This window comes from Quercus lobata, chromosome 6, assembly GCF_001633185.2.
Source record: "Quercus lobata isolate SW786 chromosome 6, ValleyOak3.0 Primary Assembly, whole genome shotgun sequence".
NCBI classification, from domain to species: domain Eukaryota; kingdom Viridiplantae; phylum Streptophyta; class Magnoliopsida; order Fagales; family Fagaceae; genus Quercus; species Quercus lobata.
In genome coordinates, this window is record NC_044909.1 from 26588782 (window position 1) to 26732960 (window position 144179).

Sequence of the window (144179 nt, forward strand, 5' to 3'; positions counted from 1 at the left end):
TCAAAAACATGTGACTTTAAGATTAAGACAGAATAATCAAGAACCATAAACATCTTTCCCACACAACATGCACTACAAAACTTCAACTAGTAAAGTGCAATAAATAAGCTCATCAAAGTTAAACAAGGTACAAAAGACATGTTATGTGAAAATAAATTGACCAACCTTGTTCTCAAAAACCAAGAAGAATGGTACAAAACAAAATTTGCTTCCTTTTTCTTCTTTTATTTATTTTTTTATTTTATAAAAAAAAACACCTAGAATGAAATGCATAAATGTTATGCGATGCAAATCCTAGAAAAACAAAGAAGAACAAAAACAAAACCAAAAAACAATGGTCACAAAGGGTAGAGCAATGAAGCACAAGGACCAAGAAGACAAAGATAGATCAGGGACACAGAATCACACCAATCACTTGACGAAGAGTCTCAAACTTACTTCTATCAAGAGGTTTGGTGAAAATGTCGGCATTCTGACGTTCAGTAGGAACATACTTAAGACACACAATCTTTCTTTCAACAAGATCCCTAATGAAGTGATACCTAATCTCTATGTGCTTAGTTTTAGAATGTTGAATAGGGTTCTTAGATATGTCAATAGCACTAGAGTTATCACAGCAAACCACCATGGTATCTTGGGATATCCCATAATCAGTTAAGACCTTTTTCATCCAAAGAAGTTGTGAGCAACAACTTCCACCATGATACCACTTGATAATTTTTAGACTCCTTAAACAATTGATTTAACCTAGGTAATTAACTAAGTTGTTACTTAGTCCAATTAAACAAGTCTAGGTTATCACAATATCAAAGATCAAATCATGCATAGCAGTGGAAAATAAATAACACAAGATATGATCACCCAGGAAACCAAACCGGTAAAAACCTGGGGAGGATTTGACCTAGCTATCCTCAAGGTAAACTTGAATCCACTATCTTGAAAGAATCGAAGTTCATACAATAAGACTTACAAGCCCCCACGCTCGACTTCTTATTGCTACTAACCAGTAGAACTTACTGACATGATCACGTGCAAGCTCCGAATCCATGGACTCTTTCTTTCTTAGATTCACCACTAGATACAAGCACACTCGCTTGTGTTTTCTTTAAGTTTTAATGGTAACAACTGAATTAATCATCAAGGTGTAGATAAATCTTCTCCCTGAAAACCCTAAGTTTGTGTAAAGGAAAGCTCCTCTAGATCTCACAAGAGATTTACACAAACCGCAATTATGAGCAACACTAAAACGTGGCTAGGGTTTGCCTTTTATACTTAGGACAAATAAGAAATCCTAAAAACGTTTTAAAACACTTAGGGCTGAGTTAGAAAAATTTGCAGAAAATCATTCTGCCCGAGTTTCGATTGATCGAGCCTGTCTTTCGATCGATCAAGCCAGGCCGAAAGGCACAATGCTTTCCTGCTTTAACTCGATTCCAACTTTACATAAAAGCACAACTTTGAGCTAGACTAAAACACTTTTAAACACATTGTTTTGATCATAGTTTGCCAACAATACAAATTAGAGTTCTAAATACATAAAATCTTAAGACTTTAGAACCTAACAAAACTGATTTCACAGTGTAAATACCTAAAGGAGAGAAAGGCCAGATTAATTTATCCTGAGCAAAGGATTGGCATAAAGGGATACTCATGATCATATCAGCTTCCTATGGAATAAAAAGACCATGTAACAAATTAGAATCCCATGTCCCTGAAACTGGATCAATGAGGTCTGAAACCTTCAAGTCTTCAAAACCAGCAACAATGGCAGATTAAACCCATGGATGGTCATTAGATGGGAGCCATGATTCAGACCAAACATTTATGGATTCCCCACAACCAACTCTCCACCTAGCACGCTTCAAAAGAACATCACTTCCTTTCAAGATGCTATTCCAAGCATATGAACTCAAGCTATTTTCTGAGGCCTCCATGACAGAGCAATCCAGGAAGAATTTGGACTTAAAAACCCTATAAAACAATGAGTCCTTGTGGTGTAATAATCTCCAAGCTTGTTTGGCTAAAAGGGCATCAATAAAAAGAGCTAAATCCTTGAAATCCATGCTACCTCAGACTTTGGTTTACAAAGAGTTTCCCACTTAACCCAATGGACTTTTCTTTGCTCACCTTTCTGACCCTACCAAAACTTCCTAATGAGACTTTCAATTTTTGTGCAAAGTCCTAAAGGTAGTTTGAAGCAACTCATTGTATACGTAGGTATAGCTTGCACCATTGCCTTAATTAGGACTTCCCTCCCAGCCTGAGGTAGAAGCTTTTCTTTACACCCTTGAATCTTTTACCACACCCGTTCTTTGATGTAATTACAAGAGATGGCAAACCGAAATATTTCTCATACTAAATGATTACTAGAACCCCAAGGCCAACTTGATCTGATTTCTAGTATCCTTAGCAGTGGATTTGCTGAAAAAAATAGTTGTTTTGCTTATGTTAATTTGTTGACCTGAGCATCTACCATAGGTATCTAGAATGTCCAAAACCTTTTGACATTGCTGATTTGTTGCCTTGCAAAACAAAAGATTATCATCTACAAAAAGGAGGTAAGTGAGTTTAGGGCTATTCTTACCTAAAGAATAACCCCTAATATCGCGTTGACTTGTAGATTTGTTTATAAGTCCATGTAACCCTTCAGTGCAAAAGAGGAAAAGGAAGGGGGTGAGAGGGTCGCCCTGTTGAATTCCTCTAGTAGGCTGAATCATGTAGTGTCATATTTTTCCATCCAAGTTAGCGGAAAACTTAACATCGGGGTGCAAAGTGTAACAAGGGTCATAGTTTAGGGTGCAAAAAAGTGCATTCGAAAAGGGTGCAAAGTGTAACATGAGGTATAGCTTAGGGTGGTAAAGTGTGATTTTTCCTCGTAATTAGGTTTTTTTTTTTATGTTTAGCTTGTTATCCTTTTCTTTTGGCTCTCATATATCATACTTATATTGGTCACAATACAATTGGTGGAGGAACATGATCCTCTCCCATTCATGTATAATCTCTATATATTAACAGGATTTGGAGGGTTAGTTACCTGTTTTTGAATTCTTTAAACCAACTTTAATTTTTACCTAACATTATTTGAAAATAATAAATAAAAGAGGGTAGAATTGAAGCACTTGTTTTCTTATTAATTCTTTGTAAAAATTAAGATACATTTTCACCTCATTTTCTATAATTTAACTTACCTTTTCAAAATTTAAAATTTAAAATGCTCACAACTTCTACACAAATACAAACTTCCCACCACCATACGTGCATGTTCTCCCATTTGAATTCAAATATATTTTTCCTAATTTCAATTCAAGCTTTACTCTTAGCTTCTATTCCTTATCTTTTATTTTTTATTTTTATAAAAAAAATTTAAAATTTTCAGAATTCTCTCTTATCCCTTAACTAAACTTTAAAAATTTTGATGAATTTAAAAACATAATTTTTGGCATATAGTGGATGATAGTGTAATAGCTGCAGCTTTGGATTATTTAAATTCTGGAATCATGGTTCCTGAAATTAATCATACCAATATTGTTCTTATCCCTAAAGTGAAAAATCCTGAGAAAATGACTGATTTCAGACCTATCAGCTTGTGTAATGTTGTGTATAAAATTATTTCTAAGGTGCTAGCTAATAGACCGAAATAGGTTCTTCCCTGTATCATCTCTTCTACTCAGAGTGCATTTGTACCTGGTTGTCTCATTATAGACAATGTTCTGGTGGCTTATGAAACTCTACATGCTATGCATAGTAGGAAAAAGGGCAGAAAGGGTTCGATAGCACTGAAACTTGACATCAGTAAAGCCTATGATAGAGTTGAGTGGCCTTTTCTATAAGGCATTATGCAAAGGATGGGTTTTCCGGAAGGGTGGATTAAAAGGGTGATGGGATGTATTACTACAGCCACTTTTTCTGTGCTTATTAATGGAAAGTCATTTGGTAATATTCATCCATCTAGAGGAATCTGACAAGGAGACCCTCTTTCACCATATCTGTTTCTTTTGTGTGCAGAAGGTTTTACTTCCTTGTTGGAACAGGCAGAGTTGGAAGCACTAACAATTTCTAACCTGTTATTTGTAGATGATTCTCTATTATTTTGTCGGGCAACCCGTAATGAAGCTGAGGTAATTGTTGATATTCTTCAAGTTTATGCAAAGGCTTCAAGTCAGAGTATAAATTTGGATAAATCATCAGTGTATTTTAGTAGTAATACTCAGAATGATAAAATGGTAGAGATCATGGAGACTTTGGGTGTTAAAGAGGTGGAGAGGTTCGAGTCATACTTGGGACTGCCTACACTTATTGGGCGTGCCAAGTACCAAACCTTCTCTTTCTTAAGGGATCGAGTGTGGAAAAAACTACAAGGGTGGAAAGGAATGTTGCTATCAAGAGTAGGCAAGGAAGTTCTGATCAAGGCCGTAGCCCAATCTATTCCCACTTATACTATGGGAGTATTCCAACTACCAATAAAATTATGTGATGAGTTAAATTCTATGTGCACTAGATTTTGGTGGGGACAAGTGGGGAATGAAAGGAAGATTCATTGGAGAAGCTGGGATAAGCTGACTATTGCAAAAAAGGAAGGTGGAATGGGGTTCCGTGACCTGGGAACTTTCAATTTGGCTATGCTAGCCAAGCAGGGATGGAGGTTGCTGCAACAAAAGGAATCACTTTTATACAAATGTTTCGTAGCCCGATATTTTCCTCGGTCTCATTTTCTGGATGTTGTTGAGTCGCCTAACTGCTCTTATGTTTGGAGAAGTATTGTGGCTGCTTTACCTATTCTAAAGGCAGGCTATTATTGGAGGGTTGGAGACGGGGCCTTAATTAGAATTCAGGTCAACAAATGGATTCCTAATCACCCTACTAATAGGGTCCTCTATCCGGCAAATGTGGATGTGGGAGAGTGGTTTGTGGCAGACCTGATTGAACCAGACATGAAATGTTGGAAGCAAGAGCTTATCATGGCAACTTTTTGTAGTGAGGATGCAGAGGCCATCTGTTGAATCCCATTAAGTCGAAGGCGTGTGGCTGATTCAATAAGTTGTATGCATAATAGGAATGGGAGGTATTCTGTGAAATTTGGATATTATGTGGCTTGGCAAGTTCTGAGGAATGTGAATATGGCAGAATGTTCAAGGGGGAATGATGAGCAGAAGGTGTGGAAGGCTTTATGGAAGATGAAAATTCCTAACAAGATCAAAATCTTCGGATGGAGAGCCTGTCATGAAATTTTGCCAACCCGATACAATTTAGCAAAACAAAATATAATTGCTGACACTGGTTGCCCGATATGCTTGCAAAGCCCAGAGACTGAAGTGCACGTGGGATGGGACTACCTTGTTGCCCAGGATGTGTGGGCTGGAAGTTGGACCAAGCTGTAGAAATGTTCACTCGGCTAGCAAGATATGTCACAGCTTTTTGATGTTTTAATGCACAGATTGGAACCTAAGGAAATGGAGCTCTTCTTGGTGCAAGCCTGGATGTTATGGAACCAAAGGAATAGTGTGATGCATGGTGGGAAGATTAAGGATCCTGAATGGTTGAATACAAGGGCTGAGGAATGGTTGGAGGAGAACGCACAAGTGCAAGAGCAACTTGCTATAATACCAAGGGAAATGGGAGGAACTGTGTGGTGTCCACCACCTCATCCTTTCTTCAAACTGAATTTTGATGCTGCCATATTCAAGGAGAGAGATCGATCTGGTTTTAGGGCTGTGATATGAAATGAACGAGGAGAGGTAATGGCTGCGTTCTCTGCAATAGGGCCATCAGTTTTAGGTAGTGAAGAAGCAGAAACATTGGCATGCAGAAAAGCCGTGGAGTTTGCTGTTGATGCGGGTTTCTCTGAGCTAATAATTGAAGGTGATAGTATTAATGTCATGAGAGCACTTTCTTCTCCAAGTCCGGACCTGTCAGTTTGTGGGAATGTGGTTGTAGATATTCAATGGCTCATCCGTGGGATTAGAAGGGTTTCTTTCAATTGGGTTAGAAGGGATTGTAATAGGGCAGCTCAGGTCTTAGCCAAATATGCTAGTAACTTAAATAAGGATAAGTATTGGATGGAAGATGCAGGCCAAAATGGCCAAATGGCCATTAAACTCTAACTATATAATTAGTAATTCTAGTTCCCAAACTATATTTTTTACTAGCATTTCGAGTCTAAGAGTCTCGATTTAAGGCTTATAAATTGAGTCTTTGGGACTTGATTTTCATGGGTTGATATGTCTGATGTGGCATTTTTTTCCACGTGTGGACCACATGGAAATCGAGTCCCTTAGACTCAATTTATGAGGAAAAAAAAAAAAAAACAAACCAGATCAGAGAAGAGGCCCTCTACATCAGAGAAGGGGAAGAACCCAGAGAAAAAAAAATCAGAAACAGAAAGAGAGAGAAGATCGAGACCGGAGTGGGTGGCTTTGAAGTGTCGGCGTGGGACCATGGGTGGGTGGGTTGGCTTCAGATCAAAGTGGGTCACGCTGCGGCTCACGCGCGGCTGCGGCCTGGGTCGCGTGCGGACTTGGGTCTCGCGCGGACCTGGGTCGCTTTGCAGCCTGGGTCTCGCGCGGTGGTGCGGTGGTCTGGCTGGATCGGGTTGTGGGTTCTCTTGTGCTTCAAAGAATTCTCAGGAGCTTTGAAGTGTTGGTGTTTTCAGGAGGTTTGAATTGTTGGTGTTTTATTTCATTAAAAACTGCTCTTATAAATCGAGTCTCTCAGACTCGATTTCCATGTCGTCGCCACATGGAAAAAAATGCCACATCAGACATATCAACCCATGAAAATCGAGTCCCAAAGACTCGATTTATAGACCTTAAATCGAGTCTCTTAAACTCGAGATGCTAGTAAAAAATATAGTTTGGTAACTAGAACTACTAACTATATAGTTAGGATTTTATGGCCATTTGGCCATTTTGGCCGAAGATGCACCTCCAGTTGCTTTGGAAGCTATGTATCGGGACTCAATTTTAATGAATATATAATGGCTTATTTCGTTCTCCAAAAAAAAAAAAAAAAAATACTAACTGTCGTACACCCATGTTTTAGTCTTCACTTAAAGTTAAAAGTTTTAACAATTGGATAGGATAAACTATAATCAATTATCCTTTTTTTTACTAAAAAATAATAAATAAATAAAATCCCCCACTAATTGAAATGTTCTAGAAATTCTAACACACACAACTTCGGAAAATGTTTGGAAAGAATCCCTTCAAACCCCTTCTACATATTTATTGGATATGAATTTTGAAAATTTAACCGTTGGATTAAATGTTCTTATTATATAATCAATACTTGCAAAATTTTAAAAAGATTAAAGATCAATTGCTATGTCATCGATTAAATATTTCAATTTCAAGTTTTTTTTATCTAAAATTATGCATAAAAATAAGTTTATTGATTAAATAGTAAATAACATCCGATCTAAATAGAATTTTAAGTGTGTAGAATATAAAGAACATGAAATTTAATAGTTAAGAGTTTCAAAATTCACATCCAATAAAAATATATTGGAGGAGTTTGAAGAATTTCTCTTCAAACTAGTTTGGAGAGAAATCTTGTTTCACAACTTCGAACTTCCACCCTCATTATCATCAAACAGTTATAATGTTACCCAATCTCTCCTCATCCCCATCCTCAAGTCCTCTCTTTTTATACCAAAAACCAAAAGCAATAACCATTTTTGCATTTTGATAACAGGTGACTACATGCTAGATAATTAATAACAACAAAGTTGTTACAAAATTATATGTAGCCTACGTAATGAACTTAAGTAACGTTGTTTTATGTTTTTTAGGATAAAATTGTGCAATCGATGGGTAGAGGAAGTGAAGTCACTATTACAAATGAGGGTGCCACCATTTTGAAGTCCCTTCATATCGACAACCCAAACTGCTAAAGTTCATTACAGAGGTTACATTCCTAACAGAGCACCATCGTCTCAAGTCTGAAAAGTTTTTACCATTCTCTTTGCCATTGCTCCAATTAAAATCGAATTGCAAGAACATCACCACTGCTGAGTTTCAATTCATTGGCCAGTGATAATGGGTCTAAAGTTCCAAAAGGTTAATAATAAAATAATACAAACCATGCTGCCTCTCCTGCTGAAGACTCAAGATGGTATTGTAAAAAATTGGAAGAGGGTACAAGTTTTTATGAAGGAAACCACCGTGTAAAGCCCAAAAGAGAAGAAGTTTGTGCAATGGCCAATGAGAAGAATTTTGTGCAGTTTTAATGGCCAATTGAGAGAGTATTTTTGTTTTTGTTTTTTGTAGGAACAAGATATTGGTTTATTGCTACTACATATTAAAGACATCATGTAATTTTGTTGTTATTTGGTTTTTGTTGTTATTTGTACTAGGATATAAAATGAAAGTAGTTAAAATTATATGCTAAACAAATTTAACTTTTATTTTTGATTTTTTTTTATAATACAAAATTGGGTCATGCTAACGAGTGCCCTTAGGACACTCATTAATAATCTATTTTAAGAAAGTTTTGACACTACTTTTATGGGAAATGAAAAAAGCTGTCAAAATATTAATTACTTTTTTTTTTTTTCATTTCCCATAAAAACTTTCTTTAAATGGATTATTAGCCAGTGCCTTAAGGGCACTCGTTAGCATTTCCCTACAAAATTTAACAATTGAGATAGTTTAATATGTTAATTTTTAAATTTTTTTTTTATCATGTAGTGTGGAGGAGTAGGTGGGGTTTGAACCCGTTGCTTAATAATTTGTCTATTATCTTATCCCTATCTATGTACATGTTAAAATCCAAAGTGGGTGTGTACACAATTTTGCCATATTTTTTTCAACTATTATTTGGTAAAACATCTGTAAGGTTGAATTTAATCAACCATCTTATTGGCTTTATTCCGTGCCAAATTTGCTTGTATTTCAGCAATTAATAACCCTATATTTAGGTGGGATTCTTGTAAGGGTAATGAGTGAGATAGTGTAAAGAAATGCTCAAGAGTGTGTAAGAAAAATAGGGACTCGCGACTGGATTTCGCGGGTGACTCGCGGCTGCAAGCCGCCAGAAGTTGCACACGTGCCAGACATGCCAGAAGTTGAAGTGTCATGCTAGCTGGAGCACTACAAGACAAAATAGGACAATTGGCCGTTCAGTTATCTCGCGGCTAGATCTCGCGACTCAGTTAAGCCACGAGGCCAAGTCGCAAGCCAGCCCTGTTTTGTAAAATCTGACTCTTCACATTCCATTCTCACCCAAATATAAATACCTTTTATACCCACGAAAGAAAGAGAGATTCCAGAGAGAATTTTGAGAGAGAAACCCTAGAGAAAAACAAAATTAATTCATCCACAATCTTCATATAAGAGACTCTTCGAATTTCTCTACTCTCTTCCTCTCCATTGTTAAATCCTTGAGAGGCCTTTTACCAAAACCTTTTCTCACCATATCCATTACTGTGAGAGGGCTGTTTGGTGTTCTGGGAAGCAGTTAGGAAGGAACCAATTTACATTGGTCGATACTATGGTCAAGTAGCGGAATCCGGGAAGTTAGAAAAGAAATAGGTTCGGCGCAACCTCGTTGGAGCAAGAAGCTTGGAGGGCTTAGGTACATTAGGTAGATTAGGCTTGGAGGGTCTATTGCTGTTCATGTATCCCAACTACGTTTTCTAGTAGATTACTTACCACTTGGAGGGCGGCGGAGAGGTTTTATGCTGAGGGCTTCGGTTTCCTCTTCGATAACACATCGTTGTGTTGTCCTTGTGTTTGCATTTCTCTTCCCTTAATCTTTGCCTTTTATTTTCTGCTGTGGATGTGATTTTAATTGGTTTAGATTGTTTATCAATTCTGTTTATAGCTTGTGTTCATTTTCCGCACACTTGTTGTTTGTCATAAAGTTTGAATTGATTATTTTGTAATTGGGGGTCTAAACGTTCAAGGGTGTTTTATACACTAATTGAACTTTCAATTGGTATCAGAGCGGCTGCACTTGCTGTGATTTAATTACCTAAGTGTGATCCTAGACCCCTTTGTTATGAATGCTGTTATGGAAAAGGCCATACTGAATTGTGGTTTAAGTGTTTGTGATAATGACTCTATGAGTACGTTTGAAGGGTGTCCTAACAATGAACTCTTAGAGTTATTAAAAACAAAGAAACATGCTAGGATATTTGCTCACATGTTGAAATATTTTGAAAATAAGAATCACATCTTACACAATAGCATATTTGAGTCTAAATCTTTGATTAAGAAGTACAAAAGAAAAAATAGAATGTTGTGTGAGAAGATTGATAATCTGAAAAAGAAATGTCAATCTAACAGAAGCATGAAAATTGAAGATAAAATTCTGTTTGAAGGTCAAGAATGTTTGTCTCATGCGAGCTTATTTGTGCATACCTCATTGAAGGTATTTAATTCATGCTTATGGTATCTTGACAGCGGGTGTTCTCGTCATATGACAGGAGATAAATCACTGTTTAAGACATTCAAAGAGAAGGTTGGTGACTATGTGACTTTTGGTGATGGAAGTCATACTCAAGTTCTCGGCAAATGGACTATTGAGATACCTAGATTACCTCTATTGAAAGATGTATTATACATCAAAGGGCTGAAGGCGAATCTTTTGAGTATTACTTAAATATGTGATGAGGATTTCCTTGTCCAATTCTCAAAGAAGGGATGCATAATCATCAATGAAGAAGGGATTCAAGTCTTGGAGGGAAATAAGACTACAGATAATTGCTATGGAGTAGTTCCTACGTCACCCATTTCGTGTAGAAGTGCTCGTGTTGACATGTTGGAACTTTGGCATTACAGATTTGGGCATGCGAATTTCAAACAAGTAGCTAAAGTGTCTAAACTTGAAGCAGTTGAGGGACTTCCAAAGTTTGGAAAGGTGAAGAAGACTATTTGTGGTGCATGCCAAATGGGAAAGCAAACAAAGGCAAGCCATCACAAGGTGAATGTGATTGCTACTTCACGGTGTTTAGAGCTACTTCATGTTGATCTAATGGGGCCTACAAGAATTGAAAGTCTAGGAGGAAAGAGGTACATTATGGTTATTGTTGATGATGTCTTAAGATACACTTAGGTTGAATTTCTTAGAGAAAAATCAGAAGCATGTGAAAAGTTGGAAATCCTTTGTAAGAAACTACAAAACAAGAAAGGGGTTCCTATTGTTAAGATAAGAAGTGATCATGGGAAGGAATTTGAGAATGCAAGATTTGAGTCATTTTGTAAAAAGAATGGAATCAAAAGGGAATTTTTAGCCCCCAAAACTTCTCAACAAAATGGAGTGGTAGAGAGAAAGAATCGGGTGATTCAGGAAATGGTAAGAGTTATGCTACTAAACAAGTAAATACCTCAAAAGTTTTGGGGAGAAGCCGTGAACACCTTGTGTCACATTGGCAATAGAATATTCTTCCGAGTGGGAACAAAGAAGACCCCCTATGAGATTTGGAATGGAAAGAAGCCCAAAGTAAAGTACTTATGAGTGTTTGGAAGCAAGTGTTATATTCTAAATGATTGGGAGAACCTTGGGAAATTTGATGCAAAAAGTGATGAAGGTATTTTCCTTGGGTACTCTACTACTAGCCGGGCGTATAGGGTTTTCAACAAGAGAACTAAGACAGTGATAGAGTCCATCAATGTCAAGATTGATGATGCCTTAACAAAGGTAGAGATGATTGATGATGGAGAAAGGCCGAGCATCAAAGAACCCGATGTTGAGGTCGAAGCTCTTGATATAGAAGTTGAAGGATCTACACCGGAAGAAGAATCAACTCCCATGAACCCAAGAATGGAAATAAGATCAATGTCTAGAACATCAAGCCCTCTCACTCCTCCGGAAGTTCATCCTCCCATCTCACGGAATGATGAAGTCTCCACATCAAGAAGCCATCATCAAGAGTGATTAAGAACCATTCGGATAGCAATATTATAGGGTGTTTAGATAAAGGTCTTCGCTTCAGAAAAGGAAACATCCTTTTGGCCAATCATGTAACATACCATTGCTACCTTGCTCAATTTGAGCCAAAAAGGGTAGAAGAAGCTCTCCAAGATGAGAATTGAGTTGAGTCAATGCATGAAGAGCTGAATCAATTTGTGAGAAATGATGTGTGGGAACTTGTTCCAAGACCTGAAAATGTTCAAGTCATAGGCACTAAATGGATATTCAAAAACAAAACCGATGAAGATGGAGAGATAATATGGAATAAATCTCGGTTAGTAGCTCAAGGATATACTCAAGTAGAAGGAGTAGACTTTGATAAATCCTTTGCTCCTGTGGCAAGACTTGAGTTTATTCGAATTCTTATGTCCATTGCATGCACTGTGAACTTTAAACTCTATCAAATGGATGTAAAATGTGCATTTCTAAATGGATACCTGAATGAAGAAGTGTTTGTTGAACAACCCAAAGGCTTTGAGGATCCTCACTTTCCTGATCATGTGTTGAGATTGAAGAAAGCCCTTTATGGCTTAAAACAAGCTTCTAGAGCTTGGTATGATCGGCTTACACATTACCTCCTGGATAGAGGATTCAAAAGGGGATATGTCGATAGGACTTTGTTTGTCAAAAATGATGAAGATTACCTCCTTGTGGCTCAAGTATATGTTGATGACATAGTGTTTGGGGCTACCATTGAAGATCGGGCTATAGAATTCTCTGAGGAGATGAAGAAAGAATTTGAGATGAGTATGGTGGGGGAACTCACATTTTTCTTGGGCCTTCAAGTCAAACAAAAGAATGAAGGAATATTTGTTTCACAAGAAAAGTATGCTAGAAACATTGTCAAGAAGTTTGGCCTAGACTCCAAAAAACATGCCTCCACTCCCATGAGCTCGTCTACTAAACTGAATGTTGATTCTTCCGAAATGGAAGTGAGTCCTACCTTGTATAGGAGTATCATTGGGAGTCTACTCTATTTTACAACTAGTAGACCGGACATTGCGTTCAACGTTGGTGTTTGTGCTAGATATCAAGTTACTCCAAAGGAATCACACCTGACTGCGATTAAGCGAATTATTTGATATATCAATGGAACTCCAGATTATGGTTTGTGGTATTCAAAAGACTCAAATGCCTGCCTTGCCAGGTATTCAGATGTTGATTGGGTTGGTAGTATGGACAATCGGAAGAGTACTTTAGGAGGTTGCTTCTACCTGGGTAACAATCTTGTCTCGTGGATGAGCAAGAAACAAAATTCCGTGTCTCTCTCTACTGCTGAAGCAGAGTACATAGCCACTGGAAGTTGCTGTACACAACTTCTTTGGATGAAGAAGTTACTCCATGACTATGGAATTCCTCAAGAGACAATGTGTGTCTTCTGTGATAACACTAGTGCCATCAATCTTTCTAATAACCCGGTCCAGCATTCAAAATCTAAACACATAGAGATACGTTACCATTTCATTCGTGATTTGGTAGAAGAAAGAGTTGTGTGTCTTGAATTCATACACATAGACAATCAAAAGGCGGACATCTTCACAAAGCCTCTCGATGGTCCACAATTTGAATCCCTCCGTAAGACCATTGGTATTGGTACAATTCCTTGAATCTCATGTGTGATGTGTGTTTCACCTATTTATATTGTGTTTTTTTGTTTGTTGGGGTACACACTACTTTGTTGGCTATCTGTATAGCATGATTTTGTTGATTGTTAATTGCTTTGTCTGCTTTTGTTGTTTTTACATTGTTGCTTTTGATCAATCTTTTCTTCTTTTATGTCAAAAATCCAAAAACCACATAAAAAGCAGAAAATCAAAAAGTTTGATTGACATTGTTGAGTCTTGTCTCAAAACTTGTTTTGCCTTGTACCTTTGTGCTAATGGCTTTGTGCATTTACGAGCGTAGCTTGTTCCTTTGCACTCCTATCACTGTGGAAGAAATCTTGAAATCTATATGACTGTTGTAAATAGATCTTCAAACTTGTCATGAATGATTAGTGAATGGTTATGTTGATCTTGAGACATGCATAGACTTGTGCCTATATATCTTCCCACTCTTTATTTTTTTGCTAAAAATAGCTCACCAAATGTAAATCTCCAAAAGTAAAGAGATATTGAACTGCAAAAACCTGTCGCACATAATAGTATTCGACTAGGAAAAAGGGAAAGCGACCAAAAATAAGATGTATAATTTTTCCAAAAAGCCAAAGGCTATCTCATCGAGGTGAAATATCAAATATCATTCTCACAATGAGAAGTGATTGTTTCAAAAGGATTAAAAAGATCAAATGTTATGATTGAAAGTGGAGTCAAATGTAAAGCTCCAAATTATGTAATCAAGTCTTGTGGGAGGTCATATATGTATACTTCTATAATTGAGATGGGTCACATGATCTAGTGCTAATTGTGTATGCCTTGATTGAATTGATCATTGAAGTTTCACATTAGACTAAAGATTATCTCATTGTTGATATCCACACACAACATACAAGTTTATGTTTAATGAATGTCATATTCATTTGTGTGATTGTACTTGATAAAATGTGTTTTCACATGCTCAATCTTTGTTGATTCAAACACAAAAAGATTTTTGAGTGTTTTAGTTGTTTTTGGAAAGTATTTTGTTCTTCAAAAACTGAAAATTTCAAAAATAGTGTTGCCCCGTTCTGGCGACTTAGTTGCGGGTTAGTCAAGTCGCATGCCTCAATCGCGAGCTTGCGGGTCGGTTTTGGCGACTTGTTCGCGAGTGGAAGGTCCAGTCGCGAGGGATACACAGAGATTTTCGCCGCTCAGCTCGCGACCCCTTCGCAAGTGAGACTTCCAGTTGCGAAAAACACTTAGCAAATTTTTCAAAACTTTTGGCTTGAAGTGTTTTGGCGGGTGAAATTGGCGATTGTCTGGCGACTTACCTCAATCGCGAAAATCGCGTGGTTTGCAAAAAGAAGCTCTTTTTCAACACTGTTCTCAAAAAGGGTCTTAATTTGTTTTTCTTGCATCCTGTGACTGTTCTTTTTCTAGTCTCACTTTCAATATTTCTACACCACCATGGTCAACTCCAAAATCTTCCACTATCTTTGTCACAATTTTTTCAATCTTTAAGGAAAGGTATGGGTTTTGTCCTCTACTCTTTATCTTTCATAGTTATTGCTTTTTCCTTATGGATTTTGTGCTCTTTATGATATTTGTATATCTCTTGACTGTGTTTGGGTATCTGATTGTCTGGTGTCTTCATTGTGTGTTTTTCGGTGGTTATATTCTGATCTACTCTATATTGTGACAACATTGGGTCATTATCGTCTCTCATTGTCATTTTCTGGACATTCCCATCTAGTTTTTAGGGTTTTCTTCATTATCCATATTTTGAAACTAACCCATTGCTAATAATGTCTCTTGGATTGTATTCTTTCCTTTCCTTTATTACATGATGCAGACTAGAAATGCCTCCATTCAAGAAAGCAGCTGTGAAAGGAGGTAGTTCCAAAGGAAAGGAACCTGTCATTGATGTCGATGACTACTCTCTTAAAACAAAAAGGACTCGTTCCCCATCAGGGGTGTTCGATCCTAACAAATTCAGATCCTATGCTGCCTTTCAGACTCATGAGAATTATTTTCGAAATGCTACACCATTACTGGGAAGACCTGTTGATCAATCCTTACTTCATGACACTGACATTCCAAAATGGTTTGCCTCTAAGGATTGGAATTACCTTCTCTCCGATCTGAATGAAGCTTATGAGAATTTGGTAAAAGAATTTTATGCTAATGCAATTGTGGAAGGCGAAGAACTCAAGTGCTGGGTTAGGAGAAAAAGTTTTTCAGTCTCTCCTGCATATTTGGCAGAGATCCTTCACATCAACCGGCCAATGCTTAAAAACTCACCGGTTTATGATGATCTATGTCCAGATGAGGAACTACTTAAGGATGGTCTTGGACAAGACTTGGAATTCTCATCCAATGGAAACTCAGTCAGCGTTTTCTCTCTTCCTTCGAAACTGAGAGTGCTTACAATAGTGATGTTTCACAACTTGTACCCCTTATCCAACACTGGGTAAATGAACCTCGGACGTGCCTTGTTTCTTCATGACCTAATCTCTGATGTAGAGATTGACATCTGTGCTCATATCTTTCACGTTCTCCGCAAAACGGTTCTACGAACTGAGTCACGAATATGTGTTCCTTTTTGCTGTCTCATTTCTAGGATCTTGAGACTCAAAGGAATTCACCCAAGAAGAGGATATGTAGCTATTCCATGACAAAAAGGGGGAGATGATGTCATAAGGGGAATACAATGAAAGGAGGAGTGATAGCTTGATCAAAGGGGGAGAAAACTATCTAAGGGGGAGATTTCAGCAAGCAGTTTAAATGTTTTTCTTTAAGTTGTCAGCCTTTTTTTTTTGTTTGTACCCATGTTGCTTTTGTATGTTTTTAGGGTTTGTTTTCTTTATCTGTATGCTTTATGGTCTATACTGTGCTTTATGCAGCCTTTATGCTTTGTTAAATTAGTACTTCTAACTAAATGTCATACATTTTCTTATTAAGTACTGTTACTCTTGTGTCCTTGTAGGATTGTTCCTAGATGCATATATTTAGTGTATTATGCATTGGTTAAGTGTTGGGCATACAAGTGACTTGCATTGTTCTTATTAGCTTGTATGTCCAAGTGTTCATTCCAAGTGTGAATGAGCATTGTGGTCGCTACCTTGTAGTGATTAATTGTTTGATCAAGCCATGGTTTGTTTCTTAACTCCATCTTTACTTAATCACATCATGTCTTCTTCATATGCATTTCATACTTTTTTGCATACAATGATCATGGTATATTGTTGTGTTTCAGGAGATTCATGTTCATAATATTCAAGAGCTTCACAGTTTCTAGAGTTAGGTTTGAGTGAGTTTTGTTCAACTGTTCCCAACTCACATATTAAGTCTAGAGTCTGTTTTAGGGTTTTGTCACGGAATAGTCAAAGGGGGAGATTGTAAGGTTGAATTTAATCAACTATCTTGTTGGCTTTATTTCGTACCAAATTTACTTGTATTTCAGCAATTAGTAACCCTGTATTTAGGTGAGATTCTTGTAAGGGTAGTGAGTGAGATAGTGTGAAGAAATGCTCAAGAGTGTGCAAGAAAAACAGGGACTCGCGACTGGATCTCGCGGGTGACTCGTGGTTGTAAGCCGCTAGAAGTTGCATATGTGCCAGACATGCTAGAAGTTGAAGCGTCATGCTAGCTAGAGCACTACAGGACAAAATAGGACAACTAGCCGTTCAGTTATCTCGCGGTTGGATCTCGCGACTCATATAAGCCGTGAGCCAGTCCTGTTTTGTAAAATCTGACTCTTCACATTCCATTCTCACCCAAGTATAAATACCCTTTATACCCACGAAAGAAAGAGAGCTTCTAGAGAGAATTTTGAGAAAGAAACCCTAGAGAAAAACAAGATTAATTCATCCACAATCTTCATATAAGAGATTCTTCAAATTCCTCTACTCTCTTCCTCTTCATTGTTAAATTCTTGAGAGGCCTTTTACCAAAACCTTTTCTCACCATATCCATTACTGTAAAAGGGCTGTTTGGTGTTCTAGGAAGCAGTTAGGAAAGAACCAATTTACATTGGTTGATGCTATAGTCAAGTAGCGGAATCCGGGAAGCTAGAAAAGAAATAAGTTCTGCGCAACTTCGTTGGAGCAAGAAGTTTGGAGGGTTTAGGTACACTGGGTAGATTAGGCTTGGAGGGTCTATTGCTGTTCATGTATCCCAACTACATTTTCTAGTGGATTACCTACTACTTGGAGGGCGGCGGAGAGGTTTTACGCCGAGAGTTTCGGTTTCCTCTTCGATAACACATCGTTATGTTGTCCTTGTGTTTGCATCTCTCTTCCCTTAATTTTTGCCTTTTATTTTCTGTTGTGGATGTGATTTTAATTGGCTTAGATTGTTTACCAATTCTGTTTATAGTTTGTGTTCATTTTCCGCACACTTGTTGTTTGTCATAAAGTTTGAATTGGTTATTTTGTAATTGGGGGTCTAAACGTTCAAGGGTGTTTTATACACTAATTGAACTTTCAACATCATTTTAAAAAAAATTAAAACATAGAAAGTAAAAAGTAATTGGAGTTTCAAATGTGTGTTACTTCCTAATATTTTTAAAGACATTAACTATAGACTAGCGTCTTCGCACGTGCTATGCGCATGCTCAAAAGCTCAACTATTTTTTTTTTAAAAATGTCAATAGTTTCCATTCATCATAATTCGTGGTTGACATAGCACAAAAAAAAGTAATACACCCACAAATTCATAAATCACATCACACTTCTAAATATTTTTGTAAGTATAAAATACATCAACCTTGAATTTCTAATAATATAGATAATATAGACAATAATTTTCTAACCTAACCGAAATAGCATTGAAATCATATGTTTGTGTGTGGATTTGTTCATTTTTTGAAGCTAGCTAGCCTCATGAACTTTTGGCTGTATCAGTAAGTTTGCACCTTAAATTGGAATGAATGAAAAATTATGATACATAAAAAAGCCTCAGAGTTCTCGTGTGCGACAAGGTTAGTATTTTATTATTTGAATATGATAATGTACATATGTTATATTATTTAAAATTTTAAATGATATGGTATTGTATACACTAGTTGCTCCACATTGAGTCTAGGGTGTTCATAGGACCATCCTAACTTGGGAAAAAAATAATTATTATATATAAATTAAAAAAAAAAATTTATGATTTTTTTATCCTTAAAAAATATTTGTGACCACCCTAAAATTTGTTTGGCCCAACATAATTAAATATGACAACAAACTTGGTTGTAAACAAAAGCTACAACTCTACTCAATATAATATTTTTTTTATTGGATATGAATTGAGACAAATTCACTATTGAATTACATTTTCTTCTTATATCTTCTATATTTGAAAATTTTCAAGAACATAAAAAATCAATAGCTATGCCATCAATTAAATTTTTAAATTTTGACATTTTGTAATCTAAAATTATACATAAAAAATACGTTTATGGATTAAATTGTAAATAACATTCGATTGACATGAAATTTACATGTATTTTAATAACATAATGAACATGTAATTCAATAGTTAGATTTTCAAAATTTATAACCATGTTAATTTGTTTAGTGAAAATTGTAGCCTTAACTCTTAAGATACAACTAAATTTGTAGCAAAATTTTGTTTTTAAACTTTGGTCCATTTAACAATATATTAGGTCCTTATAAACATAAAGAAAAAGTCCAAGAAAATTTTTATCTAACTAAAATTTTGAAAGAGATATAACATGCAGCATTGATAATGAGATTATTAAATTTTATATAATTTAAATTTCTTAATGACGAACTTGGAAAATATTCTTGAAACCGCAATTGACTATATACACCTTCAAATTTGTAATATTTATTCTGAAATATAAAATGCATCATTCAAATAGAGAGGATTCTAATACATTAGAAGACACATACAACATCACATAAATCATACATACATGCACGATGCAAGTACACCATATATATTCAATATCCCGTTAGGGAGAACAATAGTGGATTATATACAGTTGTTATTGTTGTCTTTGTAATTTCACAGGCATTATGTATTTTGATATTATTATTTTATTTCTATCATCACTAATGGTGATTGTATATAAGTAATTATCACCAATTTTATGCACAATATTTGAAAATTTTATTTTTTGGATTTTATGTAATGAATGTGAATTTAAATGTTTACAATTTATGATAATTATTATTTTTTGTTACCATGGTCATCCAATTAATTTTTGGTTTAATGTGGAAAAATGCACTATGCAATTCATAAAAACCAAACACAATTTCATTTAACAAAATTACTTTCTAGTAAAAGTTTCAACATAATGCAAAATGCAATTTTTCATAAAAATACATTACGCAAGTAGAGTTTCCATCTTCTCAAAATAAAATTAATAAGTATAGTTACTAAACGCAGCTTTAATTGTGTAATAGAGAGAAATCATAGCTGGTAACTTGCAAAGACTGGGACTGGCCGTCTCAAGGACTTGATATATGGTTCATACATAAGGTCCATGGCATATTGGTAAATTTACTAGAGGAAATTTTACTTGTAGAGCTTGTCTATTTGCTCCCTGTACTGAGCTACAACTTTGTCCCTTCGAATTTTCATGGTTGGAGTCATTAAACCATTATCAATCTGCAATTAAATAGTTATCAGAGTATGACATTTATAGATTAAATAGACATGTTAATGACATTTTATGATTTAATGCTAGTTAAATTATCTTACTGTGAAGGGAATGTCCACTACGAGCATTGGTCCTATTTGAAATGAACACTCCGAAGTCCTGCATGGAAAAGGAAAAAACATAATCATAAAACTGATAAAAACTTTAGCACAATGAAATCTATTACCTTTTTCCCCCTAATAATATAATTTTAACGCCTCGATGAAACAGAAAAAAGCACAATTTCAACATGTGTAGTCATACAAAAAAAATAAAGAAAAAAAAGCAATCTTTATAATAAGAGAATCAAAGAAAGCCATAAAGAAATTCCAGTAATAGCTACTCAACTCAATTGAGTCAGTCTTTTCTTCACCAGATTTATCCTTCCAGCCATTCCATCTTATGTAAAATCATATTCCTTATCTCCTCTCTACTCATCACATCCTTTTCTAACTAAGTTCACCCTATTTGTTCAACGCCTTCTCCAACTTGAATTAAATTTCCTCTTTCTTATGCACATTAATTGGTTTTTGTTGCATATGTCTTATCTATTTTCAGCCACTTTACCTCATCTTTTGCTCAAGGGGCCACCTCCACCTTTAAACTTCATTCCTTATCATTCCTAGGATTTTAACTTTCTTGTCTTAACATTCTAATTTCAACTATGCTTATTTAATGAATATGTTGCTTCTGAAAGCCCAACAATGTATAACATGAAGTATAGTTTGTCTAATAGAAATATGTATTCTTTGATCGCATAATACCATTAATGTGTTTCTTCATTTCATTTACTCTACTCTTATTTTATGGGCCACACCCTCCTCAATTTCCATATGAATGAATTATTGATTCAAGATACATAAAAATGATCAATCTTTAATATCTCTATGTGGTCAAGTTTTCATTCCCCCTTATCAAGGTTTCTACTTCTATTAAACAAGTACTCCCTATAATTAAATTGGGGGAAGGATGAACAGAGGAGTGGAAGTTCTTTAACATCTCATTTAACAAAGGAATTGCCATTTTTGTTTTATTTTTATTTTTTTAAGATGCTCAATCCACTGAATTCAAAATGGTAAATACTTTATCTTAGCTATATCATTTTAGAAATCTAGAAGGAATTATTAGATACACTAGCAGTTTAACAGTTCCATTTAACATTTATTTTGAATTACTAAACTCCATTCGCCTCTCAAAAAAGTGTGACGCATAGGAAATAAATTTGGTTCAAGTGCATGATAAAGTAAGCAAATTTCAATCATTTTCCTCACCTAACCAATGGTCTTTGAGCCTAATGGCATATTTGCACCTCACCATAAGTGTGGAGAGATCGTAGGTTCTAAACTTGCCAGGTGCACAAGTTAATTGCCAAGCAAATGAAAAAAAAAATTTCCACCCCCTACCTCATACTTTGCATAATTCAAACACAGCTCAGAAAATTATAAATTATAAAGGGTGTGGCAAATTAAGACTTAGTTATTCCTTGCTTGCCAATACGAGGTCATTGATACCCAAAATCATTTCTCAAATGCACAATAAACAATCCAAATCTTTTAAGATCATGATATTTTTTGGTAAGTCTCACACACACACACACACACAAAAACCGCTACTAATTATGACTTAAAAAAAAAAAAAAATTCACTCATGCATCCAGTGGATCTTGAACCCACGATCTCACCTTCCATCTCATTATTATGGGAGGAGGAAGTGCTCTCTAACAACTTGAGGGGCACTTTAATGTAATTGATAAACAGCACCCCCCCCCCCCCCCCCCGGGGCGGCGCGTTAAAAAAAAAAAAAATTTGAAGATAAAAGAAGCCTTACCACTTTTTCAATTCTTCATATAACAGGCGGGTCATCTTTTCCTTACTTAGATCAGAGGCATTGACATCTACAATAGACAGTTTCTTTGCTGCCAATAGAACCTCTTCTTTGTTTGGAACAATAATAGCTCCAAGACGACGTTGATCCTGTATGATATGAAAGCCACCGTATAACAAATAATTAGTGGAAGAATTTAGTCTACTAAAACTCAAGAAAGTGAGCACAAAGGCAGTAACAAAGTTCGTTAAACTCCACCTGGCCGAAAACAACTATTTGTTGAATTAGACCACTTCTAAGGGCAGCTTCTTCAAGTTCTACTGGTTCAATGTTTTCACCTATTTTCTCCAACATAAATAAATTTAATTAATATGAGAAAATGGTGAGAAGCAGGGTTAAGAGAGAGAGAGTCTAAATTGTTAGCAAGAAAGATCTATGACCAGTGTTAATGATTTTAAGCTTGTGGTATACCAGTCAAGAGTACTATGGTATCCTTGGCACGTCCTTCAAGAACAACCACACCGCTACAATGACTACTTCGACCTGTTGAATGGTGAGGAGCAATCCAACCTATATCACCAGTGCTTAGCCAACCATCCTCATCTAAGACTTGCTTTGTAGCCCACGGATTCTTTAACACAAGTATCACTTAACATGATTATCAATATGATGACAGGCTATCGTGACTTGATACAAAACCAGTTCATTAATAACGGGAAAGATAGGAGTTCAGAAATTTAATATTAGCTTCCTCAAGGAAAAAAAAAAAAAAGAAAAAAAATCTGGAAGATTACCTGCAATGCAAATGTGGATTCTTAAACTAGCAACAAAATTCCAATCAATTCAAAAACTCAATTCAATGTCTTGTAGAAAGAAAGTTTGATATCAAATAAAACACAAGATTCCTGATCTAAAGAATTACTGAATAGCGGCTAAATCATGGACATTCAAACTTCCTTAGAGATAATCTACTCCCACAAAACAAAGTTTTGGATTAGCAACAGACAAAATAACTTTATGATTATGTATTTATTAATTTAGATGTGCACAACATAAGAGTTATTTATTTTTATTTTATATTGGCTCAGGATGATGTTATGCCTAAAAAATGACCTCGAGAAAGTTGAATGATAGTTGAAAGTGTCTAGCTTGAGCACACAATGTGAAAATATTTCTTTGGAAAATGAAAATTAAAATATTTGACTAATAACCCTTTTAATACACGGTACCAATTTATGAAGATGGGGATGGTTATGATTCCATTTTTATGTACAATAAAATTTTGCAACTCTTCTAAGAAAAATTGGTAGACTCCATTGCAAAATCTTTTACGCATCAAAGTAATGTTTATTAGGTTCATGAGAAATATGGTAATATTTCTCTGAGTGTGAAGAAGCGAGATTAGGAAAGAATCACTGTAGTTTCTTTTCGAGTATTAGTCATAGTTGTCAATCTGAATCGTTTGATATAATCACAGACATATAGGGTCTTTCCCCATTTTTACTTTGAATAAATTTGTTTATTTTGATGTATTTTTGTTGATGATTATTCTCAAATGACGTAGTTTTATTTTTTGAATATTTTTTGAATGGGAGGTTTGAATTCTACAATGAATATGTCCAATTTAATAAGTGCATTGATGTTCTTCAGTTCAATTTAGTATTACTCATTCGATTAGTCATGCCACAACCTCACACCTGTCAACAAAATGGTGTTGCTAAACAAAAGCATCACTATTTTTTGGATGTTATTCGCACCTTATAGTTCAATATGCAGGCACTAAACACTTGGGGTGATGTTGTTTGAACTGCATACCATCTCATTAAGTCATAAAGGAGATAGTATGCAATAGCCTTTCTGGGTACTAGAGTACCTTGGGAAAATTGTTAGATTTGTGCCTTCTAGTTTTAGATATATAGAGTAATTACATACAATTAATAAAAAATACACATCTATAAATATTTTTTTTGATAGTTACTAAGCCAGAGTTTGTCTACTAATCTCAATTATAATCTTATCTTTAGTAATGAGGGAGAGTTTTCCATACCCTCTCCTACTCTTCATTTACCCAAACCTTACCCTCTCCTACTCTTTATATACCTATTGATGAAAGAAGAAGACCAGATTCAAATGTAGATGCAACGGCTAGCTAACGGTCACTTACCAAACGGTGACGTTTTTCATTAAGAATAAACGATATTGTTTGGTTAAGTCAAGCCATGTTTATCTTACTCCCAAGACGACATTGTTGTCCCATAAGTAGCACGACGCCGTTTGGAGTGTGTCAAGTTCACTGTCTTAGATGAACAACATGACGTTGTCTTGAGTGCCTTAATCAATCTTCTTCACCTTTGCTCTTTGTCTTCACACTTGAGCTTCTGAGATATTTTCTGTACATATATTTTTTTGTAACAAACTAAGATATTTATAGAGTTTGTTAGAATATTTGGTTAGAAGTTTGTTAGGGTGAGAAACCCATGTGCTCAATTATAGAGCTCTATAAATAGAGACTCTGTGTGTAATTTTAGTTTAAGCTCAGAAATACAATTTCTAGAGAATTCTACTCAGCGTTTCTCTCAAATTTTCATTCTTTCTTTCAAGCTTTTTTGTTTTTCTTCATGGTATCAGAGCCATCATCCATGGCTTCCACAGCTTCCTCAACCAGCACTAGCTCACCTTCCATTACTCACACTCCACCATTACAATCTCCACTGTTACTTCTCTCTAACATGTTGAACTTGATGTCAATCAAGCTAGACTACACGAATTACATACCATGGAGGCATCAGCTTGTCACCATTCTTGAAGCCTATTCATTGTTTGATCACATCGATGGCACTATGCCACAGCCATGCTAGTTTCTTCTTGATACTCAAGGTCTTTCCACTGTGAATGTGATTCCTGAGTACTTCGCTTGGAAAATCAAAGACAAAGCCTTACTTTCTTTGATCAATATCACACTGACTCCACAAGTATTTTCTCTTGCGGTTGGTATTACAAGTTCTTGAGAGGTTTGGAATCATTTAGAACAAAGATTCACCTCTACTTCAAGAGCCAATATTCTGAATTTGAAGCTTGAGTTACAAAGCCTCAAGAAAGGAAGTGATACTGTGAATGAGTTCTTGCAGAAGATCAAGATTGCAAGGGACAAGCTTCTCGCAGTAGGTGTTGTGGTTGATAATGAAGAACTGCTCTGTATTGTTCTTCGAGGCTTGCCTAAAGAATTTGCTCACTTCTGTTCAACTATACGCACTAGAAGTGATCCTATCACTTATGAGCAACTTTCTATTATGTTGCAAAGTGAAGAACTGGCAATAGCAGAGAATTTTGAGACTATACCTCAATCTCTAGCTATGTTTGCTTCTAATTCTAGGCCTAATGGAAGAAATTCTCAGAATCAAGGTTCTGGTAGAGGAAGAGGTCAAAATAACTCTAATAGAGGCAAGGGAGGTGGTAGATACAACAACAACAATGTTGGTTCACACTAGAATTATTCTCCACATCAGAACTAGACTAATTCACAGTTTGGAAATCAATCCTATAGAACTGATTCTAATTGGCCTGTGTGTCAGAATTGTGGAAAATCTAGACATCTTGCACTGCATTGCTATCACAGGATGGATTTTTCTTACCAAGGCAAAAATCTTCCAACTAAACTAGCAGCTATGGCTACTGCTTCTAATGCTGCTATCACCAGTAATCAAGATCCATGGTTGGCTGATTCTAGTACTTCAGATCATCTCACAGCCAACTTGAACAATCTCTCAACTCAGTCTCTATACAAGGGTACTGAACAAGTCACAGTAGGGAATGGTCAAGCTCTTCCAATCAACAATATAGGTAACTCTTCTATCCATACCAAATACCACAAATTCATTCTCAAAGATGTGCTGCATGTCCCTAGAATTGCTATGAACCTTTTATCTGTGCACAAATTTTGTTTACACAACAATTGTTCATGTCATTTTGATGCTAATGAGCTCAAAATCCAGGATATTCCTACAGGGAGACTCCTCTACAGGGGCTGAGTGAGAATGGTGTCTAACCTATCTACTCAAAGCTTCAATCCAAGCTTCCTTCTTTCATACATGGTTAATCCACTACAGCTTCTAAAGCTTCTCCTTCTGCTTTCAACTTCAGTAGCTCAAGAGCAACATTCTGCCATTGTTGCTCTTGAGCATTCTGATGTATTCAAATTCACTTCTGCTGTTGTAACACACTGTAAGCATTACCTTCGTGGAAAAATGCATCAACTTCCCTTTGTTAAATCAATTTTTCAATCTAATGAACCTCTTGAACTCATTCATAGTGATGTATGTGGTCCTGTACCTATTGTTTCTATCAATGATTTTAGATATTATCTTGTCTTTGTTGATGATTTTACCAAATTCACATGGGTTTACTTGCTTAAACTCAAATCAGGTGTCTTTAATATCTTTAAATATTTCAAAGCCACAATTGAGAATCAATTTTGTTAAATTACCAATTATCCCAAAAGTTTAAGCTATTGGCAAATGGTGAGTTTAATTACTTAACCATAATTCTAAAAACTTAATCTCAAAATTAAAAGACCTTTAGGTCTGATGGTGGTGGAGAATTCTCATCTAAACATTTTGCTGAATTTTGTTCATCCCAAGGCATTATTCATTAGTTCTCTTGTCCACACACTCCCCAACAAAATTTTGTAGCCGAAAGGAAACACAAACATCTCATTGAGTGTTCCCTCACCATGTTGTCCCTTTCCAAACTTCCTCTCTCATATTGGTCATGCAGTTGCAGCTGCAACTCACATCATCAATAGACTTCCTACTCCAGGTCTGCACAATAGGTCTCCTTGGGAACTATTATTTCATTCTGTTCCTGATTTAACACATTTAAGGGTTTTTGGTTGCACCTACTTTCCATTACTCAGACCATATAATACTCACAAACTTCAACCTCACACTAAGCCTTGTATTTTCCTTGGCTATCCTGCTTATTCTAAAGGATACATCTGCCTTGAACCTTCTTCTCATCGAATATATATTTCCAAACATGTTCTTTTTAATGAAAATGAGTTCTTGTGTCCTGAGTCTCCACCTTTGTCCACTGGTTCCTCACTTTCTGCAGTTACATCACAGTTTTCCACTTTTCCAGCTTGGTTGTCTTATCTTTTGCACACTTCTCCTTCTACTGCACAGCCCTCACCTCTTATTGTACCTGTCCCTACTTAGTCTACTGACACTTCTTCACAATCCACTATTCAGGTCTCTTCTCAGTCACATGACACTGTCATACCCTCTCCTTCTCCTGTCACTTCAATACCTGTGTCTTCCCTTTCTGCTTCTACACAGTTTCCACCTCCTGACACTACTATTTCTTCATCTTTACATCCTGCTATACCTCCACAAACCATTGCCAAACCAACCACAAATACTCACCCCATGGTCACAAGGTCCAAAGCTGGTATCTCAAAACCCAAAGCCTACGCTGCTAAGCCTTCCTCTATTGACTATACCCTTACTGAACCTCCTACATATAAAGTTGCAGCTCAATTTCCTCAATGGTGTTCAGCCATGGATGAGGAATCTGATGCCTTGCAAAGACCTTGGTGATCTTCATTATATTCTTGGTCTTCAAATCATAAGAACTGCCAAGGGATTGTTTTTGAATCAAGCTAAGTATGCTCATGATCTGCTTGTCAAAAACAATATGCTTTACATCCAAGCCTGCAAAGACTCCTTGTGTTCCTCACATGAGACTTGTTCCCAATGAGGGCAATGTTCTCTCTAATCCACATCCCTTTCGAAGTCTTGTTGGTTCTTTACATTATTTGACATTCACAAGGCCTGATCTCAATTTTTCTGTTCATCATGTTTGTCAATTTATGTCTAAGCCCACTGATGTTCATTTAGTTGCAGCTAAACACATTCTTAGATATCTCAATTGCACTACAAATTTTGGGAATTTTCTTTAGCCCGGTCCTTTTTCTCTTTCTGCCTTCTCCAATTTTGACTGGGCTGGAGACCCTTATGATTGTCGCTCTACCATTGGATATTTGGTGTATTTGGGCTACAATCCTATCACTTGGAGTGCAAAGAAACAACTAACTATTTCTTATTCTTCTACTGAGTCTGAATATTGTGCTCTAGCCTCACTACAGCTGAGCTCTGTTGGCTTCGTCAATTGTTGAAAGATTTGGGCATTTTCCTTTCTACTCCTCCTAAACTCTAGTGCGACAACGTTTCTGTGCTTGCAATTGCTTCCAATCCTGTCTTTCACGCCAGGACCAAGCACATTGAAGTAGATTACCACTTCATTTGAGATCGTGTGCTTTGAAAGGATCTTCTGATTAAATACATTGCTACAAATGATCAGCTTGCTGACATGTTTACCAAGAGTCTTCCTTCTGCCCGTTTTTCCTTCCTGTGTTCCAAAATCACGTTTCCCTTAGCCCCCATGACTTTGAGGGGGGATGATGAAAGAAGAAGAAGACCAAATTCAAATGTAGATGCAACGGCTAGCTAACGGTCACTTACCAAACGGTGATGTTTTTCATTAAGAATAAACGAAATTGTTTGGTTAAGTCCAGCCGTGTTTATCTTATTCCCAAGACAACATCGTTGTCCCATACGTAGCACGACACCGTTTGGAGTGTGTCAAGTTATTTGTGTTAGATGAACAACACAACGTCCTCTTGAGTGCCTTCATCAATCTTCTTCAGCTCTGCTCTTTGTCTCAACACTTGAGCTTCTGAGATATTTTCTGTCCAGATATTTTTTTGTAACAAACTAAGATATTTATAGAGTTTGTTAGAATAGTTGGTTAGAAGTTTGTTAGGGTGAGAAACCAACGTGCTCAATTATAGAGCCCTAAAAATAGAGACTCTGTGTGTAATTTTAGTTTAAGCTCAGAAATACAATTTCTAGAGAATTCTACTTTGCTTCTCCCTCAACTTTTCATTCTTTCTTTCAAACTTTTTTATTTTTCTTCACCTTCCTTGCATAATCCTCCAATTTATCACCAATCTCAAGATAGATCTTAGGATAGTTACGTTCTTTCTTATCTCTGATTCCCTATTTTATTTGTTAGAGGTTCCTATTCCTTCCTACTTTTCTTTGGACACTAATGACTTACCACACCCTATTGTTTATTTTGTATCGTATTACTATGTTTCACCATGCCCATTTTATGGATTAATCAATTCACATGAGAGAACACCCTTAGCGACGATTAACCTACCTAAGTTTTCTTGCATTCCTTTGCTTGTACTGTACTCTCTATTTCTATTCCTTAATCTCATAAGCAGGCACTATCTTTTCTGGATGGAAAATGGATGAAGAAATAAGTGCTTGTCATAAGAAATAAACCTCGAAACTTAGTGCTCTTAAGGCATGGTTGGTGCCAAAGGATACAAAGACATATGATGTTGATTATCTAGAGATTTTCTCCCACATGGCTCTTCACAATTCTATTCAAATTCTATTTTTTATTGTTGTTAATCATTCTTGGCCTTTATCATAGCTTGATATAAATAATGCTTTCCTTTGTGGAGATCTCCAGGAGAAAGTATACATGAATCAACTACTTGGGTATATTGTGGTTGGGGTCAACATTAAACACCTTGTATGTCAGTTGTGAAAGGCATTGTATGATGTGAAGCGGTCTCCTCATGCTTGGTTTAATAGATTCAATCTTGTGCTCGAGTATGGTTTTGGGCATTCTCTTCTGATCATTGTCCTTTGTCACTCTTCAATTGTCACCATTTGTTGATTGTCTTGAAAAGATATTTGGTCAGCAATTCTAAATAAAAACATGAGTGTTCTTCACTATTTTTTTTTGGATTGAAGTTGCACCTTCTCAAATAATTTCTCTATCTCAAAAGAAATACATACTTGATCTGCTATTGGATTTCTTGGACGCTTGACATATTAATGCTCATATGGACTACTATTAAATTTCACGGTGAGCGAGGAAAATTGTGTACTAATGTGGATTATGACTTGTTGGGAAATCAATATATATCTAAAAGCTGAAACGTAGAATTTAATGTTGCTACTCTCTTATTGTGCCGCATCATCCACCTATTTTCAGCTTACTCTCTCATTTTTACCTCTTCTTCCCTTTATTAATTTCCCACTTTCTCCAACATTTCCTTCTAACTTTTACTTTTTCATCTTCCCACTCCTCTCTATCCTACCGTTACTCTTTCTCTATCCATTCATCTTCCTCTTATTTTGACTCTTCTTATCCCATCTTCTTTACTATAAATTAACTATTATCTCTCATTCAATCCATATTTCCCACACCAGAATATGATAACTCTCTCTCTCTCTTACTCATAGTTGTTTTTTTTTTTTTTTTTCGTGGGTCTCTTTCTTGCGTCTCCACTGTAGGGTAGTGAATTTTACTCTCTCTCTCTCTCTCTCTCTCTCTCTGTGTTATGTATGTATGTGCGTGTGTGTATTCTTTTGGTGTATTTCAAATTCAATCTTACATCTCTACTTTAAGTTGATCTAATTTGGTTGTGTTTTTAAGCTGTTATCTTTTTTTTTTTTTTTTTTGTCTGACTGTTAGATGTGGTCCTATTTTATTATAATATATATTATATAATAATATTATGTTATTCTATTACATAGCATGGTTCTGATAATTTGGTGTTTACAACTATATCTTTTATTTTGAATATTCTTCTCATTATCTTTTATTTTATATTTGTTATTCTCTCCCCAAAAAAATGTGATTCTCTCTCTCTTTCTTTCTCTCTCTTTCTCTCTCTCTCTCTCTCTCTCTCTCTCTCTATATATATATATATATATAATTCTTTCTTGCAACTCTTGATATGTTTTGGTGTTGTGTTTTTTGAGTTCGCATCACAAGTCTTTTTACTCCCTCTTATAGTTTTGGGTTGATATTTATTTGAGTTAATCCTTAGTTAGCTTGGAAGTGAGAATTTGAGTTTATATCAAAACACAATCTACATGACTATCATGAATTTAAATGTGCCTATCAAGTATTTGAATAATGTCAATTGTAATTATGTGATAATTTTTTATTATCATGATAATATCTTTGAGAGAATGAAAATCTTAAATAATAAATTTTAAATTTAAAAATTTTAGTTGTACTAAAAGAAATTAAGAAAAATATAATTCATAATAAAATTATTTAGAGGAAAATGGACTACTTCAATCAAAAGGATAATATCAAACAAAAACACCAAAAATGATAAATTTATATATTTGTAAAAATAGAGAGAGCTAGAAATTATTTTTAGAAATTGTTTAATATTTCGGAAGAACAAATTATATACAATTAAGTTAAAGAGTAAATAATATATTAGACCACATCTTAAAATAATCATCTATTCCCACGCATTGTGTGGGTCCGCGACTAGTTGATTTAATTTTCCGCTACACTTCCCTAACATTACTATGTTGTTGATGAGGTTAGTCAGCAAATGCATGCCCCTTTTCAATCTCACTTTAAAGCTGTTTGCTATATCTTGCTGGTCTGATTGTTGTACATGCGCATTGCTTCTATATCAATGATAGGTTTTAGAGATCACTAGGCTGGTAGTTGCTCTGATAAGGGGTGCACCCCAGGCTATTGTACCTTTGGGGGGTAATCTTGTCATTTTGCTTAATAAAATGAAAAATGTTGTAACTCTTTCTAGTATTGAAGCTGAGTCTAGGCTGGTAGTTGCTCCAATAGGTTGTGTACCTTTGGCTATTGTACCTTTGGGAGGTAATCCTGTCACTTGGCTTAATAAAATGCAAAGAGTCGATACACGTTCTAGTATTGAAGCTGAGTATAGAAGTATGGCTCATACAACTTTAGGGATGTTATGAGTTTGTTCTCTCCTTCAAGACACTGTTATTGATATTCCTACTCTGATGTAGATGTATTGTACCAATTAGACCACTATCTTTATTGCTAAGACTCCCATTTTACATGAGCACACAAAACATACCAAGTTGATTGTCACTTTATTTGGAATTTATCGATGAGGGAACAAATTTTTACTCCCTGTTGTTTACAGTGAAGATGTTTAGGGTTTGATAAGTCAACCCTAACACAAATATTATTTATATATAAAAACGTACATGATATTACTGTTTTACACCTATTACTCATAACACTCCCCCTCAAGCTGGAGAGTATATATCATACAATCCTAGCTTATTACATAATAAACCGAAATGAGTCTTACATAAAACTTTGGTAAACGTATTAGCAATCTGGACTCTTGTAGAAACATATGAAGTAGCAATTACACCATCTCCTACTTTCTCTCAAGTAATATGACAATCTACTTCAATATGCTTGGTTCGCTCATGAAACATAGGATTGAAGGCAAAGTAAATTGTTGCTTGATTATCACAATGCATAGTAAAGCTTTGGTAAACGTATCAGCAATCTGGACTCTTGTAGAAACATGTGGAGTAGTAATTACACCATCTTCTACTTTCTCCCGTGTAATATGACAATCTACTTCAATATGCTTTGTTTGCTCACGAAACACAGGATTGAAGGCAATATAAATTGCTGCTTGATTATCACAATGCATAGTCATAGGCAGTTTCACAACAAATCTTAATTCCTCAAGTAAATGCTTAATCCACATAAGCTCACATGATGTGTGTGCCATGGCTCTGTACTTAGCCTCTGCACTAGACCTGGTAACAACAGTTTGTTTCTTACTTCTCCAAGTAATCATATTTCATCCCAGAAAATTGCAATACCCAGTAGTGGATTTTCTATCTGACAGTGATCCAGCCCAATCAGCATCAATGTAGGCTTCTACTTGTAGGTGGCCATTAGCTTTATAATAAAGACCACAGCCTGGATGTGCTTTAAGATACCTCACAATCCAAATAACTGGCTCAAAACACTAACTGCAAATGATATATCTAGGCGAGTAATTGTGAGATAATTCAATTTACCAACCAGATGAGGATATCTCTTAGGATTATGTATCAGCTCCCCCTGATCTTCATACAATTTGACATTAGGATCCATAGGAGTCTCCACTAGTTTAGATCTTGACAAGCCAGTTTCTTCCAAAATATCCAACACATACTTCCTTTGTGATAAACTGATGCCTTCTTTAGATCGTGCTACCTCAATACCTAAGAAATAACGAAATTTATCCAAATCCATAGTTTGAAAGGAGTTTTGAAGGTATCTTTTCAAATCATCAGTACCCTGTTTGTCATCACCAGTGATTATAATATCATCAACATATACTATCAACAAAATCTTTCCTCTAAATTTACCAAACCAAACTCTGGGAGATTGTTTAAAACCATAGATGACCTTATGCAACCTACACACTTTTCTAGACTCCCCTTGAGCAACAAACCCAGGTAGTTGCTCCATATACACCTCTTCCTTCAAATCGCCATTCAAGAAGGCAATTTTTAACATCTAATTGAAATAATAGCCAACCCAAATTAGCAGTCAAGGAGATCAAAATCCAAACGGAAGAAATTTTAGCAACACGTGAGAATGTCTCAGCATAGTCAACATTGTATGTCTGGGTATACCCTTTGGTAACCAAGTGAGCCTTCAAACGCTCAATAGAACCATCAAGCAAATACTTCACAGTATACACCCAACGATAACTAACAATAGTTTTCCCTGGAGGACGAGTAACCAAAGACCAAGTAGCATTTTTAGATAGGGCAGGCATTTCTGCCTCCATAGTAGACTTCCAACCAGAGATGGACATAGCCTCTTGGACTGACTTAGGTGGTAAAGGCATGAAGAGATGAAGACAAGTGACCATAAGAGACAAACTGAGAGATAGGGTGAGAGTCACAAGAAGGCTTACCTTTGCGCAAAGCAATTGGAAGAGAGGCAGGATCAGGAGGTATCACTAGGCAGGGAAGAAGTCTCTGTTGGAGGTTTTTGCCGACGACGATATACCTGAAGTGGTTTCTAAGGAGATTCAATAGGAGACACAGGTGGTAGGAGAGGAAGACAAGGAGGAGAACTGTCACTAGCAATCGAAGGAGAGAAATAGGACTGAGAGTCATCAAATGTGACATCAGCACTAATGAAACGACGACGAAGAGTAGGTGAGTAACATCGGTATCCCTTTTGAGTACGAGAATACCCAAGAAAAACACATTTAATGGACCTAGGATCAAGTTTGTCACTCCCTAGACCTAAGATATGAACACAGCACACACAACCAAAAATCTTAGGAGCTAGATGAAACAAAGGTGCATTAGGAGAGAGCACAATATAAGGGATCTGACCACCTAGAACAGTCGAAGGAATACGATTAATTAGGTGATAGGCAGTGAGAACAGCATCACTCCAATATGATATGGCAACACGCATATGAAACTTTAAGGCACGAGTGACCTCTAACAAATGATGCATTTTGCGTTAAGCAACACCATTTTGTTGTGGAGTATGGAGGCATGAAGATTGGTGAATTATACCACGATCATCAAAAAATTGAGACAAGGATGTATGAAAATATTCACGAGCATTATCAGACCGAAAAATATGAAGTGAAGCATTAAGCTGATGAGTCTTTATTTCCATATAAAATGATTTGAAAATTGAGTACAATTCAAACCATTCTTTCATAAGATAAAGATAGGTAACTCTAGAATAATCATCAACAAAAATGACAAAATATCTAAATCCCAACAATGAGGGAGTGTTTAATGGACCCCAAATATCAGAATGAACTAAATGAAAAAGACTACTAACACGACTCTCACGCCTAGAGGCAAAAGGCACCCTATGATGTTTACCCAATTGATGTGCTTCACATTGTAAAGACTTAATTTGACAACACGACAGAACTATTGACTTCAAATTCTGGAGAGATAGATGACCAAGGCAACAATGATGCTGAATAGGTGAGATAGACAAATGAGAAGCCACCAAACAGGAAGAACCACATCGATCCAGGTAATAAAGTCCATTGGCTTCATGCCCTCCACCAATAATCTTCACCGTCTTGAGATCTTGAAAGATATAATGAGTGGATAAAAAAATGGTAGCACAATTCAAAATTTTAGTAAGCTTACTAATTGGCAAAAGGTTAAAAGGAAAATCGGGAATATATAAGACAGAAGAGAGAGAAAGATTAGGACTAAGATTGGCAGTGTCCAAACTAGAAACTGTAGTGGCTGAGCCATTTGCCAATGTAACATTGGGAAGACTACTAGATTGCTCAAGGCTAGAGAGTAAACCTGTGGAACTTGTCATATAATCAATAGCACCTGAGTCAATGACCCAAGGGTCCTGAGTGGCAAGACAAGCAGCGGAAGTACCTTTTGAGCCAAAGTAGTAGTAGAATCAGATCCAACAGAGTTGAAATGCAGAGACAAGAGGCGATTGTACTCTTCCTCAGGAATAGAGACTACTTTGGATGTTGGTGGAAGTAACTGTGAAGGTAGTTCTTCAACTTTAAAACTAGCGTGGTGAGCTAAGGGTTTACCATACAACTCCCAACAAAAATCTACTGTATGATTCTCACCATGACAATAAGTGCACTTACGAAGACCACGTCCTCTACCACGACCCCCTTGTTCACTATCACGACCCCCTGGGTCACAACCTCCACGGCCTCGGCCCCCACGACCTCGACCTCCACGACCACCTCTATTACTCCCCATATAAGTGGTAAAGGCAAATTTATCACTAGAATGCATAAGCACTATAGGAAGAGAAAGGGGCAGTACTCGAGTCAGATAATGTGGCCTATTGAAGTCTACCAAAAACTTCACTCAATGAAAGGAGGTCTTGACTAGCTAAAATTTGTAATTTATACTGGATTCAAACTTTTAGGCAATCTAGAGAGGAAGCGAGCAACATGCATAAAATCTCGTTGTTTCTTCATAATTTTAACATCAGAGGAGATGGGCTGATAAATATTGAGTTCTTCACATATACCCTTAAACTTGTTATAATAGTCCTTCAAAGACAAATCACTCAAACTCAAGGAGAAATAATTTTGATGAAGATCATAAATCCGCTTCAAATTGTTAACACCAAAGTAAAGTTTTTTGGCTTGTTCCCAAACAAGTTTAGCAGTTGGTAAGAAAACCAAACTACAATTGATCTTAGACTCCATGCTATTCCACAAACAACTCCTAATTTGTGCATCTTCAGCTCTCCAATCAGCAAATTTAGGGTCTGTAGGTACAAGGGGTTCACTAATCACATAATCAAACTACTTTCTACTAAAAAGAAAGACTTCAACTACCTGTACCCATTGAGCATAATTACTTCCATTAAGACGAATGGAAGTAATTGATAACATATCAGGAGATAAGAAATAATTAGGGGGTTTAACACTATCTTTGGACTCCATAATAGCAATCTGAAAAACAAACTTACACAAAATAAATATGCTGGACTGAAGTTAAACAAACTCCAACTAGCAACCAATGTACTTCAACTAATCAGCAACTCCAACAACAACTCATCTATCAAAGAATCAACACCAAACTATTCCAAAAACAAGGCAGCAACAAATCCATACCAACACCAACAAAAAAAAAAAAATGCCCAATCCACCACTACACATCAACAAAGTCTAGTCCAACAAATCAACCCAAGGCCGTCTAAACAGATAATCAGACAACATTTTGAAGAAAAGAAGAAAATCAGACCATGGTTGAAACCCTCAGTTGAAAAACTCCAGCAACGGCGCTAGGGTGTAGGAGCGGCGGTGCAAGGACCAGTGAGTTGGCTAGGATGGGTTGCTGGAGAAGGGCAAGTAAAACACTGCCTCTCTCGCGGTCAGGCGACGTTGATCTGGTGTTGTGAGCTCGAGAGAGGGTCACTGGCATTGGACAATTCCTTTAGCCACTAAATCGAGATAGTCGGAGATCTTTGTTAGGGTCGTCGGAGCTAGCGAGGTGTTGTTATGGTTGCCAGCGACAATAGTATCGGTGGGTGGTGGTAGGAGGATTAACAATAGTGGTGGGTTGGTGGCTCTGATACCATGTTGTTTACGGTGAAGGTGTTTAGGGTTTGATAAGTCAACCCTAACACGTAAATTATTATTTATATATAAAGAAATACATGATATTACTGTTTTGCCCCTATTACTCATAAAACTCCCTATTTTCGCAGAATGATTAGTTGGGTGATATTCTCACGAAGTCATTAGCTTGTGCTTCTTTCCAATGTTTGTCTTTCAAGGTGGGCATGTTTGATCCTCCAACTTGAAGGGGAGTTTTAGTTATTTCATTTTTTATTTTATTTTTAATAGTAAATTACTCATGCACCCAGTGGATCTTAAACCTATGACCTCATCCTCCATCCCATTATTATAGGAGAAGGAAATGCTAGTTATTTTTATATTGGCCTAGCATTCTTGTAATCGTATCATATCACTCTAATATAAATACATGCTAAGGTTAAGAAACGAATTAATGAAGCCCTAAACCTAATATCTACTCATTATAATTGTTCATTATTCGCTCCTTTCTTCTCACTTAACCCTAATCTTCCATACTTTACAACTCAACTCACAAAACTAAAATACCAGGATACATGTTTTAATTTGCCACTGACCATTAAATGAAATGTAAAAAAAATAGCCATTTGTTTTTCAAGTTATGTAAGTTATTACCCATTAAATTGTTATGTAAGGGAACCTTGATCAATATTTGTATGTTAATTCTATTATTTTTGCATAAATAGAGAATTGGTCCAAATTTTTACTCATAAAAAAACTATTAGTTTATTAGTATTTCTCTGAAAAACCTTAAAGAAATATAATTATCATATTAATTAAGAGGAAAGAATAACTACCTTATAGTAACCTTTCATCACCTGCGGCCCCCTAACTTTTACAATTCCCTTTGAACCAGGTGGGACAACTTCATTTGTTTCAGAATCTACAATTTTGAACTCTGTATGTTGAATTGGATGCCCTACTGAGCCAAGAACCTTCAAAAGATCATTCTATGTTAGCATCATTGCACGCACCAATCTATGAAGGAATAGATGTGATTACACCAAAAAGCAAAGTGAATGATGAAAATAGGCTACTGGAAGAGAACTGAACATTGTGATGTGAAAAGGGCTATCTTACATAAGGTTGGAATTTTGATATTACTTAACAATTAGTGCACAATTTGAGAAAAGGCTATTTTAACCAGCTAGAATTGATTTAAATATGAGGGAGATGAATCTTATGATAACTGATAAGGTTAGTGAATCAACACCTGTTTATAGCATGACTAGTGATTAAAACAGGATCAAACATTAAGGATATGTTTAGTATACTGTAATAATTATTATATTGGAACATCTTCTAAATATTAAAGATAACATCTTCTAAGAACATTAAGTCTATATTCACCTATTTGAATATCATGATGTCATATAAAAACATTTCAGAAATGATAAAAAATAAAACTTATTCTTATAAAATGAATTCAACCATCTTTTGAAAGAAAAAAAAATCGTTGAAATCAACACCAATCATTGAAACCATATTTAAAGAACAAAAAATTCATAAGGTTACAGAAGATTGTTATACTTTTGGTAAACTTGGTAGAACTCAACCAGGGAAAAAAAAGGGCCATAAGCAATATTTTTAGATATCAATATCATAAACATAGTATGAGAGAGAGCTTGTGGATTCAGAGGAGAGCAGCAGCTTATGTATATTTTAGGGTGTTTTTTAAGGCTATTATATAGGTTAAAGAATAGTTATTACAGTCCTTTTGGTAATGAATAGTTATTCCACATTTTAGGAATAGCTATTCCTTGCTAGGAAAACACAACCCAACAACATAAGAGCTATTCGTAAGTATTATGGTTATAAGTTAGGGGTAAAATAGTAATATCCCTATGTACTCCTTTATATATAAATAATATTTTATGTGTTTGGGTTAAGTTAACAAACACTTTGAATCTAGTCAACATGGTAATCGAATCTTGAATCTCTTCCCAATAGTGTTGCCCAGCTCTGGCGACTATTTCTTGAGTCTCGTGACACTAAATCGACGTCACCTGACCATGATTCAGTAACTGCTCTACTCTTCGGCCTCTTGCAGCACATTGTAGCCATTGCCATAGGTCCAAGCCTTGCACTGCTGCCAGATTCTTAGTCTAGGGTTCCAATCTGACTGTAAGATTGGAATCAGTGTGATTTTATGTTTCCACTTTAGTCGAATATTATGTTCTGTTTTTGGAAGCTTTGGATTGATTTATTGTGCCAATACCCTTATGATTGTTGGGCAATCTCTGCCGAAATTTTTTTGTTTTTGTGGTATGGTCAATACCAGTGCTGGTTTGATGTTGTTTATGTTGCTTACGAGACATTTGTTGGATTTGTTGGCGTGGTTGTGCTGAATGGCCCTTGGACTTTTGATTATTGGACTCATTTGGTGTTGAATTTGTCTGGTTGTAGTTAATTGGTTTTGGGTCCACTAGTTTATTTATTTATTGGGACTGCTAAGGAGACCAAAGATAGTGTTCAACCCACAAATTATTTATTGTCTCCAAACAGGTTATCTATTACTTCCATTCGTCTCAATGGAAGTAATTATGCTTAGTGGACCCCGGCAGTTGTGATGAAATCACAAATTTTGGCTAGTAAAGACCTCCCTTCATTGAGTGAAGTTTTTAGTTGACTTAGACAAGCCACATTATATGACTCTAGAACTGCTACATTCCTTTCCTCTAGTACTAATACATTATCTTCTGGTGATAAATTTGCTTTCGCCACTTTTATGGGAAGTAGTAGAGGTGGTCATGACCAAGGGGGTCGTGGTAGAGGACGTGGCTTTCATAAGTGCACTTATTGTCATGGTGAGAATCATACGGTAGACTTCTATTGGAAGTTGTCTGGTAAACCCTCGGCTCATCAAGCTAGTTTTCAGGTTGAAGAACCAACATCACAATCATTTCCACCAACATCCAGAGTAGTGTCCATCCCTGAGGAAGAGTACAATCACCTTCTATCTATACATTCTAATCCTGTTGGGTTTGGCTCTATAGCTATTTTGGCTCAACAAGGCACTTCCACGGCTTGTCTTGCCACTCAAGATCTTTGGGTCATTGACTTAGTTGCTATTGATCATATGACAGGTACCTCAAGTTTACTTTCTGACCTTGAGCACTCTAGCATTCTTCCCAATGTTACTTTGGCTGATGGCTTAGCCACTCTAGTTTTCGGTTTGGGCGTTGCCAATCTCTCTCCTAATCTTTCTCTCTCTTCTATCTTATATATTCCTAATTTTCCTTTTAATGTTGTCAATTAGTGAGCTTACTAAACTTTTGAATTGGGCTACCATTTTTTTATCCACTCATTATAACTTTCAGGATCAAAAGACAGGGAAGATTCTTAATGGAGGGCATGAAGCCGATGGACTTTACTACCTAGATTGGCATGGCTCTTCCAATCTAATGGCTTCTCACTTGTCTATCTCACCTCTTCAGCATCATTGTCGTCTTGGTCATCCATTTCTCTCAAATTTGAAGTTGTTACACCCGTAGTGTCATCAAATTGAATCCTTACAATGTGAAGCATGTCAATTGGGTAAACACCATAGGTGCACCTTTTGTCTCTAAGCGTGAGAGTTGTGTCAGTAGTCCTTTTCATTTAGTTCATTCTGATATTTAGGGTCCAATAAACACTCCCTCATTGTCGGGATTTCGATATTTTGTCACTTTTGTTGATGATTATTGTAGGGTCACCTATCTTTATCTTATGAAAGAAAGGTTTGAATTGTACTCCATTTTAAAATCTTTTTTTATGAAAATAAAGACTTAATTTAATGCTTCACTTCGTATTTTTTGATTTGATAATGCTCGTGAATATTTTCATACATCTTTGTCTCAATTTTTTGATGATCATAATATAATTCATCAATCTTCATGCTCCCATACTCCACAATAAAATGGAGTTGTTGAATGCAAAATGCGCATTTGTCAGAGGTCTCTCATGCCCTACTATTTCATATGTGTGTTCCCAATCATATTGGACTGATGTTGTTCTAACTGCTTGTCACTTGATTAATCGCATGTCATCCACTGTTCTAGGTGGTCAAGTCCCTTATACTTAGCTCTCCCCTAATGCACCTTTGTTTCATTTACCACCTAATATCATTGGTTGTGTGTTCTATGTTCATATCTTATCTCCCAATATCTTTGGTTGTGTGTCCTATCTTGGGTCCAAGGAGTGATAAACTTGATCCTAGATCAATTAAATGTGTTTTTTTTGGGTATTCTTGTACTCAAAAGGGATATTGATGCTACTCACCTACTCTTCGCCGTCTTTTCATTAGTGATGATGTTATCTTTGATGAGTCTCAATCCTATTTCTCTCCTTCGGTTAGTAGTGACAGTTCTCTCCCTTGTCTCCCTCGATTACTGCTTGTGTCTCTTACTGCATTTCCTCCTCAAAAACCACTCCAGGTGTATCATCGAAACCTCCAACAAAGACTTCTTTCCTACCTAGTGATCCGCCTCCTAACCCTGACTTTCTTCTAATTTGCACAAAGGTAAATGTAATTGTACCTCTCATCCTATCTCTTAGTTTGTCTCTTATGACCATTTGTCTTCATCTGGGGTTTTACCACATCCTTGAATTCTGTTGTTGTACCTAAGTCTGTCCACGAGGCTATGTCCATCCTTGATTGGAAGTCTGCTATGGACGCAGAAATGTCAGCCTTTCTCTCAAAATGCTACTTGGTCTTTAGTTACTCGTCCTTCATGGAAAACTATTGTTAGGTGTATATTGTGAAGTACTTTCCTAATGGTTTTGTTGAGCACTCAAAGGCTCACTTGGTTGCCAAAGGGCATACCCAGACATACAGCATTGACTATGCAAAGACATTTTCACATGTTGCTAAAATTTCTTCTGTCAAGATTTTGATCTCCTTAGCTGCTAATTTGGGCTCGCCAAAGTTTTAGTTAGATGTTAGAAATGCCTTCTTGAATGGAAATTCGAAGGAAGAAGTGAATATGGAGCAACCACCTGAGTTTGTTGCGCAGGATGAGTCTAGTAAGGTGTAGGTTGCATAAGGCCATCTATGGTTTTAAACAATCTCTTAGAGCTTGGTTTGGTAATTTCAGTGAAGTAGCGTTAAAGTTTTCATTGCGATGTTGCCATTCTGACCACTTTGTGTTTTCTCGCACCTCTGCAAGAGGAAAGATTTTGTTGATAGTATATGTTGATGATATTATAATCACTGGTGATGACAAGAAGGGTATTGATGATTTGAAGAGATACCTTTCAAAACTCCTTTCAAACTAAGGATCTGGGTAAACTTCATTATTTCTTGGGTATTGAGGTAGCACCATCTAAAGAATGCATCAGTTTATCACAAAGAAAGTATGTGTTGGATATTTTGGAAGAAACTAGCCAAATCTAAACCAGCAGACTCCTATGGATCCTAATGTCAAATTGTATGAAGATCAGGAGGAGCTGTTATCTAATCCTGAGAGATATCATTGTTGGGTTGGTAAACTAAATTATCTCACAATTACTCGCCTTGATATGTCATTTGCAGGTAGTTATTCAGATTGTGAGGTATCTTAAAGAACATCCAAGCCGTAGTCTTTTGTATAAAGCTAACGGTCACTTACGGGTAGAAGCCTATATTGATGCTGATTGGGCAGGATTACCATCAAATAGAAAATCCACTACTAGGTATTGCACTTTTTTGGGAGGAAACTTGTTCAGTTGGAAAAGTAAGAAACAAATTGTTGTTGCTAGATCTAGTGTAGAGGTTGAGTATAGAGTCATGGCACACATATCATGCGAGCTTATGTGGTTTAAGCATTTACTTGAATAATTAAAATATGTTGTGAAGGTGCCTATGACTATGCACTATGATAATCAAGCAACAATTCACATTACCTCCAATCTTGTGTTCCATGAGTGAACCAAGCATATAGAAGTAAATTGTCATATTACTTGGGAGAAATTAGAAGATGGTGTAATTTCTACTCCATATATTTTTACACGAGTCCAAATTGCTCATATGTGTACAAAAGCTTTATGTAAGACTCGTTTGGATTTAGTATGTAACAAGCTAGGATTGTATGATTTATACTCTTCAGCTTGAGAGAAGTGTGAGGTTATAAGTTAGGGGTAAAATAGTAATATCACTATATAATCCTTTATTTAAAAATAATATTTTGTGTTAGGGTTAACAAACCCTAAACACTTTTGTTAAATTATTAATTGTCCTAAAAGCTTAAACTGTTGAGATATGGTAAATTTAATCATTTAACCACATATTTCTAATACTCCCCCTCACATGTGGGCCAAAACTATCTTTTAATAGGTGAGGCCCAACATGTGGGAATTTAAATGGGAGGTAGAGTGGAGGAGATAAGGATCAAACTCAGGATCTCATGCTTTGATACCATGTTAAATTATCAATTGTCCCAAAAGCTTAAACGATTGGGATATGGTAAATTTAATCATTTAACCACATATTTAACAACTTTGAATCCAGATAACAATAAGGAATGATTATTCCATTAAGTGTCTATTCCTATGTAGTAAACGTGCCCCAAAGGGTTTTATTAATCATTAAGAGCTTCCATTCAAGAATTGATGGAATTCAAGAAACCATAGCTTGTAATTTATGCTTGTCATAATGTTCTAGGTGGGTCCATGTGTTTTTTAATCCTCACTCATTTTGTCCAGTCTAGGAGGTAGCAAAGTAAAGAAATTCACATATATTCCAAGTATAACAGTGCAGCCCAAATGTTCCCAAGCATATTGAGACAATTTTGGAGGAATCAAGTCTCGCAGCTATACTTGGAATATTTGGTCTGGGAAGGGATAAATGAATAATGAATCTGTGAATGTCCAGTTAAAGTCTGCAAACTTTTCCCTCCAAACATAATATTGGATCTAGCATTGTAGAAGAAACTAAAAATTTCTCCAAAAGCTCTCCAGTATTTTGTTAGTTAATGTAATCACAAACTATTGCAGGTTTAACCGTTTAAGTAACACACTAAGTAGATGTGTTTCTTACATTACAAGAAGGTTTCCGTGCAGCAACAACAGGAGAAGACTCTGTTAAACCATACCCATTCTGCACTTTCAAACCAATTGCCTGCATGCAATTTTACACTAATATTAGGGAGGATGAATACAAACATCCTGTATAGTAAGCCAAATACGCATAATCATCTAACCTCAAAAAATTTATCAACATGCAAAGGCAAACTACCACCTCCACTTACGCCAGCCTGCAGCATTGCCAGAGATAGCTTTTCTTAGTCATTCCCTTCTCAGGAATCTATGGTGTAATTTTGAAATTTATAAGATAAATTGAAGCTATAGCTAAGAAGGGAAGTGAAAAAAGTCACTTCTGATTAGGGGAAAAATATAGGAATTTGTTGCAGCCAAAGAGATTTTACACAAAATGGAGAAATAATAAAATTATATATTTGCAGTGAAGAGAACTTGCTAAGAAGTTCACCAACTTAAATAGAAGAGATGTTCAAAGCATTTGCTGACTTAAACCATAGACCAAAATAATAGGAAGGCATGAAATTGTTTGAAAGAACACACCAATTGATCATAACATTTTCTCAGAGTACTGAGTTGTCTGGAAACTTTGAATGTCCCTTTCTTCAGACACAATAGCATGAAGAAAAACCAGTGCTTGTTTTCCACAAAATTTAGTACTATTAAGAAAGAGGAAAATTAATAAATAGAAAATAATACCTTTGATATTCCAATAGAAGAGTGGATTTTACTATAAACAATTTTCTTTGCCAACAAATGCACAGGCCACAATATTGCTGCAATAAATCTTGCCCATAACCAGTCCAACATTGAAATAAGAAATGAAGGTTGCTTCTGATTCCTTGTTAGACACTTTCCCTAGAACAAAATTAAAATTATATAAGCAATAAGCAGAAATGGAATGGGTAGTAGTTACTGTTGGGAGTATTGGTTAAATGATTAAATTTCCCGTATTCCAATATTTTAAACTTTTGGAACAATCGGTAATTTAACATTGTATCAGAGTAGGAGGTCCTAAGTTTGATCCTTGACTCCTCCACTCTTCCTCCCATTTAAAATCTCACGTGTTGGGCCTCACCTATTAAAAAGGAGTTTGAGCCCACATGTGAGGGGGACTGTTAGAAGTATTGGTTAAATGATTAAATTTACTATATCCTCATAGCTTATTGAACTAGAATTAACATAATGGAACAACATAGGTACAAGAAAATTCGAAGGCATCCAGTGAAACTATTGCTATACATTGTTGGTCCTCTACCTAAAAATTGTACTTTGGTATGATGACCACCAAGATGTGTTAATTAATTGTTGAACTTTTGTATTAGTCAAAATGGACAAGTAAAACAACAGGATCAGAACAACCAATCACGTTTAGGCTACCAATGGAGTTCATAGAAGTCAACACAGACAACTTTATAAAGTGCCACTGGCATAGCGTAGGAAAGCAAGGACTAGTGAGCGTATAGTAAGTTAGGATAGTATGCCACAGAAGGATATATTAACCAAGTCATTATAAACCGAACAGCCTGCTTCTTAGCACTCCAGGAAATGAGTTTCTGACCAAGAACAAAAGCCCGAGGTAGGGCATTGGTTGACTGGGCACCCTGCCTTAAGTTTCTAAACTGGGAAAATGTGAGGGGATTGAAACCATGAATCTGTGACAAATTCATCAATTATTTAACTATCTAGTTTTTGCAGTCCTGGTTCCACAATAAGAAGCTGTGAACACGTAGATAGTGGCAGCCATTGCTCAGCAGACCAACACCTATTGTCCATAGATTTTGTATTAAAACCATATGTGGCTCCCAATTCCCAAATGATAATATCAGAGAGAGATGATCACCTTCAAATAATGCATGAAGCCCCGCAAACAATTGAAATAAGATATTTTGATGGCTCATTAGCACAGTAAAAATTGATCAAACCTCATAAATCCTCTTCAACTCCATGTATGCTAAACTGATCCTTATGAATGTAAGTGCAATCAGCTTACGCAAAAGCGAGCTAGTAGAAATTTGCTTTTGGATCCCACTGCAAAAAGAATAAATTAATCAATAAAAAATTCTACAAGAATAAGATAGCTTAGCCCTTTTTTTTTTTTAAATATTAATAATGAATTTTATTGAATAGACGAAAACTTCATATTCACGATGATGAACACAAAAGATCTTAAAAATAAATAAAAAAATTCAAACAAAAGATGTAAGAGAGTTTTGGAACTAAAAAATGGAAGTACAATGCATGAAACCCCAAGCCCAAGACCAATCAGACAAGTACGAATCAACAAGGATTGCAACTGATCAAGAGATCTCTCCGCATCCTCAAAAACTAAACTATTCCTTTCCTTCCATAGTGACCACATCAAACAGGCCAGCACTAGATTCCATATATCCACAGGCATGTTTCCCAAAAGCAGTTTTGCCAACCAAATAATAGAGCTACTATTGTCAATGGCCTGAACCTCAGAACATTTTAAAACCTCACTCCACAAAACATAAGCAACATGGAGTAATAGATGATTAACTTTTTCCCCGCTACACTGACACAAACAACACCATCGACTGCCTTTGGGACCTTAACACACCAAATACTCTTTGTTATGAGTTTAAACTAGGGGTAAAATAGTAATGTCATTGTACCCCTTTATATAAATAATATTTTATGTGTCAGGGTCAACTTATCAAACCCTAAACACTTTCATCTTAACAACATGGTATCAGAGCACGCTGCCCACTGCCATTAACACTCCGACCACCACCCGCGGCTATCACCGCCGCTAGCCACCATAATAGTCGACCCATAGCTCCAACAACCCTAACCTAGCTTCGACAACTTCGATTTAGTTACCCAACGCCGGTGATCTCTCTCGGGTCTCATGAGACCAAATCAACATCGCCTGATTGTGAGAAGGCACAGTTTTACTCGCCCTCCTTCGACGACCCACCCTAGCCCACTTGCCAACCCTCACGCCACCGCTTCTGTGCCCTAGTGCCGCCACCGGAGTTTTCAAAACAGGGTTTCGTCCATGGATTGATTTGGTTTGATTTTATTATTTTTTTCTTCCCTACATTTTGATTCTCTGTTTAGGCAGTCCCTCAAATTTTGTTGGTTGATGTTTAGTGGTGGAGTGGGCATGTTACTGTTGTTATGGATTGATTGCTGCCTTGATTGGAATTGTGTGTGTTGCTATTGGATTTGTTGACTGGTTGTAGAATATTGGTGTTGAATTTGTTGATGTGGTTTTTTTTTTTTTTTTTTTTTTTTGGGGGGGGGGTGGTTCACTAGCATATTTATTTAGTGTTAGTTTGTTCTTCAGATTGCTATTATGGAGACCAAAGATAGTGTTCAGCCCCCTAATTATTTCTTATCTCCTGATGTGTTGCTATTGGATTTGTTGACTGGTTGTAGCATATTCGTGTTGAATTTGTCAATGTGGTTCTTTTTTTTCTTTTTCTTTTTTAGGTTCACTAGCATATTTATTTAGTGTTAGTTTGTTCTTAAGATTGCTATTATGGAGACCAAAGATAGTGTTTAGCCCCCTAATTATTTTTTATCTCCTGAAATGTTATCTATTACTTCAATTCATATTAATAGAAGTAATTATGCTCAGTGGGCCCAGGTAGTTGAAGTATTTCTTCTTGATAGAAAGAAGTTTGATTATGTGATTAGCGAACCACCTGTATCTACGAACTCTAAATTTGCTGATTGAAGAACTAAAGATGCACAAATTAGGATTTGCTTGTGGAATAGCATGGAGTCTAAGATCAGTAGTAGTTTGGTTTTCTTACCAATTGCTAAACTTGTTTGGGAACAGACTAAGAAACTTTACTCTAGAGTTAACAATTTGAAGCGGATTTATGATCTTCATCAAAATTATTTCTACTTGAGTCTGAGTGATTTGTCTTTGGAAGACTATTATAACAAGTTTAAGGGTGTATGTGAAGAACTCAATATTTATCAGCTCATCTCCTTCGATGTTAAAACAATGAAGAAACAACAAAATTCTATTCATGTTGCTCGCTTCCTCTCTGGATTACCTAAAAGTTTGAATCCGGTGAAGTCTCAAATTTTACCTAGTCCAGACCTCCCTTCATTGAGTGAAGTATTTGGTAGACTTAGACAGGCCACATTATTTGACTCAAGTATTGCCCCTTCCCCAGCACTAATGCACTACCTTCTGGTGATAAACCTGCCTTTGCCACTTATATGGGGAGTAATAGAGGTGGTCGTGGAGGTTGACATCGTGGGGGCCGAGGCGTGGAGGTTATGACCAAGGGGGCCATGGTAGTGAACAAGGGGGTCGTGGTAGAGGATGTGGGCTTCGTAAGTGCACTTATTGTTGTGGTGAGAATCATACAGTTGAATTCTGTTGGGAATTGTATGGAAAACCCTTGGCTCACCAAGCAAGTTTTCAAGTTGAAGAACTGCCTTCACAGTCACTTCTACCAACATCCAAAGTAGTCTTTATACCAGAGGAAGAGTATAATCACCTCCTGTCTATGCAATCTAACTCCATTGGGTCTAGTTCTATTGCTACTTTGGCTCACCAAGGTAATTCCACTGCTTGTCTTGCCACTCAGGACCCTTGGGTCATTGACTTAGGTGCTACTGATCATATGACAAGTACCTAAGGCTTACTCTCTAACCTTGAGCACTCTAGTAGTCTTCCTAATGTTACATTGGCAGATGGCTTAGCCACTACAGTTTCTAGTTTAGGTACTACCAATCTCATTCTTAATCTCTCTTTCTTTTGTCTTATATATTCTTGATTTTCCTTTTTATCTTTTGTCCATTAGTAAGCTTACAAAACTTTTGAATTGCGTTGCCATTTTTTTATCCACTCATTGTATCTTTCAGGATCTCAAGACAGGGAAGATTATTGGTGGAGGGCATGAAGCTAGTGGACTTTATTACTTGGATTGGTGTGGTTCTTCTAGTTTAGTGGCTTCTCATTTGTCAATCTTGCTTCTTTAGCATCATTGTCGCCTTGGTCATCCATCTCTCCAAAATTTGAAGTCGTTAGTCTTGTCGTGTTGTCAAATTGAGTCCTTACAATGTGAAGCATGTCAATTGGGTAAACACCATAGGGTGCCTTTTGCCTCTAAGCGTGAGAGTCGTGTTAGTAGTCCTTTTCATTTAGTTCATTATGATATTTGGGGTCCAATAAACACTCCCTAATTGTTGGGATTTAGATATTTTGTCACTTTTGTTGATGATTATTTTAGAGTTACCTATCTTTATCTTATGAAATAAAGGTCTGAATTGTACTCAATTTTCAAAATATTTTATATGGAAATAATGACTCAATTTAATGCTTCGCTTTGTATTTTTCAGTTTGATAATGCTCATGAATATTTTCATACATCTTTGTCTCAATTTTTTGATGATCATGGTAATTCACCAATCTTCATGCCCCTATACTCCACAACAAAATAGTGTTACTAAATGCAAAATGCGTCATTTGTTAGAGGTAACTCGCGCCTTAATGTTTCATATGCATGTACCCAAATCATATTGGAGTGATGCTGTTCTCACTGCTTGTCACCTGATTAAACGTATGCCTTCCACTATTCTATGTGGTTGGATCCCTTATATTGTGCTCTCTCCTAATGCACCTTTGTTTCATCTACCTCCTAAGATCTTTGGTTGTGTGTGCTATGCTTACATTAGGTCCAGGGAGTGACAAACTTGATCCTAGATCCATTAACTGTGTTTTTCTTAGGTATTCTCATACTCAAAAGGGATACCGATGTTACTCACCTACTCTTCGTTGTCGTTTCATTATTGTTGATGTAACATTTGATGAATCTCAATCCTATTTCTCTCCATTGGTTGCTAGTTACAGTTCTCTTCGTTGTCTTCCTCTCCTACCACCTGTGTCTCATACTGAATCTCCTTAGAAACCACTCTAGGTGTATCGTCATTGATAGAAACCTCCAACAAAGACTTTTTCCCTGCCTAGTGATCCGCCTCCTGATCCTACCTCTCTTCCAATTGCTTTGCGCAAATGTAAGCGTTCTTGTACCTCTCATCCTATCTCTCAATTTGTCTCTTATGGTCATTTGTCCTCATTTCTCTATTCTTTTACCACATCCTTGAATTCTACTGTTGTTCCTTTATCCTAGAGGCTATGCCAAGACATTCTCACCTGTTGCTAAAATTTCTTCTGTTCGGATTTTGATCTCCTTGGCTGCTAATTTGGGCTGGCCATTATTTCAATTAGATGCTAAAAGTGCCTTCTTGAATGGCGATTTGAAGGAAGAGGTGTATATGGAGCAACCACTTGGGTTTGTTGCTCAAGGGGAGTCTGGAAAAGTGTGTAGGTTGCACAAGGCCATCTATGGTCTTAGTCTTAAACAATATCCTAGAGCTTGGTTTGGTAAATTCAATGAAATAGTGTTAAAGTTCGGATTACGACGTTGCCACTTTGATCACTCTATGTTTTCTCATACCTCTGCAAGAGGAAAGATTTTGTTGATAGTATATGTTGTTGATATTATAATCACTGGTGATGACAAGAAGGGTATTGATGATTTGAAGAGATACCTTCAAAACTCCTTTCAAACTAAGGATCTGGGTAAACTTCGTTATTTCTTGGGTATTGAGGTAGAACGATTTAAAGAAGGCATCAGTTTATCACAAAGGAAGTATGTGTTGGATATTTTGGAAGAAACTGGCTTGTTAGGATCTAAATCAGTGGAGACTCCTATGGATCCTAATGTCAAATTATATGAAGATCGGGGGGAGCAGTTATCCAATCCTAAGAGATATCGTCATCTGGTTGGTCAACTGAATTATCTCACAATTACTCACCCAGATATATCATTTGCAGTTAGTGTTTTGAGCCGGTATATGAAAGATCCTCGCCTTCCACATTGGGAGGCAGTTATTTGGATTGTGAGGTATCTTAAAGCACATTCAGGCCGTGGTCTTTTGTATAAAGCTAATGGTCACCTACGAGTAGAAGCCTACACTGATGCTAATTAGGCTGAATCACCGTTAGATAGAAAATCCACTACTGGGTATTGCACTTTTTTTGGAGGAAACCTGATTACTTAGAGAAGTAAGATACAAACTGCTGTTGCCAGATCTAGTGTAGAGGCTAAATATAAAGCCATGGCACACACATCATGTGAGCTTATGTGGATTAAGCATTTACTCGAGGAATTAAGATTTATTGTGAAGCTGCCTATAACTATGCATTGTGATAATCAAACAGCAATTTACATTGCCTCCAATCCTGTGTTTCATGAGCGAACCAAGCATATTGAAGTAGATTGTCATATTACTCAGGATAAAGTAGAAGATGGTGTGATTGCTACCCCATATGTTTCTACAAGAGTCTAAATTGCTAATATGTTTACCAAAACTTTATGTAAGACTCATTTGGGTTTATTATGTAACAAGCTAGAATTGTATAATATATACTATCCAACTTGAGGGGGAGTGTTATGAGTTTAAACTAGGGGTAAAATAGTAATGACATTGTACTCCTTTATATATAAATAATATTTTATGTGTTAGGGTCGACTTATCAAACCCTAAACACTTTCATCTTAACAACACTCGTCAAAGGAAAGGAATGGTCATTGATGCCACAAATTGCCTTATGATAAGACTGAACATCAAAGTTACCACTCCCATTCAAACTCCATCTCATCTTGACACTTCCTCCCATATAGGCTCCTGAGAATAAATATGATTAAAAAAAAAAAAAAGAAGAATACAATACATGGACTCCAACATCCAATCACGAAAGTATGTGGAAAAACATATTCCACCTGATAATCCAATGCAGCAGAGACTAATGCCTCCCTATCTACTGAACACTCAAACAGATTAGGGTACAGATCCTTTGGAGGAATGTGTCCACACCATTTATCATACCAAAGCCTTTCTAGCAAATACTAGAAAGCCAAGCAGGGCATTCATGATTCCACTATTAAGATAAAAAAGAAAAAAAAAAGGGGAACTGCAAAATTGAAAGGATAAGAAAATAGAAATTATGTTCAGAACGAAAATTCCTCCATAGTATGTATATAAGAAGATTGAGTAACTGAATTTCTGAAAATATTACATATGGACTAAGCAGCTAGAATTTGTAGAAGAAGAATACAATATTAAGAAAATGGTCCTATATCTTGATAAAGTACAAGAACACTTTATACCAAGAGAAGTACTTAGAAATGCCCTTATGCGAAGTCAAGTAAACTCTACAAAGGTTTAGCACTATCATGTCTCCCATCATCGACTGTTTGAAGCAAGCTGAGTTTAAATGAACAAAGGTTGTTGCCAAAGCCTTTAGAGAGACCAAGAAAAAGATGACAGAAGCACTATCATGTGCCTCCCAGATTTCACAAATGTTTTTGAAGTGGAGTGCAACACATTGATGTTGGCATAGGTAGAGTATTTGGTTAGGAGCGTCACTTGACAACCTATTTTTGAGAGAAACTTTAAAAGGCTAAGCAAAGTTACTTAACATGTGACAAGGAATTCTATGCATCGTACAAGCTTTATGGAATTGATGCCGTTATACCACAAAAGTTTTTCCTCCGTCCTAAACATGAAACCCTAAGCTTCCTCAACTCCCAAAAGAAGCTGAAATTTAGACATGGTAGTTGGTTCAAGTTCCTACAGTGCTACTCTTTTGTGTTGAAGCATAGGTTAGGAGTTGAGAACAAAGTGGTTAATGCTCTTAATCGCAGAATAGCCTTAGTCTTAGTGATGAGCATAAAAATCACAGGGTTAGAAAGGCATAAGGAGAACTATGAGTTGTGCCTAGTCTTTAGAATGATATATACAACCTTGAGCAACTGGCAGCGCCCTATCATTGACCACTACACAGTCAAAGAGACTCCCTAGTGTGGGGAATTCATATTTGTGGCCTTTCCAGATATTTTGGGCATGATAAGACCATTGAAGAAGTGCCAATTTCACTAGCCAATCCTGGAGAGAGACATTGCTAAGCTTATTAGCCAATGTTGTATATCAATCGGCCAAACACCAAAAGTAGAACACTAGCCTTTATACCTCACTACCTGTGCCACACTCCCATTGACAAGACATGGATTTCGTGCTAGGACTCCCATGTACTCTTAGGAAGCATGATTCAATTTTAGTGGTAGTAGACAGATTCTCTAAGATGGCCCTTCATTCCACAATGTAAAACCTCTGATAACATTGAACTTATTCCTAGCACCAAGTGAACCTTCATAGTTTGAGCTAACAATAATCTATTACTCCATTGAATCTTTTTTGATTAGTACAATACTTGTTGAAAATGAAAAGTACTCTATGGTCACGATGGAAAGTCGCTTAAAAATTACAAAAAATATCAAATAGAAAATCTAAGGGAGTTTTGGAACTCAAAAATGGAAGAACAATGTGTAAAACACCATGTCAAAGACCAATCAAATGAGGTACGCATCATCAAGGATTAATTAAGAGATATCTCAACGCCATCAAACATACGACTATTCCGTTCCCTCCATAGTATCCACATCAAGCATGCCGACACTAGATTCCATACATCAGAGGAGTGTTTCCCAAACCAATTTCTCCAACAAAATAATAGAGTAGGGACAGTCCATGCCATCACCCATTGGAACTCAAACATCATAAACACTCTAGTCCACAAAATATATGCAACATCACAATGAAGTAACAAATGATTCACTGTTTCCCCACTACACTGGCACATAAAACACCAACTTACTAATGACAAACCCCTCTAGATTAGATTATCAAGAGTGGGAATCTTAACTGACGCCGCTATCCACAAGTAGAACAACATCCTCTTTGGGGCCTTAACTCTCAAAATGCTATTCCATGGAAAACAATGATCATTGGTACTGCAAATGGCCTTGTAGTAAGATTGAATATCAAAATTGCCATTCCCATTTAATCACTATATCATCCTTACCCACCCCCTCTCCTCTAGGCATCTGATAGTAATTATGATCAAAAACAAAATAAGCTGCCTTCAACTCCCAATCATGAAAATCTTTGTGGATCTGCAAATTCCAACACCTAACCTCGATCTGAAATTGCAACATATTAGAGACTAGTGCTTCTTTGTCCTCCTCTGAACACTCGAATAGATCAGGGTGTAGATCCTCAAGAGGAAGGTCGCCACTCCAAAGATCATACCAAAACCTTATTTGATTTCCCTCACCTACCTCGAAAGCCACATGTTGGAAGAAACTATCCGAACCCAATCTAGTACTCCACAAATTACATGATGCAATTAATTTTTAAAGCTAGTTGTTTACTAGTGCTTGTGTTGTATGATAAGAAGATCCTTTTACTTGTAACAGAAATTTAGTTAGTTGATAGATTGTTAGTGATAAGTGCAAATAGCCTATCAGTTAGTTAGAGATGTTTGTTATGCTTAGGCCAATCACATGGCAGTCACATGGTAGGTTTTTGTAACTAACCTTCTAGCCAATTAGCAACTTGCTTATGTATCTATAAATAAGCAAGGCTGCCCTCATTGTAACTAGTTGAATTTGAATCCAAGAAATCTCTACCTATAAGGTATTATTCCAAGAGTGTGTCTCTTGAAGAGCTAGTTCATTCATTCTTTTCTCTAAGCAACTTAGCTTTCTAAAACAACCTTTTTTTTTCACCATTTTTCCTCCATCACTACACCCATGTGTGTCCTCTACTAAATTTTGCGCACCATCCACCCTTACCCTCACTAAATTTCGAGACAATCACCCAATGCCACAAGTGAATAGCTTCATGCCCGAATCTCTGCAACCATTTCCCTAGTAATACTTGATTAAAGCTCCCGATCATCCTAATCCCTAAACCACCTACCTCAATGGGTGAACAAACCTTAACCCACGCTACCAACGGGTACTTAAACTCCTCCTCCAAAGCCCCCCACAAGAAATTCCTATGAATCCTTTCTAACCTATCCACCATAGACTTAGGGATAGTGAATAAAAAAAGGTAATAGGTTGGGTAAATTGATAAAGTGCTTTTCAATAGAGTAAGTCTACCACCATAGAAAAGTATAGTCTCTTCCAACCTGAAAGTTTCCTCTACATCTCTAAAATAGGATTCCACGTTGAAACTACTTTAAAGCGTGCACCAAAAGACATTCCTAGATACGTCATTGGCAAACTAGCAATTCTACAACCTTATCTACTAATGCAACCAAGTTATCCACCTCACCTACTGGGACTACCTCACTTTTACCGACATTGACTTTCAAACTTGTAACAGCTTCAACAAATGAACACCATCTTGATATATAGGAGTTGCTGTGTAGATGCATGACAAAATAGAATTGTATCATTAGCAAATAAAGATGTGAAATATTCAACCTTTCAGTCTCATTAAGTCCCACTTAAAAACCAAGAATAAAACCTCCCTCCTCAATCTTCTCAACATCCGACTTAGAACCTCCATGGCCAGAATAAATAGAACTAGTGATAGAGGATTTCCTTGCCTTGAGCCCCTTGAAATACTAAAAACTCCTGCAGGAGAACCATTAACCAAAACTGAGAACCGAATAGTAGAGACACAAACAACCATCCAGCTCCTCCACCTTTCCCCAAAACCCATCCTATCCAACAAGAAGAACAAAGAATCCCAATTCACCTGATTATAGACTTTATCGATGTCCAGCTTGCAATAACTCGAAATATCTTACAAATCCATAGGTAGAACTTACCCTTGAAAATTGGCTTGGAAGGGGAGGGTGTCCAAGAGCTTATAAACACATGGTTGAGCTCACATTTAATCCATGTGAGACACTAGGACCATAACAGAATACAACTCTTCACTCTATTATCTAGGCACTCGCTGGCAATAAGAACTCAATCCAAAATCTGTCTGCCTCCAACGAAAGCATTATGTGACTTGGATATGAGTTTATCTATTAGCCAACACCTTATGCACACTATGCACAAGGCAAATGGGGCGAAAATCCTTGATATTCACTGCATTATTCTTTTTGAGAATTAACACAAGGAAAGAGGCATTTAGGGAATTTTTAAAAACACAATGCCTATGGAAAGTCAGGAAAAAAAAAAAAAAAAAAAAGCCATGACATCCCCTTAAACCACCCTATAGCACTTTTGAAAAAATGCCGTAGTAAAACCATTTGGACCTGGATCCCTACAGTATTTTCACAGTATTTCATCATCTTTCAGCAATTTAAAAGTAGCCCAGAAGTTTAAATAGACTGTATGAGCCCCTCGCAGCAAAGAGAAGAAAAGTAGAAGGTTCAAGCAGCTTGTCACCATAAATGCATGACTCTGTCTTGTGAATAGAGATCACACACAAGTCTAGTAATTTCCACCAGCCATGCATTACAATAGAAAATGGATTTTCTAATTTCCACCAGCCATGCATTGGTTGATGAATATACAGTATATTACTGTGATGATGCACTAGGATCAATATAATTCCCAAGAAAAGGACATACCTGTAGAGTGTCTCATATACTAACGGAACAGAAATTATGTAATGTGGTTGATAATGTTGCAAATCATCCTATCAAAAATAAAATATCAATAAATGGATAATTTTTTTTGCTATGTATTATATAAACTTTGAAACCAAACTGTAAATAGATGAACTTAAATATATTTACACTCTTTAACATCTTGACAATTAAGGAAATATTAATTCTAAAAGTTGTTCAAAATTATTACAAAAACATTTGACTAACAAAAGCTAGTCAAATTTAACATGCATAATAATAATTGATCACAAGAAGACTACCTTCAAGTTTCTCACAGTCGTGTATACTTGTTCAACTCCATGTGTGAAGATAAAATACTCACAAGCTCGTTCATACGCATGCCAAGATGGAAGCATGCTTAGAAACCTATCACCAACTTCAGCAGGTACAATGTCCCACAAGTTTTTTATCTGGAAAACAATTGAAAAAGAAATAGCCTCATTAATAAGCCAATTACTAAAGTGTTGCGTTCAATGGTAACATCATGAAAAGTTGAAAAGCGAAATGGCTTGCCAAAATCCAATGAAAGCTTAGGAAAGTGCAATATATACTATTCACTGGTGCATAATGTCATTGTTATGAGTATAATGCTAGGGGCTACAGTAATATCAACGTACTCCTTTATATATAAATAATATTTTATGTGTTAGGGTTTAATTAACAAACCCAAGACACGTTTTCCCCAAAACATGGTATTGGAGCAAGCCTCTATCTACTGTTAACCCCACCAACCACAGCCCTCTACCTTTCCACCACAGAAGGCCATAGCCCACCCACTTTCCGCTGCCAACAACCACAACCGGACTACTTTCTGCCACTGACGGCCACAACAAACCCAAGTTTGCTGGCTGGAGGCGTCGACTAGCTCTGACAACTACTTCGTGGTTCGCTTGACCCTATTCCGTCGTTGCCTGACCGCAATGCTGTTGTGGGTCTAGTTGTCTTCCTCCGGCAGCCCACAGGCACACCTTTTCGCCACCAACAGTAACTCCGATCTTCGCACTGCTGCCGGACAGCCTTGGGTACTGATCTGATTTTCTATGGTTCAAATTGCTGTTTTTGGTCTAATATATTTTGATTTTCTATTTGGGTAATCGTTGTTGGAACTTTTTTTTATGGTTTGGTCAATACCTAGTGTAGGTTTGATGTTGTTTGTGTTGCTGAGGAGATATTTGTTGGCCTTGTTGGAGTGGCTGTGGTGAATGGCTGTTGGACTTGTTGATTATTGGAATTATTGGTGTTGAATTTGTCTAGTTGTAGTTAGTTGGTTTCAGGTCCACTGGTTTATTTATTTATAGTGAGTTTGTTGATCAAATGGCTGCTATGGAGACCAAAGATAGCATTCAACCCACTAAGTATTTATTGCCTCCAGACAAGTTATCTATTGCTTCCATTTGTCTTACTGGAAGTAATTATGCTTAGTGGGCCAAGCAGTTGAAGTGTTTCTTCTTGGTAGAAAGAACTTTGATTACGTGATGCTATGCTCACTGCCTGTCGCTTGATCAATCACATGCCTTCTATTGTTCTAGGTTGTCAAATCCCTTATATTGTGCAATCTCCTACTACACCTTTATTTTCTCTTCCTCCTAAAATTGTGGGTTGTGTGCGCTATTTAATCTCTTAGGCCTAGGGGGTGATAAACTTGATCCTAGATCAATTAAATGTGTTTTTCTTGGGTATTCTCATACTCAGAAGGAATACTGGTGTTACTCACCTACTCTTTGTCTTCATTTCATTAGTGATAATGCCACCTTTCATGAATCTCAACCCTATTTTTCTCCTTCCGTTGGCAGTGACAGTTCTCTCCCCTATCTCCTTGCTTACCCCTCGTGTCTCTTGCTATAACTCCTTAGAAACCACTCCAAGTGAATTGTAGTCAGAAACAACCTCCAGTTGAGACTTCTTCCCCACCTAGTGATCCGCCTCTTGACCCTGACTCTCTTCACATTGTTTTGCTCCAAGGTAAGCATACTTGTACATCCTATTTCCCAATTTGTCTCTTATGGCCCTTTATCTCTAGCACTCTTTGCTTTTACTGCGTCAGTGTCCTTTGTTGTTGTTCCTAAGTTTGTACAGGAGGCTTCGTCAATTCCTAGTTGGAAAGTTGCTCTGGAAGAAGAAATGTTTGCCTTATCTCAAAATGCCTCTTGGGCTTTAGTTTTTCCTCCAGGGAAAACTACTGTTGGCCGTTGTTGAGTGTATATTGTGAAGTACTTGCTTGATGGTTCTATTGAGAGTTTGAAGGCTCGCTTTGTTGCCAAAGGGTATATCCAAACATATGGTGTTGATTATGCAGAGACATTCTCTCCTGTTACTAAAAATGTTTCAATCATAATTTTAATTTCCTTAGCTGCTAATCTGGGTTGGTCACTATTTCAATTGGACATTAAAAATGCATTTTTAAATGGCAATCTGAAGGAAGAGTTGTACATGGAGAAACCACCCGGGTTTGTTGCTCAGGGGGAGTTTGGGAAGGTGTGCAAGCTACATAAAGCCATCTATGGTCTTAAGCAATCTCCCAGAGCTTGCTTTGGAAAATTTAGGGCAGCAATTTTAATGTTTGGATTGCGATGTTGCCAATCTAATTGCTCTGTATTTTCTCATACCTTTGAAAGAGGAAAGATTTTATTGATAGTGTATGTTGATGATATCATAATCACTGGTGATGATAAGAAGGGTATTCATGATTTGAAGACATTCCTCCAAAACTCATTTCAAACTAAGGATTTGCGCAAACTTCGTTATTTCTTGGGTATTGAGGTAGCACGATCTAAAGAAGGTATGTGTTGGATATTTTGGAAGAAACTAGCTTGTTAGGATCTAAACCAGTGGAGACCCCTATGGATCATAATGTCAAATTGTATGAAGATCAGGGGGAGCTATTATCTAATCCTAAGAGATATCGTCACTGATTGGTAAACTAAATTATCTCACAATTACTCGCTTAGATATATCATTTGCAGTTAGTGTTGTGAACTAGTATATGAAAGCTTCTTGCCTTTCACATTGGGAGGCAGTTATTCGAATTGTGAGGTATCTTAAAGCACATCCAGGCTGTGGTCTTTTGTATAAAGCTAATGGTCACCGACAATTAGAAGCCATTACTGATGCCAATTGGGCAAGATCACCGTAAGATAGAAAATCCACTACTGAATGTGGCACTTTTCAAGGAGGAAACCTGATTACTTGGAAAAGTAAGAAATAAAGTGTTATATGCAAAGGCTAAGTATAGAGCCATGGCATACACATCATGTGAGCTTATGTGAATTAAGCATTTACTTGAGTAAATAATTTTTTTTGTGAAGGTGCCTATGAATATGCATTGTGATAATCAAGCAACAATTCACATTGCCTCCAATCCTGCGTTCCATGAGCGAACCAAGCATATAGAAGTAGATTGTCTCATTACTCGACATAAAGTAGATGGTGTAATTTCTACTGCATATGTTTATGCAAGAGTCCAAATTGTTGATATGTTTACCAAAGCTTCATGTAAAACTCGTTTGGATTTATTGTGTAACAAGCTGTGATTGAAGGGTAGTGTTATGGGTATAATGCTACGGGCAAAATAGTAATATCAATGTACTCCTTTATATATAAACAATATTTTATGTGTTAGGGTTTAGTTAACAAAGCCAAGACACGTTTTCCCCACAACTGTCATATTAGCCCCTGATCACTTTCTCTATCATTTCATGTGTACGTACATAGGACCTCCAAGCAATCTATTAATAAGGGTTGAAGGACTTGGCCTTGAAGGCGACAACTATCCCAACAGGTCTAATAAAATTAGTGATAATGAGTATGATGATGATGTTATTGTAGCTCAATCATACAGTACAAACATGAGAAAATAATAATTCAGTGTATGGAGTTTAAATTATAGTTGATATAACATATGCCAAAGTAACACTACCAGAAAAGAACAAACCAAATTAAGCACTCACACCTGGTGCATCAGATTGCGATGTGTAAGCATAACACCTTTCGGATTGCCAGTGGTTCCACTTGTGTATACAAGTGTAGCAATATCATCAGAGCTGATGGCTTCATATATATAATGCTGTCCTGCAAGCAGAATGGTTAGTTTCAGAACTTCAAAACTTATTTATTGTACATTAATTGCATGCAAAATGAAAGATTGATACATATACATCAAAGAAAATTACAGACAATTTTGAATCATCAGAATGAGTGTATTGCAAAAGGTATTCAGTTTTAGATATGAATAAATGTTTGTTCACTAGGGTAGCAGTGTATGACAACAAATTTGGTTGAAATCCTAACAAGTCCTACATACTTACTCTATTCTCTTCCTCCTAGAGATGCAGGACTTTGTTTGGCAGCAACTCCTATCCTACTTCTGGCCTCAGTTTTGCTTTATAATTTTTAAGGAATAGACATTTCAACTTTAATAATCTCAGTTATGCAGATTCCTTAAATTTTAATGATAATAAAATCCCAGCTAACAACACAAACATATTACTTTCTTTTTTTATTTGGGTATTAGATACACACCTGGTGGGTCTTGAACCCACAACCTCATCCTCCACCTTATTCTTATAAAAGGAGGAGGTGCCATTTGAACTAGAGCTCATTGCAAACTTTATATAATCTTGAACCCTCTACAGACATTTCTTATACAAAATATTATATATGTATATAAATTTTCACGATTTTTGGGGGAAAATTTTAGGTTGACAAATTTTAATATGATTAATAAAACATGGTCTAACAACACTAAGTCTTGATTGAAATAGTTAAAACTCTACACTGATAATACCAGCAATAAGCAAAAACTTTACAGTCCATTGCCTTTATTCAGTACTGTCAACTGTAACGTGCATGGTATTCAGGCAATCTTTCTGTAAGTAAATTATTGTAGCAGTTTGTCAGAACTGGGATCTGAAATCACACCCTAGTTAGAGGATCAGAACTTGAGTCTGGTGCCTTAGACCATAATGCACTAGCAATCTGCCAGAACATTTATCAATTATTATGAAATTTTGATTCCACCTCATGGACCTGTCAATTAAATTTATTTGTTTTGATGCTTTGAGAAACCAAGCGACAAGAAGATATCTGCAGACAAGGTTTTAGTATGAACAATGAAACCAAAAATTCTTGCTATTATTACATTGAGTTTCTTTAAGTAAAAACAGCTATGCATTGACTTACTAGCATTATGAGAATCAAACAATGCCCTGCGACTCTCTTCTCCCAAAACTACAATTTCCTCATAATTGAAAACAGGCGTCCCCTCTATTCCTTCACAAGCTAGGGATGACTTCTCTCCCCAAAGTAGAATAACAAATCTCATAGCAGCCTTGGAACAGAATGTTTCAGCAATTCGATTGAACATATGAGGACTGTCCACAGTGAGTGCAACACTGTAGTAACAATAACATCAAAATCATTAATGTACTGTAGGGCCATTAAAGATGGACAAAGAAATCTAACTGACTAAATTCTCAAGAACAAGTTACAACACATACTGTACATGTGCATAGGTTCTAGTGGTCTCTAATGCTCTCAGCAACTCTTCTGAGGTTTCAGGATATCAGCAAATATACTACCGTAGGCATCAGTTACATACCAGACGTTAAAGAATGAAATGAAAATACTTTTAGAAAAGAGATAAAACCAGAATCATTACTCCATCAAAACATAGTTACAACAAACTATTATTTTTACATTTTTAGATAAAACAGAATCATTTTTTTTTATAGAAGCAAATAATATTCAGAATGTTTATTTAAGATAGTGGTACTGTTGAAGATCCCAGCAGAGACTTTATATATCCGCCCATATAGCTGTGAAATATATTACTTGATAATTGTTAAATTATCGATTGTCCCAAAAGTTTAAGCTATTGGGATATGGTAAATTTAATTATTTAACCACATACTTCTAACAATAATCAACAAGGTGCCATAAAGAAAGAAGAAAAGGGCATAGCCCCAATACAACCTACTACACACACCAAAAACAAAACAAACAAACAAGAACCTAAGATCTAAAATTATAAAGATTTAAGAAATCCAAAAAAGAGGAAAAAGCAAAACCCCCCAATTGCTCTCATCTAATTGGAAAGTGATCTCAGAAATAAAAATCTTGGTTTAAGTAATGGAACTTCAGTTCCATCAAACGTTCCAGCAACTCTCTCCCTCCAAATGCACCACATCAAACATGAAGTAATAGAGTTCCACACATCCTAACTTTGATGTCTTTTGAAGCAATCTCTCCAACATACCAAAAGCTCCCTCACCATATTACGCATAACCCAAGAAACCCCAAATAAATCAAAAACTAACAACCAAAGCTTCCTAGCAACATCACAACACAAAAAAGACGATTAATTGTCTTCCCTTTTGTTCACATACCACACAAGTCAACAATGAAACTTTCAAAACTCTTTCACATCCCAAAGTTACTTATTTTGAAGTATTACACAATGAAATTAAAAAAATAAAAAAATTTTAAGCACGCCCAAAGCCTTGCATTAGGCTAGTCCACTGTTAAGATTTTATTTTGTGCTGCTGTCCAATAATATAAAGCCAATTTTTGAAACCTTTGCATTCTTCATCACCATTCATGTTGAAAATCCGACAATGAAACTTCTCGCAAAGCTGATAATAAGACCTTACATAATAATTACGATTTTGTTGATACTAACCCAAGCCAATCTATCCATTCCCCTCCCATTGCCTTCCCCCACATAGAATTTGTAAAAACAATCATCAAGAGATTCAAGTTCCAAATCATGCAAAGCCAATTAGAAAGTAGAATGCAAATGAAGTCATCATTTACTTGGCCATGGACTCAAACTTGTTAATTTTCTCGTTACTTGTTCTATTAGCATAATAATAAGGGTATTTGTGTAATTATGTTATAAACCCTAATATAAATATATGCTAAGGTGGCGGCTGACAGATTAACGCCTAATCCTTATTTTCTTTACTGTCTCTCTCTCCCTTTATTCCCCTTCTTCTTACTTCTCTAACCAGAATTTCTATAGTTGACAATTTAACTTGGTATCAGAGCATCTCAATCCAACCCTAAAACCAATTAGAACACAAGAACAAGGTTGTAACTGTTGATTTGAGTTTTGCATAGCTAATGAAAATACCACCACTGTCATGGCAGAGAACAAATCGTCACTGATTAGAGATGATGATATGCCTAAATCCATTACTTCAAAAAGATTGAATGGTTTGAATTATTTAGCTTAGGCACATGCAGTGAAAGTTTATTTGCGTGGGAAAAAGAAATTGAAACATTTGACTTATCCACAACCTGATGTGAAAGCTTCAAATTATGATGATTGGATGAGTGAAGATTCAATTGTTATGGGATGGTTATGGAACCTCACATTGCTACTTGTTATGAGTAATAGGGGCAAAATAGTAATATCATGTACTTTATATATAAATAATATTTTATGTGTTAGGGTTGACTTATCAAACGCTAAAACACTTTCACAGTTAACAATATGGTATCAGAGCCACCAACCCGCCGCTGTCGTTAACCCTTCGATCACCACCCACCGATATTGTCGTCGACAACCATAACCTTACTCGCCAGCTCTGACGACCCTAATAGAGACCTCCAACGATCTCGATTTAGTGGCTGAAGGAGTTGTCCAGCGCCGGTGACCCTTTCTCCAATCTCACGACACCAGATCGACGTCGCCTAACCGCGAGAGAGGCAGGGTTTTACTTGCCCTCCTCCGGAGACCCAGCCTAGATTACTCGTCGGTCCTTGTGCTGCTGCTCCTGCACCCTAGCGCCACCGTCGGAGTTTTTCAATTGAGGGTTTCAACCATGGTCTGATTTTTCTTCTCTTCTTCAATACGTTCTCTGATTATCTGTTCAAGCAGCCTTAGGTTGATGTTTAGTGGTGGATTGGGCATTTCTTTTTGGTGTTGGTATGGATTTGTTGCTGCCTTGTTTTTGGAATAGTTTGGTGTTGATTCTTTGATAGATGAGTTGCTGTTGGCGTGGCTAATTGGTTGAAGTACATTGGTTGTTGGTTGGAGTTTGTTTTAATTCAGTTCAACATATTTCTTTAGTGTTAGTTTGTTCTTCAGATTGCTATTATGGAGTCCAAAGACAGTGCTCAGCCCCTTAATTATTTCTTATCTCCTGATATGTTATCAATTACCTCCATTTGCCTAAATGGTAGTAATTATGCTCAGTGGGCACAGGCAGTTGAAGTCTTTCTTCTTGGTAGAAAGAAGTTTGATTACGTGATTAAGTAACTTCTTGTACCTACAAACTCTAAATTTGCTGATTGGAGAGTCGAAGATGCACAAATTAGGAGTTGTTTGTGGAATAGCATGGAGTCTAAGATCAGTTGTAGTTTGGTTTTCTTACCAACTGCTAAACTTTTTTGGGAACAAGCCAAGGAAATTTACTCGTGTTAACAATTTGAAGCGGATTTATGATCTTCATCAAAATTATTTCTCCTTGAGTTTGGGTGATATGTCTTTAGAAGACTATTATGACAAGTTTAAGGGTGTATGTGAAGAACTCAATATTTATCAGCCTATCTCCTCTGATGTTAAAATTATGAAGAAACAACGAGATTCTATGCATGTTGCTCGCTTCCTCTCTAGATTGCCTAAAAGTTTGAACCCAGTAAAATCACAAATTTTAGCTAGTCTAGACCTTCCTTCATTGAGTGAAGTTTTTGGTAGACTTTAACAGGTCACATTATCTTATTCGAGTACTGACCCTTTCTCTTCCTCCAATACTGATGCATTACCTTCTGGTGATAAATTTGCCTTTACCACTTATATGGGGAGTAATAGAGGTGGTCATGGAGGTCGAGGTCGTGGGGGCCGAGGCTGTGGAGGTCATGACCAAGGGGGTCGTGCTAGTGAACAAGGGGGTCATGGTAAAGGACGTGGTCTTCGTAAGTGAACTTATTGTCATGGTGAGAATCATACAGTAGACTTTCGTTGGGAGTTGTATGGTAAACCCTCGGCTCACCAAGCTAGTTTTCAAGTTCAAGAACCACCTTCATAGTCACTTTAAACAACATCCAAAGTAGTCTTTATTCCTAAGGAAGAGTACAATCGCCTCTTGTCTCTGCATTCCAACTTTGTTGGGTCTGATTCTACTGCTACTTTGGCTTAACAAGGTACTTCCACTACTTGTCTTGCCACTCAAGACCCTTGGGTCATTGAATCAGGTGCTATTGATCATATGACAGGTACCTCAGGTTTACTCTCTAACCTTGAGCAATCTAGTAGTCTTCCTAATGTTACATTGGCAGATGGCTCAGCCACTACAATTTTTGGTTTGGGCACTGCCAATCTCAATCCTAATCTTTCTCTCTCTTCTGTCTTATATATTCCTGATTTTCCTTTTGACCTTTGTCAATTAGTAAGCTTACTAAAATTTTGAATTGTGCTGCCATTTTTTTTCCACTCATTGTATCTTTTAGGATCTCAAGATGGGGAAGATTATTGGTGGAGGGCATGAAGTCGGTGGACTTTATTACTTGGATCAATGTGGTTCTTCCTGTTTAGAGGCTTCTCATTTGTCTATCTCGCCTCTTCAGCATCATTGTCACCTTGGTCATCCATCTCTCAAGAATTTGAAGCCCTTAGTTCCGTTGTGTCGTCAAATTGAGTTTTTACAATGTGAAGCATGTCAGTTGGGTAAACATCATAGGGTGCCTTTTGCCTCTAGGCGTGAGAGTCGTGTTAGTAGTTCTTTTCACTTAGTTCATTCTAATATTTGGGGTCCAATAAACACTCCCTCATTGTTGGGATTTAGATATTTTGTCATTTTTTTGATGATTATTCTATAGTCACCTATCTTTATTTTATGAAAGAACGGTCTGAATTGTAATCAATTTTCAAATCATTTTATATGGAAATAAAGACTCAGTTTATTGCTTCACTTGGTATTTTTCAGTCTAATAATGCTAGTGAATATTTTCATACATCTTTGTCTCAATTTTTTGATGATCATGGTATAATTCACCAATCTTCATGCCCCCATACTCCACAACAAAATGGTGTTGCTATACACAAAATGCGTCATTTGTTAGAGGTCACTCGTGCCTTAAAGTTTCATATGCGTGTTCCCAAATCATATTGGAGTGATGCTCTTCTCACTGCCTGTCAATTAATTAATCGTATGCCTTCCACTGTTCTAGGTGGTCAGATCCCTTATACTGTGCTCTCTCCTAATGCACCTTTGTTTCATCTACCTCCTAAGATCTTTGGTTGTGTGTGCTATGTTCATATCTTAGGTCCAAGGAGTGACAAACTTGATCCTAGATCCATTAAATGTGTTTTTCTTGGGTATTCTCATACTCAGAAAGGATACCGATGTTACTCACCTACTCTTCGACATCGTTTCATTAGTGTTGATGTCACATTTGATGAATCTCAGTTCTATTTCTCTGCTTCGGTTGCTAGTAATAATTCTCCTCCTTGTCTTCCTCTCCTACCACCTATGTCTCCTATTGAATCTCCTCAAAAACCACTCCAAGTATATTGTCATCGGCAGAAACCTCCAACAAAGACTTCTACCCCGCCTAGTGATTCGACTCTTGATCCTGCCTCTCTTTCAATTGCTTTGCACAAAGATAAGTGTTCTTGTACCTCTCACCCTATCTCTTAGTTTGTCTCTTATGGTCACTTGTCTTCATCTCTTCATGCCTTTACCATATCCTTGAATTCTACTGTCGTTCCTAAGTCTGTCCAGGAGGCTATGTCCATCTCTGGTTGGAAATCTGCTATGGAGGCAGAAATGTCTGCCCTGTCTGAAAATGCTACTTGGTCTTTAGTTACTCATCCTCTAGGGAAAACTACTGTTGGTTGTCGTTGGGTGTATACTGTGAAGTATTTGCCTGATGGTTCTATTGAGCGTTTGAAGGCTCGCTTGGTTGCCAAAGGATATACCCAGACATACGGCGTTGACTATGCCAAGACATTCTCACCTATTGCTAAAATTTCTTCTATCCGGATTTTGATCTCCTTGGCTGCTAATTGGGTTGGCCATTATTTCAGTTAGATGTTAAAAATGCCTTCTTGAATGGCGATTTGAAGGAAGAGGTGTATATGGAGCAACCACCTGGGTTTGTTGCTTAGGGGGAGTTTGGAAAAGTATGTAGGTTGCATAAGGCCATCTATGGTCTTAAACAATCTCCCAGAGCTTGGTTTGGTAAATTCAGTGAAGTAGTGTTAAAGTTTGGATTGCGACATTGCCACTTTGATCACTTTGTGTTTTCTCATACCTCTGATAGAGGAAAGATTTTGTTGATAGTATATGTTGATGATATTATAATAACTGGAGATGACAAGCAGGGTATTGATGATTTGAAAAGATACCTTCAAAACTCCTTTCGAACAAAGGATCTGGGTAAACTTCGTTATTTTGTGGGTATTGAGGTAGCACGATCTAAAGAAGGCATCAGTTTATCACAAAGGAAGTATGTGTTGGATATTTTGGAAGAAACTGGCTTGTTAGGATCTAAACCAATGGAGACTTTTATGGATCCTAATGTCAAATTGTATGAAGATCAGGGGGAGCTGTTATCTAATCCTGAGAGATATCGTCGTTTGGTTGGTAAACTAAATTATCTCACAATTACTCGCCCAGATATATCATTTGCAGTTAGTGTTTTGAGCCAATATATGAAAGATCCTCGCCTTCCGCATTGGGAGGCAGTTATTCGAATTGTGAGGTATCTTAAAGCACATCCAGGCCGTGGTCTTTTGTAAAAAGCTAATGGTCACCTACAGGTAGAAGCCTACACTGATGCTGATTAGGCAGGATCATCGTCAAATAGAAATCCACTACTGGGTATTGCACTTTTCTGGGAGGAAATCTGATTACTTGGAGAAGTAAGAAACAAACTGTTGTTGCTAGGTCTAGTGCAGAGGCTGAGTATAGAGCCATGGCACACACATCATGTGAGCTTATGTGGATTAAGCATTTACTTGAGGAATTAAGATTCGTTGTGAAGCTGCCTATGACTATGCATTGTGATAATCAAGTAGCAATTTACATTGCCTCCAATCCTGTGTTCCATAAGCAAACCAAGCATATTGAAGTAGATTGTCATATTACTAGGGAGAAAGTAGAAGATGGTGTAATTGCTACTCCATATGTTTCTACAAGAGTCCAAATTGCTGATATGTTTACTAAAGCCTTATGTAAGACTCGTTTGGTTTTATTATGTAACAAGCTAGGATTGTATGATATATACTCTCCAGCTTGAGGGGGAGTGTTATGAGTAATAGGGCCAAAATAGTAATATAATGTACTTTATATATAAATAATATTTTATGTGTTAAGGTTGACTTATCAAACCCTAAAACACTTTCACTGTTAACAATACTACTATTGTTGAATTTTGTTATTCTTCGTAGAAGATTTGAGACTCCATTGCAAAATCTTTTTCCCATCAAAGCAATGTTACTCAGGTGTATGAAATTTATGAGAAACTTTTCACTACTAGGCAATCTGGGAAACCACTATACAAGTACTACAATACTCTTAAATTTATGGGAGCAGTTATTACAGTGGCCTCTTACCACAAATTTGGAACAGCAGAAGCGATATTGGGAAGATTTTATGATTGCTTCTTTACTATTTGGTTTAGACTTTGATTTACGTGGATTCAAAGATCAAATTCTTGGGGGATATTTGTAGACTAGTTGTGTAAGGGTCTACAATGTAGTAAGTTAACACGCATTTGAAACGTATAAGCAAACTAACATCTCGAGTTTTAGAAACTCAAGATCTATATTAAAACTCGAGTCTCAAAGACTTGCTTTGCGAGTCTTTGTGCTGGATGAGTTGGACTAAAAATGCCACATAAATCTCGAGTCTTTAAGACTCGAGTTCTAAAAAGCAAAACCGAGTCTCTAAGACTCGATTTTGGTACTTAAACAACAACAATGAAGAATAGACTTGAAGAAGAACCAACGATCTGACGACGAGGAACAGCGACGAAGAACAGAGAACAAATCTGAGTGGGTGATTGGACGATCTGAGCCTGATCTGCACGAAGAACTCAGAAGATTGTGAGGAAGAAGAAGTGAAACTTGAGTGAGGTTTTGAGTGAGAGGTTGCCGATGGGTTTTCTGCCCCGCCGATGGGTTTGCTGACGGGTTTTCTAATGTCTGCGCTTGTCTTAGGTTGGGGTTTGTATGTTTGGGTGTGAGTGTTCTGGAGTCTCCGTCGATGGGTTTGCCGATGGGTTTTCTGATGTCTGCGCTTGTCTCAGGTTGGGGTTTGTATGTTTGGGTGCAAGAGTGTTCTAGTCTGGACGCTGAAGCGGTGAAATATGATCACAAATCGAGTTTTAGAAACTCGATTTCAATGTGGCTCCACGTGGAAAAAAGTCCATGTCAGATGTTTGTAGCTCAGGATCTCGAGTATTAGAAACTCAATTTCTACCTAGAACTCGAGTTTTAAAACTCAAGATGCTATTTTTCCACTTTGTTTTGAAACTGGGCAACTAACGAAATTCTTAACAATCTAATGTTAAAATGAAAAAAAAAATTCCAAATTCTTGCCAGTCAGACCTTACCCACTATTGTTAATGCCTATTCTCGACTATTGCACTCATCGTTAGGACAAAACTCAATTGTCACTTCCTTGGATTCTTCAGCTTTACTCTCAAGTAGTGGGTAGTGGTAATTCTTGTGGTGGTGGTCGTACTAGTGGTCGTGGTGACAAGAAGTGTGATCATTGTGGTGGTCTTAATCATACTGAACCTGGGTGAAGTATGGGAAGCCAGATTATGTGAATCAAGTCGTTGATGGTGGTGTTCAGCCACAACCTAGTTCGACTCCACTTGGGCATACAACTTCTAGGTCTGATTCTCGTGATGCACTTACGACTCAGCTTAGTGAGCTTGTTCAACAATTGTGCACTACTTCTATTTTTACATTAGCTGATTCAGGTAATGTTGCATGTGTGGTTGGTTCCTCTCCATCTTGGGTCATTGACTCCGGTGCTAATAAACATATATCTAGTATATTATCTCTCTTCTCTGATTTACTTCCCATTAAACCTCATATTGTTTTGTCTGATGGTTCTTCTCAACCTGTCCATGGGAAAGGTGTTCTTCATCCTACCGTCATGATCTTTACCATCTAGTCTTTTTGTCCCTAGTTCTCCGTTTAATCTACTTTCTCTTAGTCAATTGATCATAGCCTTACAACGTTCCGTCACCTTTGATCCTACTTCGTGTGTTTTACAAGACCTCAAGACCAAGATGATGATTGGTTCAGGGCATGAGAAAGATGGTTTATATTTTCTGGATCTTGATGATTCTATCTCCCACACCTTCTCAACTTTGAGTGCTATCGCGTCTCCTCTCTAGTGGAATTTTCATTTGGATCACCCCTCTTTGGCCAAGCTTAAGTTTGCCATTCCAACATTAAGTAATGTGCCCAATCTAGAATGTGAAGCTTATCAATTAAGGAAGCATCATCATAGTTCTTTTTCGAGTAGTAATCATAGTAGTCAGTTTAAGTCTTTTGATGTAGTCAGTACGAACATATGGGGCCCTTCCCGTGTTTCTACTTTGAATGGATATCGTTATTTTTTTTATCTTTGTTGATGATTATTCTCGAGTGAAATGGTTGTTTTTCTACATTCTATAATGAAATCTTTGTTTAATAAACATATTAGGATTCTTCAATCTGATAATGCATTAGAGTATACACAGTCTATTATGCATTCCTTTTGTACTGATCGCGGTATCATTCATCAGACTAAGTTGTCCTCACACCTCCCAACAAAACGGTATGGCTAAGAGAAAACATCGTCATTTACTCGATGTTGCTTGTACCTTGTTATTCCATATGCAAGTACCAAAATATTTATAGGTGACACTGTCTTACTGCTTGTCATCTTATTAATCCTACTCGCTCTCCTTTCCCACTTACACCTCATGTGTTTGGTTGTGTTGCCTTTGTTCATGTCCTTGATACTAGTCGAGGTAAACTATCTCCTTGGGCACATAAGTGTATTTTCCTTGGATATCCTCATACCTAGAAGGGCTACCGTTGTTATAATCATGAGTTTCGTCACTCCTTTGTGAGTGCTGATTTTGCTTTTTTTGCATCCACTTCATTCTTTTCCTCACCTAGTCAAGGTATGTCATCTAATCTCATCGTGAGGGGACTACCCTTGTCTTCTCTTGGTCATTCTCCAAGATCTTTGGCTTCCCACTCTAATCCTCCCTTGCAAGTTTATCAGCAATCTCGAGATAAGCGTGTTGTATCTTATGGCCCCAATGCTACATCTTCTTCATTTGAGGTTCCGGCTCCATCTGTTCCCATTCTAGAGACTGATGACTTACCAATTGCTTTAAGACAAGGTAAATGCACTTGTACTCAAAACCCAATTGCAAATTTTGTGTCATATCATTGTGTTTCACCTTGTCTGCATTCATTTGCTTGTACTGTCCTCTATTTCCATCCCTTCATCTTATAAGCAGGCCTTGTCTTCACCTGGATGGAGACATGCTATGGGTGAGGAAATGCGTGCTCTTCACAAGAATCAAACCTAGGAGCTCACTACTCCTCACCCTGGAAAGAAAAGAAAAAAAAAAAAAATTGTAGGTTGTCGTTGGGTATACACCATCAAGTACCTCCTTGATGGCTCTGTTGAGTGCATTAAGGAGCAGTTGGTTGCCAAAAGATACACACAAACATATGGTATTGATTATCAGGAGACTTTGTCTCTTGTAGCTCGTCTCAACTCTATTCAGATCCTCCTCTTTGTTGCAGTTAGTCATTCTTGGCCTTTATATCAACTTGATATCAAGAACGCTTTCCTTCATGGAGACCTTAAGGAGGAGGTATAATGGATCAACCCCCTGGGTATGTTGTTTCTGATAGTAAACACCTTGTTTGTCAATTAAGAATGGCGTTGTATGGTTTGAAGCAATCTCCTTGTGCATGGTTTGATCAATTTAGTGTTGTTGTACTTGGGTATGGTTTCCAGTGCTCTCATTATGATCATTCTATCTTTGTTCGTCACTCTTCCACTAGCAATATTGTTTTAATTGTTTATGTGGATAATATTATTATATCTGGTAGTGATTATGCTAGTATTGTAGACTTGAAAAGATATTTCGGTTTGCAGTTTCATACTAAGGACCTGGGTTCTCTTCATTATTTCTAGGGATTGAAGTTGCACGTTCCTCTCAAGGTATTGTTTTGTCTCAAAAGAAGTATGTTCTTGATCTTTTGTCAGAAACTAGCTGGGATGCACGGACGCGGCTCCCAGGGTCGCGCACCCGCGTCCGACGCGGCGACGCGGGAGGGACGCGGCAGACCGCGCGTCCCTGCCGCGTCCCGCCACGTGGCAGTGCCCGAATCAGGCCGACGCGGGCCAACGCGGCTCAGGTCGGCGCCGATACGGCCGAAATCGGCGCCGACGCGGCCGAAATCGGGCCGACTCGGCCTGTATCGGCTGAAACGGCCGAAACGGCCGAGTCAGGCCGAAATTTAAAAAAAAATAAAAAAAAAATAAAAAAAAAGGTGCAAAACGCACCGTATGACTAAACCTAAGTACCCAGACCCCCTCAAACCCTCACATTTCGTCCAACACTCCCAAAGTCCCTCTCTCACTCCGCCCCTCATCTCCCTTCTCTGTGTGCTGTCACTGTGCTCCGTCCCTCATCTCTATTCTCTGCGTTTTGAGCTTTTTGTGAGTGCTGTGTGCACACTGCACTGCTTCAGCTTTCAGGTATGCTCTCTCTCTGCTCTTTTCTTGAATTTTTATTCTTTGTTCTTTACAATTTCTCTCTGAATCTGAAAATTTATATCCTTGACTGCTTGCTGTGTTTTTTTACTTGTTTTTTCAATTATTTCTTGTGGGAGTTAAAGGGTTTTGTTAACATGTGATTTGTGATTTGTGGTTTGTGGGAGTTAAAGGGTTCTGTGTTTGTTTGCTGTGAACCTGGTTACTGTGTTCTGGTTGCTGTGTTTTTTTTACTGTGAACCTGGTTTGATTAATCATTAATTTATTGTGTTAATAGTTATTATTTGTAGGTTATTTGTGGGAGTTAAATGGTTTTTTTGGTTTTGTGGTTTTGTATTTTTTTGCTGTGAACCTGGCTGCTGTGTTTTGTTGTTGTGAACTTGGTTTGATTTATCATTAATTTATTTAGTTAATAGTTATTATTTGTAGGTTAAATTGAATCTATTGAATTTACAATGGACGAAGTTAATAGCACAGAAAGTTCACAAGAAGTGTCAAATGCTGAATCTCCTCTTTGGCAGTATGTGACTAAAGTAGAAAAACCGGCTGGTGCATCTGTTAAATCTGGTGGAAACACATATTTTAAGTGCAACTATTGTGATGTAGTTTTTATGGGATCCTATTCTAGGGTTAACGCTCATTTATTACAAATTTCCGGCAAAGGTATTAGAGCATGCCGTAATGTGTCAAAGAGTCATAGGTTGGAAATGCAGCGAATGCATGATCAAGTTGAGGCTAATAAGTTAGAGCAAGAACAGAGAAGTCAAATTCCCTTACCCCCACCTCCCCTAGGCCGTGGGATACCTATTTCCCCATTTCGGAGACAAGAAGGGAGTGATAATAGTCATAGTACAAATCCGGTTGATGCTAAGAGGAGGAAGGTGACTATGAATACTACTTTGGAGAAAGCATTTCAGAATAATGCTAGACATGATTTAGATAGTAGAATTGCTAGGATGTTTTACACCGGTGGGCTTCCGTTTAACTTTGCAAGGAACCCACATTATCGTAGTTCCTATGCATTTGCTGCTACTCATAGCATTCCGGGTTATCTTCCTCCTGGATACAATGCTTTGAGAACAACACTTTTGCAAAAGGAAAGAGCTCATGTTGAAAGACTCTTGAAACCAATTAAGGACTCTTGGCTTGAAAATGGTGTAAGTATAGTTTCTGATGGATGGTCAGATCCACAAAGGAGGCCTCTTATTAATGTTATGGCTGTATCAGATGGGGGTCCAGTATTTATAAAGGCAATTGATGGGTCAGGTGAGTTCAAAGATAAGCATTACATTGCTGGGGTGTTGAAGGATGCTATCAAAGAGATTGGACATGAAAAAGTTGTCCAAGTCATCACTGATAATGCAAATGTGATGAAGGCTGCTGGAGCTCTTATTGAGGGTGAGTATCCAAAAATATTTTGGACACCTTGTGTTGTCCACACTCTCAATCTAGCTTTGAAAAATATTTGTGCAGCAAAAAACACTGAAAAGAATGAAGTTACATATGAGGAATGTAGTTGGATTACACGTGTTGCTGATGGTGCATCCTTCATACGTGTTTTTATCATGAACCATTCTATGAGGTTGGCAATGTTTAATGAATTTTGTCCATTAAAATTGCTCCAAGTTGCTGATACTAGGTTTGCTTCGGTGGTTGTAACATTAAAAAGGTTGAAGTTGATAAAAAGATGTCTTCAAGCCATGGCTATTAGTGACCAATGGGCTTCTTATAGGGAGGATGACGTTGGAAAAGCTCAAAAGGTGAAAGTTATGATTCTAAGTGATCTTTGGTGGGATAATATTGATTATATCCTTGAATTCACGGCACCCATTTATGATATGCTACGAATAGCCGACACAGATAAGCCTTGTCTTCATCTTGTGTATGAGATGTGGGATTCCATGATAGAGAAGGTGAAAGCAGTGATATATCGGCATGAAGGCTTGGAAGATGATCAATATAGCTCATTTTGGGTTGTGGTGTATGATATACTCATTAATCGGTGGACTAAAAATTCTACACCACTACATTGCTTGGCTCATTCCTTAAATCCTAAGTAAGTACATTTATTATCTATTTTCCTTAGTTCACCCTTTAGTAAAACACACATTTGATCTATATTTGTTTTTTAATCTTTAACTAGGTATTATTCCATTGAATGGATTTCGGAGAATCCAAAACGCATCCCTCCACATCGGGATCATGAAATTTCTATGGAAAGAAGCAAGTGTTTGGAGCGATACTTTGAAGATGAGAATGATTTAACGGTGGTGAAGTATGAGTTTGCTAAATTTTCAGGAGGGAGGTTTCCTTCACCAAGTGCCTTGACAGATAGGTGGACCTTACTACCTTTGGTTTGGTGGCAATACCATGACTCCGCATTTCCAACTCTTCAAACCCTTGCCCTTAAACTTCTTGGACAACCTTGCTCATCCTCATGTGCTGAGAGAAATTGGAGCACGTACAAATTCATTCATTCCTTAAAAAGAAACAAAATGGCTCCTGCACGTGCTGAGGATTTGGTATATGTGCATTCTAATCTTCGACTCTTGTCAAGGCGCAATGAAGAGTACATACATACCGCAACAAAGATGTGGAATATTGCAGGAGACTCTTGGAATGAGAGCGACATGCATGGAGGAGCTGGAATTCTTGAGAATGCAGCTCTTACACTTGATGAGCCAGAGTTGGAGGCTATAGTTATTGGGAATGTTAACACTAGTGCTACTACTAGTGAAAGTGAAGTTCGAAGTGAAGCTATTGATCTTGAGGATGATGATATTTGTGTTTGATTGTCTTGTTAATTATCTTTTATTTTGTTTTAGTTTCAAACTTATGAGTTGTATTCTAATTTCCAAACATCATGGAATGTTTTAGTTTCAATCTTGTGGATTATATTTAATTTATGAACATCATGTTTTAGTTGTTATCTACTATTGCTCTTAAATTTGGTATTTGTTTATATAATGTGAAAAAGTAAAAGTATGCTTAGCAATATATTAAACATATATTATAAAAATATTTTTAATAATTTTTTAATCGCCGAGTCCTGCCGCACTCGCACCCACCTTTTTCAAAAATTGCCGAGTCCCGCACCCGCACCCGCACCCGCACCCGAGTCCCGAAACGCACCCGTGCTTCATAGGAAACTAGTCACTTGGGTGCTCGTTTTGCTGATACTCCTATGGATTCTACTGTTAAACTTGATGACAAGCAAGGTGAACTGTTTGGTGATGTTGGTTGATACTACCACTTGGTTGAGAAGTTAATTTATCTTACTATGACTCATCCTGACATTACTTATGCAGTTGGTGTGGTTAGTCAGTACATGCATGCTCCTTAACAACCTCACTTTTATGCTGTTTGTCGTATCTTATGTTATCTGAAGAGAGCACCCGGACAAGGACTTTTGTACAAGCCCTCTCCTTCTCTATCAATGACAAGTTTTAGTGATGTTGACTGAGCTGGTAGTCATTCTGATCGGTGGTCCACGTCTAGCTATTGCACCTTTGTTGGTGACAATCTTGTTACTTGGTGTAGCAAAAAGCATAATGTTGTTGCACGTTCTAGTGCTGAAGTTGAGTATCGAGCTATGGCTCATACTGCTTCTAAGATGTTATGGTTCAATATCTTCTTCATGACTTGGGTGTTGGTGTTCCTACTCCTATGCAGATGTATTGTGACAATCAGGCTACTATTTATATTGCTAGCAATCTTGTGTTCCATGAAAGTACCAAATAAATTGAGATTGATTATCATTTCATTCGGGATTTAATGATTAAGAAACAGATAGTCACCCCCTTTGTTCTCCTTCGAATGATCATTTGGGTGATATTTTTCACCAAGCTTTTAGCTCGTGCCTCCTTTCAATGACTATCTTTCAAGCTAGGCATGTTTAATCTAAATGCTCTAACTTGAGGGGGAGTGTCAGAGTTATTTTCTCGTTACTTGTTCTATTAGCATATTAATGCCTAATATAAATATATGCTAAGGTTGACAAATTAATGCCTAAACCTTATTTTCTTCACTGTCACTCTCTCCCTTTATTTTCCCCTTCTTCTTACTTCTCTAACCTAAATCTCTATAGTTGACAATTTAACTCTTGTGCTATGAACTTTATAGAATATGAAAACCATACAAGAAATATATATATAAATATATATATATTTTGATAAGTAATAAAAATTTATCGAAGAAAAAATCAAGAATACAAAGGATCCAAATACACAGGTAGCGCACTAAGAAAACAACATAGGGTCACTCAAAAGAAGCATGAAAAGTACAACTCTCAAGTAAATTAGGCAAAGAAACGAAAGTAAAAAAAGCATCAAAAGAAGCATGAAAAGTACAACTATCAATTAAATTAGGCAAAGAAACGAAAGTAAAAGCACCGAAGCGTTTATCCACTCAAACAAAGTCTTGAGGAATAAAAGCGTATATCCAGTGCAGAGGCTGAGTTTAGAGCAATGACCCATGGGATATGTGAGATATTATGGATGAAGATATTAATGGGGGAGTTTGATATGACAGTAAGGATCCCATCAAGCTGTTTTGTGACAATAAAGCAACGATTAATATTGCTCATAACCAAGTTCTACACAATTGGACGAAACATATTGAAATTGATAGACACTTAATCAAGGAGAAACTACGTAAAGGCATCATTTGTACTCTATATGTAAGAACTGAAGATCAACTCGCAGACATCTTGACAAAGGGGGTAGCAACTACTCACTTCCACAAAATTCCAAACAAGCTGGGCATGAGAGATATCTACGCCTTAGCTTAAAGGGGGAGTGTTAACAGATTCTATGTATGGTATGTGTGGAAAGCTATATATGGTATAATCTTGGAAATGAAGGTGAAGGAAATATTCAAAGAAGGAAACTGAGTAATTAGAGATTATTTGATTTCCTATTTCTGCTATTGTACTCCTATTATAAGTGGTAGAGTCTCTCTATTTAATCAAAGTTGTACACAATGGAATAGGAAAGCAATAATGCAATTTTTTTTATTCCTCACTTCTCTTGTTACTAGTTTCTTTTGTTTCTTCAATTAATACTCATATAGAAGATGCCCAAATATGCATTACAAACAAATTTCATCCCAAATACAATCTATGCATATGGAAAAACAAATAAATATATACACAAATGTTTAGTCCTCTTTTACCAGGGGTTGTATAAGGAAACTGAGGCTTGGCGCCCTACTATGGATGGGTTAGACTTTGCATGCATTGAAGAGGAAGAGAGGTTGTCCTTGGAGAAGGAGTTCTCGAAGGAGGAAGTCATCCAGGTGTTAAGGGAGATGGAGGGTGATAAAGCCCCTAGTCCTGATGGTTTCACCATGGCTTTTTTTCACAAATGTTGGAGTGTTGTGGAAAAGGATGTCATGGATTTCTTTGACTATTTTCATCGGCACTCTATGTTTGAACGGTCTTTGAATGCTTCGTTTCTCACTCTAATTCCCAAAAAGTGTAATGCTGTTTCCATTAAGGACTTTCGCCCTATCAGTTTGGTGGGTAGTGTGTACAAGCTGCTATCCAAGGTGTTGGTTAATAGGTTGAGGGTGGTTTTGGATAATCTTATCTCAGAGTCTCAAAATTCGTTTGTTGGCGGAAGACAGATTCTGGATTCAGTGCTTATTGCAAATGAATGTCTGGATAGTAGGTTGAAGAGCAGATTACCAGGTGTGGTTTGCAAGCTTGACATTGAAAAAGCTTATGACCATGTGAACTGGGAAGCCTTGTTTTATTTGTTGGGCCGAATGGGTTTTGGGGTGAAATGGAGGGGATGGATTAAGGCTTGTGTTACTTCTGTCCGTTTTTCTGTTCTGGTAAACGGTTCCCCTGAAGGTTTTTTTGGTAGTTCTCGTGGTTTGAGACAACGGGATTCATTATCCCCGCTTCTGTTTCTTTTGATTATGGAGGTTTTGAGTAGACTTTTGAAGAAGTCAGAGGAGTGTAATCTTATTCGGGGTTTTCAGGTGGGCCCTGTGAACTCTGTTGGGTTGCGTATCTCCCATCTACTATTTGCTGATGACACTATCTTATTTTGTGATGCCTCTAGGGAACAGCTTCTGTCCATTAGGTTGGTGTTGTCTTGTTTTCAGGCCTTTACGGGTTTGAAGGTCAATGTTGGGAAAAGTGAGATTGTCCCTGTTGGGGAGGTAAATAACCGAATCGCTCTGGCTAATATTCTTCAATGTAGAGTGGGCAGTTTGCCTATGAAATATTTGGAGATGCCGTTGGGGACTTCTTTTAAGACAGCTTCGATATGGAATCCTATTTTGGAGAAAATGGAGAAGAAGCTATCTGGGTGGAAGCGTCTCTATTTATCTAAGGGTGGTAGGCTCATGTTACTTAAGAGTACCCTCTCAAGCCTCCCAACATACTTCTTATCTCTTTTTACTATTCCTAAAGCTGTGGCTGCTAGATTGGAAAGGATTCAGAGGAATTTTCTTTGGGGATCTTCTGAGGGGAGTTTCAAATATCCTTTGGTGGCTTGGGAAAAGGTGTGTTTACCCGTCAAGATGGGTGGTTTGGGGATTAGAAGTGTGGTGTCTTTTAATCAAGCTTTATTAGGGAAATGGTTGTGGAGATATGGGCATGAAGATACCCATCTTTGGCGGCGAGTTATCTCCACAAAATATGGTGAGGGCCAAGGGGGGTGGTGCTCTAAAGTGTGCAGGAGGACTCATGGGTGTGGCCTATGGAGAAGCATTAATGAAGGGTGGGAGAGCTTCTCTAAGCATCTGTCTTTCGTAGTGGGTGAAGGCACTCGTATACGCTTTTGGCATGATAGGTGGATTGGTGATAATACTCTAAAAAATCTCTATCCTGATCTCTATATGTGTTCAGCGGTCAAGGATGCTTGTATCTCTGAGGTTTTGTGGATGCCAGATGGGGTACTGTTAGAGTATGGGATTTAAGGTTCTATAGAGCTTTTGAAGATTAGGAGTTAGCTGCATCTTATTCTCTTCTCCAGCTTATCCAAACTCGCATTCCTCGGGGTGATAGGAGTGATACTCTTTGTTGGCGGTTGAAGGGTGATGGAAATTTTGACACCCGGTCTCATTACCATGCGATTCGGGGTGCTTCGAATTCTTTGTTTCCTTGGAAGGGTGTTTGGAAACCAAAGATTCCTAGACGAGTGGCGTTCTTTTTGTGGACAGCTACTCATGGTCGGATCCTCACTTTGGACAATCTAATGCTTAGGGGTCGTCCGTTGGCTACTTGGTGTTGTATGTGTTGTTGTGATGGGGAGTCAGTAGACCATCTTCTTCTTCACTGTCCTATTACTCATTCCCTTTGGACTTTTATGCTTCAGGCCTTTGGTATTCATTGGGTTATGCCAGGATCAGTGGCGGGTTTGTTATCTTGCTGGCATCAGTGGCTCGGGAAACATAATTCAGACATCTGGAATTTGGTTCCAGGGTGCTTAATGTGGATTGTGTGGTTGGAACGAAATCGTCGTTCCTTTGAGGATAATGAGAAGACTTTGGACGAGTTAAAAGTTTTATGCCAACGTAGTCTTTGGGAGTGGTCTCGGTGTTGGGGTTTTACTGAATGTTCTTCTCTCTCTGAGTTTATGTCTTCTCTTAGCTTAGTTTCCTAATTTCTTGTTTTGCTGTGTTGTTTTTTTTTTCTTCTTCTTTTTTTTTTTTTTTTTTTTCATCATCATGAACAACTTGTACTTTTATTTTCTTTTTTCTCTTTATTAATAAATTTCTGATTACCTATCAAAAAAAAACAAAGATCACAATGACAAGTTTGATTGCAGTAAGCAAAACAAATTGACTGAAATGAACCGAACCTTTCAGAGTGATTGTATATATGCAATAGCTCTTCAACCGAAGACCTTGAGCCCCTTACCACATTGATTGCTCCAGTGGCCATTATACCTAGACTAAAATAAAGCAAGAAAGTGAGTTTGAAGTTCCAGAAATTAAGCTACTACTGAAAGGGACAACTGCTGAAAATATATATTTGCCTTTTATTTTATTTTGTATTTGAATAAATGTATAATATTCTAAAACTGTCATATAGATATACATATGTATACATGCATATATCTTCTTTTTTTGGATAGGTAAATAGAGGGAGGGAGGCTGGTAGGGTTCAAACATATATCTTCTTTCTTTTCCTCAAATTGTCAATTGTCAGACATTTCCCCAGGCAGCGGTCCATAAAGGAAAGCCACTCTAGAGGGAATCTTCTGCTTCCAAATGCTTTTCCAAGGGAAAAACTGCTTACTATGGCCAACTAGAAGATAGTAGTATGCACTAACCATGAACCCCTTACTCTTACAAGGCAGCCAACATCTCTTATCCTCCCCAATCCCCCATACAAGAGTGCTATAAATGGTATTGATGAAGCTCCTGAAAGCTTCCAATTCCTGATTATGCACATCCCTACAAAAATGTATCTCCCAATGGAGGACTCCATTGGTGTACCTCATTAGATCCGCCACACTTGCCTCTTTTCTACAACAAATCCTAAATAATTCAAGATAGCAGTCAACGAGAGAAGAAGATCCACACCAACTATCTAGCCAAAACTGCACTTTTGATCCATCTCCAATTTCATACAGAATAAACCGAGATAAAGAGTGCCACCCCCTTCTAATATTTTTCCACAAACTGACTCCATATGGACCAAAGGAAGAGCTAGAACGCCAACCACCCCAACCACAACCATATTTTCACCTCTATCACTTGACGCCATAGTGCATCCCTTTCCCGCCCAAATCTCCATAACCACTTCCCTAATAAAGCTACATTGAAAGTTCTCAAGTTCTAGAAAATTCTAAACTCAATTAAACTAACAAAATACTCTTAATTTTTAGGGTAACGTAACTTACGGTTTTGCCCCTGAATATATAGTTAACCACAACCTATTAACTAAAAACCCAAACTCAAATTAAAAATTGTCTTAACCCTAAGACACACATAACTAGACCTTTAAAACAATTTATCCAAAAAACAACCTAGACCTTTAAAACAACATGATCTTTACTTCAATTGGGCACATATGGGACGTAAAATAAATCTTGAATAGGCAAATTTGTGAAGTAGGAACAAATTAATCTTCCATGGCTGCATTAAAAGCATTCAGTTTTTTACTTTCCCATATACCTTACCTAAAATATATGTTTCCCTTATGTACTTTTCAACATCTAATATAAGAATACAGATAAAGTTTGAAGAACAATACTAAGGGGTGTCAACAAATTTTTTTCTTCCTAAAAATTGAGCCCCTCTAAAAGAAGTCACTCATTTTGGGATTGAAGGGACTATACAATCTTTAGGAAATGAAGTTAAAGAAACTGCTGCATACCTTGATCTGCAACAAGCCACCGGCATGAATTATCGGCAAAAAGTGCTAGCTTTTCATTTGGCTTTACTCCTATAGCTCTTAGGCCTTCAGAGAAATTCAGGATCTCCTGCTCCAGCTGCAATTTTAAAGAGGGGAAAAGGATTAGAAAAGAAAGATTAAAACCCAAAATAGTTACATGTTTTTATGAACACCGGAATAGATAACCATCCCCCCCCCCCCTCCTCTTTTATAAATCAATTGGAAACCTAAAATGCTGCACAAGCTCTTAAAAGTTGAAAACTTGAATTGACAAAATGAAAAAAAATATATATATATATATATTTATACATATTAAACAACGAATTAAAAGCAATCAAATATCCATTGTTTAGATCATTTTACTGCTTTACCAAAAGCTTTCTGCTTTCTATCTTTCCTGTGGCTACCTGTTTTGTCTTCTTTTACATTTTCAAAAAAATGGTTCCAAAGCCCAAAGTTGTAGAACATTAAAAACATCAAGGTTTCAATACCTTGATGCTGCCAGAGGAAAATTGGGACAATTGGTGTAGTTGAAGAATTTTTTTCATGAATTTTCAACCGTAGTTTTTTGTCCACATGTCCTCTACCAAACTAGAAATTAAGTTTTTTTGAGTGTATTATTTTTTAGAGTGTTATGAGTAATAGGGGCAAAACAGTAATATCATGTACTTTATATATAAATAATATTTTATGTGTTAGGGTTGACTTATCAAACCCTAAAACACTTTCACAGTAAACAACATAGAGATTCCATTTCAAGTTTATATATGGTTTTTACCCATTAATTTAAGATAGAAAATCTTGCTTGCAATATGATGTTGAGATTCAAGGCTTTATATCTCTATATTTTAAGTATTGGCAACTTGACTAACCAATATAACCTGCAACATTATATCTCCCACACTAGCTGGAAGAGGCCAATAGTTACCCTACATTGAGAGAGAGAGAGAGAGAGAGAGAGAGAGAGAGATTTCTAACATGCTTGAACTTAAAAGTTAAATCAAGGGCATCCATCCAGATTTTTTATGGCAGTAGGCCTCAACTTTATCGCTCTAACAGGTTTATTCATACATCCGGCATGAAAGTGTTAAGGGAGAGGTAATGGTATGCATCCTCAATTTAGATAGTTTGGCACTTCGTACTTTTTCTTCAAAACAGCTACAATGGTGGAGATCATAATCCCATAATTTAAATGGTAATTTACCTTATATCATACGATCCTCAATACCTGACACCATTAGTATCCTAGGCATACCTAACAACAGAATTTTAATGGACAAACAACTAAAGGGCCAAAATGGAAGCTGTTCAGTTCAGGTAGCTTAATTGATCCTAGAGTCCACTCATTCCTGTATTTAGAGCATGAACAACACCAATTTCTTTCCACATCAATGACAACTGACCAACAGGGAGAGGGGAGACATCTTGATGGAAACAAATATAAGAGGGGACTGAAGTTTAATTTCAGAATCAGGAGGAAAGTGCTTGTATTGTGCCAGGGGAGAGATAAGTGTCACCTACCTATTAGTAAATTATGATGACAAGGTTCTCCTTAAGAAGTGATATAAAGTTTAAACCATGTCCATAGTCAAATAAAGCAATTCTTTTCGTGGTTTTTCCAAATCACAAGGAAAGCATATTATGAGTAATTACTCAGGAAAAAAAATATATTATGATTTATGGGTAATTTTCCCACAAGCAAATGCAAAAAGGAAAACACATAGCCATGTCCGGCATCTAGAATCTAAATATCTTTTGAGTATGATATCTTGTAACCATTTCAAAGCACAACACAATCATGTTTATCTCTAAAGATTATAAGTTATCTAAAAACCAAGAAACGAACAATAACAGATGAGGGACAAGTGCAACAACAAAACCAAAAATATAATAATAATAATAATAATTAATTTGTAGTTGATATATTATTTCAGCTTTTGGGGCCAAAAGTGATTCTACAGACTACCTACCCAAATTTTTTTTGATACATTTCAAGTGGGGGTGAGGGATTCAAACCTTGGACGTCTCCGTTGAAAACACCAAAAAGTGTAAGGTGACCTAAACTAAAGGTTATTGGCATTACTAATTACCCAATTTTTAAAAAAGATAAAAGGGAGGTTCTTTAAACACTTGTGGAATATAGAGACAATAAGAAGCATCTAATAAGAACAAAGAATGAAGAAACATAGAAAAGTTCTGACCTGTCTGTAAGTAAATTTTGAGGGTGGATTATGGTATGGATCGACCAGTGCTACCCGATCAGCATATTTATCTGCTGAAGACCTCCAGATGTCAGGAACGGCTCTCCACTCATGACAGGCCGAGGCGCCATTAGCCGACAAGAATGAACTTTCCAGGAAAGGAGAATACTTTCTTATCTGCATTTCCTCTGTCTTTAACACAAATAATTGTTAGTCCCTGTAACCATGCTTCTTCAGTGTGTATCACAAAATTACACTCCAGTTATTCTATGTTTTTCCAAGCTCACAAGAAGCTCCAAAAAATTTTAAAAATTTTTGATTTCTTAACCAAAAAAAGAAAGAAAAGTACAAGAACATTGCTATAAGATCAGCAGTCCTGATACTTGTGAATTATCAACTATTAAGTAAGGCATTCAGGAGGAAGCAGGTTTTGTTTGATAAATTAGCGATTGTCCCAAGCTATTAGAAAATGGTAAATCTTAAATTATTTAATCTAACAATCCTCCCCTTTCACAGGAATCATCCACGCACATATGACATAGGAAAATCCAAATTTAACAGTGTCTTAGCAATTTACAAAGAAAATAATATAATGTGTATATATATATATATAATATTGCAAAAGTAATAGCAGGCAGCAAAACAAGTGAATTCAAACATAGAAACACCTTTTTAAAAAATAAATAAATAAAATAATTATTATAATTATAAGAAAGAAGAAGGTTAATATAATAGAGCAGAGGACGTTGAAGAATGAATACCTTGGATTGGCAAAAAAATCGGAATTGAGGTTTGGAAGAAAATGGGCGTCGGAGTCTAGCATATTTGATTTTGGTAGTTGTGAATTTTTTGTAATTGTAAGAGACTTGTTGTATTAAGTAGTTAATGTTGTTGTTGGAGGAGGTTGTGATTTGGATGGAAGATGATGAAATTGGATGATTATGCTGCATAGCTCCAAACATGATGATGAATCTCTCTCTCTCTCTCGAAAGGAGGTTTGTTACAGAGAGAAAGAACGAGTTAGTATCTTTGTAGAGTGAGAAATCGAAGTGCAATCTTGAAGTACCCGCCCGTGACAAACTGAATAAAAATAAAAAAAATAAAAAAATCTCTCCATCTAAAGTAATCTTTAGAGTAATTTTGAATACAACTAAAAATTGAAAACTAAAAATATAATTACATAATAACCGAAAATATTGTAATAAAATAATTTTTAAAGATGTAAATAGTATCATGGGATCATTTTTAATGAAAAAATTACTGAAATATGAAGTTTGTGAATCCTAATACACGGACCCACTAGTATGCACTATTTATGAAAAAAGTCAACATTGATAACTTGAAAAAAAAAAGAAAAAAAATACAAACAAAAGCAGACGTAGGAAGCACAAAATGCGTTTTCCAAACGCACATTTAATCCTGTTGTTAAACAACTTATTTTTAGTTTTTAAATAATATTACACACTTTTTCACTCACATATATTTCAAAAAATTACAAATAATATTACTCAAACTTTCCCAGCCTTTTCTTTATGTTTTCTGTGAATTTCTTTCATATACAAATTTTGTTCTTTGCTAAAGCTAGGAGGCTACGCAGTCAAATAAATACTAGCCTATCAGTTTAGAAAATTAATACTAGCCTATTATTAATATCTATACTAGCATACAGCTGTTGTAGTTTACCAAAATACAGCTGTTTTTTTTTTTTTTTTTTTTTGATAGGAAACCAAAATACAGCTGTTATAACATAGTAATAATTGTTTCCTTAATTTTGTCGCATGTGGTGGGATTCCACGCTGTGTGAGTGAGACACTCGCATTATATATATTTTATTAATTATTAATTATACAAGAAGCACTATGCTAGATTGGAAATACCAGAGCAAATGAACAATTTAAAACAACATGGTATGAACAAATGATCCATGGTTCCCCAATTTGCCCCATTTTATTCCAATCCCAAAGGAGGATGCCAATGCAAATAACGCATTGATTGTCTCTCAACTCTTCACCCAAGACAAATGTAGCTGGGACTCTCATAAATCAGAAGAGTTGTTTGATGATGTTACAATTAATCATATACAAAAATACCCATTTCACTATACTTCCACAAAGATAAATGAGACTTTATCCAGCTTAGGGGAATTCTCAGTGAAATCAACCTATTGGCTTTATAGAAGTGAAAATCCTCCATCCAATCAAGATCCATCTAGAGGCAAAATTTGGAAAACTCATCTACATGAAAGGTGCAAAACCCACTTATGGTCCTTTGTGTAAGACGGATGTTGAATTTTGTCTTCATTTAGTTGCTTTATGTCCTTTTGCAAAAGCAATTTGGTATAATAGCCAATGGGGCTTGAGAATGGATAACATGGGGCTTTCTTCTCTCCTTCACGATTAATTTAGATCCATTTGACGAGAAAGCAAGAAGATTTCCTGTTATTTGGGGTGATTGTTTGTGATTTGATATGGAAGAATTGGAACCAAGTTCACTTTGAAGGCATCCCACCAAATCTCGATTATATCTTCGCAAAGATTTTCGCTCTGACGAAAGAACATGGGAATACAAGATCCAACCTTTCTAGACAATTGTTTTCCCTCTTTCAACCCTCCTTGTGTCTTGTCCAAGCCAAGAAGATCAATGTTAAAAATCAAAGATGCAACTTTAAGCACATTTTATTCTTCCATTGTTTGTCGTGGCTAGATATTGGAGAGGGCAGTTGGTATTTGCTTGCTCCATGAAGGTAAACACCAACCTCCCTCCCTAAGCGAAAGCGGAAACTTTAAAATGGGCTATTTGCCAACTTGGTCTTTGATTTCATTTTCATTGAGAGCGACTTCAAAGTTGTTGTTTAGGCTCTTGCAAAGCCGGGGCTCGAAATCGGAAATTCCATGGAGAATTTACAATACCTGCTCTGACATGTCTCTTCTACTCTCCCAATTCACAATCATTTCTATAAATTGGATTCTTAGAAATTCTAATGGTGTAGCCCACATCTAGGCCAAATGGTCGCTCGATGATAATGTATTTGGTCCTTTTGATAATAGGCTGTTGTCCCCTTTATTTTGAGTCTATTATCAAGGTTTAGGCAAGTAGTCTTACTTCTTTGTAGAGGGTAGTTCATTTGTTCTGTTGTTTTAAATTGAGTCTTTATTTCCATATAAAATGATTTCCATTGCCTACCAAGATGCAAGCCCTTCTACCTATTAGTTGTTTAGTACTTGCTATACTCCTCAAAATAAAACATCATGTAAGAGTTTTATCATTGAATCCAAAGGCTTTGAGCACTGAGATCATAAACTTCCATTCCATTCAATCATAAGTCTTTTGGAAATCTAATTTGACTCTTAGATACCCTCTTTTTTTGCCCATTTTTTTGAAGCTATAAACAACTTCTTGAGCTAGAATAATGTTTTCAGCTATCCATCTATTTGGAACAAAAGCTACTAGAGCTTGATCTATCATTCGAGTCAACATAGGCCTTAATCTGTTCACTAGGATCTTGGAAATAGATTTGATGATGCAGAAAATCATCATTTGAGTTCTCGTCTATGTAGAAGAACAATGGCGTTGGATTCGTCCAAAGATGAACTTGCAATAAAATATGAAATAGAGAGAAATAAATACATTGGCGTGGTGTTTGCCAAAAACCCTCCAATGTTAAGTTAGAATGGAATTCAATTGAAGTATATCGCAAAAGATTCAACTTAAGAGTAGTTTTTGGGATGAGAATTGTGTATCTCTCTCCCTTTGGTTTGTGTAGATTTTATAGCCCTTATATTCATTGTTTGAATAAATATTTGCATTTATGGGATATGGAGCCATTGGTATTAATGGCTGACTTTTATTGTCTACCAATGACTATTCGTCCGTTGGTACCTGTGTGTTACTCTTTAGCTGTCTTAGGCATTGAATGTCTTTTATGGTTTCGTCTGTCATTGATGTCTGTACATTACGCCTTGCATTGAATAGCATTTTATGCTTTCGTCAAGAGATAGATGATTTTGATAAATTAACACTTATCAATAATGAATACAAAGGCATTATAGACTTCAATGGTCTTTTGCCTGTTAGTCTGTCAGTTTCGCTTTTGCCTTTCTGGCACATTAACAGTTACTCATGTCATTTATGGGGAATTCATTTAATGTATGTTATAGCCGTTCCTCACATGGATGATGCAAGCTTAATGGACAATGCTGTATTTCTATTCTTTTGCTATATAATGGATGAGGGTGATTTTTATCCTCTTCAAGCTTTATAGCAAACATTGCACATGATAATTGGATGAAAATGGCCAAAATTGCAAGCTCCAGCTTTCATGGGTATAAGAGATATGAAAGAAGGCTTATGTCTTATTAACATTAACCTTCTTTTTCATAAATAATACTACTATATTAATAAACCCTTCCACCGCATACCCTTGGTGCAGTAGTCACTTCACAAGTATAAATGCTTGTGGGGTATGGGGAGGGGGGTAAGGGCTGTGATTCAAGTCTCCAAGAAGGAGTTTTACACACATATATACTTAGATTAGACTAGAGTGAAAATTCTATCTTGTATAAAAAAATAATAATAATAAACCCTTAATTTTGCCATCAATCCTAATAAATCCACCAGAATTGATGGCTGCTGGCCCCACCCAATTATGTGGCATAGAAAAGTAGATGAGGTGGATAAAACATCATATAAGAGTAAAGGCAAAATAAAAAAAAAAATAAATAAATAAATAAATCATCCCTGGCACATCAAAGATCAAACTACTTGGATCGGATCAATATTTTACCTACTTAAATGGCTTTATAAGGAGAATTAATTATTCTTTTTTTTTTTTTTTTTGATCATATAGAATTTGTGTGTGTGTGTGTGTATATAGAGTGAGACAGAGATTGGGTTTAAGTTAAACCTAATGTAACTTTAAACAATATTACTCCACCTAATAACTTGTTATTGAATTCATATTTTAAAATTTTCACTATTGAATTATCTCTATATATTTAGAGGATTTAGAAAGTTAGTTATACCTTCAAAAAATGTCAAAAATACCCTTAATCTAATTAGATAATTTTTATTCTTAAAAAATAATAAATGGTTAAAATTGTAATTCAACAAAATTAAAAAAAAAAAAAACTACCAGAGAAATTTTTTCCTAAAAATTAGCAAACTCTCAATTTAAATATATTTCACACCAGTTTGATACATTTTTTTTCTCTAAAAACTAGCACACGCTAAACCCAGCAGTTTACTTTACTTCAAATCCTAAATTTTAGTTTCTTAAAAATCTCTTCCTGTGTAATCTTACTAACAGTAGATAAATTCAAATTGAAAAATTACAATAACTCAAAATAAAGAAAGAGTCACATCGCACGTGCGAAGCGCGTGTGATGAGGTTAGTATGTTTTATATGTACTTAACGTGCATACCAATATTCATGTCAATTAGTTGTTATTTACTATTCAATCCATAAACTCATATTTTAAACTACAAAAACTTGAATTTAAATAATTGATTGATGACATGACTATTGATATTTAATCATCTTGAAATTTTGTAAGCATGAAGATAATGTAATCTAATGATAGATTTGTTAACATTCGCATTCAATTAAAAAATATTGAGTGGTGTAACATAGTTTAAAAATTCCACCATTGGATGATATCTTTTATATGTTTTTAACATACATACCAATATTCATGCCAATCAATTGTTATTTACTATTCAATACATAAACTCATATTTTATTCATTATTTTAAACTTCAAAAACTTGAATTTAAATAATTGATTGATGACATTACTATTAATATTTAATCATCTTGAAATTTTGCAAGTATGGAGAATGCACGAAGATAATGTAATCTAACAGTGGATTTGTTAAAATTTGCATTCAATTAAAAAATATTGAGTGGTGTCTTATTGTTTAAAAATTACACTGTTGGATTATATGTTTTATATGTTCTTAACATTTATACTAATATTCATGCCAATCAATTGTCATTTACTATTCAATTCATAAACTCATATTATATATATATACACACACACAAACACACATTTGAACCAATCATATACCAACTTATTTTTTGTTTTATGAATAAGAATATACTATCTAGTCGCTAACCCGTGCAATGTACAAGAATAGCTATTGGATGAGTTTTAGAGGGAAAAAAATCCATTATTTTTTAGTTGAATGGTAAGTAAAAATGCATCAAATTAAAAATAAGATATTGAGAGAAATAGTATAAAGTTTATTAGTTAAACAAAAGAAGATAATGTTGTTTTATTTATTAGTTTTTTGTGGAAAGGAATAAGAGACAGAATGTTACGTCTCTAGTTTAGTTTGTGTTATATATATACGTATATATAAGATAGTTTGTAATATTTATATACCAAAAGGTACCTATTGATAACCTTTCAAATTAGATATACCAAAATGTGCCAACTGAAAGGTCATAACTTTTCATATTGGATATACTAAAAGGTACCTATTGAAAGGCTACTTTTTTATATTGGATATATATTAAAGGTGCTTATTGAACAAAAAAGTGTCTATTGATTGAAAAGGTGCCTATTAAATGAAAATGTGTCTATTGAATGAAAATGTTTCTATTGATCGAAAATGTGTCTATTGACCAAAAAAATACCTATTGAAAGGTCATAAACTTTTGGGTATAAATAGTGATTCATATTCATTTCGTGACTTCTTCTCTTTCATCTTTCTTAGAAACCCAAGAAACCTATGAGCCTTCTCCAAAAATTTTATTTGTAGAACCCAATAAACTTGGTTATATCCTTAAAACAAATTTGTAGTAACTGTCGACGCCTTACTTCACGGCTTTCATGTCGACCACCCATCGCAGTGACGCTTGAGCGCATATGTGGAAGAGGTGTGTTGTACCTCGGGTGTGTGACTGGAATTTGAGTCGATCTTAAGGAAATCACCAAGGGTAAATGAAGTTGCCACCAATCATTAGGTTTTTTCTAATGTGTGATTGGTCACCTGACTCTATTTGATTTTATAACCGATCCTAGGCTAAGAAAAAGATCGTTTTTCCTAATTTAATATGGATGGGAAAAAAATCTTGATTCTTGAGTTTGGAAGTCTGGTTACATATAGGGAAAGTGTTAGGCACCCCATGATGCCTATCCAAAGATAGTCCTAAGAAGGTTAGGCCAACAATATCAAAACGATAAATCATGGAAAAAAGCAAGTAGACATGCTAGAAAAACTATAAAACATTCCAGGAAGCTAAAACATGCTAGGACAAGCAAATAAAGCATTTTATTTAAGCAAAAAGAGTAAGGAGAAGCAAGAAAGAGAAAGGGGTGTGGATTGTAGCTAAAAAGCTACATCCACACCCCGAAACCTCAAATCCAAGGTATGGAACCAAGGAGAGGAAGATTAGGTGCAAGAACACTACCTTGAAGCTTGTAGAGAAAATGTGAAAGTTTTGGTGTTATAAGGTGTTTTGATGTGTTTATGAGAGGAATAAGAGAGAGAAGAGAAAGAGAATCTGCCCAAAAACTTCCCAGAATTATTTTTATTTATTTATTTATTTTTTCTTGTAAAATGAGGGGTCTGGGGGTATTTATAATGAAAAAGTGACCCTTCAGTTGCCGGCGCACCTTCAAGGGCCGCCGGCCACCTTGCTAAGGTCAACAATTCTGGCATTTGCCTAGTTCAACTTTGGATGCATATTTGAAGGCTTTCCTAAACTTGGATTAAGCTGATCTTAGTGTCCCTAGAAAGCTCTGGATGTCTAGTTTCTAGAACACTAAAGAAATTGAAAATCTAAGGGTTGGATCAATAGTTATGGCCTTGGGAAGTGTGTTGATGTGCTTTTTATGGTTTTCTGGATATCTCAAGGGGTTCTCTCAGATTCTTCAAAGGCAAGTAAGGGTGTTCGCGGTGCGGTTTTTAGCCATTTTTAGCACCATATTTTGCGGTGCGGTTTAGCCAAAATCATAATCACACCTATACGGCACTGGGATATCTAGGCCCATTTAGGCCTTGAGCTCCAACCCGATAGTATGGCCCATATTGCCCTTAGGCCCAGGCCTCAAGCCACCTTAAAGCCCATTGGGCAAATGATCTTCATCAGTACATGCCACGCTACATCACCTGGATCACGCTTGGTGAAACACTTCCTGAGCAAAGAGACAACTGCTCGAGGGTACTATCTCTTGGTTGCCCAGCAATGCCTCAGGGCATCTGCTATAGAGTAACTCTATTGAGGTGGGAACCAGTTCCAAGGCCATTGTACCACACTCCACTCCCACCTAAATACCCACTTAGGGTTAACGACATTGGACCTCCCTTGCCACTAACCATAAAAGTAATCATAACTCCCCACTAATTATTAGGCTATAAATATGAGAAGCTAGAGATGAAAAGTGGGGGGAGGCTCACAAGGAAACTGAGAATAGAGAGAGTAAGAAAGAATAAAGCAAGTGCAGTAGTAGGATAGAGAGAGGAAAACAGTTTAAAGGGAAAGACAGTTCCGTTGGGTCTCTGTGCTGAGAACAACTTAAAGTAGGAAATCCTAAGCCCACCTCACAAATAAGTTGTGAGCCCAAGTGAGGTTTAGCTCATTAGCCTCACTCTTGGCGTGCACAATTGGCGTCGCCTGTGGGGATCTCTTACAAAGTTGTGGTTCAACTGAGACTCACGCTTGGGAAAATGTCTGAAAGACGTTTGGGGAGTTACGCTGAAAGTGGTTCGGTGGGATCTTCTTGGGGATCCACCTGGCGAGAATAGAGGCACAAGAGGTGCGAAGATAGGGATTGTGAATAAGAGGAAGAGCAGTTTGGCCTTGGAGAGGGATCGTACCAAACCCATCGGAAGATATCCGGTGCTTCAAGGCACAAGCAATTTGACGAGAGGGATGAAGAACTTGAGTGGCTACGCAGACTAGTGAGAGATTTGGAGTTGGAAGCAAGGGGTGGGCATCAAAGAAGGGACTGAGACAATCGAGAAGGGAGGTCTGATAGTGGGAGAAATCGTTATGGGGCGAGGTCCAATTAGTCTAGTTCTCATCGACGTCAGGATCGGTCACATTCACGGGAATCCCGTCGACGCCGAGACCGTTTACACTCACGGGAGTCCCGTCCACGTCAGGACCGATAACGTTCACGGGAGTACGCAGACCGGGGATCAGATTCCCCAGAAGAGCGACAACCCCTTGATGCAACCATGGATGTTATGAGCCACGCCTTACGCAGAGCTGCTCGATCGCCATTCTCAGACAACATTGAACAGGCCCCAATGCCGAGCAGATTTACGCACCCACCATTCAATTCCTACGATGAAAAAATGGACCCGGTAGAACACGTCAGCCATTATATCCAGATGATGTCTCTGTATACTTATAATGACGCGCTGATGTGTAAGGTATTTCCCTCAAGCCTCGGGCCCATTGCTTTGAGATGGTTTAATGGGTTACGGAAGGGTTTCATTCACAATTTTGCCAAGTTAATCTAAGAATTCGGTGTTCGGTTCATAACTTGTAGACGGGTACCACAACTAGTGGATGTATTACTATCTATGAAGATGAGGGTTAGGGAAACCCTTCGTAGTTATGCCAGTCGGTATTGGGAGCTTTATAATGAGATCGGTGGGGGCAACGAAAAGATTGTGACGAGCACCTTTAGGATGGGGTTGCCTAAGGATTCTGAACTATGGGAGTCATTGACGAGGAGGCCTCTTGAGGATATGAGGCAGATTATAAGGCGTATTGAGGAGTACAAACACCTGGAGGATGATCGGTTGTAGAGTAAGGGTAAGGCCCTGTTAGTGAATCGTCCTTGGTCGAGCAGGTTTCAGCCAAGGCCTCGAAAGGATTTAAGAATACAAGAGCCAAAGCTGCGACTGGGAGAGGTGAACGTGACGTTTAAGGAGCCGGTGCACAGAATCATAGACTGGATCAAGAATGAGCCGTACTTCAGATGGTCAAACAAGATGGGGGGTGACCTGTCCCATAGGAATCAGAATTTGTATTGTACCTATCACAGGGATAAGGGGCATACCACCAAGCAGTGCCAGGTGTAAAAGGATCATCTAGGGCAATTGGTGAAGGTGGGATATCTGAAGGAGTTTGTGGCGGATTCAAGGAATAGGAATGTTGGGCAAGGTGCTCAGCAAAGAGGGAACCCTTTCCCACCCCCATTAGAAGTGATCGAAGTTATCCACGCTGCCCCAAGGGATACTGCAGTGGCCGGGAGGAGAGGAGTGCTGACCGAAACACCCGTGGAAAATGGTTCGAGCGAGCAACCCCCCGAGAAGAAGCTAAAGGTTGCTCGGGAGCCATCACTTTTAACGACGATGATTTAGAAGGAACAATTCAGCTGCACGATGATGCGTTGGTGGTGACAGCCCAGATAAAGGGTTTCATAGTAAAGATGGTAATGGTAGACCAGGGAAGTAGGGCCGATGTGATGTATCCGGATCTGTTAAGAGGGCTCGAACTGAAGAAAGAGGACCTCTCAAAATACGATACGCCCCTGGTTGGGTTTGATGGCCAAGTGGTGATTCTCGAAGGAAAAATTTTACTTCTAGTGAATATGGAAGGAAAGGAAGTAACAGTGGCTTTTATAGTTGTCACTTCGTTTTCTCCTTATATGGCCATTCTGGGAAGGTCATGGATCCATGCGATTGGGGCAATTCCCTCCACCCTGCATGTGAAGGTTAAGTTCCGCACCAAGAAGGGCATTGCTATAGTAAGGGGAAGTCAGCAGGCGGCTAGGCAATGTTTGGTGGCCGTGGTCGATTGGAAGTACCAGCAAGCTAAATAGAAGGAAACAGCCGAGGAGGTCTCTTTATAGCAATTACAGGAGCCCAAAGAGGGAATGGGGGCTAATTGTGCTGACGAATTAATTAGAGTAAAGATACTTCCAAATGTTGACCAGTGTTTTCAGATAACGCCAAGTATGAAGGATGGGGATAAGGTACAAACAATGTTATTTCTTATACAGAACATAGATGTGTTTGCTTGGAGCTTTTATGAGGTGTCCGGGGTTGATTCGAGTTTATCGTTCACAAGTTTAACGTAGACCTGTCATTTCCCCCAAAGAAGCAGAAGCCGAGAAGGTCGGCTAAGGAACACGTTGAGGCAGTGAGATAGGAGGTTGGGAGGTTAAAAGAGGCCGGGGCAATAAAGGAAATCTTCTTCCTGGAATGGTTGGCGAATACCGTGGTGGTCAGGAAGAAGAATGGCAAGTGGGAAGTTTGTGTAGATTTCACGGATTTGAACCGAGCGTGCCCAAAGGAACTGTTCCCTATGCCAAAGATAGATCAATTGGTCGACGCCACCTATGGGCACCCGAGGATGAGTTTCTTGGACGCCTTTCAAGGTTACCATCAGATCGCCCTAGTTGCCGAGGACCAGGAGAAGACGACATTCATCTCTTCTGATGTAAACTACCATTACACTGTGATGCCCTTCGGGTTAAAGAATGCTGGGGTAACGTATCAACGAATGATAACTAAAATGTTTCGGGACAAGATTGGGCGCATGGTTAAGGTGTACATTGACAACATGGTGGTAAAAAGTAAACAAGAGACGCGGCATATAGAGGATCTCCAGGGAGTATTTGAAGTGCTTCGGCAACATAAGTTGCGCTTGAATGCAGACAAGTGTGCTTTTGGGTGGGGGCCGGCAAGTTCCTGGGTTATCTGATCACTAACCATGGGATAGAGGTCAACCCCAATCAAACTGAAGCTGTGCAGCGCCTCAAGCCGCCGGGCAATCCGAAGGAAGTACAAGTGTTGATCAGAATGTTAGCTGCCCTTAATTGATTCATTTCTAAATTTGCCAATCGTTGTCGTCCATTCTACCAACTTTTGAAGAAGTGGAAGGGGTTTAAGTGAAACGAGGAATGTGAAAGAGCTTTTCAGGATTTGAAGGAGTATTTGATGCAAGCACCATGTTGACAGCCCCAGAACCTGGGGAAGACTTATTCATGTACCTCTCGGTGTCTGATCATGCTATAAGTGTCGTGCTATTAAGGGATCAAGGGGTGCAGTAGCCTGTGTATTTCATTAGTAAGAACTTGGTTGACGCCGAGACAAGGTATTTACCCTTGGAAAAGTTGGTGTTAGCACTAGTACATGCTACGAGAAAGTTGCCTCATTATTTTCAAGCTCATATCGTCTACGTCCTGACTGAGTACCCGTTACAGTCGTTGTTGAAAAGATTCGACTTTACGGGCCGGATAGCTAAATAAGAGACTCGGCTAGGATCCTTCGATATAAGGTACAAGCCAAAAAGGTCGATGAAGGGCCAAGTTCTTGCTGATTTTGTTGCAAAGTTTTCTCCTAAGAACGAAAGGGAGATGGTTTGTCATGTGGAATGTCGCCCATGAAAGGTATTCGTGGATGGCGCATCAAATGCTATGGGGGCTAGAGCCGGGATTGTCATTATCAACCTAGAAGGAATACGGTTGGAGCATTCTTTTAGGTTAGGATTCAGGGCCTCTAACAACGAAGCTAAGTACGAGGCCTTGCTTGCCAGATCAAGAACCGTTTTGGGTATGGGTGCCCGGGATGTAGAGATTTATTCAGATTCTCGGCTAGTGGTTAGCCAAGTGCAGGGTAGTTTTGAAGCTCGGGATTCCTGAATGAATGAGTACTTGCAGGTGGTAAAGCAAGTCATGAGTAAATTTTGTATGACAAAGTTGGCCCAAGTATCCCGAGGACAGATCAAACATGCTGACTCTCTAGCCACATTGACGTCATCAACGATGGAGGATGTACCTTGGTTAATCAAGATAGAGCTTATAGCGGAGCCGAGAATTAATACTGCAGTTAGTGTTGCAGTGATTTCGTTAACCGAGCCATACTAGATGGACCCGATCATTGACTTCTTAGCCGAGGATCGAGTCCCATATAATGAAAAGGAAGCTAACAAGGTTCGCCGAGTAGCTGCTCAGTACTAATTGTCGGCAGATCGTAAGCTGTACCGGAGGTCTTTTGGGGGATTGTACCTTTTGTGCTTACACCCTGAGAAAGTTAATGAGCTCCTTACTGAGCTACATGACGGGGTGTGTGGCAGTCATGTAGAGAGACGCTCATTAGCACATTGAGTAATGACTCAGGGGTTCTAGTGGCCACAGATGCAGAAAGACGTTGCCGAGTATCTACGTAAGTGTGAACAATGCCAAAAGCATGCCCCCTTAATCCACCAACCCGCAAACTAACTGAATTTGGTCAGCAGCCCTTGGCCCTTCGCGTAATGGGGGCTGGACATTCTTGGCCCATTTCCCCGGGCCACTAGCAATCAAAAGTTTGTTTTAGTGGTTGTTGATTACTTCACCAAGTGGGCGGAGGCAGAGGCGTTAGCCAATATTCGGGATGTAGATGTTAGAAAGTTCATGTGGAAGAATATAATCACGAGATTTAGGGTGCTAGGCTCTCTTATATCTGATAATGGATTGTAGTTCGACAGTAGGGCCTTTCATGAGTTTTGTAGTGATCTTGGCATCAAGAATAGGTACGGTGTGGTGCAGTTATTCCATTTTATAGGTGATTTTGGTGTGGTTTTTGCGGTTTAGTGAACACCCCTAAAGGCAAGGTTGTGCTTTTAAGATACCTTTATCTGCTTTAATTTATTTGTTTCTCTATCGCTAAGAAAGTCTGGTTTTCTCCAAACTTCTCTTAGGCAGTAGAATATTTTGTTCCTTCTTGTAAGAGGCTTGTGGTTCCTAGGGTAACACGGTTACTCTTAGGCTTTGTGGTTTCTTCCTTTCTAGGGTTAAAAGGAAACACGTGTGGGTGAGTTTTTCCATCTCCTTGTCTCCTTCTTTTTCTCAGTCTTTTTTCAAGGTATTTTTCTATCATGGATGCTCTAACAACACATTGGAACAACCTATCTTTTAATAAATGGGAGGGTGTTAAGATGAGTTTTCATAAAAATAACTGTCAGTCTGAATTTATTTAAGTAGCAAAGTTCCTGACAAATAGAGTGTTGAATATGGAGGCGATCATTCGGACTTTTAATCCATGGTGGAGAGCAGTGAATGGTTTCAAAGTAAGGAATTTTAGTGACCAAATTGTGCTATTTGTTTTCGATAATAAAGAGGTGATTGATAAGATTCTTAAGGGGGAACCATAGAGTTTTGATAAACATTTGGTCGTCCTTCAACCATATGAAAATCACTCTCCTATGCGAGAGCTGAAATTTTCAAAGGTCTCCATCTGGGTGCAACTACATGATATTCCTTTTCATTTTATGAACAGAAGGGTGGTAAAAGATATTTGCTTAGTGATTGGGGAAGTCGATAAAACTATTGATTTTCTAATATGGAAAGTGGTAGTTTTATGCGTGTTCGGGTCACAATTAACATAACTCTGCCTTTATATCGAGGAAGGATTATTTGTTTGGAGGAGGGGTTGGAGGACTGGGCTGCTTTCAAGTACGAGAGGCTTCCTAATATTTGTTATTGGTGTGGACGTCTTGATCACAAGGATAGGGATTGCGAACTCTGGGTTGAGAGTATTGGCATGCTAACTATCGAAAATCAACCCTGTGGACCTTGCATATGGGAACCCCATTCTCCTAATCCTAGAAATTTAGTGATAATAGTTCAAGGATTTTATGAAGCAAGGAAAAAGAAGATGAAATCAGATAAGCCTCAAGGTGTTCCGATGTCCACTCCAGTGACTGAGAATGTTGAGAGGTCAACTCCGTTAGCTCCAGTGCAGTATATGGATACGACGGATTTTGTGGTAGAAGTTTCACCAGATATCACTCCTTTGACTCCTAAAAATATGGGTATTTATGATTTAAAGGCGTCCTTTATGGAAAATCCTAGTGGCAGTCATAAAGTGTTAAACCCGATTCTTAGGGATATAGCTGTGCAAGGAGGTTTCCTCAATCAGAAAACTTGGAAATTGATCAGGAGTTACGTTTATTTGAAAAGTTTGGGGGGGGGGGATAATTTTGGAGATGTTTTAGCACCAACCATGACTCTTGTTTCGCCCAAAACAGGTACTTATCCCATATCAAGTGCTCCTATTAAAAATATTTCTTTTGACATGCTCCCCCTTCTGTCTTACCAGTTATCACAAATTTTGAAAATCAGTCACTCACAGAAGTGAAAGAAACCAAGGCAAAGTGGACTCGGCTCCCTCGAACTGAAAAAATAAAGGGAAATGGTAAAGGAAAATTGGTTCTCTCAAAACGAAGCGGTGGTGAAGAAGTCTACGATGAGTTACCCATTAAATGCAGAGTGGTTTCTCTTCAAGCCAAGGAAAACTCTATCTCATTGGCGGCGGTTGCATCTCAGCCCCACTAGGAACAATGAGACTCCTCTGTTGGAATTGTCGTGGGCTTGGGAACCTGTAGACAGTTCAGGGGCTCGGAGATTTAATTCTGGCACAAGATTTTGAAATCATGTTCATTACCGAAACATGGCTGACTGAAGCTAGGCTAAAACTTTTTTTGAAGAATTTAGATTTTGGACCAATGCGTGTAGTAACAAAAGCAACGTAGGGTGGTGGTTTGGTCTTGTTGCGGAAGGATAGTGTGAATATCCGGGTAGTCTCTTCCTTGCTGAACTATATTGATGCACTTGTTGATGAAGGGAAGGACGATGCCTAGCGATTTATTAGTTTCTATAATGCTCCTAAGACTCAAAACCATTCGACATCTTGGGACATCCTTCTCCGTTTGAACCCCGGATTTCAACTACCATGGTTATGTGCTGAAGATTTTAATGAAATCTTAAAATCTCATGAAAAAAGGGGAGGTAGGCCAAGACCAAATAGGCAGACATAGGAGTTTCATGATGTTCTAGATGAATGTAGCTTCATGGACCTAGGGTTTGTGGGAAATAAATTCACTTGGAATAAAACTGTTAATGGGGGAATCATAGTTTGGGAGAATTTGATCGGGCAGTAGCAACTGATGAGTGGCTATCTTTGTTTCCAACCACAAAGGTCGCTCATTTGGAGTGTTTGTGTTCTAACCATAAGCCGATAATTATCCACCCATTGGGATTACCAATTCGTTGACATCCTTGGCAGTTTGAACATATTTGGCTACAAGAATAGGGGTGTCATTCAACAGTAGAATCGGCTTGGAAACATGTTGCTCAGGGGCTGCCTCCATTGGCTATTGTAAATGAAAATCTGGACAAGTGCAAAACAATGCTACAATTATGGAGTCGGCACTCACTTGGCAATATTACAAAACATCTCATTGATGTCTAAAAAAGGCTGAAAAAAGTAGAATTGGAAGCTACAAGAGGAGGTGATGGAGGTCAGGTGGTTCTCTTAAAACAGGAGTTTCATTCCTTATTAGTAATGGAGGAAAAATTGTGGCAGCAGCGGTCAAAATCTGCCTGGCTAAAAGATGGGGACTAAAACTCTAGGTACTTTCACAATAGGGCCACTCATCAGTTTAAGCAGAATGAGATTAGAAAGCTGAAGGATGCTAATGGTTCATGGTGTGAAAATGAGGATCAAATTGCAAATTTGTCTATGGATTATTTGCAACAGTTATTTCAGTCTTTAAACTTGAACTCTACACACATTGAAGATGTTTTACAAGCCACCCCACAAACTGTTACCACTAAGATGAACCAAGCTTTTTTGGCAAACTTCACCAAACTAGAAGTTGATCTTGCTTTGAAGCAGATGTCACCTCTAAAAGCTTCTGGCCCGGATGGGATGTCGCCAATCTTTGATCAGCATTATTGGGACAATATTGGTGTAGATGTTGCTCAAGCTGTCCTATCTTGTCTAAACTCAGGTACCATTCTTCCTTGATTGAATCATACTTACATTACTTTAATCCCTAAAGTAAAAAGTCCTTAAAGAGTCACTGAATTCTGCCCTATAGCTTTGTGTAATATTTTATATAAGTTGGTTTTAAAAGTATTGGCAAACAGGCTTAAGAAAATTTTACTAGACATCATCTCAGACACATAAAGTGCTTTCCAATCTGATAAAGCCATCTTTGATAATATTTTGGTGGTTTTTGAAACTTTGCATCATATGAAGAACAAGAGAGTAGGTAAATCAGGTTTTATGATTATGAAGTTTGATATGAGTAAAACTTACGATCAGGTTGAATGGGGCTTCCTATGTTGTTTGATGAAGAGGATGGGTTTTCATGACAGATGGATTAATTTGATTTTTGGTTGCATTAGTTCAGTCTCTTATTTAGTTCTAGTGAATGGTGAACCTCATGGAGATATTAAACCTACGAGAGGAATTAGACAAGGGGATCCATTATCTCCCTATCTATTCCTTCTATGTTTAGAGTGGCTAAATGGTTTAACCTAGAAGAAAGTGAGTTCCGATGACATCAGGGGTTTTTCTCTATGCAGGGATGGTCCTTAAATATCTCACTTATTCTTTGCAAATGACATACTTCTATTTTGTCGGGTTGAACTAAGAGAGGTGTAGGTCATTCAAAAGCTCTTGGGGGAGTATGAATTAGCATCTGGCCAAAAGATTAACCTTGAAAAGTCAAATATTTTCTTTGGAAAATCGGTGTCTACCTCTTCCAAAGCAGCCATAAAAACTTTCCTATAGGTTCTGGAGATCAAGGAATATGAAAGGTAAGGGGCTTCCTGCAGTTGTGGGGAAGAATAAAAGGGCTAGCCTCAACTATATTAAGGAGAGAGTGTGGGGAAAATTGCAAGGTTGGAAGGAGAAACTACTATCTCAGGTAGGTAGGGAGATTCTACTTAAAGCAGTGGTTTAGGCTATTCTCACATTTGCTATGAGTTGTTTCAAACTCCCTGTGGGACTCTGCCATGATATAAAAGCAATGATTTCTAAAATTTTGGTGGGGACAACGTGGACATAGGAGGAAGATTCACTAGCAAAAATGGGAGGTTCTAGGTAAACCAAAATCTAAATGCGTATGGGCTTTCGAGAATTGGACAGATTCAATGAAGCTATGCTAGCAAAGCAGGTGTGAAGGCTTGTCAATGACACGGACTCCCTCTTTTTCAAAGTTTTTAAATCTAAGTATTTTCCAAGAGGCACTATTTGGGATGCAAAACTAAAGGCAAGTGCTTATGCGTTGAAGAGTATTTTGCAAGCTTGAAAGGCCATTACTATGGGAGGAAAGTGGAGGATAGGTGATGGCTCACAGCTGAGACAAGGGGGTGGAATGTTGAACTTATTGATGAGATTCTTCTGCCATATGAAGCCAACTTGATAAAGTCTCTGCTAATTGTTTCCTCTCCCTAACCGGATGTGTTATACTGGCCACATACAAATACTAGATTATATTCAGTAAAGTCGGGGTACAATATTCTTTGTGAGGCGATGAACAATGAGGAAGCATCATCATCTAATTCTAACGATGATAAAAAATTCTGGAAGAGTCTTTGGAAGTTGCAGGTGCCTAATAAAGTCGAGTTTTTTCTTTGGAGAGCAAGTACTGATTCCCTACCTACTCTGCAGAACCTGTAGAAGCGTAAATAGTACCCGTCCACTTGCAATCTGTGTAATGCTCATGAAGAATTTGTCAGTCATGCCTTCTGGTCTTGTGAAAAAATCCGACTAGTTTGGTCCCAGAGTTTTAATTCCTTACCCTCTAAATTTTATAGAACTCACTCTTTTGCTGATTTGCTAAAGCTTTTCCTCAGCTCTTCTCAAAATGCCAATCTATTTGCGATGGTTTACTGGACTATTTGGAATAGACGGAATAAAGCTCGGGCAGAGGAAGCGGTCCACCCCCTTGACAGACTATATGAAGTGGCAAAACAATATCTTGCAGAATTCCACAAAGCTCGACCTCCCTCGCAGCAAAAAAATCCGAGCCCAAAGACCACGCTGGAAGCCACCAGATCAAGGTAACGTCAAGACAAACTTTGACGAAGCAGTGTTCGAAGATATCAACTCAGCAAGTATAGGTGTTGTGGTCCGCGATGACAGAGGGGAATTGTTAGCAGCTCTAGCAAAAAGAATTCTCATGCCGGATTCAGTACTGGTTTTGGAAACTTTGGTGGCATGACGGGCTGTTCAATTTGTCAAAGAACTTGGATTTCAGACCTCAATTTTTGAAGGCGATTCTGAGACCATTATCAATGCGATTTGACAAAAAAACTTACTACACTTTTCTTTTTGGTCATATTATTAGAGATGTGTTGTCTTCTAATAGCTCTTTGCAGAGCTTTTCTTTTCCACATATTTGTAGGCAAGGTAATGATTTAGCCAATGCCTTAGCAAAAAGAGCAAAATTCTCTTTACCTTTGCAAGTTTGGATGGAGTCTGATCCACAGATCTTTACAAATCAATTTTTAATAAAAGTTTCTAGAGGCGTGCGTGCGCACACACACACACACACACAAAAGAAGAAGATATGAATTTGCTTTAAATATAAAAGTTATATTTTATATCTTAAAAATCTCCTATTTTTACCATCACACAAACACACACACACACACACAAGAAGAAGATATGAATTTGCTTTAAATATAAAAGTTATATTTTATATCTTAAAAATCTCCTATTTTTACCATCTTATTTTACAACTTAATCTACATCTTTTTTTTTTTTTTTTTAGAATCAAACACACACACACACAAGAAGAAGATATGAATTTGCTTTAAATATAAAGTTATATTTTATATCTTAAAAATCTCCTATTTTTACCATCTCATTTTACAACACACACACAAGAAGAAGATATGAATTTGCTTTAAATATAAAAGTTATATTTTATATCTTAAAAATCTCCTATTTTTACCATCTCATTTTACAACTTAATCTACATCTTTTTTTTTTTTTTAAGAATCAAACACACACATAAGGAGAGGAAAACACACACACACACACACAAGAAGAAGATATGAATTTGCTTTAAATATAAAAGTTATATTTTATATCTTAAAAATCTCCTATTTTTACCATCTCATTTTACAACTTAATCTACATCTTTTTTTTTCTTTTTTTTAAGAATCAAACACACACATAAGGAGAGGAAAAGGGTTCTTAGTTTCTATTTTTACATACAATTTAATAAAATAATATAAACAACAACATTAAATAGTATAAACAATTGAAATCTAACTCTTATCTTCCCTTTCTCCTTCCTTTTTCTCTTCCTTCTCTCTCTCTCTCTCTCTCTCTCTCTCTCTCCGGTAAGCCCACATAACCACCTTCCACCAAGACTTAGACATAAACACCAATTCTTCACCACCAAAATTACCCAAAAAAATTGCCACCACCACCCATCATCACCATAGTCAATACCCATCCCAAAATCAAACCCATTTTACCACAAAAAAAAAAAAAAAAAAAACCCACAACCACCTTCCCCATAGCCCACCACCACCACCACCACCCACATCAACAAAAAAATCTCAACCACCCAACCACCAACGAAACCCACCACCAAAACAACCACACCAAAACCCATTCCGGATCAACTCAACCCCCACTCCGAATTAGCCCAACCCAAACCTAAACCCAAATCGGTTGAACTACCACCACTGGTCTACTACCACTGTGACCCATTGCAAACCCACGAAAAGCATACCCATACCAAAACAACCCACAAAGAGCAATCCCATACTAGATCAACCCATTGCAAACCCAAATCAGTCAAAATAATCACATACCTGTACCTGAACAACTACAAAGAGCATCGAGTACCGAGAGAAGAGAGATTCACCTAAAAGACAACCACAAGGTTAGAGAGAAGAGAGATTCGGAGAGTGAGAGGCATTGAGGTAGAAGAGAGAAAGGAGAAGTGCAGAAAAGAAAAAGAAAAGAGAGAAAAAGTGAGAGAGAAAGAGAGAAAAAAAATTGAATATAATATATTATTTGTGTTTACATCCAAGGGAACAATTGGTTCTATATATAAGAACCAATTGTTCACCGGTTGTAAAAAATTATGGGAACCCATACTCGGATGGAGCATGTTTTTTGAGGTTTTGGTTGTAAAATAGCAACTAGAGGTTTACACCCCAATGCTAATATTCTTATTTTTTGTGGAGACCATTGTGGCATTATTGTTATAAAATGGATATGCTAATGCTCTTATTTTTTGTGGAGAACATTGTGGCATTATTGTTATAAAATGGATATGGAGCAGAAGCCAAAAAATAATGGTTGGTTACTATTTTGCAAAACATGGTTTTTTCCCTTATACTCTTTCCACCTTCCAAATGATTGCTTAAAGATTCAAAAAAATTGGCAAAATGAAAAAGTACAACTGTTCAGTGTTTTAAATGTATAGGTGGCATAAATTTATGTACCTATGTGGTGCAATAAGGAGTTGTTAGGTTCTAAGTACTTAGGAACTAGTGTATTAGAACTCTAATTTGTATTGTTGGCAAACCATGATCGAAACAAGTTTTATAGTATTGTTTAGACTTGCTCAAAGTATGTGTTTTATGTAAAGTTGGAATCGAGCTGCTGCAGAATTCATTGTGCAATTCAGTCTGGCTTGATCGATCGAGAATTAGGTTCAACCGATTGAAAGTCAGGCAGAATGTTTTTTTCTGTAGAATTTCCAACTCAGCCCTAAACTTATATGACGTGTAGGGTTTTATGTTTTACCCTAAGTATAAACGGGAAACCCTAGCCACGTTTTTGAGGTTGCTCTATTTGCTGTGTGTGTGAATCTCTTGTGAGATCTAAGAGGTGATTGCCTTCACACATGCTTAGGATTATCAAGAAGGAGATTTCATTGAGAGCTTAATGATCATTCAGTTGTTGTAATAAAAGCTTAAAGATACATAAGCAGGAGTGCTTGTACTTGCTGCGGAATCCAAGAAAGAAGGAGTCCGTAGTCTCGAAGCTGTCACGTGGTCGTGTCAGTAAGTTTTTTACTGGTGGGTAGCAATAAGATGTTAGTGGTTTAAATCGTTATTGTAAAACTTCGATTCTTTCATAGTGGATTCAAGTTTACCTTGAGAATAGTTAGGTTAAATCCTCCCCAGGTTTTTACTGATGTGGTTTCCTGGGTCATCATATCTTTGTGTTCTTTATATTCTGCACTTTACATTGATATGATTATATGATTGTGTGTTAACTTAGATCTGAAATTTGGACTAAGTAACCACTTGGCTAATTAACTAGGTTAATCCAATTGTGTTTTAAGGGGTCTAAAAAGGTACAGGAGTGATTATCAAAAAGTCAAACGTTTCGCTTTTATATTATATTAGTTGCTAACCCGTGCAATGTACGGAAATAGCTACTTAATGAGTTTTAGGGGGAAAAAAACCCATTATTTTTGAGTTGGAGTAGTAAGCAAAAATGCATGAAACTAAAATAAATAAAAAAAGATATTGCAAAAAATAGCACAAAGTTTTATTACCTAGGCAGAATAAAAGAATGTTGTTTTATTTATTAGTTTTTTTGTGGGAAGGAATAAAAAATAGAATGTTGTGTCTCTAGTTTAGTTTGTGTTGTATATATAGTTTTATTAGTTAGGCAAAAGAAAATAATGTTGTTTTATTTATTAGTTTTTTTTTTTGGGAAGGAATAAAAAACAGAATGTTGTGTCTCTAGTTTAGTTTGTGTTGTATATATAGGTATATATAAGATATGTTGTAATATATATGCCAAAAGGTGCCTATTGAAAAGTCATAACCCTTCAAATTTGATATACCAAAAGGTGTCTATTAAAAGGTCATAAACCTTCATATTTGATATATCAAAAGGTGCCTATTGACCGAAAAAAGTGCTTATTGAATTAAAATGTCTATTGACAAAAAATATGTTTATTAAATGAAAAAGTGTCTATTGACTGAAAATGTGCCTATTGAAAAATGAAAAGGCACAATTGTTCAGTTTTTTTAAATGTATTATGTAGCCACAGGGCACAATAAGGAGTAGTAAAAAAAATGTAAAATATTTCACTTTTATATTATACTAGCTTGTAACCCGTGCATTGCACAAGATTTTTAAAGCAAACAAAATATAAATCTTAAAGTGATGGGAAACAAACTGTTCTCTTGAAGTTAATTTTTTCAAACCTCATAAATAGTTAGATTCACGATTAAAAATAAGATTTATAATATGTAACAAATGCTTCTAATACTATATATGATAGCAGAAGCCTTTAAAGAGGTGCTGCCACTTTAGGAAAAATGACCTTTCTAATACTATATATAATAGCAGAAGCCTTTAAGGAGTTGCTTAGGAAAAATGACTCTTAAAATGTTGCCACGTTAATGTTAAAAAGGATAAATTACATTGTCTGACAATACTACAGCATCGTTTAAAAACCACACTTTATAAATAAAAAAGTCAACCGGTTAAAATACGATTTACATGGAGATAGAAATAGAGAGAGGGTTTCATCAAAAAAAAAAAAGAAATAGAGAGAGGGGATGAGGGCGGGGACACGGAGAAAGAAACAGAGAAAGAGGCACAGTTCCTAAGGCGTCAAGAGAAAGAGAGTTCATTGTGCATTACAATCAAGAGGGAAAGATAGTAGAGTTCGTCGGAACCATTCACTGAACAGCAAAAACAATCCCCTTCACTCCATATTCGGAAGGTACGCATTGAATTTTTCTGGAACTTCTTACCGGCGAAGAGAGAAATATCTAAGGCTGGCCACCACCATCAGTTTCCCCATCACCGTCCGATCCTTGCCAGATTTAGACCACCAGATCGCCAGAACCAACATCGACAATGGTACATTTTTTTTCTCAATTTTGTGGGTTTGGGTATAAAACGTTACTTTTAATTGAGTTTTTTTGTTGGGTAGGTTTAGATTTGATTTGTTTTTGTTTTGGGTTTTTGGATTCTCTATCAAAATGTTTGTTTTCTCAATTTTAGATATTTGCTTTTGTTTTTGTTTTTTGTTTGTTTTTTTAGATTACAGAAATCACTAAAATATTGATTTTAGTTTGGGTACTCCTGTTTCTAATCTTAACGAAATCGTTGGGATTAAATAAGTATATGATTGAATGTTGCATTGATATTTATTTTAGGTTTTTTGCTGTATACCCATAACCAGTAAAGTTTTTGTTTTTTGTTTTTTTGTTTTTTTTTCCTTCTCTTTTTCAAATCTGGGGATTAAATATCATTTAGGTTTGAATTTTTTGGTTGGATTGCTTTAGATTTAGTTATTTGAGTTAAAAACTTAAAATGCAATCGAAACTCGAAAGGCTTGAGATACAGAGATAGGAGAGACAGAGTTCGTAGGGCACCAAGAGATAAATATTTAAGGCCGGTCATAACCATCCGTTCCCTTGCTAGACTTAGGCCACCAGAACCACAATCACAAAGAGAAACTGTTTGAGAGAGACTCAAAGTTCTAAGGAAAAAAAATAAGTTCTCATTCTTATTTTTCAGATTTGTATATTCATTTTTTTTTTGTTAATGCTATTGTTTAAATAATGTGGCAAGTCCATCCAAACCTGATCTCCTCCTTTTCTTTTATCAAATTTCTATTTTTTTCTTTTCAATTTCCCATAATTTTCATTTACTCCTCATTCTGTCACGAAAGGGGAGAAGAATTTAGAAATTTCTCTGCAAGCATTGCAAATGATTGATATTCAAGACTCACCAAATTTGGGGAACTACAGATTTTTTGGTATCTCCTTTCCTGTCAATAAAAAATGGCCCAAGAGAAGATTACCCATTTTCCAATAATACAGAAACAAAGTGGTAAGTTTATCTCCTACTCTTCCTCTTCTCTTAAAGATTACTCTTTTTCTCTATTTTTGAAACCCATATTCCAAAGGGTCTGCTATTTCTTTCCCAGTATAAACCCGTATAATTCACAAATTTTTCAGAAGATGGATGATCATGAAAGTGAGTAAATAATAGAAATTCAAGAATCAACAGTATTAAAATTGTTTGCAAAATATAAGATACATCCAGCTAGAACTAATCAATGCAACAACCATAGGAATTTAAAAGGTGTTCTTTATTGGTCGTGTCATTGCATGCTTAGTATTTTAAAATTTTTAATCCACTGGTAGCTTCTGATTTGGCATAGGATTCTTCTGCATTGTCAAGGATACTTGGACACAACCTGTATTTGGGGTCTATTCTTCTTATAGTGACCTAAGCCAGTCTTCAATCGGCCAAAACTTTGAAACAAACACATTCTTAGTTGGTGGCTTCATATTTTGTGGATCTTAAAGATTTGGTCGAGTGGTGGGTTAACTTTTATCTGTCCTAAAGAGCTAAATTTTGGGTACAAGAATGCTATTTCCTGGCAGCAAAAGAAGAGGTCCAGGTCCTTCCTAACAACATGCTCTTTGGTGGTACTTAAGTGTAAGGTTTGTCAGAGTGGTCGAGAATTTTTTTAAAGTTATTTCCGTAATCTCACTTTAATAGCAACAACTGGATAAATCTTATTTCTTGCTGCCAGAGTGGTTAACAATTGCACATGGCCTAAATGGGTGTTAATTTGAATGCTATGTGATTAAAGTTCATTAAAATTTATAGTTATGACAACTGGAAAAGTTAAGGAAGTATTCAATCTGACTCAGGAGCATACTAGAGTGAGATGACAAGACAAAAGGTTGCTGAACAACCTTGAGAAAACATGTAAGAATCTACAACCTATTAATATTTTGTGTAAGATCTACTTTCGACGGGTTTAAAAATCTGCACCTATTACAAAGAATACAATTTTTGTCTGGTGTAAAATCAATATTTTTCATTAACGCTATGTTAGATACCTACTTGATTCTTTTTTTTGTTCTTGATTTAGTTTTGGTTGATTGGATGAGGTTTGATCCTTCAGTAATTTCAGATTTTGTTTGTTCATTTCTCCAATGCATTTTACTCAATGATTATTTCTGTGTGTGAAAGAATCCTTTTTTGTAAATAGATCAACTGTTTCTCTGATGTCATATGGCAATTTGCTATTTTTTTGGAACCTGTTTTGTGGTGGTTGAGTTTTGGAGTTGGTTAGCTAAATCTTATTTGCTAATACAATGTCAGTTGTGCCTTTTCTCTGCATGTAATTTGGTCTTTGCATTATGTGGGAGGCATGTCTTTATATAAAATAAGCTAGATTACTTATGAAACCAATGCTTTCTCAGCGTCCTAATTTTTCACAAAGTTTGTCAGTGTCATATGAAAATTATAAGCACTGCAACATTGCTATTTTTTTCCCCTAATGACCAAAAGTGAAGTGCAAATTCAGTGTGCAAAAAAAGGGAAAAATCATAACCAGCCTGGGATTCTGCTTTCAGAGATTTAAAGTCAGTTTGGTGTGATCCTCAATAGTCAAGTACTCTTTGTAAGCCTTTTGTTATTTTGCTATTGAATTGTTAACATTCTAATGTAGGTTTAGACAAATGGCTATCTACTTAAGTTGGTCTCAAAGCTTAAGCAAACAATGATTTTATTTGCATTTGCATCCCTTAATGATCATTTGAAGTAAAGAACAACATGAATTTCCTAAACAAGTGTAGAAAGATCACATGCTAGATAGAACTAGACAGAAGGTATACCAGTTGCAAGGAACTTTAGTCATTTTATATTCTTCAATAGATGGGGAAATTCAAACATTGCAACTGTGTACTAGAGATTGAGAAAGAGTGGCAACAGGAGAACTTACAAATTGTAATTTAAGGTTTTAAACTTACCTTATCTGATTTAATATAATTCCACCTGTTCTTTAAAAGAATTGAATCAATAAAACTTTCAGAAATTGTTGTTTCCTTTGAGACAAGAGTTTAATAATATGAACAATTTTGAAGAAACCTTTACTCTTTTGCTATGGAATTGTTGTTTTAAATTTTAATACATTATCCTTTCTTATTTATCCATTTTTATGAATTTAGTTTCTTGCTCTTTTCATATTTGGTGCATCTTAATTTGTTATAATATTTTGCTATCTTGGAGAGTTAGTCATGTTATTCAAGTGTGTTCCACTAGAGTCACTACGTACTTCCTCATGTTTGTAAGATTTCAACTTTGTCCTTCTTATTATATGTATTTTAAAATTTTATGAATTGACATTTAATGGGATTTTTCTCTTTAGTTAAATATGGATGATAGAAAAAGTTTAAGCAAACGTGAAGATGAGAGACATACTTAGGTTTATGGTGACCGATTGTTTCAACAATTGCATGTTGGTGCACATACAAGTATAAAAGAAAATTGACTTATGTGGGTGAGGTGTAACCAGTGAATATTACAAAGGTGATTGTAGGTATTTTAAATTAATTATTGTTACTTTTTTTTTCCTTTATGATTTATATGTATAAATATAACCAAGCTAAAATATTACATTCACTTTTTTTGTGTATAACTATAACAAAGCCATCTTAGAATATTTATCATATCATGTTCACTTTTAATTTGTTTTTCTTATTTATTGGATTTTCCTTGGTCAAGATTGAACTTGCATTATGTAAGCTTTTCTAGGTTTAGGAATATTTTTTATATTGGCTGATGATATTTTTGATATGTTTAGCCGATGAAGAAATTACGAGATTAAACGCAATGTTCAAAGGCATGATTGTTGACAACTTTGGGCTTACAAGATTTAGAGATGAAGCATGAAGGTATTAATTATTATTTTTGGATAAGTGCATTTCTTTATTTCTATTACTTATATGTATTGTTGTATTATGCATTTTGTATTATTTAAACTAACAACAAAACACACTTACTGATTTCTTTATAAACTGTATACTATAATGCATTCGTTGAATATTATAAATGTTATTTTGAACTTTGAATATGATGCAAGAAATCTACTTGAGAAAAATAATTTGTTTCCATTGCTTTCAGTTTTTCACTTTGTTTGCGATTTAAGGTTATAGTAACAACAGATGCTTTGTGATTTTTTAACAGTTTTGAAATTGAAGAGAGAAACAAATTAGAGAAAAAGATGTAATTTTGGATCTAAGTCTATCCAAGTTGCATGGGCAAATATATCTGATGTATAGATATAGATTCCTAGCTTATTGTAGAGAAGATTGATACAATTTATATTTACTATGATTGATTGAACCATTTTCATTTAATATCTATTGATTGTAATTATTAAAAAACATTGTCCAAGACATTATGGGCTTGTTTGGTACATCAACTTAAACGCATGTTTTCAGTTTTTAAACAACATTACACGTATTTTCACACACTTTTTCACCTACACATATTTCCAAAAAAAATGAAAACTGTTGTTTAAACACATGTATCAAACAGGCCCTATGTGTATACTACCCTGTTTCTTAAGTTATTCTCAAAGTGTTTTTTTTGGATATCTGTGTGTGTGTGTGTGTGTATATATATATATATATAAGTATTATTTGTGTGGTGTTTTTGTAAATAACTTTTAAGTTGATTGTCTTAAAATGATCCTGTGCATTGCGCGGGTTAAATGCTAGTTTATATAGTTTCCAAAGCAATATAAGTGTAACTTCTTTTTTTATTTTTATTTTTTTAATAAGTGAAAGTATTTTTTTTAACATATTGTTTTATTATGAGTTTTGATTATTTTAACTTGCAAGAAAATAATAGTTTAGCTTACAAAGAAATTGATAAGATCTTATATAAATTATAGATTAGCTTTCAATAACCAGTATACATAAAATTGTACACTCATCAAGCTAAAAAACTACATGATGAAGAAGAAACTAAAATATACCAATTTAGTTGGAGGATTGTTACTTGACTGATTAATAAACTCAATGTTCCAAAATCAGACTCAGCAATTTCTTTAGATTCAAAATAAAAAACATATAGCTTCACTCCTACCTCCTAAGCAAGTTCACAAATAATGTCACAATAAGCATGTTGTTGACAACAATAAATCTTTGATGTATGTTTTCTAATAATGAAGACTTTACAGTCATCAATCAAATACAATTAGATCATGGTAATCTTCTCCAAAAATTTCTAACTCCATCAACTCCTCTGCCTTTGGAACTGACTTAACTAAATCCTCCAGAGATGAAACCACATTTAGCAATCCAAAGCACAATCTTCAGAAATATCTTATCCCCTTTCTACTGGAATCCCATATTGCTAAACATGAAAACTATCTTCACCATCCTATCTGGGTTTAACTTTTTAGTTTCAAAAATTTCCAAGAGTAGATCAAAAACCTTTTGAAAATCTATGTTACCATCAGTAGGAATATAAAAAGAAGTCATCTTATATTTAAAGTGATTTTGAAGTGAAGCTTGATTAAAATAACTTAAGCTAACTATCAACATGCAATAGAGATTCCATATTAATTTGAAGAAGGGAATAAGACTTATAACAATGAGTTTTCTATCATTGAGCCTTCTTTTACCACCTTTATTGTAGTAGCAACTGTTCGAAAATATGGCTAAATAAACAAGTTTTGATTCAACAATACAAACCCTAAAAAATTAGCAATGACAAAAATAAATAAATAGAGTTAGAAAGATCTCATAAACTATAGAATCACGTAAAATGCGTTGTCTTTAAAGGTTGATTCGTGCCACCCGGAGTAGAACTTGGTGTGAATGGCTCTCTAGGCCGAACAACCTCCCAAGATTAGACTATAGTAATTTCTTCAAGTTGATCACACACTCAAGCAAGAAGAACTAGGAACAACCTTACTCTTGCCTTTTCTTTCCTTAAAACAAAATATTGAAGCTGAAACTTTTGTGCAGCAAAACAGAGCAAAGACAGAGGGGATATGCGGCTGGAGAAGAGGAAGAAAAAATGATATATGAATAGTGTGTGTTGTAGGGTTTATATGCTAACTAAAGGAAGATAAGTGGGCTAACTAAAGGACAAGTCCTCCAACGGCTACTGTGCAGATTTGATGCCCAACGGGCTATTAATTAAATGCCTAACGGGCTGCTGAGATGCTCACCAACGGACATAACAAAATTAAATCAAATTTGGGCTAAAAGAAAGTAAGGGAAAAGGTGAGGCCCAAGAATGATGTAACAAACCCAAACCCAAACCCAAGCCCAAGCCCAAGCCCAAGAATGATGTACACCCTGCAAAGCTTTGGTATGATCGCTAATTATGTATTCCATCTTAGTCTTTTCAAATCATTCTTTTTCAAATAATAACTTAAAGGTGGGTACATATGTTGCGCATATTATGATAAGTAATTAATCCAACAATTGGCTTGGGGAAGGATTAATTCCAAAAATACAATAAGGGAGTGTTGTAGAATGTTAACAGACCTCAAACATATATGAGTGAAAGTTAAAGCCTCCTTCAATAATTTGTAATATATTATAATCTTTGATCATTTAAGCATTAACAAAATTAATGAATGTAGCAGCAAACTATAATGGCCATTTATAATTGGCATGTATTATAATCTTAGGTAATTTAACAATTCAGCCAAAGAAAAATTGGTTTAACTTAACAATATAATAGCTGTAGTAATTTGCAGCTAATAAAGTAGTCACTGGAAAGAACATTTACCTGATGCAATAGAGACTTCCTTACTATGGTTATTTGTACAATTTAACATTTATTTTGTGCTGGATCAAATGTCATTAGCTAATTCTAGAAAGTATGACATGAAGGAATCTAGAAATAAAGGAATTAACTGCATGCTACAAAGAACAAATTTAAGAACTATACTAATTTGTAGCGGGTCCTAATCAAGTGAATGTTAAGATGCATGCACTTCTGCCAGTAAGCTAATATCTATATTTGCATGATCAATAAAGGTTTTCCTTGTGTATTAAAATAACACAAAAAAGGCCAAACAAACAACTAAAGTACATGCAAAATAATTTTGAATTAAAAGTTTTCCTAACAACATTTATTTGAAACTAAAAAGTAAATTAAATATTTGATACTTGTAACTTGATCATATTTTATTGGGTGAATGAAGCTTACTCTCTTCCCTTGGTATCCCTATCACATAGGATTAAAAATTCTTAGGTTAGCTAGCATTTATTATTCTTAGAACTGGTCTAATATTTTCCAACAGCTTCACTCTCAGTCATCACAATCCAAACTTTGGTGCAATATGAGTTAGTTTTGGGTATTTTGGTTGAGTTGGTTTTGAGACAAAAACCCAAAGACCCAAAACACAAATCTAACCCAAAAAACTTAAATAAAAACCAAACCAACCAAAATACCCAAAACTAACTCATATTTCTTAGTTCATAACTAGATCAAAGGAAAAAATATATGGTAGATTTTCAGAAAACAAATACAATATATGAAGAAGAAAAAAGTATACTGACCTTTAAAATATACTGTTGCAGAGATGAACTGGGGCAGAGAATGAACAGAGGAAATTTTAAGCCCTCAAACGTGTTTTTGCTTTTAATCGTGTGGGCAACATAGTAAATGGATAAAATATAAAGCCCTCAAATGGTGCAACGTGCAGTATTTATCTTTAAAATCAAAACCAAATGTAACCCAAATACCTAAATAAAAATCAATCCAACCAAATTTCTCAAAACTAATTCATATTTCATACCTAGATCTAAGAAAGAAAGGGAAAAAAATTACCAGTGGTAATTCTCTCTCTATCTCCGTATCTCAATTCCTACATGCACCTTTAGATTACCGGTGCTGGTTTTGGTGGTCTTAAGTCTGGCGAGGGAATGGACGGTGACAGGAAAATGATGGTGATGGTCAGCCGTATGAACTCTGTCTCCTTCTCCATCTCTGTATCACAATTTTTTTTTTTTTAGTATTGCAAGCCTTTTTTTTTTTTAAAAATTTTATTTTAACCAGTTATTTATTTTTATACTCAGAAACTATCAAACAGTGTTAAGATTGTGAAACAATATAATTTATCATTTTTTAATTGTAAACGTGGCTAAAAGTTAGATGGACATTTTTCTTACATGGCAACACCTCCTTAATTGTAGGGAAAGGCTTTTGTTATTATATATAGTATATGATATATATATATATATATATATTAGAGAGAAACAAGAAAAGGTCCCAACACCATCTTCACCATACTTTTCCTTGGTATAGTGCAACCTCTCCCCTCTCTCTCAAACTTAATTTGTCCGATCTTGCTCGTTCTAATCGCTCAAGTCGTATTTACAATCCCAAAATTCATGGTGCGTTAATCGTTAATTAGAAACCAATGTTGATTTGCATGAGCCATACAACAAGAGTTGGAGGAGTTTCAGGTTGAGTTGGGCATTTCTTCCTCCCTCAGTGATGGGACTAGGACTGGGACTGGGCCTGAGACTAAAACTCAACTAGAGAGTTCTTCTTGTATTGAAGTTTCTAAGAATAATAATAATATTAAGATATTATTCAAAAGCAAGGTTTTTAAACCTGGACCGGACCATACAGTCCGACTGCGTTAACCATAAACCTCTCACAAACACGGTTCTTTTAGTCTTAAGAATCGGTCTATGTCAAAAAAGCAGGGAATCGTTCGAATTGCGGTCCAACCGCACGATTCTGAGAACTGTGTTCAGACTGCTTCTCATGGTTCCCTACTTCCCTTTGAATCTGAACCTAAAAACAAAAAAAGAACATAGAAAAACAAGCTTTAAATTTTGCTCCCTTCAAACTCATGGTCCTTTTTTCAGCTAATATGGATAACTTTGGACTTTTTTCAAATTTGGAACCAAAGAATTGGTAAGAAAAAAATAATAATAAACAGGGAAGAAGAAGACGACTAAGCAGGGGCTGCACCAAGTACTTGAAGCAGCAAGTTGCCCACACAAGTCACCGGTCACGCTTCATCCTTTGCTATTGTTTCTCCTCATTCTTTTTCTTCTTCTTCTCCTTCTCTTTCTTTTGTCCGTCTCCACTTTCTCTCTTTTAGTTTTTGTATTATTATTTTTATTTGTGTTTTTCCAAAGCCCCTCCACGTGATTACATTGGAAATGTAGAAGAGTTTCAGCCATTCATTTTTTTCACCTTCCCAACGTGATGTGACAACTATCTTAATTCTTAATTACTTTTGATAGAGAAGCGGAAAATAATTCCCATCTCCAGCTCGTCCAACGGGCTCGTCCAGAGCCTACAACGCAGGATTGATCCCAGAGTTTATCCAGAAGAGGAAGAAGCGTCCATGAATAATAGCACCACTCCATAAACTGTCCTCCATGAGGCATGATCGTCCATTAGGTTCGTCCATGAACAATCGATAGATATCTTTGGACGAACCAAATCGTCCTATGCTAGACAGACGGAAGCTCAACACTTAGACTTTCAACAAACCCTTCGAATAAGTTAACTTCCATTAGCGGTTACAATTTTATATCCGTTGAGGTAGTTAACTCCGGAGTTGTTGGTTTCCACAAATCCTGGAACGGTTATTGGACAAGTAACCGTCCCAGGCTCCCTATATAAGGGACCGGTCTGAACCCGACAAAGGGAAGATTCTCACTCAGACAATTTTCCAAAATACTTGGAACTTCCTTCTCTACAAAACTAACTTCTCCATCGGAGGGGGTTCGACCGGTCTTCTCCGGTCTCCTCTTTGATTGCGTTTCCTTCCTTGCAGGCCATCAACCGTTTCGATAGCCCACCGAAACCAGGCCATCCACCTTACTGATTCGGAGCGATATCAGTTGGCGCCGTCTGTGGGAAGCGAAGGTTGTTTTGCGACTTTCTTTTCCGCGACAAAGGGTTAGGATGGTCAGGACCAGGTCGAGGGCTACTAGCCCTAGCCGTCAGGGAAGCAGAGGCGCTTCAAGTGATCCCCAGCGTGATCGCCAATCTGCACCAGTCATGCAGACGTCATCCGTTCAGAATATGCAATCCATGGCGGCTGCAATGGCGGAATTGACTCGCCAAAACCAGGAGTTAAGGATGGAGATCAGTCAGAGAAGACAGACACGTGAGGAACACGCAGGACAGACACAAGGCAATGGTGACAAAGAGAATACTGAGGTTGGAAGCCAGTTTAGAAGCACCACTTCACGGGTAGTGCCACACTTGAAAGAGGAGATGGACCAAATGAAGAAAGTCATGGAGGAGATGAAGGAGAACATGAGGAGAACTAATCCTATAGAGGATTTGGTCCACAGAACAGATTCTCCTTTTACGGCTTCCATCAATGGCCACCCCTTACCATCAAAGTTCAAACTGCCTTCCCTGGACTCGTATGATGGGACGCGTGACCCCTTTGATCACATTGCAACATTCAAGACGACAATGCACCTCCAAGGGGTCCCTGATGAAATCATGTGTCGAGCCTTCCCTACCACCCTTAAAGGCCCGGCACGAGTTTGGTTCAGTAAAATCCCCCCAAGTTCCGTAAGTTCTTTCGAAGAGTTAAGCAAATTGTTTGTTAACAATTTCATCGGGGGACAGAGGCACAAGCGCTCTTCGTCCAGCTTACTGACCATAGAACAAGGGGAGAACGAAAGCCTGCGGTCATTCATCACTCGCTTCAACAGGGAAGCCCTTAGCGTGGACGAGGTGGACGACAAGCTTCTACTGGCAGCCTTTCACAATGGGATTAATTCGGATTTATTTATCCACAAGCTATACGAGAAGGAGCCGCAAACCATGGCCGAGCTCGTCCATTCGGCTCAGAACTTCATGAATGCAGAAGATGCAATCATAGCCAAGAAGAGGAAAAGAGCTGAGAGGATGGAAGCGCACCCAGCTCGACACTCAGAACAAGCCCCTCGTCCAAAGAAGGGACGGACGGAAGATAGAAAGGAACGAGATGGCAGGAAGACAGGTCCCATGGGAAGAAGCCAGAACTATACGCCCCTGAACGCTCCACTTAATCAGGTGCTCATGCAAATCAAAGACGATCCTTCTTTAAAATGGCCAGAGACATTACTATGTGCCCTTTGGCATTCGTCCGTCCACTCAAATGCCTTCCTGAGGACTTTAAAGAAAGGTAAACACTTATCTGTGGCTTTCGAAACAAACCTGTTCAAGGCGGCAACTCGTCCTGTGAGGGATTGGACTTCTTTGATATTCTTCGGTGGCTCCATGTTCAATATAGCCTGGATCTTGTCCGGATTTGCCTCAATTCCTCTTTGCGAGACCATGAACCCCAGAAACTTTCCCGACGATACTCCGAATGCACACTTGCTTGGGTTTAACTTCATCTTATATCGCCGAAGTGTTTCAAAGGTTTCCTGTAGGTCGTCTAGATGGCTTCCCCCGTCTATGCTCTTCACAAGCATGTCGTCGACATAAACCTCCACATTCCGTCCTATTTGTGGACGAAACATATGATTCACTAACCTTTGATAAGTTGCCCCTGCGTTCTTCAAGCCGAAGGGCATCACTTTGTAGCAAAACAAGCCTTGGCTGGTGATGAAGGAAGTCTTTTCCTGATCGGCTTCATCCATCTTGATCTGATTATATCCTGAGAAGGCATCCATGAAGCTCAGCAACTGATGGCCAGCAGTAGAGTCCACCAATTGATCAATGCGTGGCAGAGGATAACTATCCTTGGGACATGCTTTGTTCAAGTCAGTGAAATCTACACACATTCTCCACTTTCCATTAGCTTTCTTCACCATCACCACATTGGCTAACCAGTCCGGGTAATAGACTTCCTTAATGAACTTTGCCGTGGTTAGTTTTTGAACCTCTTCCTTGATTGCCTTGTCCCTCTCGGGAGCGAATACCCTCTTCTTCTGACGGATAGGCTTAAAAAAGGGGTATACATTCAATCGATGAGTGATCACACTTGGGTCGATTCCTGGCATGTCGTCATGACTCCATGCAAAAACGTCAATACTTTTTCTCAGGAACTGGATGAGGTCTTCTCTTGCCTTCTCCTTCATACCTGTTCCAATTCTGGTAAATTTCTCAGGATCATCTTCTTGCAAAAGAACATCTTCCAACACTTCCGTGGGCTCTGCAATAACTCTTCTCTCCTCGATGCTCATTGTCTGCATCTGTTCGTCCAAAGCCATCATGGCTAAGTAGCATTCTCTAGCTGCCAACTGATCTCCTTGTGCTTGTCCTATCCCGTACTCCGTAGGGAATTTGACTGATAGATGGTAGGTTGAGGTTATCGCCTTCCAACTATTAAGAGTGGGTCTTCCGATGATGGCATTGTATGAAGAAGTACAGTCTACCACAAGGAAATTGACTTCCCTGGTTATCTGTTGCGGGTATGACCCTACCACCACTGGTAATGTAATGGTACCCACGGGCTGCACCTTCATTCCTCCAAATCCTATCAGCGGTGAGCATACTGGACGAAGTTGATCTCGTCCAAGCCTCATCTGTTGGAAGGCGGGGTAGTACAATATGTCTGCTGAACTTCCATTATCAACTAACACTCTTCTGGTTGTATAATCTGCAATGAGCAGTGTAATAACGATCGCATCGTCATGCGGGTGATGGATCCTCTCAGCATCTTCATCGGTGAAGGAAATGGTTGGCTCGTCCATTAATCTCGTCCTTGGTGGTCGTCCAGAGAGCTGGACATTTTGTACCGCTTTGAGATACGTCTTCTTCGATTTGGAAGATCGCCCCATCAGGTTCCCTCCAACGATAATCCTTATCTCTCCAAGTGGGGGCCGGGATGATTCCTCCATTTTGCCTTTCAGCTTCTCATCTGTACGATCCCTTCCAACAAAGTGCTTCAACTTTCCTTGCCTGATAAGGTTCTCAATTTGCTGTTTTAGGTCATAACACTCATCCGTGTCATGCCCATGGTCCCTGTGAAAGCGACAATATTTGTTCTTATTGCACTTGTTGGGATCCCCTTTCATCTTCTCTGGCCATTTTAAAGAAGGATCGTCTTTGATTTGCATGAGCACCTGATTAAGTGGAGCGTTCAGGGGCGTATAGTTCTGGCTTCTTCCCATGGGACCTGTCTTCCTGCCATCTCGTTCCTTTCTATCTTCCGTCCGTCCCTTCTTTGGACGAGGGGCTTGTTCTGAGTGTCGAGCTGGGTGCGCTTCCATCCTCTCAGCTCTTTTCCTCTTCTTGGCTATGATTGCATCTTCTGCATTCATGAAGTTCTGAGCCGAATGGACGAGCTCGGCCATGGTTTGCGGCTCCTTCTCGTATAGCTTGTGGATAAATAAATCCGAATTAATCCCATTGTGGAAGGCTGCCAGTAGAAGCTTGTCGTCCACCTCGTCCACGCTAAGGGCTTCCCTGTTGAAGCGAGTGATGAATGACCGTAGGCTTTCGTTCTCCCCTTGTTCTATGGTCAGTAAGCTGGACGAAGAGCGCTTGTGCCTCTGTCCCCCGATGAAATTGTTAACAAACAATTTGCTTAACTCTTCGAAAGAACTTACGGAACTTGGGGGGATTTTACTGAACCAAACTCGTGCCGGGCCTTTAAGGGTAGTAGGGAAGGCTCGACACATGATTTCATCAGGGACCCCTTGGAGGTGCATTGTCGTCTTGAATGTTGCAATGTGATCAAAGGGGTCACGCGTCCCATCATACGAGTCCAGGGAAGGCAGTTTGAACTTTGATGGTAAGGGGTGGCCATTGATGGAAGCCGTAAAAGGAGAATCTGTTCTGTGGACCAAATCCTCTATAGGATTAGTTCTCCTCATGTTCTCCTTCATCTCCTCCATGACTTTCTTCATTTGGTCCATCTCCTCTTTCAAGTGTGGCACTACCCGTGAAGTGGTGCCTCTAAACTGGCTTCCAACCTCAGTATTCTCTTTGTCACCATGGCCTTGTGTCTGTCCTGCGTGATCCTCACGTGTCTGTCTTCTCTGACTGATCTCCATCCTTAACTCCTGGTTTTGGCGAGTCAATTCCGCCATTGCAGCCGCCATGGATTGCATATTCTGAACGGATGACGTCTGCATGATTGGTGCAGATTGGCGATCACGCTGGGGATCACTTGAAGCGCCTCTGCTTCCCTGACGGCCAGGGCTAGTAGCCCTCGACCTGGTCCTGACCATCCTAACCCTTTGTCGCGGAAAAGAAAGTCGCAAAACAACCTTCGGTTTCCCACAGACGGCGCCAACTGATATCGCTCCGAATCAGTAAGGTGGATGGCCTGGCTTTGGTGGGCTATCGAAACGGTTGATGGCCTGCAAGGAAGGAAACGCAATCAAAGAGGAGACCGGAGAAGACCGGTCGAACCCCCTCCGATGGAGAAGTTAGTTTTGTAGAGAAGGAAGTTCCAAGTATTTTGGAAAATTGTCTGAGTGAGAATCTTCCATGACAAGTATTGTGTCTGCTTCTACAGATTTGGCCAGTTCCAACCCCTTTAAAAGGGCTTCATACTCCACTTCATTGTTAGTAGTCTGGTATTGCAGACGGGCCTTGTATTTCAATTTGTCCCCTTCCGGCGACTGCAAAACAACTCCTATTCCTCCAGCATATAATGTAGATGATCCATCTACATGGATGACCCATTTGTTGTACTCTCCTTCCCCCAGGTCTTCGTAACTTGGAGTGAACTCTGCGATGAAATCTACTAAGGCTTGAGCCTTTATTGCATTTCTCGGTTGGTACCGAATGTCGAATTCGCTAAGTTCAACTGCCTACTGAATCAGTCGTCCTGCGGCTTCCAACTTGTTCATTGCCTTCTTAAGCGGATGGTCCGTCATGACATTGATGACATGAACTTGGAAGTAATGTCTCAACTTCCTAGAAGCCGTTATCAGCGCAAAAGCCAATTTCTCCATGAGCGGATATCTTCCCTCTGCTCCTCTGAGTGCCCGGCTAGTGTAGTACACCGGTTTCTGTATTTTCCCCTATTCTCTGATTAAAGCTGAACTTACGGCGTGTGGGGACACCGCTTAAGTATAAGTACAGTTCTTCTCCTTGCACGGATGGACTTAATAATGGGGCAGTTGTGAGATAGTCCTTCAGGTCTTGGAAGGCCCTTTGGCATTCGTCCGTCCATTCAAATGCCTTCCTGAGGACTTTAAAGAAAGGTAAACACTTATCTGTGGCTTTCGAAACAAACCTGTTCAAGGCGGCAACTCGTCCTGTGAGGGATTGGACTTCTTTGATATTCTTCGGTGGCTCCATGTTCAATATAGCCTGGATCTTGTCCGGATTTGCCTCGTCCAAGGACACTGGTGAAGAGTCAGCACTTATTGATGGTACTTCCTGAGGTGCTCAACATTCCAAGGGTGTTCCAGCCTCCGCCCATCCAAAGCTTCCAAATAGTAGGATCCTTGCCTTTTGCAGTTGATAACCCTATAAGGTCCTTCCCAATTTGGGCCAAGTTTCCCGTAGGCCGGGTTTCTTGTTGCCAAGGTAACCCTCTTCAAGACGAGATCCCTGATGTTGAAACGCCTAGGCTTCACCATAGCGTCATATTGTCTTGCCATTAGATTTTTGTACCTTGCTGTCCTCTGCTCTGCATCCATCCTGACCTCGTCCATAAGGTCAAGGTTAAGACGGAGCTGTTCCTCGTTTTCTTCAGCTTGATACTTCCTCACCCTGTGGCTCGTCATGTGTACTTCTGCTGGTATAACTGCCTCGCTTCCGTAGGCTAGTTTAAAAGGAGTCTCTCCTGTTGGAGTTCTCGCTGTCGTTCTATAAGCCCATAAAACACCTGGTAATTCATCCGGCCATATTCCCTTTGCCCCTTCGAGCCGAGTCTTGATGATCTTCAGCAAGGATCGGTTCGCTACTTCTGCCTGGCCATTGGCCTGTGGGTGGGAAGGTGAGGAGTAATGGTTCTTCATTCCAAGCTGTTCACAAAATTCCCTGAAGGGTGTATTGTCAAACTGTCGTCCATTGTCAGACACTAGTACTCTAGGTACTCCGAATCTGCATACAATGTTCTTCCAGACGAAGTTCTTGACATTCTGCTGCGTAATTTTGGCTAAGGGTTCGGCTTCCACCCATTTTGTGAAGTAATCTATTCCCACCACCAGAAACTTCATTTGCCGAGTTCCAGTCGGAAAGGGCCCCAAAATGTCTAGTCCCCATTGCGCGAAAGGCCAAGGGGCCATCATTGGCGTGAGATATTCTGCTGGTTGTCTGGGAATGTTGCTGAAGCGTTGACATTGATCACATACTTTGACATATGCTTTAGCATCAGCTTGGATGGTTGGCCAATAGAACCCGCTACGGATGACTTTATGGACGAGTGATCTGGCTCCTGAATGGTTCCCGCATGCTCCTTCGTGAACCTCCCTCAACATGTAATTCGCTTCGTCTGGGGCCAAACATCTTAAGAGAGGCTGGGAAAAACCTCTCTTGTATAACACCTCGTCCATAAGCACATACCTGGCTGACTTGACCTTGAGCTTCCTAGCTTCGTCCTTCTCTTCTGGAAGCCTTCCGTCCTTTAAGTAGGACACTATTGGGGTCATCCAATTTTCTTCTCCCTCTATCTGCATCAGTTCTGGAAGGTCTATACTTGGCATGTAGTATACACCATCTATATCGTCCAACGCCTCATTCGCAGATGCTTCCTTCGCCAGAGTATCTGCCTCTACATTCTCTTCCCTTGGGATTTGAACAAAATCTGCTTTTTTGAATTTCTTCACAAGGCGTACTACCTTCCTTAGATACTTCTTCATTCTGTCTTCCTTGGCTTCATATGTTCCATTGACTTGGCCTATGACCAGTTGAGAATCTCCCATGACAAGTATTGTGTCTGCTTCTACAGATTTGGCCAGTTCCAACCCCTTTAAAAGGGCTTCATACTCCACTTCATTGTTAGTAGTCTGGTATTGCAGACGGGCCTTGTATTTCAATTTGTCCCCTTCCGGCGACTGCAAAACAACTCCTATTCCTCCAGCATATAATGTAGATGATCCATCTACATGGATGACCCATTTGTTGTACTCTCCTTCCCCCAGGTCTTCGTAACTTGGAGTGAACTCTGCGATGAAATCTGCTAAGGCTTGAGCCTTTATTGCATTTCTCGGTTGGTACCGAATGTCGAATTCGCTAAGTTCAACTGCCCACTGAATCAGTCGTCCTGCGGCTTCCAACTTGTTCATTGCCTTCTTAAGCGGATGGTCCGTCATGACATTGATGACATGAACTTGGAAGTAATGTCTCAACTTCCTAGAAGCCGTTATCAGCGCAAAAGCCAATTTCTCCATGAGCGGATATCTTCCCTCTGCTCCTCTGAGTGCCCGGCTAGTGTAGTACACCGGTTTCTGTATTTTCCCCTCTTCTCTGATTAAAGCTGAACTTACGGCGTGTGGGGACACCGCTAAGTATAAGTACAGTTCTTCTCCTTGCACGGATGGACTTAATAATGGGGCAGTTGTGAGATAGTCCTTCAGGTAACCCTATAAAGAAGGATCCTTCCAGAACTGATGCAGATAGAGGGAGAAGAAAATTGGATGACCCCAATAGTGTCCTACTTAAAGGACGGAAGGCTTCCAGAAGAGAAGGACGAAGCTAGGAAGCTCAAGGTCAAGTCAGCCAGGTATGTGCTTATGGACGAGGTGTTATACAAGAGAGGTTTTTCCCAGCCTCTCTTAAGATGTTTGGCCCCAGACGAAGCGAATTACATGTTGAGGGAGGTTCACGAAGGAGCATGCGGGAACCATTCAGGAGCCAGATCACTCGTCCATAAAGTCATCCGTAGCGGGTTCTATTGGCCAACCATCCAAGCTGATGCTAAAGCATATGTCAAAGTATGTGATCAATGTCAACGCTTCAGCAACATTCCCAGACAACCAGCAGAATATCTCACGCCAATGATGGCCCCTTGGCCTTTCGCGCAATGGGGACTAGACATTTTGGGGCCCTTTCCGACTGGAACTTGGCAAATGAAGTTTCTGGTGGTGGGAATAGATTACTTCACAAAATGGGTGGAAGCCGAACCCTTAGCCAAAATTACGCAGCAGAATGTCAAGAATTTCGTCTGGAAGAACATTGTATGCAGATTCGGAGTACCTAGAGTACTAGTGTCTGACAATGGACGACAGTTTGACAATACACCCTTCAGGGAATTTTGTGAACAGCTTGGAATGAAGAACCATTACTCCTCACCTTCCCACCCACAGGCCAATGGCCAGGCAGAAGTAGCGAACCGATCCTTGCTGAAGATCATCAAGACTCGGCTCGAAGGGGCAAAGGGAATATGGCCGGATGAATTACCAGGTGTTTTATGGGCTTATAGAACGACAGCGAGAACTCCAACAGGAGAGACTCCTTTTAAACTAGCCTACGGAAGCGAGGCAGTTATACCAGCAGAAGTACACATGACGAGCCACAGGGTGAGGAAGTATCAAGCTGAAGAAAACGAGGAACAGCTCCGTCTTAACCTTGACCTTATGGACGAGGTCAGGATGGATGCAGAGCAGAGGACAGCAAGGTACAAAAATCTAATGGCAAGACAATATGACGCTATGGTGAAGCCTAGGCGTTTCAACATAGGGGATCTCGTCTTGAAGAGGGTTACCTTGGCAACAAGAAACCCGGCCTACGGGAAACTTGGCCCAAATTGGGAAGGACCTTATAGGGTTATCAACTGCAAAAGGCAAGGATCCTACTATTTGGAAGCTTTGGATGGGCGGAGGCTGGAACACCCTTGGAATGTTGAGCACCTCAGGAAGTACCATCAATAAGTGCTGACTCTTCACCAGTGTCCTTGGACGAGGTATCCGGACGAGCAGAAGTATTTACTACTATTAAGTGTTTTTAAGTATTTTAATAATCCCCTAGAAAGTACATTAGTGTCTTCACTTTTGTGCTATTCATGGATGAGTTGGTTTGTATTTCTAATTCAATAAGGCACTAGCTCATGAGCATGTGCCATGCCTGTGGACGAATGATTACATAAGTTTGGGTTTTCAAATATATATATTGTTTTAAAGTATATTATTGGAATCCTTATATGGTCATTTAGATTGATCCGCAAAAAAGAAAGCGAGCATGGACGAATGAAATCCTTGGACGAAAGGACATATCGTCCATGAGCTTTCCTCCAAAGGAAAGATGAAAAGGTACATCCGTCCAAAGCAAGAGACGAGATGAAACCTAAGCTGAAAATGAAGCTAAGGTCTATCCGTCCGTAACATAGGACGACATGGAACCTAACCCAAAATTGAAACTAAGGTTCATCCGTCCAGAACATAGGACGAGGTGAAACCTAACCTAAAAATTGAAGCGAAGTTTCATCCGTCCAGAACATAGGACGAGATGAAAAATAAGCTGAAAATAAAGCAAAGTTTCATCCGTCCAGAACATAGGACGAGATGAAGAATAAGCTGAAAATAAAGCAAAGTTTCATCCGTCCAGAAAAAAGGACGAGATGAAAAGGAAATACTCGTCTAGACCTCAAGACGAGATGAATTCCCAAAAGTGTTCGTCCAAGACGCGGACGAGCGAAGACTTCAAAACTAGCTTAACAATCCATTACATTGGACGAAAAATCGTTAAAAAAGTCTAATCATCAAGGACGACAAAATGATCGTCCATAATTTCGGAATAACGAAAAATCTGGGCAAAAGGAACCAATTTACTTTCTTGGTGATGTAATAAAATTCACCCCCATGCCCAAGACGAGGTGAAGTAAATTCCTAGATGGACGAACCACACATTGATGAAAATAAGAATTTCATACATAAAGCTGGAAACATATATATTCAAACACAATGGAAGTAAAAGTAGAAGTATTCATTTCTTTCATGAAATTCTAAGGGTGGACGACCAACGTCCAAAAACCCCTTTAGTTTTGAATATGAAAATGTATATAAAACTCGTCCATAATCCTGGACGAGATGATTGTACTTGCATAAACTTAAAAAAAAAAAGGGAAGAAGTAAAAAGCCCAAAACAACAGGCACTTCTATGAAAAGGCAAATAAAAGTAAACTTTCTAAGGAAATAGATTTCACTTGGGCAAGCTCGTCTTGGGATCGTCCTGAATGACTTCAGTGTTAGCATCGTCCATGATGTTGACGTCCTCGGAACTCGTCTGCAACGCGGAACTCTCTGTAGCAAGAGGGAGCTTGAACGAGTTGAAGTCCAAATCAGGATACGCCTCCTTGGCATCAGCACGGAAGTCTTCATACCCAGCTGCATAATGACTGTCTAGACGATTCTTGTACTCGTCAGATTTCTTAAAAGCAGCTATTGCTTCCTCACGTGCCTTCTCCAAGGACGAGGTAAGCTCTGAAACTTGTCCCTCGAGATGGACGATGCGGGTATCCTTCTCTAAGTTGTCAGCTTTGAGCTCCTCTACTTCGTTCTTCAACTTCGTCTCGCTTCCCAGCAGACGATTAAAATCCTCTGTCAACCTGATGACCTCCCCTTTCTTAAGCAAAACCTCATGGCCCAGCTCCTTAGCCTTATCCTTGGCTGTCTTGGCCTCTGTAGCAAGCTCCTTGGCCTGGCAGGTCGCTGTATAAAACTTTGACATAGCCTGCATTTGGACGAAAAGGAGTTAGACATTTTATTCAAATTAAATGTTTACACACAAGGACGAGGAAGAAATTTACCTTGAAAAGGTCATGGATGCCAGAACGCTCAAACTCCTTCACTGACATGTTGTAGCATTCGTTAACCTCATGATCAGTGACGATCCCTTTGAACGTCCTCCATGCATAACCCTCGTCCAGAACCAAATTAGAGGGACGATCAGAGGATTCAGACGAGCCAGACTTCTGAGAAGTTTTGGGAGCTGGGGGAGGATCAGACGGAGCAGGATGAATCGTTTGGACGGGCTCCACGTCCACCACAGGCTCGTCCAAGTTCACTGTTGGTGGCACGAACTTGGGAACCTTTGGAAGGGAAGGCCTTTGTTTTTGCTTCTTGTGGCCACGACGACTGGGAAGGTCGTCCAGGTCCACAGTACTTGAAATTGGTTTTGACTTCCTCTTCCCAGCCTGGACGGAAGCCACTTTGACAGTAGGAGCAGCAGCATCTTCGTCCCCGCTAGCCACTGTTTTCTCTTTGTTTTCCCTCATCGTGCTTATCCCTATGACGAGAAAAATTAATTTAAAAAAAAAAAAAAAAACTGAAATAACAAAGTATAGTGGACGACACTTACTTCGACGAGTGAGCTCTTCGTGACTTAAATTCTCAGCAGTTGGGATTGGACCAAGTCCCCAAGTTGCTAGACGAGTAAAAGTAACCAAGTCGTGGAAAGTCCTTCCTGGAAAAGTGCGAACCACTTCTATCTGATCCAAGAAAAACTTATCCAAACGTGGACGAACGACAGCTGCATCACCAAGATAAATGGTTAGACGAGTGACAGATTAAAATTTGTTGAAGGACAAAAAAGATAAAATGGAAAGAAAAACATACCCTCAGGGCGAAGACGACCTAGAGGGCTGGTAAAAGGAGGGAAGGAGGGAATACCCACATCAGCTGGGTCCCCAGCCCAATTTCCAGAAATAATAAAAAATTCTTTTTTCCAAAGACGGTCAGACGAACTACGGCCCGTTATTAAACTGTAATACGAACCTCTGGACGAGAACTGGTAGAACCCAGCAGATTTTTTGATCTCTGAGGGCTTATAACAGTAAAGGAACTCGTCCACTGTAATTGGACGGTTCCCTTCCAATGCCTCACGCCATAATACTTGCATGGCAACTATCGTCCTCCAACCATTGGGATTGAGCTGGTTTGGCCCAATACCCAACCTTTGGAAGAGGTCTCTGCAGAAAGAGTTTAAGGGAAACCTAAGGCCAGCTAATAGGTAAGAAGCGTATACCCCTAAGCCTGAGGAAGGGGAACAACACCATTCTCCAGGCTGGGGTAGACGAGGGTTAAGCTCTTTAGGGATTTGGTATCTATCTACAAGAGTTTTTAACTTAGCATCGTCTAAGGTGGACGCTACCTCTGGGGCACAACTATAGATTACATCTTCGTCCTCTTCCTCGTCTTGAGGAGGACTTGATGGCTGTCTGGACGAGCTAGCCCCAGATCCAGAAGCCGCCCTACGTTGTTGTTCCTGAAATTCCTCTAAGGGAATCCCAGGAACCCCAGACGAGTAATGCTCGTCTGAGGAGTCACTACAGGACGAACTATCTACACTACCGTCACTCTCAGAAGAACCGTCCTGGTAGTCGTCTATCTCTCTCTCTAGACTAGAAGATGAAGGCATGGTTGAAATGTAGAGGACTTAAAACGAGAGCCTAAAAAGAAAAAAGGAAGAGGAAATACCTGATGAAACTAGGACGAGAGCTAGACGAGAATCTTGGACGAGTTGGCAGAAGAGTGAGGAAAAAAGTGAGGGGCATGAAAGAGAATGCGCTATTTATAGGCCCCAGCAACAGGGTCAACGAAGCGACACTCACCACTCAGAGATTGACACGTGGCGATCTCTTTGGGAAACGGGATCGACGCGACTGGCCAACCAACGGTTTCGTGACACGTGGCGTACGAAAAAGCGAAACTTTGTTGAAATCACGACAATGTCCTGGACGACCCTTTGGACAAAGGGGCAACTGATAGAGAAGCGGAAAATAATTCCCATCTCCAGCTCGTCCAACGTGCTCGTCCAGAGCCTACAACGCAGGATTGATCCCAGAGTTTATCCAGAAGAGGAAGAAGCGTCCATGAATAATAGCACCACTCCATAAACTGTCCTCCATGAGGCATGATCGTCCATTAGGTTCGTCCATGAACAATCGATAGATATCTTTGGACGAACCAAACCGTCCTATGCTAGACAGACGGAAGCTCAACACTTAGACTTTCAACAAACCCTTCGAATAAGTTAACTTCCATTAGCGGTTACAATTTTATATCCGTTGAGGTAGTTAACTCCGGAGTTGTTGGTTTCCACAAATCCTGGAACGGTTATTGGACAAGTAACCGTCCCAGGCTCCCTATATAAGGGACCGGTCTGAACCCGACAAAGGGAAGATTCTCACTCAGACAATTTTCCAAAATACTTGGAACTTCCTTCTCTACAAAACTAACTTCTCCATCGGAGGGGGTTCGACCGGTCTTCTCCGGTCTCCTCTTTGATTGCGTTTCCTTCCTTGCAGGCCATCAACCGTTTCGATAGCCCACCGAAGCCAGGCCATCCACCTTACTGATTCGGAGCGATATCAACTTTTAATTAATATTTACAATTTTTTTTAAAAGAAAAAATCTAATACCTAAATTTGTCTTAGCTTTTTTTTGGTTGTAATTTTGATGGGATAAAGAGTAGGTAATAGAGAAAAAATAATGAGTTTATATATAAGTGATAGGTATTCAAATTTACAATTGTGCCCAAAAAAATATAAAATTGTGTGATTCTAAAATTATTTTAATTTAAAACTATTAAATAATTTAAACTTAAATTTTATTTAATATAATATAAGTGTCCTATTAAATTTTATTATTGCTATCACAAGTTTAACTAATCAACATATAAATAAATAAAGAATAATATTGTACACACAATTTTCGTAAAAGAAGAATCACACGATCACGAAATAGTGTAACAAATTATCAACTTGTATTGATTTGTATATATGTGAGTATAATCATCTGTATGAATCTTTACAATGAAAGAGTATAATAAATTTCTTTGATTCGATCTCCAAGAAACGTTACGATCTAAAAGGGCTAGGAAGCTTGATCTTGAATCGTGATTTGATGTCTCCAAGTTGAATGAATAGTTGAACATGTTTAATTTGATGCGAGGGCCGTTGACTTGATCTCGAACTAGGTTAAAGGAGAATCCCCACTTTGATTTGAAGAAGTAGGAATAGGCCTTGATGAACAATGAAATTCTTGTGAACTTTAGAGATGACTCTCTATTTTGGCAGAGTGTCGGTAGTGTTTTTTTCTCTAAGTGTTCTCCCATTTTCTCATATGAGAAGCCTTTATTTATAGGCAACTCAATGGTATTTAATTTGGAATTTTCTTTCAGCATTTATTGAGAGTTGAATTATATATGAATTTAATTTGGTATTTCATTTAATAAGAACTTTTTATATAGGTCTTTTCTTTTGACGCTGCCATATGGCTTTCTTCATTTGATGTTGTCATGTGGCTTGATTTCATTTGCTAATCGTCCACGTCATCAATTAGAGATTAATTTGGTCACAAATATTTTATCATGAACAATCGGACGGTTGTGAATTCATCATAAAATTTTGATGTCTACAAATGCCCCCACTTCCAGATTCGGCTTTATGTCTTTTTGATGTAAGGAAGACGAGGCTTGAAGTATTCTTTCATTTTATTTTATTATTATTATTATTATTATTTATTTATTATTATTTTTTTTACAATGGACTTGGTTTTACGGGTACACGGGGCTTTCATCCAAGTGAAATATGGGCTTCTTTCATCCCAATGTTGTATATTACAGCTTTGCCATCCAAGATGTCTTTTGGTTGCAAATTTTATTTATTTATTTATTTTTTTACAATGGACTTTCACCTTCACGGGCCTGATCGCACACAAGGGACATCCTCTTTAAAGTGCAAGCCCACCTTAGTTTTGTTAGGCAAGTCGGTGCCGCAATTGTCTTGCTCAGTAAGCATGTCTTTTCTTTAGTTGCACTCTTGCGAATCACTAGTGATAGACCCGATCATACCATCATTGTCCGTAATCACGGGCAAGGATGAAGAAGATTCCCAGATTCGTCCATGCAGTAATGATCGCCAAACAAGGACGAACAAATCCATCTTCACTCATCAATGAACCGTTACAAAGCATTGATCAGCTTCCATACCGTTGGGAGGATAACCCACCATTAACGCCCTGCAGAGGCATTACCAGGAGAGAATAAAGTCACCATCAAGGCTTCACCAACGACTAGAAGGAGGCACCTATGTGCACGTATATATATAGCCATGAAATCCAAAAGAGAGGCACACACTCAAAGTAATACTCTAGCTCTTGAATATTGATTTCTTAACATTTCTTTGGCCAATTTTTCTGACTTGAGCATTGGAGACTTTGTGGCAAGCACCACACCGGTGACCCACATTTCTTCTTTTTCTTCATTCATTTTTTAGGGTCGGGTTGGCTGAGGACGACTCCAATCTGGATGATCACACTTGACTGACGATTTAGACATCATCAGTTTGGCACCGTCTATGGGAAGATTACTATTCAACACGTAATTTGAGAGTATTGTTCCAGTTAACTCACAAGTCTAGATGGAATCCAATACTAACCCAGATCCTGCTGCGTTGGCCTTACAAATTCAGTCACTCGCAGCCACTATGGAGGAACTTACCAGGTAAAACTAGGAGATGAGGCAGCGGCTGCAACAGGAAGACAACTGTACAGACATCAACAGGGATGACGATGAAGACAATAACAAGAGACAAACTAGTACTCCAGAAGAGGCGAACTCAGATCTCCTCAGGGAGATGAGAAAGGAGATGGACGAATTGAGAAACGGCATCAAAGGGAAGACGGACCAGAGCTTGGAAAGGATAGTCAGGAAGACAGATTCACCTTTCACTGTGGTCGTCCAGGAGTGCCCAGTGCCCTCCAAGTTCCGTCTACCTTAGCTAGAGCCCTTTGACGGGCTGAAAGACCCACTGGATCACCTGAATACCTTCAAGACAACCCTGGGTTTTCAATAACCCCCTGACGAGATTTTGTGTCGCTCCTTTCCCACTACCCTCAAAGGGGCAGTCAGGGAGTGGTTCAACAAGTTGCCAACGTCATTCATTGATAACTTTAAGCAACTAAGCAGTTCCTTTGTCCGTCATTTTGTCGGCAGGCAACGTCCAAAAAGGACTGCCGACCATTTACTCACCATCAAGCAAAGAGAGAAGGAACCATTAAGGTCTTACGTAACACGCTTCACCCAAGGAATGCTAGAAGTAGATGAGGCGGACGATAAGGTGCAACTCACGACCTTCAAGGGAGGGTTGAAGTCCAGAGATTTTGTGGCTTCCTTGGCTAAAAATCCCCCCAAGACGATGGCCTAGGCATTATTGAAAGCATAGAAGTATATGAACGCTAAAGAAGCTCTGGCAGCCATTGATGAAGCATAAAAAAGCAAGGAAAAGAAGAAGGAAAAGGAGAACGATTGAAGAAGACAAAAAAGGGATCGAGCTGATTGACGGAATGATGAAGGAAATAGATGGAGGGAGGACAAGAACCCTCGTCCAATGAAGTTCACACCGTTAGTGATGCCTGTTGATCAGATTCTGATGGAAATAAGAGACGAACCATCTCTTAAATGGCTGAGGCCACTCTATTCATCGCCTAGTATGCGCGACAAGAGAAAATACTACCGTTTTCACAAAGACCACAGGCATTATACAGAGGATTGCAGAGATCTGAAGGAGCAGATTGAAGAACTTATACGGAAAGGAAAGCTACAACAATATGTGAAAAGGGGAGATTCCAATAAATATAGCCAGAAAGATCAGCACGGGGTTCCCGGAGAGATGAAGACCGCCCACTGCCTCGTCCACAGAATGCACTAGGGGAGATAAAAACTATCACAAGGGAACCAACCACAATGGGATCGTTAAGATCCCTCAGAAAGTCACACCAAAGGCAGATAAACAGTGTTCACAGCCTACCTCCTCTGAAGCAAAGACAGACAAACCAAGACATGTACTTCTCAGAAGAAGATGCCAGGGGTGTAAAGCAACCTCATGATGACCCACTGGTCATTATGGTCATGATCGAGGGGTTCAATATAAGAAGAGTTCTGGTAGACAATGGGAGCTTGGCTGATATTATCTACCTTTCTGCCTTCTAGCAATTAAAGCTAGACCCAAAAAGACTTCGTCCTTTTGAGTCCCCCCTTGTTAGTTTTAGTGGAGACAAGGTATACCCTAAGGGGATAGTGACGTTGACAGTCACTGCCGGTTCATACCCCCTCCAGGTAACCAACAAGCACAATTTCTTGGTGGTAGACTTACCCTCGTCCTACAATGTGATCATAGGACGACCTACCCTCAACCGCTGGAAAGCTGCTACTTCCACGTACTGTTTGAAGGTAAAATTTTCAACAGAACAGGGGGTTGGGGAGATAAAAGGAGACCAGGTATTGGCAAGGGAGTGTTACCAGGCCGTCCTGGCCTCAAAAGAGAACCATACGTGGACAATCGAGGAAAAAACACCAGAGATCATTGAGAAGCTAGAAATGATAGAGTTGATTGAAGGAAGTCCAGCGAAGACGACCCAAATAGGGACGAATCTAAGTCCCAGGACAAAGGAAGGGATCATCAACTTCCTGAAAGATAACCTCGATGTATTTGCATTGAGCCACGAGGATATGCTAGGGATCCTAGCAAGCATCATCTAGCATTGCCTGAATGTTAACCTAGAGAAGAAGAGTCTTTGCCCCTGAACGAAACAAAGCAGTAATGGACGAAGTAAATAAATTGCTTGTTGCAAATTTTATTCGGGAAGTCCACTACTTTGAGTGGTTGGCCAACGTGGTCATGGTCAAGAAAGCAAATGGGAAGTGGAGAATGTGTGTCGATTTCACAGATCTTAATTAAGCCTGCCCAAAGGACAATTTTCCCTTGCCCAGAATTGATCAGTTGGTAGATTCCACCGCTGGACATAAACTTCTCACTTTCATGGACGCATTTTCTGGATATAACTAGATACAAATGGCTAAAGAAGATCAAGAAAAAAACTGTCTTTGTCACCAGTCAAGGGCTCTACTGCTACCGGGTCATGCCTTTTGGACTAAAGAACGTAGGCGCCATCTATCAAAGTTGGTGAACCAGATTTTCAAGAAACAGATTGGGAGAAACGTGGAGGTATACGTTGATGATATGCTCGTCAAGAGCAAAGAGGAAGAGGATCACTTGGACGACCTTAAGGAGACGTTCAACACACTTTGACAGTACAACATGAAGCTGAACCCGTCCAAATGTGCTTTCGGGGTTTCCTCAGGAAAATTCCTTGGGTTTATGGTGTCACAAGGAGAAATTGAAGCAAATCCAGAAAAAGTCAAGGCTATCCTCGAAATGTCCTCACCAAAGACGATCAAAGAAGTACAATCCCTCACAGGAAGAGTAACAGCCCTCAATAGGTTCGTTTCTAAGGCCACAGACAAATGCCTTCCATTCTTCAAGATTTTGAAGAAAGCGTTTGCTTGGACGGAGGAATACTAAACAGTGTTTCAAGAGTTGAAGCACTACCTGAGCAAACCCCCACTCTTAAGTCCGTCTAAAGAAGGCAAAGACTTATTTTTATACTTAGTGGTATCTGTCATGGCAGTCAGCACAGTGTTGATCAGAGAAGAAAACAGGTTGCAACTCCCTGTATACTACGTTAGCCAGGCTTTCCAGGGTGTTGAGGCGTGATATCCGCGCATTGAGAAGATCACTTTCGCCTTAATAGTGGCTTCAAGAAAACTTCGTCCATACTTCCAAGTTAATCCTATCATAGTAATGACGGACTAGCCCATCAAAAAAGCGATGAACAAACCCAAGGCTGTAGGACAAATGGTACAATGGGCCATTGAGCTCAGTCAGTTTGATATAGAATACCGTCCATGAACAACCATAAAAGCTCAGGCATTAGCTGATTTCATAGCAAAATTCACCACCCCCAAGAACACAGGCGACCAAGAAGACCTTTGGACGATAAACACTGATGGATCGTCCACTCAGAAAGGAGGCGGAGCGGGCATTGTTATTACCTCCCCTGAGAAAGATGTTCTCAAGTATGGGGTCTAGCTCAAATTCCCTATAACTAATAATGAAGCAGAGTATGAGGCCTTGCTGACAGGACTAAGAATAGCTCGGGCACTTGGAGCTGAAAATATCGTGCTCAAGAGCGACTCACAGCTCATCATAGGGCAAGTTAGAGGAGATTTCGAAACAAAAGAGACAAGAATGCAGAAATACCTCTAATTGACGAACCAGCTGGTAAGTACCTTTCATCGTGCAGATTTCGTTCAGATCCCACGGGATCAGAATGCAGAAGCTGACGAGGTAGCACGAAGTGCCTCAGCAGACAACCGGGATAAGATGAATGATTGGAGGCTAGAAGAACAAAAATCCCCTAGCATGAAGGAACTTCAAACTTTCCCTGTGCACACTCGCTCAGGATGGACTAGCCCGATTTTGTCATTCCTCCGAGATGGATGATTACCACCAAACCCTGAAGAAGCCAAGAAGATCCAGAAGCGTGCTGCCAGCTTTACAGTACTAAATGACGAGCTTTACAAAAGAGGCTACTCCCAGCCTTACTTGAGATGTATAGAAGAGGAAGAAGCCAGATACGTCCTGGAAGAAGTACACCGGGGGGGGAGGGGTCTGCAGAGATCACATGGGGGCAAAGTCCCTTGTCAGGAAGATCATGAGGGTAGGCTACTTCTGGCCCACGATGCAGCAAGACGTAGTAGATTTTGTGAAGAAGTGTGACAGTTGCCAAAGGTACGGGAATGTTCAATGAGTCCCAGAAGAAAAGATGACAACCATTTTCTTGCCCTGGCCATTCATACAATGGGGGATCAGCATTATGGGTCCCCTACCACAGGGAAAGAGACAAATGAAGTTCCTACTCGTCGCAATTGACTACTTCCCAAAGTGGGTCGAAGCGGAAGCTCTTGCAACAATCACAAAAGTAAAGGTACAAAATTTTGTATGGAAAAATATTGTTTGCAGGTTTAGGATACTAAGGACGATCATCTCAGACAATGGTTGCTAGTTCGACAGTCAGGGGTTCAGATCGTTTTGCTCGAGCTTAGGCATAAAAAACAAGTACTCATCACTAGGACATCCTCAGGCCAATGGACAGATGGAGGTAGCCAACCGGACCTTGCTTAGGATTATCAAGTCCCGGTTAGTGGGGGCAAAGGGAGTATGGCCCGAAGAACTACCATGTGTCCTGTGGGCGTACAGGACGACAGCACGAACACCAACAGGAGAGACACCATTCAACTTGATGTATGGCACAGAAGCAGTCATCCTGGTCGAAGTAGGGCTCACTAGCCTTATGAGGGAATTCTTTGACGAGCAAAGCAACGACGATCAACTGAAGCAGAACCTAGATTGTCTGGATGAAGTTAGAGACCAAGCCTCCCAAAGAATGGCCAAGTACCAGCAGAAGGTAGCCGAATACTACAATCGAAGAGTAAAGTTGAAAAGATTCAACATCGGAGATCTCGTCCTTCGAAAGGTGACTCCTGTAACAAAAGATCCAACGTAAGGCAAACTAGGTCCAACTTGGGAAGGCCCCTATAAAGTCGTCCACTATTCACGCTAGGGAAGTTACCATCTAGAAGACTCAGAGGGAAAAAGGCTACCTCGTCCATGGAATGTCGAACATCTAAGTGATTATTCAGAATTTCCTAAGTTGTTATTCATCATTTCACAAGTATTATCCAGCAATCCATGCGCTCTAATTATTTCCTCCTCAAAAGACCAAAATGGTCGTCTCGATCAAAAAGACGATAAGATTCCTTAAATGGATGTACATCATCCTAAAAAAAAAAGACAATAAGATTCCTTAAATGGATGTACATCGTCCTAAACAAAAAAAGACAATAAGATCCCCTAAAAGGATGTACATCGTCCCGATCAAAAAGACGATATGGTTCCTCAAAAGGAAATACATCGTCCAGAAGAAAAGATGGTTAAATTCCCTGAATAGAGTCATATCACCTTGAAAAAAATTGTCAAACTTCTTATCTGTAGAAACGTTTCCTAAATGAAAGGTTTTTTGCAAAGCATTAAACCTTACGTTCAAGTAAAAAAATAGGGCAAAATCTTGTAAGTCCACAAAAGGACGAGGATAAATAAAATATGCTAACAAAATTTTTCTAAGTCCCCGAAGGGAAGAGAAGAACATCCAAAAGTAAATCCTAACAAAACACAAGCAAAAGATATCAACCAACCAGGAAGGTAAAGGTAAATCAATAGGCATATTATATAAAACTAAACTGTTCAAAAAAAGCCCCAAAAACAGGTAGGGCATCCGAATACCAGGTGTCTAGTAGCTTTAAGACATATATGCAAAAAAAAAAAAAAAATAAAAAAATAAGAAGAAAAACTTTGGTAAGGAGCAACAGGTTCAAGCTTGGGGGGCATCATCATCGTCTTTGTTTGCCTGGGAAGGTTCCGCACTGGTTGACGCTGCGATCTGGGCTGCCTAGTCCTCCTCAATCTCTTTGTCAACAGCTTCAAAATCCAAGTCTTCGAGATCTGTGCCAGGGCCGTGCTTAATCAGGTATCACCGGAGAAGTTTGAAGCCTTTGAAATACCACTGAAACAGTATAGTGTTATATTCCTCTATGGTCTAGAAGGCAGTGACGGCCTTAGCCACGACAACCTTCATCCTTTAAGCAGCTGTTGCAAGGAGTTCGTTCTTTTGCTTCATTGATTGCCTCTTAGATTCCAGCTGCTTCGTTAAGACTTTGATTTGTTCCTTGGAAGTGTTGAGAGCATCCATAGCTGCGATCATATCTTTCCGTAATCCTGAAGCTTCAGCCTCAAGCGCTTCCACCTTCGAGTTGGCCATGACAGCCTTCTCCTCATTTGCCAAGTACTGAGTTGTGATATGCATGGTTTCCCCCAAAACCTTACAACGAAAAGCCTCAAAGTCAGTAAATACAGTTAAATGCTTAAGGACGAAGCAAAAGAGGACGAAGATAAGAAGGATTACTTACATGAGCTTGTGGACATGATGACTCACCATCTCATGGGAGGGTATGCTTGAAATCTCTTTCATCTCCCCGGGAGTGAGGTGCTCATTGGCACGGTCCATAGCCGTCTCGGCATCAGACCAAACACTGGAACCAATCTTCTCTTTTCCCTTATTCACTAGCTTCTGCTTTTTCCAAGGACGGACAACCTCCTCAACAGAAACGCCAGGAGAAGCTGCCTGACCCTCTTCTAAGTCCAAGGCTGGGGTGGACGAACCTCTCTCCACCGTTTCTTTCTCTTTCTCTTTCTCCTTGTCCATAATCCTTAACCTTCTTTGGCCAATGTTGGAAAGTGGCTCATTCTTCTTCTCCTTAATTTTCTTGTACATCTCTTTGTTAAACTTGGTCGTCATCTCTACACCAAAGAAAACAAAAAGTTAAGATGAAGAAAAAGTGGATAAGACAATCCCATATGCAAAGGCAACTCACGTTTTCTCTCTTCTCGCTCAAGTGTGCTGAGGACGTAAAGAGAAGGCTTCGACCTTAAGCAATGACGAGCTAATGTACGTGGATAAATTAATTCGTCAAAATCATCAATCGTCCTTGCGTACTTGATTGCTGCTTGAACCCGCTCCTCAAACTTACTTTCGAGCTCAGGATGCTTTTTTACTGCAAAATATAAAAGCAAGAAAAGATCAGAAGACCAATATAAACAAGAAGTTAGAGAAGAAAAAAGCATCTCATGAGGAGCAAACACACCAAGTGAAGGGGTCTCCCATCGGCACAGCAACCTAGGGACATACCCCCAAAAATCATCAAAAAGTGTCTCCCAACCGTCGCCCGGGACAAAGAAATATCTAGATTTCCAATAACGAAAGGACGACAGAAGATCAACGATAAGACGCGACTTCCTATCCCAAGGTACAAACTCATAATACCCAAACTCCTTGGATTCTTTCAAACTATAGAGATGGATGAACTCATTTATCGTGATTATATCTTTATCGGCGATGGTCGTATAGATCACCATACAACTTATGACGATTCTCCATGAATTAGGCATAAGTTGCCCTGATGCAAGGTTTAGATAGTGAAGAAGCTCCATGATAAATGGATGGACAGGGAATATGAGGCCGCATGAAAACGCAGCCTCATAAAAACAAACTTCCTCATGAGCAAAGGCGCAAGCCTTCTCACCTTTTCTAGGAAGACGAGCCCTAGTCTCCTTGGGAAACTGAAACCTATCTTTGAACTTGCTAAAGACCTCTATTTTCAAAGAGTATTTTTCCTTAAGGACATGGAAAGGACGGGCAATGGCCGGAGCAGGAGGATGGGAAGACGAAGGCACATGAGAAGGCGCAGAAGTGGCTGTATCTACCCTGGCCCCTTCCCCGCCGACATGAGAAGACGAGCCTCTCTCCAAGTCACCTGACCCCACCTCGAACCCCATATTTTCCCTCCTTGGGACCTCTCGAACAGATTTGAACTAAACTTGAGATTTATACAATAAAGGGTATAAATCATCCAACATTAAACCTAAGCCGCTGCCACTAAAAACAAAACCCTCAATCTGTGGGTATGAATCACTAGGTGAAAGTGCACCCAATGGGTCGCTAGAAGATTCTACTAAAGCCCCTAAGCAGGCAAAAAGAAATGCGACGGAAGGAGAAGTGCGCTTAACTTTAGAGTTACTCACCATTAAAGGAAACAACACTATTCAAAAAGGGGAAAGGGAAGCACAGAAAGAAAAAAGGAACTCAAAAGACAGGAATACAAGCAAAATTCAGAAAGGAAAAGAGCGTAAATAAAGGGCGTACCTGAAAATTAGGGAGGAAACTAAGAAGACTAAGAGCGAAATGCGCAACTAAGGGAGTCAAAGAAACCAATCGCAGAGGGAAGATGAAGAAGTGAAAAAAGGAAAGCCAAAAATCAAAAGGTTTTACCTTGAAAAATGTGAGAAACTTGAAAAGGTTTTCACTGGAAACAAGACCCCCCGGCCAATCAAAATCAAACATGTGGCCACGATGTGTGCCACGCTACCATTAAGCAATCAATGAGGAGCAGAACCCCAAGTGCCACAACCGCAAAAAAAAAAAAAAAAAAAAAAAAATCCTTTCGTATTCCTATGACCGTCCAAAGTGTGGACGACCTCGGAATAGGGGGGCAGCTGATAGACCCAATCATACCATCGTCGTCCGTAATCACGGGCAAGGATGAAGAAGATTCCCAGATTCGTCCTTGCAGTAATGGTCGCCAAACAAGGACGAATAAATCCATCTTCACTCATCAATGAACAGTTACAAAGCATTGATTACCTTCCATACCGTTGGGAGGATAACCCACCATTAACGCCCTGCAAAGGCATTACCAGAAGAGAATAAAGTCACCATCAGGCTTCACCAATGGCTAGAAGGAGGCACCTATGTGCACGTATATATATAGTCATGAAATCCAAAAGAGAGGCACACACACAAAGTAATACTCTAGCTCTTGAATATTGATTTCTTAACATTTCTTTGGCCAATTTTCTTGACTTAAGCATTGGAGGTTTTGTGGCAAGCACCACACTGGTGACCCACATTTCTTCTTTTTCTCCATTCATTTTTTAGGGTCAGGTTGGCCGAGGACGACTCCAATCTGGACGATCACACTTGATTGACGATTCAGACATCATCAACTAGGGCTTCTTGCGAGTGCCACCTCTATAAAAGGGGGTGATGTTTCATGGGTTAGAGGCAATTGAGCGCCGTTCTTTTTTTTTTTTTTTTCTTGAGTTATTTTTTTTCTTTTCTTTAGCCGTAGCAGCCATTCTTCCTCTTTTTCCATTCTTTTTTGTGCTTGTCTTTGTATTTTCTTTATTATTATTTTGTGTTGAATGACTTGATTTACTCTGTGCAGGTCATAGAAGTTGCACTGCGTGAGTCGAGCATCAATTTCAAGCGAGTTAGCCTCCTGTACTTCTTGTCTCGGCGTTCGACGGATTCGAGCAACAGCGGTCTTCTTGTCACCTCCGAGTTTGTAAGCTTCATCAGTGCATCCATTCCACTGCCCCTTGTCTCGCGACCATTGGTGTGAGTGCTTCATTTACGCAACCTTCTCACTGCCTTCGTCTTGTGGCCACTAGCGCGAGAGTTTTGTCGGCGCATCCTTCCATTAGCACGAGAGCTTCGTCGGTGCATCCTTCTGACTTCCTTTGCCACTGCCTTCGTCCCACAATCATCAGTGCAAGAACTTCATCGGTGCATCCTTCCATCAGAGCGAGAGCATCGTTGGTGTGAGACCATTGGTGTAAGTGCTTCATCTACGCAACCTTCTCATTGCCTTAGTCTTGCGGTCATCAGTGCGAGAGCTTTGTCGACGCATCCTTCCATCATTGTGAGAGCTTCGCCGGTGCGAGACCATTGGTGTGAGCGCTTCATCTACGCAACCTTCTTACTACCTTCGTCTTGCGGCCATCAGTGCGAGAGCTTTGTCGACGCATCCTTCCATCACTGCGAGAACTTCGCCGGTGCGAGACCATTGGTGTGAGCGCTTCATCTACGCAACCTTCTTACTGCCTTCATCTTGCGGCCATCAGTGTGAGAGCTTTGTCGGCGCATCCTTCCATCACTGCGAGAGCTTCGTTGGTGCATCCTTTTGACTCCCTTCGCCACTGCCTTTGTCCCGTGATCATCAGTGCAAGAGCTTTGTCAGCGCATCCTTTCATCAATGTGAGAGCATCATCAGTGCACCCTTTTGACTCCCTTTGCCACTGCCTTCGTCCCATGATCATCAGTGCAAGAGCTTGGTCGGCGCATCCTTTCATCAGTGCGAGAGCATCATCGGTGCACCCTTCTGACTCCCTTTGCCACTGCCTTCGTCCCGTGACCATCAGTGCAAGAGCTTCGTCGGCGCGTCCTTTCATCAGTGCGAGAGTATCGTCGGTGCATCCTTCTGACTGCCTTCGCCATTGCCTTCGTCTTGCAACCAACGGCGCGAGAGTTCCGTCTGCACATCCTCGCTGCCTTCGTCTTGCAACTATCAACTGTCCTCTTTAAGCCGTGACAGTGACCCTTTTGACTTTAGGTACTCCAACTCCCTGTATTTGCCGAGCTTAAACTGTCGCAATGTTTTTTGACGCTCCCGTAAGCAACGAACATGCACTAGATCTGTGTGTCCCACTTTTTTTTTTTGCTAAACTTCTGTGTCCCACTTAGTACCAAGAAATACTTGCTTGTTCATCGGCCCCACTTCTATAAGGGAGAAGGCCCCACTTTCGTGATTTCCATAGTTTT

General features: G+C 38.2%; 3 protein-coding genes and 1 long non-coding RNA gene across 11 annotated transcripts; 1 reads left to right on the forward strand and 3 right to left on the reverse strand.

The window, feature by feature from the left end:
• Positions 1–19795: 19795 nt before the first annotated feature.
• Positions 19796–85792, reverse strand: LOC115994614 (probable acyl-activating enzyme 16, chloroplastic). 2 transcript variants are annotated; one of them, XM_031118819.1, is made up of 18 exons: positions 85483–85792; positions 84722–84913; positions 82503–82617; positions 80980–81067; positions 61593–61804; positions 60364–60482; positions 56675–56824; positions 56376–56443; positions 45862–45967; positions 44636–44794; positions 44101–44154; positions 43938–44018; positions 37741–37878; positions 22438–22597; positions 22225–22304; positions 21970–22115; positions 20205–20262; positions 19796–20111 (listed from the first exon to the last, which is right to left on the reverse strand). In XM_031118819.1, the coding sequence occupies exons 1-18, from the start codon at positions 85681–85683 to the stop codon at positions 20019–20021; spliced, it is 2220 nt and encodes a 739-aa protein (XP_030974679.1). In that variant the 5' UTR covers positions 85684–85792; the 3' UTR covers positions 19796–20018. The 2 variants fall into 2 exon arrangements, with proteins under 2 accessions (XP_030974679.1, XP_030974680.1); XM_031118820.1 differs by lacking the exons at positions 84722–84913; positions 85483–85792 and having other exon boundaries at positions 80980–81072; positions 82503–82611.
• Positions 85793–107976: 22184 nt separating this feature from the next.
• On the forward strand, positions 107977–114644 carry LOC115950563. 7 transcript variants are annotated; one of them, XR_004083081.1, is made up of 6 exons: positions 107977–108324; positions 109142–109302; positions 109637–109922; positions 110092–110193; positions 112076–112166; positions 114252–114644. It is a non-coding gene; the product is annotated as an uncharacterized LOC115950563 (long non-coding RNA). The 7 variants fall into 7 exon arrangements; XR_004083075.1 differs by having other exon boundaries at positions 109620–110193; XR_004083076.1 differs by having other exon boundaries at positions 109637–110193.
• Positions 114645–122984: 8340 nt separating this feature from the next.
• LOC115950044 lies at positions 122985–125516 on the reverse strand. The gene is made up of 3 exons (XM_031067296.1): positions 124978–125516; positions 124236–124911; positions 122985–123185 (listed from the first exon to the last, which is right to left on the reverse strand). Exons 1-3 carry the CDS (start codon positions 125514–125516, stop codon positions 122985–122987), a joined length of 1416 nt encoding a protein of 471 aa, XP_030923156.1.
• Positions 125517–128262: 2746 nt separating this feature from the next.
• On the reverse strand, positions 128263–130479 carry LOC115950045. Its single transcript, XM_031067297.1, has 4 exons — positions 129678–130479; positions 129421–129591; positions 128870–129348; positions 128263–128793 (listed from the first exon to the last, which is right to left on the reverse strand). The coding sequence occupies exons 1-4, from the start codon at positions 130477–130479 to the stop codon at positions 128263–128265; spliced, it is 1983 nt and encodes a 660-aa protein (XP_030923157.1).
• Positions 130480–144179: the final 13700 nt, after the last annotated feature.

Bases quoted from the DNA above. Each gene is read 5' to 3' on its own strand.
- LOC115950045 (XM_031067297.1), bottom strand. From the start codon at position 130,479: ATGCCTTCATCTTCTAGTCTAGAGAGAGAGATAGACGACTACCAGGAC. The intron at 129,592-129,677 runs GTATGTTTTTCT...TTGGTGATGCAG, and splicing joins AGGTCGTCTTCGCCCTGAGG to CTGTCGTTCGTCCACGTTTG. The intron at 128,794-128,869 runs GTAAATTTCTTC...GTCCAAATGCAG, and splicing joins GCATCCATGACCTTTTCAAG to GCTATGTCAAAGTTTTATAC.
- LOC115994614 (XM_031118819.1), bottom strand. From the start codon at position 85,683: ATGTTTGGAGCTATGCAGCATAATCATCCAATTTCATCATCTTCCATC. The intron at 61,805-80,979 runs GTTCGGTTCATT...TTGTTACTACAG, and splicing joins ATATACAATCACTCTGAAAG to TGTTGCACTCACTGTGGACA. The intron at 22,116-22,224 runs GTGGAGTTTAAC...CATATCATACAG, and splicing joins AAATAGTTGTTTTCGGCCAG to GATCAACGTCGTCTTGGAGC.
- LOC115950044 (XM_031067296.1), bottom strand. From the start codon at position 125,516: ATGGAGAAATTGGCTTTTGCGCTGATAACGGCTTCTAGGAAGTTGAGA. The intron at 124,912-124,977 runs GTATCTAAGGAA...TCAAATCCCAAG, and splicing joins AAGGAAGACAGAATGAAGAA to GGAAGAGAATGTAGAGGCAG. The intron at 123,186-124,235 runs GTATGCAGATTC...GGGAAAATACAG, and splicing joins ACTTCGTCTGGAAGAACATT to AAACCGGTGTACTACACTAG.